Below are 144,179 nucleotides of genomic sequence, written 5' to 3'. Positions count from 1 at the left end.
TATCAGTGGCAATATTTCTATGGGAAATTGTGATTACCAGTCTCCATTTAGAGCACTAGTAACACATTTCTACCATGGCCGGCACATGGTAGGTACTCATTTGTATTTGCTGAGTGAATAAAGATATGGTTTGAGCATGGGGTGCCCCTTTGTATACAAGGGTAGGCTGAGCACCGAGGCTGCTGGAGTTTGTATGAGAAAAGGCACCTCTGTGGTTGGGTCACTGCTCGGTTGTCCCGCTCTAGCAAGTGAAGGTTAACTATAATAAGTGGGTTAGAAGTGGGAATATGAAACGTGGACAGCATCTTTCAACTCTGTGCTAGACACGGATGAAAGGCTGACAAATCACAACCTGTCTTTATTGTTAAACTTCTGAAGAATTATAGATGGAAAATATTGCAGTTTTCAGAGAAGAGGTAAATGCCTTATACAATTTTATTCAATTTAGTTACAATTAAGATGAGACTCAGCATTTCTAATTCTTAGCTCAATACCAGCTGTTTTGACCCAAAGTGAAAATGTGGACAACAAATATTTTTTCTAAATAATAATTTGTAAAAAGATAATTCAAACATTCTTTACTGAGCCACAAAGAAAGTCCTGGCATTGCTGAATATTTCTAAGATCAACTAGGAGTCAATATAGCAACTGCCTCTTAAAAACTTTTCTTCATAGAGTAGTAGGTACTTAAATTCTGCACATACTGACTTGAACAACACCTCTCCGAATGCTCAGGATGGCGTTTGTATGTGGCTGTGGCGCTGCAGCCTTCCCGGAGGGGCCACCTGTGCCATCCTCTGTACTGGTGAGAGGAAGCTGAACATATTCATTGTGCCTTTGTTGCTTCTGCTGAGACCACCCACCTGTATGTCTAGTTTGTCAAATGGGTGTGGGGTAGAGGGTAACTTTATGTGATAGAAAAGTATTTTCTTTTGTTGCCTCAGTGACATTCAGTGGCAGAAATAACCACTCAATATAGTTAGTGATTGTAAGATACTGTGTACAGTAAATCCTTTACTGGAAAAATAGCAAACTGTTTCAACCCGACTCCACAAAAGAAAGGGGTGAGTGGATTTGGAATTAATGGGGACTTACTACAGGTTAGGTCAAAAGACCTTTCGGTCCTGGGCTCACATTTACAAAGGGTCTGGAAATTTACGTTTTGACATTATCCTCAAATGTGGCTACACGTGGTCACAGGGCTACACTGTCAAGACTGAACATTTGAAATGTGCTGTTATTTTTGTAACCCTGTTGTGGCATTTATTCAACTTTTAATGTAATTGAGAACCTCAAAAAATGCAAGTGATCCAGCAATCTCACAACCACTGGAAGGCCTTGACAAGTTTCCCAAGTCTGACTCTTTCCACATCCATAACCTTCCATTTTTTGCTGGAGAAACAGAAGGAGCCAATGGCTCCCCCACCCCCAACCCCAACGTGGAGACTTATGAAATGGCAAAGCTAACTTGGGGAAAGTGCAGGGGCCTGACACCAGGTTTACTCACTCATTCACTCACTGAACAAGTGTTGATTGAGTGGTCCGGCCAACCTGAGAAGAAGTCCAGGCTCTGCCAGTCCCTGGGCATACTGTCCCTCTGAGCCTTGATTTCCCAATTTGTTAAGTGGAACCAACAATAGTGCTTGCCTCCAAGGATACTGTAGGGACCAAATGAGGCAATGCATTAAGGAGGCAGCACAGGCGAGATAAGAACTAGGGGCTCAGTAAAAGTTAGCTGCTATTATTAGTAGCGTTACTTTATCCTACAGCATGTGTTAGGGTTTTATGCCAGGAACTGGGATCAAAAGGTGGAAGAAACATATCCCTCTCTTCTAGAGGCTTGTGGGCTAGGGAGACAGGAAAGCATTGCCAATTCAGTGTTATAGGAACGATCCGTGGCATTTGTGCAAGGAGTGGGGCCACATAAAGAGGCAGTGTCCAGCTCTACCTTGGGTGTAGAGGGAGGTTCACAGATGTCAGGGAAAACCTAGGGTCTTGTCCCACCAGCTCCTAATTAGCTGGGAGACTTGAGGCATATCGTTTGGCCACTGAGTCTCAGTTACTCAGTCTTAAGAAAGAAGAGACAGACGAAAGCATCTCAAAGATTTGCTGGTTCCATAACCAGGTTGTGGAGCTGAAATGGGCTAAGGTGCTTTCCATGACATAAACCTAAAGTCTGACCTTGTTACTGATTCATTGTACCTTGAAAAAGTCCTACAATGCTTGACTTCATTTCCCCAAGGCCTGATAGTTAGCTAATTTCCAATTTTAATGCACTTTGAAAACAAAATGCCTTATGCCACATTTGGGTATATTTTTCTTGCAGGGTCCCCTATCCACCTGCTAGGTCTTGCTCAGTGATATTTTGGCTGTAGAGGAACTGGAGTGGGGCTTCCCACAGGGCTCTCATTAACCCCTGCAGTTTCTTCTACTAGAAACTTCTCAGCTAATTTTTATGGTCCTAAAAGTATTAAGGGAGCAGGCAAGATGATGACTTTTTTTTTTTTTCCTGAAGTATAGTCAGTTTATAACATTGTGTCAATTTCTGGTGTACAGCATAATGTTTCAGTCATATGTATACATACATATATTCCTTTTCATATTCTTTTTCATTATAGGTTACTGCAAGATATTGAATATAGTTCCTTGTGCTATATAGAAGAAACTTCTTGTTTATCTATTTTATATATAGTAGTTAGTATCTGCAAATCCAGAACTCCCAATTTATCCCTTCCCAACCCCCTTCCCCTGGGTAACCATAAGTTTGTTTTCTGTTTATGAGTCTGTTTCTGTTTTGTAAGTAAGTTCATTTGTCTTTTTTTCTCTTTAGATTCCACATATAAGTGATATCATATGATATTTTTCTTTCTCTTTCTGGCTTACTTCACTTAGTATGATGATCTCCAGGTCCATCCATGTTGCTGCAAATGGCATTAATTATTCTTTTTTTTTTTTTTTACAGCTAAGTAGTATTCCATTGTATAAATATACTACAACTTCTTTATCCAGTCATCTGTCGATGGACATTTAGGTTGTTTCCATGTCTTGGCTATTGTAAATAGTGCTGCTATGAACATTTGGGTGCATGTATCTTTTCGAATTAGAGTTCCCTCTGGATATATGCAGTGGAGTGGGATTGTTGGATCATATGGTAGGTCTATGTTTAGTCTTCTGAGGAATCTCCATACTGTTTTCCATAATGGTTGCCCAAACTACACTCCCACCAACAGTGTAGGAAGGTTCCCTTTTCTCCACACCCTCTCTAGTACTGATCGTTTGTGCTTTTGAATGATGGCCATACTGACTGGTGTGAGGTGATACCTCATAATAGTCTTGATTTGAATTTCTCTGATAATTAGTGTTACTGAACATTTTTTCATGTGCCTATTGGCCATTTGTATGTCTTCATTGGAGAATTGCTTATTTAGATCTTCTGCTCATTTTTGGGTTGGATTGGGTCGGGCTGGGATTGGGTTTGTTGTTTTTGTTGTTATTAAAGTTGTATGAGCTGTTTGTATATTCTGGAAATTAATCCCTTGTCAGTCACATCATTGACAAATGTTTGTTCTACCATTCTATAGGTTGTCTTTTTGTTTTGTTTATGGGTTCCTTTGCTGTGCAAAAGCTTATAAATTTAGTTAGGTCCTATTTATTTTTACTTTTATTTCTATTGCTTGGGTAGACTGCCCTAGAAGAACATTGCTAAGATTTATGTCAGAAAATGAAGATGATGAATTGAGTGTGTCTGTGTTTCTGTCATCCTGCAGAGCCAGGGAATGTCCCTGACTGGATGAATGTCCATTCCCTCAGCCATGAGCCAGGAAGTTTTGTTTTTAGCATGTTCCAGAAATCCCCTGGCAGATACTGAAGCAAAAATTTCAGTAAAACAGAGTTGTTAGTCTATTTTCCACGCCAAATGTCTTAAAACCCCCATGCCTGTTGTTTTATGTGTCCCTCTTGCTGTGCCTTCATCCAACCAGGAGTAGGTGGTTTACTCACGTGCACTTCTGGGACAGGAGAGGTGGGACACCAAGAATGCTGGGCTTTTCTGATGGGTTATGGGTCCGCTGAAAGATGGCAGGACCAAATATATATCAGGAATGGTTAGGTATTAGCTTTCCAAACTGAATGGAAAATACAAAATGTCCCTATAAAAGTTACATTGCTGTAAGGAGAAAAATTCCTTCTTCATAGCCTGATAAAACTTAATTCTAAAATAATGCATTGTAAACTGACTATAACTCAATAAAAAGAAATAAAATAATGCAGTATTAAAAACGTATACATCATCCTTAGAAAATAATCTGGAGGGCTATAACAAATCAAAGAGTGCAGGCAGTCCTGGTCTAGTGCCTGGAGAGCTGCACAGACACGACAGCACCTGCCCCTTCCCCGCCGGTTCCCCCAGGTGGGCTAGAACAGAGCTGTCGTAAGCAAATGTAGAGCCACATGCAGTGCAGGTTACTGGGAATGATGTGGAGAGCAGAGCCTCTCAGCGGCAGAGAGTTCTGGAAAATAGACCTTCTTGTCAATGCTCCTACTGTTCTTAGAATGTTATAATGATGATGTAATATATCTAATAATGATATGGAAATCTCATTTAAACATATGACATGTAGAATGTCCCTGAAGATAATATAATCTTTTATATTGTTGAAAGGACTTGCTTCCTTTTCAAAGCTCTCCACTCCTCCCCTCTTTCTTTCCCTTTTGTGTGTGTCCCTTTTCAGTTAGAGTTGAGAAAAGCCATGAAATATATATATATATTTTAAACATTGTAAGTGAATATTGAACTCTTCTATTCTGGCTTATTTCTACGGTGAAAGAAATGGACAGCTCCTGGAGCCATCCAATCATATACCCATTTTATGACTTAGTTTAAAAATGCAGTTGTTCAATGTAAAGGTCTAAGTTGTAAAGTAAATCTATCCTGAAATTTTCATTACATCTACATTACATAATCCAGAATTTTAAATAATCTATAAAGTTGACTATATCACTCATTAAGCATAAACAAGCCCTTTATAGTAGACACTCAATTTGAAGTTTTAGCATCTTGGTTTGTTAAAGATAGAAATAATGCTTAAGTTGAGCACAACTGCTATGTTGAATGTGTATTTTGCAGTACTTGACTTAAAAGTTCCAGCTAATACTGAGATATTTTGAGTAATTATACTTTATTTTGACTGTGCAGGATTTAACTGAATTGAGAAGAGGCTAAGTTAATTTGTTCCTTTTCAAATAGACTTTTAAATAAAGCTGCCTACGCTGACAAAACTTTAGTTTCCTGCTTTACTAATTGATTCTCTTTAAATCTGATTGTTCATTTGTTCACTCGTTGATTCATTTATTCGTGACTTGTGGAATTACCTTAAATCAAAACCAGAGCACAATATTTAGGTGAGTAAGAGGGATTTCTCCAAGAGCTGAATTCACAAGGTCTGGGTATTTATCCTTCTGGCTGTCCAGTCCCAACTAAGGATGGAACTTGAGAGTCCTTGGTGAGTATGTAGATTATACAGTCCTTAGACAGTCTTTTCTAAATATTATTAGTTGCAGCCAACCTGTACTAGGTGCTGGAGAAAAGACTGGCCTCTCTGATGAAGACTCTGAATGCAGAAGCTCTGTACTGCTGAGTGCAGGCAGGTCTTCAGACTTTGTCAACTAAGAGAACAGAGATGGCAGGTGAGGCCCAGTTCAGCAGCCTGAGGAGAGACGTAGCAGGCTGTAGACCGCAAACCTACAAGCAAGTGGGTCCCAGGGGTTTCTGCAGGCCCAGCCAGCAGTCCCTTAGTAAGCAGCCAGCATCTGTTCCAACCTTGAACAAACAGCCCATTGTGTCACGAGTTTCATACCACAACACAGTGATTTTCAAAACAAAAAATTTTTTTTTCATCAGGGAGTTGGCTTTCAAATGAAATTTGTATATAGAACTCTCGTGTATGAAATAGCAAAAAGCACTGCTGCTTTGTTGGAACAAGGCGGAGGGCCTGGTACAGAAGGGGTTTGGGACAGGAAATTTCTTGAAGCAGGTCTGCCGGTCACCCACCATAGTCAGGAAGCTTTAGCAGTGTTCTCATGGATTATTCCATTATCTGCTCACACACCAAATTAATTGCAAAATGTAGATTCAGGAAACTGAACAGCATGACCTATAATAATTTAATGATGATTGAATTTTGGAAACTAGCAAAAATGATGGTTTTATTTGTATGGTGGTTAGGGTAGTAGTTAATTGGCAACACAGTGAAGTCACATCAGATGTGACTTCAAATATATGTGCTCAGCCAAAAACCAAAAGCAAACAAACAAAAAAACTTGGTAGGAAATCCAACAAGAACCATGGAAAATTTGTATGAAGTAAACCATAAAACTTTTACTAAATGGCAGGAAAGGAAACCTAAATAAATCCTAATGGACTTTTCTTGAGAAATTTGTCAAGCTAATTCTGAAAGTCACCTGGAATAGAAAATGTACCAAGCATTCAGTGCACCCTATTGGATATTAAACGTACACTTAAGCTTTAGTAATTAAAACAATTCTTGGCTTAGTAATAGATCAGTGGCAGAGAATAGGGAGTTCTGAAGCTGACCCACGATAAATGGAGATTCATGTAGATTTTAGATGGAAGTTTAAATCACTGGAAGAAAAGGAATCTTCAATAACAGGCAGATTATTGACTTCCTGTTTGGAAACAATAAATAAAATTAGGGTTTTTTCCTCACACCAAAATATGCAGTTAAACGCCATATGGGCCATGGATTTAACTGGGAAAAAACAAAGCTATCAAAGAAGTAGAATAAAATACAGGAAACTGCAAAGAAAACAGATATTTGAAACTTACTGCTCACTCTTATTAGTACTCAGGGAAATGAAATTGTCCATTGGGTTTCCTAGAAAACCAATAATGTCCATTGGAAGTGAAGATTGGGGAAAATGAACACTTTCATTTATGATTGGGGAGGGTGTGAGTTACTATGGCCTTGGGGGAAAATTCATTTTGTTGAAGCTGTTATAATTTATAGAAGTTCCACTTGAAAATATTTGTCCCAAAGGAAGACTTGGGCATGTGCCCGAAGTTTTACATGGAAGCATGTTCACTGCTGCATTGCTTGTGATAGGGAAAAATTAGAAGCAATAGGGAAGTGGTTCTACAAGCTAGGATGCTACAGGCTCTGCAGCGGGTTTAACTCCACGGCAGTTAGCAGGAGTGACGTGGCTCTGGGTAAACTGCCAGGGAGCAACTTCCAAGATAGGCTGCTAAGTAAATGAAGCAGGCTGAAGAACAGTATGCCTGGCATGACACTATTTGTGTAAAAGATATCACCATATGATTACATACTTATGAATACATATAGGTTTTAAATATATTTTAAAAGGTCTGGAAAGGTACATACAAGATTGATTATATGTGGAGAGAGGACTAATACTGAGTCAGTGTGATGGGGCTGGTCGTCAAGGAGGGAGTTATGTTTTGGGTATTATTATCTATATTATCTGGCACAGTAAATAAAAGAATGTGCTTACTAGTTATATAATTAAACAATGTATTTTAAAAAACAAGGAAAAATACCAACTGAAGCTAATATAATTAGCACTTGATTAATTCAGGAAATTACAAGATTGAGAAATAAAACCAAATACAATTGAAAGGAGCAGTGTTAAAAGCTAGGTCATGACATAGGGTCCAGGGACTAACTGTGCCATGTGGAGGAAGACAGTGCTTTTGGATTGAGACCTAGATGCCTCACAGTCTTCCCATACTGTTGTCCTCAAGTGAGGAGATCTTGGCAGGGGTCTGAGAATAGACATCCTGGCCATTCGTCCTCAGTGCGGAGAGCTCCTGTCAGTTCTGGACTTCCTTTAATGACTCTGGGAAAGTGGCCTGCGAGGACTTTGGACATCGTCACTTCTCTACCTAGGCAGCAAATTCACAGAGTACCTGCATCCCGCAGGTAACCCAAGATAAATTATGTTATCCCATCTTTCTTTTCTATTCTCTTACCTGCATGGTGCATGTATGTTTCGAGAATAAGCAAATATTTAAGACATACTCCATGATGTACGCTTGCCTTATTTCAACTTCCTCATCCATTTGCAGGCTGCATGTTGCACAACTTCTGAGTACATAAACACACACTGAATGTGGTCTTCCCCCAAAGCCCCCACCCCATGTTGCACAAATTGGAGGCCCCTCTGTTCCTGGAGAGCGAAGTCTTAAACCACTACTCTGATTGCATTGATTATACATCCTAATACTACTTTGATTTTCCTTCTTTTTTTCCTGGCTCTCTTTTTACGAACACCTAATGGGGAAACTGTTTAGTCTTATTTTCTTCTGGGATTTTGGCACGCAGAATGCGGGAAGAGGGAGGCTGTAGACACAGAGCCTTCGGGGTGGTGCTTGGTGTCCTGGCAGTATAGAGTGGAGGAAGAGGACCATCTGGCCCTGGGGAGGTCATGGGCTTTGTTCAGACCTCAGCTCAGTTATTTGCTAACTGTGTGACCTTGGGTAAATTCTGTAACTTTCCTACATCTGCTTTTAGCCATCTGTGGCTCCCCATTAAAACCCCCAGATCATCCCCAGAGACACTCTGTTCCCTCGGTCCTCAAACTCTGGTCCTCTCTCTGTCACCAATTCTGGGACCACAGTCCTGTCAGAAAATGCTGTAACTGTGTCTGAGGCTAAATGTCCTGCGATGGGGTCAGAACCTGGGATGGAACCGGATCTCCTCACTTTTCATGAACACTTCTTGCTATAGAATGTAATACTCTATAAATTTGCCAGTTTCTTTTGCTTTCCACTACATTGCTTGCTCCTGGATGATGAAAACATGGATGTTTTGTTCTGTCTATAAGATGAAATGTAGATTTCCTTTGGGAAGATGCTAATTAAAGAATGATTCTTATTTATTAAAATTGAAAACCTTTTTAGTTAAAAAAAATGGTATAGATTGGTTTCCTAACCTAAATATTGTACAGTTTGTTGTTACTTGGTCATGGGTTCCATCCTTATCTCTGATTTTCCTATTGTCAGATGAATGCCTCACACTTTTAGGTAGGTAAAATTGTTACTTTTTAAAAAGGGCCTTGTCTTAGACTGCTCAGGGTGCTATAACAAAACACCACCGACTGGGTTGCTTATAACAATAAAACTTTATTTCTCACAGTTCTGGAGGTTGGGAAATCCAAGAGCAAGTGCCAGCATAATCGCCTTCTAGTGAGAGCCCTCTTCCTGGTTCACAGCCGTTGCCTTCTCACTGTGCCCTCATGTGGCACAGGGGACTAGGGGGCTCTCTGGAGCATCTTTTATAAGGCACTGATTCTGTTCACGAGGGCTCCACCCTCATGACTTAAATATGTCCTAAAGGCTCCATCTACTGCTACCATCCCCTTGGGCATTAGTATTTCAGCATATACATTTTGGGGGAACACAACATTCAGACAATAACAGAAATTAAATATTATTTTGAATGACTATAAAAATAATATATGTCAATGTAAGAAGATTAGAAATACAGAAAAATATAAGGAGGAAAATAAAAATTACCCACACCTGTCATTAAGAGATCACCACCATTCACATTTTGGTGATCATCTTTTTGTTTGCTCGTATGTAACATATGATAAATATATATAAGATAAATACATCTTTTTAAATTGGGAGTATAATGAGGTTATAGTTTTACAACTAGTTTTTCACAATATAGCATCAAAATTTCTTTTGTCACTAAATATTCTTTTATAGTATAATTCAGGCTTTCTCTTTTTAATTTTTGCCTCTTTTTATGTCTCCCATAGCTATATGGTAGATATATGCTATATCCACACCAAGACCATGAAGGCATTCTACTATGCCGTCTCCTAGATTAAGCTTTATTATTTAGCTTTATAATTTAATTTTTATATTTAGCTCTACAATCCATCTGAAGTTTATGTTTGTGTATGTAAGATAGGAGTCAATATTAATTTGTTTTTCCATATGGATTTCCAATTGACCATGTATCATTATTGAAAAGACCATCATTTCCCCCACTGCACTGGGGCACTTTTGTCATAAATCAAGTGACTGTTTCTAGACTCAATTATGCACTATTGGTCCCTCTATCCTTACACAAAATTCACTTTTTCTTGATAATTGATGCATTACAATAAGCTGCAATATTATTCTTCATGGAGACATGCTTTAAATGCATCTCACAAATTTTGATATGTTATATTTTTGCAATCATTCAGTTCAAAATATTTTCTAATTCCATTGTGATTTCTCCTTGGATCCACAATATTTTTAGAAGTGTTTTGTTTAAGTTCTAAACATTTGAGGATTTAAAAGTTTACCTTTTTGTGATTGATTTCTAAGTTAATTCTACAGTGATTAGAGAACATGGTGTGTATAATTTCAATCTTCTCAAAATTATTCTCATACGCTTATAGCCAGGCAAATGTAAATTTTAGTGAATGCTCCACAAGCACTTGAAAAGTATATGAATTCCGTAGTTGTTGTTGGCTGCACTGTTCTCTCTGTGTCACCAGATCATGTTTAATCATGTTGTTTTAGTTCTCTATATCCCTACTGTTTGTTTATTCTGTTAGCTCCTGAGAGAAGACTGCTAAAATCTTTCACCATAATTGTGAATTTGTCTGTTTCTCTTTAGTATTGCCAATTCTTACTTTACCTATTTTTGAGGTGTAAAATTTTAAATTATTATGTCTTTCTGGTGAATTAATCCTTTTATAATTATAAAATGATCCTCTTTATTGTTATTAATGCTTATTAATGTCTGTCTACTTTGTCTGATATGAGTGTAGTTACACCAATCTTGATTATTATCTTTGATTATTGTTATCTTTTTTAAAAAATTGTATTGAGTTAAAGTCAGTTTACAATGTTGTGTCAATTGCCGGTGTAGAGCACAATTTTTCAGTCATACATGAATATACATACATTCATTTTCACATTCTTTTTCACCATGAGCTACCACAAGATCTTGTATATATTTCCCTGTGCTATACAGTATAAACTTGTTTATCTATTCTATGTATATCTGTCAGTATCTACAAATTTTGAACTCCCGGTCTGTCCCTTTCCACCCTCCTCCCCCCTGATTATTATTATCTTTGATTATTGTTTATCTAGTATAGCCTTTTCCATTTTATTTCTTATAACTATCGTGTCCTTTTATTTAAGGTATATCTTTTATAAGCAGCATAAGGACTTAAAAAAACTGAGTCTAACCAACTCTGTCCTTTCTTTGGCATATTAGTTATTTTTAAAATAAATATTGATATACTTGGGCTATATCTACCATTTTACTATTTGTTTTCTATTTAACTCAGCTGTTTTAGATTCTTTCTCTCTCCTTTCTCACTCTCGTTGAGATTGATGGAGAAGTTATTATTCCAGCCCCCCTCTGCTGGCCAACTAGTTTGTTATGTATCTTCTATTACTCTGTTAGTGCTGATCCAAGCAATTACAATATGAATTCCTGACCTACTTGATTCGACTGTGAATTTTACTCTTACTATTCCTTGGCCATGCGAAGGCTCAGGAACACTTTAACTTTGTTTACCAACTTCTGTCTTGTGCTATTATTGTTATATAGTTTAATTCCATATATTTTCCAGTATTATATTTGCAAACTTTCAAACATGTAGAAGAATGGAAAGAATTTCACAGTGAACACATATACCTACCACCTAGATTCCATCATTGACATTTTACGATTCTTCTTTTATCATTATAAAATGTTTTTTTCTATTTTCAGTAATACTTTATGTCTTGAAATCTAAGCCTCAAGGTAATTGAATTTCTTATTCCTACCTATGGAGGAATACATTTAGCCCTGTTATTTTAGCATAGCTCTGTTGGCAGCTGTTGAATGAACCCTCTAGAGGTGTAGTTTTATCAGGAAGACAACAAAACAAATAATTCTCAGATGTAGAGTCAAAGCTTCTTGACCTCTTAGAGGGTGAATTTAGCAGATAGCAAAGTGGTGGCTACTAATGTAGGAATTTTGCAAAGGCTGATCTTGGAGGTGTCCTGATCATTAAAACCATATGGGGAGGATTTTGTGCAGTGATTTATTGGGATAACTAGATCAAAATTAACGGAAAGGAATGCTCCAAGAGGGGTAAGTATGTTGTTGGATGTAGTCCTGTCCTTGCTTGCTGATTTTCTTTGCTTAATTAATTAATTCAGGAACCGTCTGATTGACTAATTGTATATCCTTAATTTTATAGTTGGCATTGCTGATGAGATGATGTATGTTGAATTACTGTAAGCAAAAACTTGCTTTGCTTTTGATTCCAATTCATCCTAATGATACATGCTCATGTTTTACTGGGCTTGAGCTAAATCATTACATTAGTGGAACTGCCATCAGAGATTGCTATAAACATTTCCGTTACACTAATTGCCATGATTTAGTCCAATTCTATGAAAAAACTAAAGAGCAAAATGACCCTTTTACAGATACTTTTTTTCTTACAACACAAAAAATATACCCATAATTGCCTGATAGACACAGTTTTTAATCTACAAAAATAGAATTTTAAAATAAAACGATGGCAGTTATTTGACATGAAGGTGGCATATTCGGTTTTAAGAATGTTATCATTAATGTTCCTGCAGTCATGAATTGCAGTGTTGTTTGTTGTTCTTTGTCCTGTGTAACTACGTTGAGGGCTTAAATAAGATCTAAAGACCAAGACTGGTGTCAGGAAGTGCACATATGCTGCAGGAATTCTTCCCTAGATAGTTGGAACCTTGTTCCTGGACACACAGGAACCCATCAAAGAATATAAAAAATGTCACTTCCAATGCCTTTGGAAGCATCCCAGAAACTGGAAGAATATAAATCTTAGTTAATAATTTATTAAGCCTGGCAAGGTGAGCCGGGGTGTCGGGGACTGACTGAAATATTGAGAGATGTGTTGATCATAGTTAAGATTTTGTGACCATCAGAGATTATGTATAATTTGGATAAATGTGATTGGATGTGTGTATGTATAAATTGAGAAGGGAAAGAATACCCTTTTGTAATCTTCAGAAACCTCCTGATTGATTCTTTTCTCTCTCACTTTCCTTCCCCTCTTCCTTCCTTTCTTCCCTGAAGTTTTTTTTCCCATTCAGAGTCTCTGTTTTTCTCAAGTTGTTTTTTTTTTTTTTTTCTGTTTGTGTGTGTTTGTTTTCTTACCATTGTTATTTCATGTTTCCTCACATGTCTGATCTGGTCAGCTATCTGCTTATATTTAAGAACAGAGGGAAAAACTTATTGGAAGCTCTGACCAGTGGGATGGGCATGCCAACTGGGAACCGCCCTGAAGGGTAGGGGGTCCCAAACTTTCTCGTCCATGGTTCCCCTGGGGTCTCAGTCATTTATTCATGCTACTCCTGGGCCCAAAGAAGCACTTGATAGTTTTGCTTATTAGGTAGTTAAGTCCAAAGAACTTAATAGTAGTTTGCACTGGGAGTAATAGAAATTGCTGTTTCCCTTGAAAGTTCAAAATACCCCACAATTCTCTTATAAGTTCACTCTGGTGCCCCAGGGCACATTAGTGCACGGTTTGGGAAATGCAGCTGTAGTAGAATGACTTGGCTGAGCAGACTTGTCAATTAAGAATTTCCATGTCACATCATTTGGCTGGGCCTTTGTCTGAGCAGTGGAGGTCTAAGACCTTTATTCACTCTGTTGGTTTTATGCATTAATGTGGAAATCAACCAGAGATAGCCTCTCTAAAAGATTACCCAGTATGGAATTATTTACTCTACCTAAACTAGACCTTCTTTATTAGTACATGACAGTACCATACACATTTTGGGGGGTGCGGGGGTTGCGGGAGTTGGGGTAGAAGGCCACGGTACATAACCTTGTCATGGTACCTGCAGTGGCTCATTGGTCACCTTGTAGGAGTTCATTCTCTTTCCCTGGCAGCAACCTAAGCTGTCCCCATGGCCTGGATATGGTACAAAGGGTCTCATGGAAATTAGGTTCAGAGTCTCTGGCCGGAGTCTCAGCTTCCAGGGTTAGGAGACTGGAGGGATAGTGTGCACCCCTGCCCTGAGAATAGGTGTCATCACGCTGTGAAAGCTCTGGGATTTATACTGAGTGAGTCCTAATATGTCGGTCCTAGATATGATTGAAGCACACATGCCCGATGCTATTCCTGTAGTTCTGGTTATATAAGTTTAACGTATATGTAAATTATGCAAAACTAGCATGTTTTCAAAAGGTGTGGCACCTCCACTGGGCACAAGCGGTTCTTATGGACTGGCATGATAAAGTGCTGTGGCCAGAACTGGGCCTGAGAGTCATGGTTCCTACCCACAGGCACTGCATGGCCTGCCCTCATCAGAACTTCGTGTAGTCTGCCAGATTCCCAGAGAATTCTCCTCTGTCTCCTCCCAGGGAGTGTATACCTACCTGGCTGCCAGCAGTTTGGAAACTGAGTGAGGGAAGCAGGCTAAGTTCTCTGCATTCAGGGTGCTTTCATTCTCTGTCCTATTTGATACACTGTCCTCCACTGTGCCTGGGGGCTCCAAGTCTAGACACCTTTTATTTTACTCTCTTGAGAAATCAGCCCTCCAGGCATCTGCTGCAGCTGGGGTGGTGCGGGGGGCAGCTGTCCAGGGGCCTATAGAAAAGAGGGGACACCGGGATCTAACTGCTCCTCAAACAGCTTTTCACTAATGTGCCCCTTCACCCCACTTCCCAGGAGATCTGATGCCGTGGAGTTATGAGCTTTTTGAACATCTAGTGTGTGGAACCCTTGACTTTCATCACTGCTGACTTAGAATTCAGCTTTCCAGATCTGCTAAGTCAGATACCGCTTGTCCATCTGTTTTCCAGCTTCCCACATTTTGTTTTGGTTATCTCCCCTTTATTTTCCCTGTCCTTGTAGGTTTATCTGTTCATTTGCTTGTTTATTTATTTGTTTGCTTTAAGTCTCCTTGCTGTAGTTCTAGTGGGGTGTAGGGAGAGAGTTCAATTAGACACACGTGTGCCATCTATCACATTTCCAGCCATTCATTCATTCTTAAGTCTTCACATGCCAGGGCTTGACTGAGTGCTAGGATTTAAAAATGGGAAGACAAAGTCTTTGACACCAAGTAGTTCACAGTTTTATGGGAATGCAGAGGACCAACCAGGTTAATGAATATTTAAAATGATTCATCGGTGGATAAATGGATAAAGAAACTGTGATATGTATATGAATGTGATAAGAATAATATATATGTGGATATTATTCAGCCATGAAAAAGAATGTAATCTTGTCATTTGTGACAACACGGATGGGTTTTGAAGGCATTATGGTAAGTAAAATAAGTCAGAAAGAAAAGGACAAATACTGTATGATTTCTCCTATGTGGAGCCTAATACGTATATTACCAAGCTCATAGAATGGTGGTTGCCAGAGGTTGGGGTGAGGGGTGGGAGAAATGGGTGAACTGTCTTTGTGCTTTGTTTTTTTTTTCAGTTTAAGTAAAACAAATTAAAAGATGAAATGCGCACAGTGATACTAGCACATCAGAAGTCTGTGTCAGGTTCAGTGGCTGTGTCTCACTTACCAGGCAGACCCCTTCTTTGCTTATGCAAAATTATTTTCCAGGGACACTTTTGTTCTCCTTGCATTGTGGCTCTTCCAGCTTCTACCCTGGGCCAGGTCCCCAGCACTGCACGCCATCAGATGTCACTGTATTTGCCTGAACTCCCCAGCCCCCCAGCCCATATGTGAATCAGTGAGTGCACAGGTATATGGTGGAAGGAGCCCAGGATGCTGCCTGACTCACCCTTAATGAAACAGGCAACTTAGACCCACCCTATTATACAGATATTTGCATTTCAGGTTTGAGTTTCTATTGTAATGGCTTGCTGCCCTCCTTAGTAAAGGAATCAAAGAACACACGGGAGACTACTTTTTAAAGTAGAAGCCCTTGAAACCATGTCCCGATCCCATGGAGAATTTTCCATTAGTGCAACTCTTTCCCCTTTGCTTCCTTTCCCTTTCAGATTCTGGCACACCAGACCACAGAGGGCCAGTGTCAGGTTCAACTTCCTTGTTTTCTCTGCTTCAAGTCCAGCTCAGAGAAAAGGCTCTTGCATACTGAGTGCATATCCCATTTTCCCACTCAGAAGTTCTCTGGAAGCAGAGCCAAAACCCAGCAGCAGAAGGCAGTCGATTTATTCTAACATATGCTTCATGTAACTTGAGACGTTGAAAAACTCCAATAGTGGCACTGAGCTGAACACAGTCAGCAAATCCCATGGTCACCCAACATGTGTAATTTAGACGAGCGGATTAGTCAGCCTGGGACTAGGCACCTTCATGCGTGAATTCGGGGGTGGGTTGCCAAGATACCTTCAAGAATGTCCTATGTGCCTACTGAAGCAGGAATCCAAAATTAGAAAAATGCAAATGGCTGTGGTACGTGCATGCAGTGGAAGGATGGACCCGCGCCAATTCAGCTGGCTCCCCTCTAAAGCCCAAGGCTGTGGCTTCCATGAAGTAGGGAAGCTGTGGGACCGGGTAATGATCAGAAGAGGAAAAAAGGAATCCAGTTGTACAGAGCTACTGTAAGTCCTTCAGAAGCAGTTGGTGTACAGTCTAAGTGGATAATAAATTGTGAAGGGATGCATGTCATGGACAGGAACAATCCTGATATGACTTACGCTCTCTGAGTAGTCAAGAATCATTAGGCCTGCAGGTGTTTCATGGGCTTGAACCTGCTCGAAATGATACCGTTTTCATCGTTTCTCACTTTAACCCCCAAACTCATAGACCAGGGGCACCCTCCTGGAGCAGATATTCTCAGATTCCCAAGTGAATATAAAATTCTATTTCAGTGTACATACAGGCTAGAAAGGAGAGTTCCATGTGGGATTCTATCTGATTTTCTTAAATTCTTCTGCTAAAGCTTTTTAAGTGCATGCAGTAGAATCTGCTCTGCCCTAACTTCAGGGATAGACTGGCTGACTTCTTCCAAGGAATGTTTTGATTTCCTTTGAAGTTGTGGATTGGATAGATTTGATATAAAAAAAAATCATAGCAAGTTGGTGGTGTTTTCATTTTGGAGAATTCCATTTCACTGTTATGAGCCTTGAGTATCAGCAGGTGTTCCTGCACATTTTCTCTGTCCTTCATTCCACATCTGTGAACGGGGAATCTCTACATAGACCATGGTGTTGTGTGGATGAATTCCGCCCTTCTTCTGTGGAGGTGTTTCCTATGGAGGGCAGTGAACACCATCATTCAGGGCACTCTACAAAACAAGCCAGAGAAATGAAGGAGATAAAAGTGATTCATGTCAGAAATCTATCTTCAAAATACAATCTTTCAGGAAAGAGAATTGCCTGTTGCCAGACTCTGTTCTATAGGAGTACAGAATTTCAGCGTTATTCATCCTATATCCTGTGTAAAGGCCTTAAAAGGGAGAGTCCTTGATGATTCCTTTGCTTGAATTACTGCCTTAAAAATTGCGACTGAAATAAATATCGGCAAAGTCCTTGCAGGGATAAGTGACTAATCAATTACTTTATAAATCAAGGCCCACACGTGGAATTATTCATTCAGACAGCTTATTTACTGTAAGTTATTCACCTTTTTGTGCTGTTTCCATTTTGCTATGCAAGATTGTATTAAGACTGGCCATAATATAAGGTACCTATCCTTCCTTTGATGGAAATTATTGAGATTGATTCAACAAACAGCAGAATTCTACTACCATCAGATACGTACTGGACCTAGAGAATCAGAGGTTTGACAAGTCTTGGTCCCTGTCCACTAAGAGCTGACGGTTTGGAGGGAGACAGACATGTATGCAGATGATTTTATATCGTGTGGCAAATGCAGCTCTAGACGTCCAGGAGGGCCTGTGGGGCACTTCAGTGGCTAGCACTAGTCAGGCAAGGCTACTTGATGAACAGGACCCATGTGGTAAATATTTTTATATCTACATTTTGAGGGGAAAAGCTTTTTTAAATTACAAAAAAGTGCACACATGTGTAAAGCCAAAAGTGAAATGAGATGAGTCTTACAGGGCAAGTGGCTCTGGGACTCCTCTCAACCAGGGTGGGTGTGGAGGGGAGAGATCTGAATGTGTTTTATAGGCTGAGGGGGACAGCCAGTGAGAGAGCGAGAGAGAAGCAAAGATACCAGAGAGAAAATAAACAATGGGCCAAGACCTAGGAGAGCAGGGGACTGGGATTATGAGGACAAGTTATGGATTGGCCTTGAGCAGGTGTAGGATCAATTCTGCAGGATCAGTCCCTCTGAGATTGGCGGGAAGAGTGTCTGTGGCTGTCAGGGAGTTTGTGTGTGTGTGTGTGTGTGTGTGTGTGTGTGTCTGTGTGTCTGTGTGTCTGTGTGTCAGAGTATGTGCATGCATATGAGCACACAAAAGGTAGTCAATTAAAGTAGGTTACATCTGATTGTTATACTGTCTCTAATGGACTGAATGTTTGTGTCCCCTGCAAACTCATGTTGAAATCCTAACCCCATTGATGGTATTAGGAGATAGGGCCTTTGGGAGGTAATCAGGTCATGAGAGTAGAGCCCTCATGAATGGGATTGATGCCCTTACAGAAAGAGACAAAAGAGAGCTTTCTTCTCTCTCTCTGCTCCCCACCATGTGAGGATACAAGGAGAAGATGGGGATCTGCCAGCCAGGGAGTGGGTACTCACCAGACACCGGACCTGCTGGCATTTGATCTTGGACTTCCCAAGCCTCCCGAACTGTGAGAAATAAATGTTTGTGGTTTAAGCCACTCAGCCTAGAGTAATTTGTTATAGCAGCCCACTACCCAACATTCACTGAACAAATGCCTATCGAGTGCCTGTGATGTACCGAGCACTGTTCTTAGCACTGGGGATAAGCCACGAACAGATCAGCTGAAATCCCTGCCTTCTGAGGGCAGAGATGGGAGTGAGCTGTGTGGGAATGGGGGACCAGGTGATGGCTACAGCACATTCGCTGATGAGGTTGTGGCACTGACTGGACACGACTAAGCATCTTGTGACCGCTAACGTCTGCTAATTTGATGTAAGATTCGCTGTCCTGGCCATGACCTCTCATTCTAAGGACTGCCCCCCCCACCACCACCACCATGAGGATGGACCTAGAAGAATGCTTGTATTATGTTGACCTTGATCATTCCTCTAGCATGGTCGGTTCAGTGGAAATGGACACCTAGCCTGAGTTGAATCTCTCAGAGTTTTTTTTCCTGGGAATTTGGAATTGATCCTGAGAGAGCTACTCTGTTTCTGCAGCTGCTTTAATTAAAGATATGTAAATTCAGGAACTGTGAGTGTGACCACGCTTGGCTCTGTAGAGGAGTATCAAAAGGCAGTCTATGGAGAAAAAGAGAATCAATTATGACAAGAGTGCAGGGAGAGGCAGGGATGAAAGTACATTTAGCCTGAGAGAGAGAGAGAACACAAATGCATTTATTTACCCAACAATGATTTGAGTTCCTACTCTGTGTCTGGTACTGTTTAGATACTGGGGATACTATGCTATCAAAAAATCAATCTATCTCCCTAGAAGCTTCCATTCTAGAAGGAAGGTAGACATCAGCTCTGGACAGCATTCTGATCCCTGGTCCAGGTCTGTTACGGGGCCCCACTCCATTTTCTGCCCTGGGTTCCATCTCACTTGTTTCTCATGATAGACCCCTCTTCCCCTACGTTGTGCCCTAGCTCGTGTGGGTGGGTCTCTATTACTTGTGCCAGAAGAATCTTGATCAAATAGAAATTTGTCAGTTTTTAAAAATATTTTCACACATCTACAGCCTGAAATTGGAAAGATAATCTGTCCAGATGGTCACAAGATTGCAGCTCTGCTCTGCTTTATGTCAATAACTACCCTCTTGTGGATGATGATAAATCTGTTCAGCCAAAACTGGTGGTAACTTGTGGCAGTTCTGTAGCAAAGCAAGTTAATTATATTTGTTTTATTAGGTACCATGGATTGTGTGGATTGATTAACAATGTTTTGTGGAATGCCTAATTCCTCATATTGATTTTTAGTCTTAACTTTCTTTCAATTTATGTAGGAAATTTCTTTCCAACAGTACAAGGGGTATGATTTGTCATCCCCTCTCCCCACTGGATCTCTGGACTATATTTCAGGATAGATCTTTTTACTGGTATTTCAGAAACAAGCTAAGACAAAGGAAGGTAATTGTCAATCACGTTGTTTGTGCTTTAGTGGATCCAGTTCCTGTGTTTTCTAAAATCAAGACCAAGACTTAACGTTACCTAAGTCAGGGAGGTCTGTAAGGACTATTGCAACTAGATTTAGCTTGAAATATGTAATTAATACTTAAGCATGTGATGGAATCAGTTATTGTTTTCATCCATTTAATTATAAAAATGTATTTCATAAAATATAAAGTTTTTGCAACTTACTTCATGCACATCTTTTCAAAATCAGAAAAATTTAAACCAATTAACTAGCTGACAAGCCATTCTTGTCTCCAGCTTAAAAATTTTCAGAAAAACTATAGTGTTGAAAGTTACAGTGGGCATATTTATAACTGTTGATCTCTGAATTCCTGATATGTGGGAAGCATTAAACTTTCAGAGAACTTTCAAGCTCTTTTTTGGAGTGAGAATTGAATATAATTTTAGATTTTTTCTAATGGCCCATTAAGAGTGCATTTTTCCTTTTATCTATAATCAGCTGGTCAACCAGAGAGGACACTTATTCTTTTTAAAAACTTTGAGTCAGAAAGAATCATACATAATTCAGGAATATCTACAAATTTTATGAATCCGTTTTAGTAGTATTCATATCATTAACAAACTTCAAAGGCAGAAGAGATTCTTTACAAGTGGAATTTGGGGGTCAACAGTAAAGCTGGGCCTAAGAATTAGCTTTCTTATTTTATATCAGAGGTTTTATTCTAGCAGTGTTTATGTCTTCAACCTCAAGAAATGAAAGTGGAGTCCAGTCTAATTTTAAAAACTTTTTTGTTACAAGAACTTCACACATACATATACGGAGAATGGCTAGATAATGAGCCCTTACACATCTGTCACTTAACGGTGGTTCACATGCTGCCATGTTTGATTTACCGGCCTTCCTTCCTGCTGAAATAGTCTAGAGTAAATTCCAGACATTGTGACTTCACCCTCAAATACTTCGGTATGCATCTCTATGCAAATAAGACATTTTTAATACAGGCATTAGGCCTTTATGGCTTTCCAACAATAATTCCTTCATATCATTTAACAGCTTATCCATATTTAATTTTCCCCAATTGTCCTCTCAGTTTTTTCAGTTGTTTTGTTCACATAGGGATCCCAAAAGGCCCACGTGTTGTGTTTGGTTGCATGTCTTTTAGGTGTCTTTAAATAGAGAGCAACTTCCGCTCCCCCCCTTCCACCTCCTTGTTTTATTCATGCCATTGACTTAAAGAGCCTGATTGTCCTGTAAAACGGTACACATTCTGGGCTTGTCTGCTATCTTCCTCATTATGTCATTGGGTTTGTTCCTGTCTTTTGTTCTCTGTTAATTCTAAAAGCTTTACTATATTTGGGTGAAATACTTCAGGGTTTACTTCATCTTGCATCACTTCAGGAGAACAAATATCTGGGTATTTCAAGTTTAGTAATGCCAAGGTTGATAAATGGGTTAGCTGGTGACAGCCAGGCCCTTCCATTATAATGCTGTGGTTTTCCTCTTAGAATTAATCTGCCACAAATATTTAGTTCTTCATTGGTCCTTCACTCTTAGTATCCACTGATGTTTGTTGCCTGAACCAATTATTACATTAAAGGTTACCAAACGATGATTTTATAGTTCTGTCTTCCCTTTACTGTATATTAACTGGAATTTTTCTTAAAAAAAAAAAAAAGGTTTCCCTTATCAACTAGCTCTAATTGGTTACTCTGAAATATAGTTCATATAATTAACAGAATATAGTCTTATTAAGTTTTTCCTTTAGTTGTAATTTTCAGCGTAATAGTCCATTGTTTTTAAACACTGGCCATTGAATTAATAGTACCTGTGATATCATTAAGAGAATGGCAGAATACTCAATTTCTGTGCCGAATTTCTTGTATGTCAAGAATGGACTTTGCATGAAGCCTACATCTCTGTGTAATAATAGATGTGAGGGCCATTTGTAAGTTCCTGAATGTAGGTACCTAGAATGAACTACTTATTCTGAAAAGTTTTGAAGGTAAAATTCTGTTTTTTCACCCTTAAGCTCATAATTATTTGATTTTTTTTCCTCTTCACTTTTCAATCACAAAATTTAAAAAATCAGCATAAGTTGTTCACAGTGCACACAATACCTTTGTAGAAAGGAGGGAACAGAAGCTGAGGTGGAAAGGTGGGCACGCGGGAATGACGATTCTTAGAAACTCTTCTGGGCCCCAGATAGGCCACAGTTTAAAGAATGTTCTCTAAACAATGGGCCGGGAGCCACTCCACTATTTTAACCCTCCTCTTGTCATTTATAGAGCATCAAGAGTTTGCTTTTCCTCTTATAAATGCTCACTGTTTTTTACTACATAGGAGTGACAGTTTTTGTGATTCCAAGAATTGAGATTTCATGGGAAGTTTTCCTCTGGCAAAGGCTTTTTGGGTTCCAGAATGTTCTCCAAATCTGTCTCCATGCATTTTGTTGACAGTTGCCTCCTTAGCAGACAACAGGTGTTATCTTGCCTCTTATCAATTTTATTAAAGAGCTCTGCCAGTATCTTATCAGTAGAGTTGTAGCAAACATCAAATATATTCATTGCAAGGAGTACTATTTGCACTGGACATGACGGCTCCAATTATGGTGTGACCGGCTATCCCCTGTCCTCTGTATCATGTTCTAAGAAGCTTGGGGAAAAGCATGTTGTGGCCTCTTCCTGAGTGTAGGGATGTGAACAGGAAATCAGTCTCTTCCTTGGGAATTGTAAATAAGGTGCATGCATTCAGTCTGGAAAAGTATTTCTTTTGCCTGGGATCAGTCATGGCAGAAGCTGTGGTCTGTGGGATCAGGGCGTAATGCCAACAGGGAGGCAAAGGGTAGCTAGCCTTCTCTCTTTTTCACTTTTTGCAAACTTGATAGTCGTACTATACTCTTAGTGCTGGTATTCATTCTTAATTTTTTAAAGACAGAAAAGAAATATGGCTTGATGATCTTAGAGACTTTTAAGAGCACTTAAAGGTTGTAATCTTCATGGCAACATGGAGAAAAAAATATTTTATTGTATTAATGTAGTACACATCCTGGTGTAGCATGGCTCCCAGCTGGACCCTAAGCCACGTCCATGAATGGGAATCAGAAATGTTCAGCCATTCCTGCAGCTCCACCATCACCTCCTCTGGGCCCTCTGCCATTGCTGTGGTCCTCCAGAGGCAAAGGTCACATGGCACAGAGGTTACCGTCGGGGGCTCCGGAGTCGCAGGACCTGTGACTGAAATCTGACTTTGCCACTTAAGGACTGTGTGACCTTCTGCAGTTTACTTAACTTTTCTCTACAGATCAGAGTCTTCATCTCTATGGAAAAGATCACAACAGTTCTTACTTGTTGAGAGATTAAAATAAAACAATACAGAGCTTAGAACACAGCCCAATCCTTAGTACACACTAGAGTTGATACACATGGGGTTTGCTTGGGCTTAAATTCTGGCACTGGCACTTCCTGTCTGCGTGGCTTCAGAAAAGTTTTTAAATCTTTCTGTGTCTCAGTGTCCTCATCTGTTGAATGGAGATAATAGTAGTAACTATCTCAGGGTTGTACTGGTAGATTACCTGGTTAAACATGTTCAATACCTTCAGAAGAGTTCTGGCAATTTTTGGCACAGAAGAAATATTAGCTAAAGTGACCAGGATTTTTGTAGCAGTTGCTTGAAAATGTAGGGCTGGAGGGGAGAAGATTGGGAAGATGGCACACAGGCCAACTCAAGCCTGAATCTGAAGGAGGTGGATGCCACTGGCAGATGGCACAAGAGTAGTTTCCTTTTGGGGACCAAGTGACAAAGTATACACAGAGGGGAGGGGCAACCCTCCAGTCTTGCAGGAGGGAGGAGAGACATTAGTGCCTTGAAAACTGCAGAGAATGTGGTGCTGGTTTGGTGCCTAGGAACCTGCAGGGTGTTGCCGATGACAGTGGTGCTGCTGGGGGACAGTGGTGGCACCTGGCTAGAAGGGGCTCACTAGTGAGAGCAGAGCCCTGGCACTGAGAGGAACAGAGCAGAACAGGGCTCAGGAAATGGTGGCTACCACATGGTCACAGGGAGAACATGTTCCTGAGCCCTAAGGAGACACTGTCCAGAGACTTCTGGACTCTGAGGAAGGGGCCAGAGTGTGTGAAGCACAGGCAGCACTCCACGGTGGCATTGCATTGTGAGCCTCATTCTCTTACTCACTCACTCAACTCTTAGCAAGGCCTGGTCTGTGTTTGGGAGCCATCCAAGTGCTGTACAAACTCACAAGAGTAACTAGGGTGTTTTGGCTTAGTAGTTGGGGAGGAAGGCACATTGTAAGGAAATCTGATCGATTATTTACAAACTTCCAATCCAGAACCTCAGAGTTTGGTAATGGAAGCGATGTAACCACATGGGGTAGGCGGAGGAACCTCCAAGTGTCTAGCCATGGATCATGAAAGGTGCTCTGACACTCACTTAGCAAGTATCCACTGAGGGCCTGTTGTATGCTAGGCCCTGTTCTAGGAGTCAGCTGTGTACCAGACATAGTGCCTGCCTCTCAGGCCTTCACGTCTATGGGAACTGCAGATTAATAAACAATTGAAATACAGTGTGACATTCCTAGGTGATAAAATATGTTCAGCTTTAGTAGAAGCTGCTAAACATTTTTCCAAAGTAGTTGAACCAAGTTTACTCTGTGCACCAGCTGTGTCTGATTGCTCCACATCCTTGTCAACACTTGATATTTTCTGTCAATTTCATTTTTTTTGCCATTCTGGGGTGCATGTACTAGTATTGTACTAAGGTTTTAATTCACATTTCCTGAATGACTTAATGAAGCTGAACACATTTTCATATGCTTTTTGCACTTTAGATAGCCTTTCTCGTGTGTGATGTGCTTTTTCAAGTACAAAAACCCCAGAGTGTCTGCTTGTTCGTTCAGTCAGTGAGGTCAAGAAGCCGGGGTGGCTAGGGCAGAGGGAGGGAGGCAGGGAGCAGCAGGAGAGCAGGCCAGCCAGGAAACTGGCAGGAGCGCATGGTCTGCTGGGACTGTGTTTCATACTCCGAGGGGAGAGCTTGGGGCAGACAGTGGCGTGATCAGACTGCTGTTTTTCACACAATCCCTGTGCAAGGCAGATTAGTGGCCCCTGAAGATATCCACGATGTAGCCTGCAGAACCTATGAAGATGTTAGGTTACACGGCAAAGGGGAATGAAGGTTGCGGATGGGGTTAGGGTTGCTAATCAGGAGACCTTGAGGTGGGGAGACTATCCTGGATTATCGGAATGGGTCCAGTATAATCACAAGGGCCCTTTGAAGGAAAAGAAAGAGACAGGCAAGGGAGAACCAGAGGGGTGGGGGTGTGAGGCCTCAGCGCACTATTGCCGGATTTGAGATTAGAGGAAGGGGACCATGAGCCCAGAAATGCAGAGGTTGGGGATAAGGCTGGGGAGGGCTCTAGACACCAGGAAGGGCAATGAAATGTGCTCTTCCCTAGAGCCTCCAGAAGGACCACAGCCCTGCTGTCACCTTGATTTTAAATCTGTGACCATTTGGGGCATCCAAACTCCAGAACTGTAAGATAATAAATGTGTGTTGTTTTGAGCCTCTGACGGTGGCAGTTTGCTTCAGCAACAGTGGGGAATGAAAGCGATCATCATAGCCGCTGTGTGGCGCATGGACTCCAGGTGGTGGGCAAAGCAGGAAGACAGAAGTAGTGAAGGGCCGCTGTGATAATCCAGGCGAGCGGCAGCGTGGATCGGGTGAGAAAGAGGAGAAAGCTATACTTCCTAAGGCTGGAAATCAACAGAAAAAACCACAGACGAATGCTAACTTTTTTTCTTAAAGGCTTACCATGTGCCAGGCTGTATGCTAAGTCTTTATCTTTTTTTAAAAATTTAATCCTCACAGCAAAATGAGGTAGGTGTACTATTGTCTGTGTTTCATGCATGGCGATCAGAGGGGCTGTCCCCTGCTCAGAGTGTACACAGGGACAGCTAAGATTCAAACCCAGGCTCTGAGAGGCCAACTCTCGCTTTCCTTTTTGTTCTCCCCAAATACTTCACAAAATTATGTTTAAACGTTCACATTTAACTGGTCTCAGCTGGACCTCGGAGCATTCTTTGAGAGGGTAGACTGGAGGGAAAGCGAGAATTGCAAGGACTTCTCCTGGGCAGACGAACCTCAGGACGCAGGAATTAAGCCTGCGGGCCATGTCTCCCTTCCGAGAAGGGTCCTCCCTCCTCAGCTGTGCAAAGTCTGGGCTTGATTTAACTGAGAAGGCCTCAGGGCCCTCTGGCAGCTGTAAATAACTGATTAGAATACAGCAAAATCATTTCTGTACCTGAAGTTTGGGCAAAGAACTAACCCAGGGAGTGTTTTTCTGTCCAAGATGTTATAGAAGTACTCCAACTACCTGACTATAAGAGGATAAATGGCAAAGTAGTCTTCACCCGTCTCCTTTTCTGTGATGGTGTGAAAAGTGCTTAACTAGGGCTTATTCCTAGAGCCTGATTCTGCGGGCGCCTTTGGCGTCAGGGCAGCCCTTGGTTCATTCTGCCTCTTTCAATGGGACAGCAGGTCTCACAGATGTAGCTGGACAAAGATGCTGCTCAGCCCAGAGGAAGGTGGGTGTGTGGACAAGTCTGGCCTCTGAGGTAGGAGGTTGAGAGCACCTGCTGATTGTCACCTGCAGCTGGTCTGCAGGAGTTGCTTGGGAAGGTGCAGCTGGTTGGGGCTCTGTCCCAAGTTTCTGAGCCCACATGCCAGTGAGACCCATTGGCTCTCTGTGGAATTCCCTAGACTTCACCTGATTTTGTGATACACCAGACCTGTAGGCCAGGCCTGAGGCTGTTCAGCCCCTCACTTTTCTATTGTCATTTTTCACTGCTAGGTAGGTAACCACTGTCCTTCCAGAGTAAGAGCATTCTCAGCAGCTCCTTAGTTGTTTTTTGTTTCTAAAAATTTCTCTCAAATAGTCAAACTCCCAATGGTATTTCCAGGATGGAAGGTCACTACCCCTTTAGTGAACACTGAGTAGCCCTGGGTTATGCCCTTCATGGAATGTGTTTTATTTCATTCTCACAACAGTTCTGCATGGGTAGATATTATTGCTATTCCCAGTGGTGACTTTGGTAAGCGGAGAAGTTTTCGGGTCTTCTAAGTCACATCCCTGGTTTTATTATAGAAAAACCAAGGCTTTCTCCAGGGAAGTGGCACCATGTGACCATGGTGTCAACTTACACAGGAGAAATACATTCTCCCCTCTTGATTAAGGTGCACAGAAAGTTCGCTGTCCTAACTTCTTGCTGTAGGTGCCTTGAAGTAGAGAAGAGGGAAAAGTTAGAATGGGGTGGGAGGAGGAAGACGGTCTCCAAAGGAACCAGTGTCTCTAAGGAAAGGAATGCAGAAGCCTTCTGAGCTGTGAGTGGCAGGCATCCTTCGACCCATTAAGGGAGACTGGAGAGGATACCCAATGGTGAACACGTTGCCTGTACGTCTCATCTGCTCATTCACAAAATTAAGTAATTATATCCTGGGGGGAGAAAAAGCTGCAGCATCAAATATACAGTATGCATTTGATGTCACTACAGGTAGCAGATTGAGTTTAACAAGCCATATGGGTTGTAATTGTCTAAGTATGATTAATTCATAATGTTTGCTCATTTTATGCCTTATATTATGATTTGTTATTATTTCATTTAATTACAGTGCAAGTCCTTTTTCTAGGCATGATCAAGAACCCTTAGGGACTTCGATATCCCTCAAATAAGAACAAAAACATCTCAGTATTTCTGGACTTTATCTGGGACTTATTTCTATGGGTCCAAGTTCCACGAAAAGAGCAAAGTGAACTTGGAGCAGATGGTGCATCCGTCCTTGCAGAACCCCACTTGCAGCCTGAGGAAAACTTCATACTGAAGGTGGAAATAATGGCTTTATGCTCAGTTTGTTGTAAATTCTAAATGGGGTGATTGAAGGCTGTAATGCTCACTGTTGTTGGACGCCTCTGGGCTCCAACATCTGGTGAATGCCTTTACTAGCTGACAGCTGTTAGCCCTGGTATCACAGTGTCCTGCCCAGAGCTTTTGTTTTAAGTAGGCTGGGAATTATGCTTGAGGCGAGTATCATTAGTTCCTGTGTCAAGACATTAAAAAAAGGAGAGAACAACTTTATTTTCAGGGGTAACTTCACCGTGGCCCATCTAGTGAAAACGGAGACTTTTGCATATTGTTATGGAAATGCTGCAGCCTTTTATGCTCAAAACCTAAGATTTTTATTACATTTTTAGCGCAAGAGTTTAAATTAATATTCTAGACCCTGTTCAGCCTCTGTCAGAGACAAATCCAAATTGCTCACAAGCACAAGATAGATTTAGGAAAATTAGCTTATGTCCTGAGGTCAGGTTGAGGCTGAATCAGTGAAACACACAACAAAAAAGGAGACAGTTTGTGTTCTGGAGATAACAGATTGACGGAGTAACATTGAAAAGTATAGTGCTTTGAATTGGAATAAGCAGTTTGTCTATGATTTTAAAGAATGGAATTTAAGAAATAATAATAATTTAGGCAAGGTGTTTGGAATAAATATTTCCATCACTAAGAGTATGCTAAGGTACTTTAAGTTTAGGTTTTCTGTGACTAATATCCTTTAAATAAGAGTATAAAAGAAAATTATCACTTGAGGTTTTAAAATTTTTTTAAATAATATTCTTTCTCCTATCATTTTTTTCAATAATTAAAAAGTCATTTAAATTGCCTTTACCCAGATTTATTCTCTTCCACACGTTAAAAGCACTGTTACTCTATTTAAAGACAATGGAATTTGGGCTTTTTTTTTTTTTTTTTTTTTGGTAGAAGCAAAAAATATTTTGATGGGAATCAGAGAGAGACAGAGACAGAGAGATTGAGAGAGAGGCAGGCATGGGTCTGTTGGCTGTGGATCTGCCATGTCCAGAACCAGGGTGGTTGGCAGAGTTATGGTCTGAAAAGATTCAGCCTACAACTATGTACTTTCTATGTGAAAATACAAGTGAGAAATTTTGAGTCGAGGAAAAGGAGATGATAATGTCTCCTCTGGGAATTTTTCAGAGAGAGAGAAGGCTTACTTATAGAGGCAACAAGTAGAACCTCCTAGAAGAGTAGAGGTAGAGACAATTCTAGTGTCTGAAAATGCTTCCCCTACGCTGACTCAAAAGACAAAACACTCACTCCTCTGATCTTCAGTGTCCCTGCCACGTCTGCTACCAGAAGCTGTGTAGCTTTATGTCTTCCCACTCTGTGAAAATGCCAGACCTTATCAGCAAGGTAGATTTCCTCCAGATGGCGCTAGGCCCCGGATAGATGATGAAATTGAGAAAGAAGGTGGTGATGGTGACGTTGAGGATGATGGTGATGTTGTTGAGGAGAAGAGCAAACCTTAACTGAAATAGTCACAGAACGATTTTGTAAAGAGCCTAGTGTTTTAAATGCCCTTTTAAGATAAGTTTTGATACACAGTTTAGAAACTCCACCAGTAAAATTGATAGTTCATATCAGCCACCTCCAGAAAGCAACTTTGATAGTGTCCAGGGTTGATACATGAGTGAATGATGGGTTGTATGAGCGTGTTAAAAATCAGAATCAAAGAAAAATGAAAGATTAAACTCACTGAGGATGTAAGAGCAACTGGCACTTGCTAGCATCTTGAGTGCCTCATTTCACTTAATCCTTATAAGAACTCAGTGAGGGATGTGCTATTGTTATTCCTGTTTTACAGATGCAGAAACTGAGGTTGGGAAAAATTAAAGAACCTGCCCAAGGTCACACCCCTATTAAGTGGTGGGCCCAGAATTTAAATCTCGTCTTTTAACTCCAAAGTCTTAACCACTATCAACAGAGTTACTGATTTTCAGAAAAAGAAAATTACTAAGGAAGTCATTGCTCTCTTGTCTCTTGATCACTCAGGTCATCACTAAGATCTCCCCTCCCCTTCCCTACCCCAGACCACCTTTGTTTATCCCACAGCCAGATCAGAACATGTAACTGTATTTGAAATCACAGCATGTTGCTTAGCTGTGAATACGACACTGTAAAGTCATGACTTGATATCATGATATCATGATCTTTCAGGGAGATAATGATGGATGTAGAATGAATCATAAGGGCTGCATGACAGAGAATAAAGAATGCTACCTGGAAATCAGGGCAGGAATTCTGCCACTAACCGGCAGCGTGACCCCAGCAAATCATATAACTTCTCTAGGACTCATTTTCCTCAACAGTAACACGACAACATTAGAGTAATTATGTCCAAAGTCTCTTCAAGTTATAACATATGAGGAAATGGGTCTTATTACTTTCATGCCATTGTTCTTATTAATGTGCAAACACATTTCATTCTGAGACCTAGTCTAACAAGTATAATTTGATATAGCTGGAAAACAGTCAGAGGCAAATGGCTTTACCTGTTAAGTTTTCCTTTTCCATTGACGGTCTAGGATTTGCCACTTGGAGAAGGGATGAGGATGCTTGGAAGTTTGCCAGTTCTCCTGAAAAAGGGTTGCACTGTGGTTATGCCAAGAGCTCTGTATGTTGATCTGGACCCAATACTGTGTCTCGTGTTACTGTCTGCTCCTGCCAACTGCTGCTTTCTGCTCCAGCTGTTTGGAATCCAGACCTGGCACTGTGTGGTATGCCTTGGCATGCCGTGTGTGTGTGTGTGTGTGTGTGTGTGTGTGTGTGTCCCCGCTCAAGCGCAAGTGCGTGTGTGTCTGTAGACTCAGTGCGACATGATGAAAAGGAGTAAAGACAGCAGTCTTATGTGGACCTTTCTCTTCTTTACCTGCTCACTGTCAAGTCAGATTCTAAATTTGCTTCTCCCCGTGTGACCCAGACCTGTCTTAGTCCCTTCTCAACACCTTTGACTATATCTAGTCCCCAAATTCACCAGTGGCACCAAAGAGTATGTACGCTGTTGGGTGGTCTCACCAGGCTGTTGGCCCAGCATATGTAATAGTATAAATTTCTGTATATCCATAGATGGCATCTCCCACCTTCTGCTCTTTTTTATTTTGTCTCCTGGGTGAGCCACAAGGATTGAGGCATCGATGGTTTTACCAGTATGCCTGGCTCCGTCTCAGATTGGGCAGCATCTGAGCGTTTCCATGGGGGGGTGCTTCTGTGTACTTGGGCAGAGCCCAGAAACAAGGCCAGCTGGGAAGGTGTATGGAAAAGCTGCTTGTAGATTAGTGATCGAAGTCACTCAAAGAGCAGCCCAAGTCTTGCTGCTGCAGGCTAATTAGCAACATGGAACGTGGCCCTTTGGCCCATGGCTTTTCAGATAGCAATTAAAGCAGGGACAGCCTCGGGTGGTCAGGAGGAAAATGGTAATAATATGACCTGTAAAATTGTGAGGTAGGCTAGGATTTTGTCCTATTTTTTATCATTTTCTATTTGTTTCCTTTATTTTTTTGTACAACTCTGTATCTTGGAAGTATTTCATAAACTCTCATATATTCTAGTTACTTTGATGGTTTAAATAAAGTTATAATAGCTGTTCATTCTTTTAATAACTGTGCCCAGGTGGCTGCTGGGAACACGGTGAGAAGAAAGAAAGACCCAGCGTATGCCCTCATAGAACTCACATTTTAATAGGAACGACTCTAAGTGGCCACGGTGAGGTGAGTTCAGCTCTCTGGCAGGGGTTACCAGGAAGTAAACAGGAGAACACAGTGGGATCCATGAGCAAGCTCTTCACCTGGTTCTGCTGGTCACTCAGCCACGCGCCAGGGATCAGGGGTCTACATGACGTGCAGGCGGTGAGGGGCTGCTCCCAGACACCTCACAGTCTGGCTGCGTAGACCAGGTTCACACAGAAGAAGCAGAACTCCCAAGGGCCAAACTGGGAAGTGCCAATTCTCCGCTGCATTTCGGAGAGGTAGTATTTGGGGTGTCAATAGTAGTCAGCTTGAAATAACCAGGATTTGTTCTACTCATTTGATTCTAAATTATAAAATGGAACCTGTGGGGCTATGTGATTAGTTAAGACTTGTATCATTTTATAACTTAACATTTTTATGGGTGTGCACCTTCTCTTAACTAACTGTTAAGTTCATGGAGGGCGGAAATCATGGATTTTACTGCTTTGTGATCCCTATAATCTCCAGTGCATTGCTGTCTACAGAGTAGCTACTCACTAAATATTTGTGAAATAAGTACAGGACATCATAATTTCTTATTGTCTGACAGTAATTCTAGAGCATGAGAAAGATGAGAGGCTGCAATTACCCAGAGAGTTGGAAGTTCTGGATTCATCACTTGCTCTTCTGGTGACTGTTTTTTCTACGAATGTACCATCTATTATTCATGACCTTCCTTCACCCCGTTTGGAATGGGGATGTGTGAGTGAGACTCCTTCTGCTCATAACATTTTCAGCAGCAGGGCAATCTCTTAAGCCTTTGAGGGGATGGAGAATGACAGCAGACAGATGGGCCCATTGACAAGTGTGTCCCCTTGTGGTACTCCTGTCACAACTGAATTATTCTGTCATTTGTGCTGTCACCAAATCAGGCTGATCCAAGAAGTGGAAAGAAGAGCATTTCCAGTGACTCTTAATCACAGAGGGAAATGGCTCCATGACGTGTGTGTTTTCTGTGAAAGGGACTGGCTTTATTATTTTCTAAGAGTGGAGAGAGGGGGCATGGTGTATCAGCATATGAAGAAGTAACATGCTTGTGATTGTGATGGTGACAATATTTTGAATTACCTCCTGAGTTTGGCTTCATTTTGTTTACCTGGTATCTATCTCTTGCATCTGCCCACCTAAATTTAAGGAGCCCAATTTGGGGGCTCAGGAGTGGTCCTGGATCATAGGCCACTCCGGATAACCATGCTGTCTTCACGTTACATACACTTTCCCCCACCTGTACTGAGGAACTTCACCTGCCAACCTCCAGTTAACTCTAGAGTTGGGCAGTACCCTGCCCATGACCAGACTGTGTCTGCCCCACATTGCTGGGTCATTCTTCGCAGCCACTGGGGCTCCAGGACAGTCATGAGCCAAGAATCCTCTTGGAGGGAGGACCTCTCATGGTTGTATTTCTGTCATCAGACTTGCCCATTATGTAAGTCTCAGACACTTGACTGGAAAATTGTCTGTTGCGATTCCAATCTCAGAGAGTGTGATAGCCTTGGGAAATGAGGGATGGAATGCATTAGGGCAGCTTTTAAGTCAGTCCCAGAAAAAAGTCATTTACTGAATATATTTAGAATCACATTTTATTTTATTTTTAAACCGGGGAAGTGCAATTATTTTCTCATTGCTCATTACGCTTCACATTTTGCTGAAGTTTTTCCAAATCATCCCAATAATTTCATTACTCATTTTCAATACATAGACTTCCTGGGAGTTGTCAAGGTGATGTTTCCAGTGCACAAAGGCTTTTTTGTTAATTAAGTCAACAAATATGTGTTAAGTACCTACTTTGCTCCAAGAGTCTGGAGATGAAGAAGGCCTATAATTTTTACTTCTGGGAATTCAACTATCATGCTAAGAGAACAGTAAAAAGCTGTTCACCTGCTAAGGAGTGATTTGTTGTCCAGAGCATTGCAGCATCTGCTTTATGTTGCTGAGTAAGTGAGATGTGAGTGTGTGTGTGTCCAGGAGCATCTAAACATTCCATTTTAGGGTTCAGTTTATCCACACTTTGAATTTGATATATAATTATGAATAAACTAGAGACATGAAAACAAAGCTACTCACACCTCACACGGTCCTTTTGGCTTTGGGACATTCTTTTTAATGGCAGCAGTGAATTTACTATTTGTCTTCATTCTTGTAGTCAGGTACTAGATACTAAAGCCATTTTTATGCTTGTTTCAATGACAACTGAGACTGAAAATGAGCAACCTTATGGACCTACTACTTTCTGAGTGCTTGAAAAATGGCATTTTCTTTTTATTTCTGGAAGCATTCAGATCTACACAGGAATAAGGAGAAGCATTAGGTGAAGTCTAGGTAGCCACCACCAGCCTCAAGAACTGCCACCGTAAGGCTCATGTTTCACCTATAATCCTCCCTCCCCCTTTGCCCTGGATGACTTTGAGGCAAATCTCACGTGTATTAATTTCATCTCCAGATCTTTGGGGACTCTCAGTGTTTGTTTTTATGCTGTAGAATGTCATCAGACAGGGCACATGCCCTCTTGTCACATCCCTGCCATTCACATTGCCTTTTATCAGACTGTCCTCATTGTCATTACCTGCCTGCCCCGGAAAGCATTTGGGTTTGCAAACTCTAAATTACCTGTTTTCTTACCTGTTCCCCTCAGTCAGTTTTGTTATTACTTTCTCAACATATTATTTGTGCTGTTGCCTATAAATATTTAAGTCATGATAGTAAATTGCATAATTCAATGTTAGCTTAATTTTTATCTGAGAGGTTTAAAATTTATTTCTGGGATATGCTTGCCTTGGACTGGCTAACTGGGTTTGAACACACTGGCTCATTTTGCATTCTCCTGACAGCTTGATGAAAATGGTTTTCAAGATCTGCCTCAAAATTAACAATAATGTCCCATCCACAAGTCACCTACTTAGACTGTGCATCCATATACCTGAGTTTTAAAGGCAAGTAAACCACAGAGTTTGTAATAATTTGAAGCAGATGCCTCAATCTAAAATGCCACTGCAGATACTGCTGCTGCTGCTGTTGTTGCTGTTACTAAACTTCATGACAGTCAAGCCTTATGTCATCCAGAATGAAGTCCTTTAAGGTAAATAGCCTTTCCCAGCACTTGGAAAGCACAGGCCCTGCAAGTTCTCGGCGAGCTACCTTCCTTAGAGAGGGAGAGCAAGGAAATACCCACGGAAAGTATACTGGAGAAATGACTCAGGCATGGTTTGCATGAGGATATAATTGAATAAGAAGATAACTTAATTACAAGTAGAATATATATGTATATAAATGTGGATAATGTGCATCTATTATACTTAAAACTATGTAAAATGCTTGTTATGTAATTATAATGTATATACTTACAATATATTGTATATATTGTATATGCTGTATACACATACTACATTTACACAGAGAATCATGTTTTTATAGCTATTCCACTGTCCAGTCACAGAGATTTTGTCATGTCGGTAAAAAATTTAGAACCTATAAAAGAATTATTTTTAAATAGTGAAATGTTTCAGTGCTTTGTGAGTACTGGTGCACATTTTAGAAACTCCACTAGCATGGGTAATATTTCTAGTTAGCCCCTCTGAGAAAGCAACTTTGATTGTGTCCAGAGTTGATATCTATATGAATAATGGGTCTAGTATTGTGAGTGTGATAAAAACCAGAATTAGAGAAGAGTACATATTGTAGTCCTAAGGTAAGTAAGAGTGACTGGCCGGTGGAAGTCTTTTTTCTTTGTCTCTGTTCCCTCCCTCATTCCTGCCTCCCTTCTCCCACCTCCTCACCCCCAATTATCAACTCATTTTGAAACTAGGCAGTACCAGGGTACTTAAAGAATTCTGTACACTCCCACTTCAGCAGCGGGGGACTGCGTGGGATCACAGCACGACCAGTTCCTTGGGCACCTCACACAGTCCAAGAGGGACCCTGGGGCCCTGAGCCAGCAGACAGGAGGGCGCTTCCTGGTCCAGTCTCCCCTGGCTGGCTTCCTTTTCCAGGCACAGTAGACTCTGCTACCTGCCTGAATCAAAATCCTGTCTGCAGGATGCTTGCCTGTGCATGTGGGCATAAGGATGAGTATATTTATTTTACTTTAGATTTCTTTTTAAAGCGTATGCACATTCCATTGCTCTGTACCACTGCTTTGGAGTGTGTGTGAGAGTATGCATTAAAGACAAGTGCCTAATTATTTCTAATAAAAAATGAAAACAAGACCCCAAACCTTCTTGTGCCTAATTTAACCATTAATGTGCCTGAGGCTTGCTTACATTTGTATGCAAATAAAATACCAAGCCTGCCTTGGTGTTTCTCACCTGGTGTGCTTGCTTGATTTCAGAGGTATAGCAATAGGTCAGCTGCCTTCCTGACCTCGGCCTGGCTCCTCAGTATTTTATTTCTTGTACTTTAAAATGTATTTTTGGTAGTAGATTTTTATCTCAGAGTCTAAATCCAAGATGCATCCAATCAAAGGGTATTTTTATAAAATGTCACCCATTTTAAAGATGATGACATCGCAATACCTAAGACTGAGTCCATATTCTGTGTTGTGTCTGCTGACATGTGAGCTGCTATGCTTCTGCAGACTGGCAGGTGAAGTCAGGGGTCCAAGCCACAACATGCAGATATGTGTCAGGAACATCTTGGCTGTTCCACTGCTCTTGATGCGCTGCTTACATTTTTACGTTCTGATGGGAAACAGCTATTCTACAGCACTGTGCAAGTACACACTACATAACCCATTCCTTAATCTATGTAGTAAAAACTACCTCTTGGGTTTGAGTTGAGTCTTTCTGATTATGCTGTTTCAGATGTAAGCTCTTTAAAATTTGGAAATATTTTGACTTTGGAAATCTTCTTGATTCAGAATTGGTCAGATTCTGGATATGTCTGGGAAATGGTCTGCTACTTTTAAGTTAGAAAGTTTGAAGCAATGTAACAAGGGTCTTAGACAGGGCACATCTATATCTTAGGTCTAAAATAAATGAAATTGGGACCTTAAGAAGGCAGTTAATCAGCTAAAAATTGGGCCCCTAATGTCAAAGAAATGGAATAATCTGCAAGTTTGTTTTCCAAATAAGGACAATTAGATTTTATGAATATCTTGCTCATGGATTAACTATAATGTATTTGCTTTCAACAGACATTCATATAGCATCTTTCTTCCAAAGACTTTGAGTACTGGGTTGAGAACTTTAAATGAACACAACTGAAGTCACACAATTGGAAAAAGAGAGATAAGAGATGATCACCAGTGGACAGGGAGAGTGGTGGGGAGAATTCTAGCGAAATCAGGCCCAGAGGGAAAAAATGCTGGAAACGAAGCAAAGCTGCTATAGAGTGTCCTGGGACTGGAGGAACTTCTCCATGGGCCTTTTCTCTATGGGTGAAACTCTTTCAGCCCCCTTCTCTCTTCTTTCCTCTGTAGCATTTTATTGAGGATCGGTAAGAGGAGAGTTCTTGAGTCTGTAAGTGAAAAATTACTAACTTGTAGATGCTCCAGCCTGTTACAGCAGAGGTTCTCAACCCTGACAGACCTCGTGCTCCCCATCCAAAACATTTTGTTAACATTCTTCAGTGCCCAGTTATGACATTCATAGATAATATAATCTTCACTTTAAAATACAGTATTCTTTATTTAAATATGTAAATGCTTGTGAGTCACTGCAAGAATCCAGCCATCGCCCCCAGGCCTGCAGCAGCTATAAAAGCAGGTGGACACAGGAGTCCTGTGTCGAGTCTCAAATACCTAGAGCAGCATTACAGTCATGAACTGACATTCTGAAACAGTGACAACTCTTGGTAAATTCTCCAACAAAGCTAAGAATAATCTTTCCGCAATCAGCTGGAAAATTCGGAGCCTAATGACATCTAGCAAAATGCAAAAGAATCTTCTGGGTTATATGTAAAGGGGAAGAAGTTTCTGGGCTCAGAAATAAGATAATATTCATGTATGTGATGTGCATTATAGGGGGGGGGTCATTTGGAAACCATGAAGGATGCGGATGGAGGATGACTTTTTGTTGTTTGGGCATGCCTGTGCATTGCAGGACACCCAGCCTCCTTGGCCCTGCCCACTAAATGTATGTACCCACCTCGTATCAAAAGCATGCCCACAAGTTTCCAAAACATCCCCCATGAGGCAGTTCTAGACCCCTTGCGAACGCTTGCACCGGATCTTCTTATATGCTTGGTGAAGATCTGGGAGGTGGTGAGCTGGGAGGATGCTGCAGAAAACAGAACAAGAAGGACATGGAAACCACTTATGAGGCTACTGCTTGCCATGAGGATCAGTGGCCCAGAAGCTGTCACAGTGATGGGGTTGATACAGTCCAGTGTGGGTACCCTGCCAGAGAGGTTGCCTGCTCTGTCACCATCCATCACTCTCATGTGTCCTTATTTGCACCCTACAGGGAACCCTTGCTCGTTCTCTACTTGCTTTCTTTCAGAGTCAGCCAGTTGTGATTACTGGTTATATTGGGGCAGGGCTCATCCAGTGCCTCCTCTTGAAGTTTTCAGCAGGAGGATTACTTGCAAGAGTAGTGTGGCACCAGGGGATGCTCACTGTAAACTCCTTTTAAGACTGGCTTTCTGTTCTCAGATTAACATAAATGGAGAGCATCAAATCTTTCTCTTTAAAAGCATGTTAATTTCCCAGCTAAAGCATCCGTTTGCCTCACTTCCTACCCACAGAGCAGGTGAAAGATTTTCCACAACTTTTCATGGCTACTGGTACAGAGCATTCTAACGTCAAGTGTGTCGTCTTCCTCCCTTGACAAGATTTCTCTGTGCCCTGGCTCATTATGTGAAACTCAAAACAGTTTTGGGGGGTTTTTTTGGTTTTTGTTTTCCCCAGAGTCAAGCCAGTCAGGAAGCTGAAAATAAGCCACAGAGAGCAAGGTTAGTGAGTTTTGTTTGAATCTGTGCCTTTTCTTCCTTCCTCCCTTTCCTGTGACTGACAGTCAGGGCCGAGTCTCTGCCTGTTCCTGGTCAGCAACCATTAGCTTTGCAGTGACCTCTGCAAGGCTGCAAGACATGAAAACGGCCAGTGTAATTAGTATTAGCTGAGTGGTCACAGAAGACAAGCGTTACTTCTGCAAAGCAGGAGTCTGAGTCTACTGATGTGGCCAAGGCTGGCTTTCCTATAGTGGATCCCCGTTGCTAAACACTGGAAGTGGCTGACTTTCCTGCTCGGCTCTGGACTTTCTCTAGGTTGTGTTTCCCCAGCAGAGTCAAGGTCAAAAATCACCAAACCCACACCTTTCCCCGCTTACGACCAGTTTCTCATACTCCTAAGCAAGATAATAAATCTTCCCATGTTTAAACATTATTCTTTAAAAGAAATCTTGCCCTGCTATCACAAGAAGTATTTTGACTCCTTCAGATGGCCCTTCTTAAGGAAATGCAGTGACTGGGCATTTTTACTCAAAGACTGGATTGCATGAGCCTAGCTGGAGAGAAGAGTTTTTGTTTGTTGGTTATAAGGATGTTGCAGAACAATTAGAGCTTTCTGGTTGACCCTTTAATTTTCTGGACTCTTATCTTTCCCTCAGTACAAGGGTATAAATATATACGTGTCATTTCTTTGTTCCTGTAAAAATGGAAGTGAATGAAGGGTCTAATATATTTATTTCTTGTTCTCTTCCCTCAATGATCTTTTTTTTCCTACCTTCCTATAATTTGAACTGATAAGCTAGGTATAGGGCTCTGCAAAACAGCAAATGGGTATAGATTATTCTTCTAAAAAAACATACTGTCAAACCTACCATCTCTGGGCACCATGTGTGAAAACCTGGGCTCCTTTGGATAGCCCTCCAGGCAGACATGAAACTTTTCTCTATCCTATGTGTATGATGCCTCACTGGGAACATTTATTTATTTTATTTTTAAATTGCATCTTTAGCTCATAATTTTACTAATTAGATAATTAGCCATCCTTTTACTTTGAGTACTTTTGATTACAGTCCCCAGATCCTTCCAGAAGAGCTTTACTTAGCCTCTTTTCGTCTTGAAAGTCCACTTAGCCACCATCAAGTATGTTGCTTGGAAATCTATAGTATGTGCCGTAAAGAAAGAGAGAACAAACAGTTTTTGATGATTCTTTTGCTGGCTTCTTATTGCTGTTGGTCGGATTTTCACCATCACAACAGGAAATCAGGGCAGAAAAAGAAGAATGAGACATTGTATTAACATCAGATATTTTATTTAAAATGCCTAAAGGTTCAGACATTTTATTCTTTAAATATTGATCCCTAAGCCTTCATAACAGTGGCAATAAGAAAGAATATTGAGTAGAAATGGTGCTAACAGCAGACAAGTTATCTTAGGCCCGAGAGCTTTGACTTTCCTGAGCAACTACATTAAAGTAGCGTTCCCGTTATCTGTTGCTGGGTAATAAATGACCCCGGAATTTAGTGCTGTAACACAGCCACTTTATCCTGTTCATCACTTTTTAGATCCAAAATTTCTGAGGGGCTCATCTGGGCAGTCCCCTCCTGGGGTCTCTCATTCAGTTGCAGCGAGATGTCGTGTGGAGGCACAGTCATCCAAAGGCACAACCAGGAAGGACATCCGGGGAGGCCACTCTTGGGGCGGCAGCTCATGCTGGCTGTTGGCTGGAAGCTCAGCCAGGCTGTGGACCAGAGTGATTGTCTGTGGATTCTCTACATGCTGTGGGCTTGTCACAGCATGACAGCTGGATTCCAAGAGGGAGCATCTGGAGAGGGAGCGTCCAGAGAGAGAGTGTTCAAGAGGCCGAGGCAGAAGCCCAAGTCTTCAGGGGACCTGGCGGAGTCATCAGCATCGTCTCCCCCACATTCTCTTGGTTACAGGCAAATCATCACGACCAGCGCATGTTCAAGGGAAGGGGAGTCAGATCCCACCTCTAGATGACAGGGGTACCGGAGAATTTAAGGCTGTCTTTAAGCTACTATAGATGGTGTTGGAAATAAGATTAAGATATGAATAATCCCTACTATTTCGTGTTTAATGTCTTACTCAATTTAATTATGCTTTGAAGCATCAGCTTAGGAAAATGAAATGATTTTATGAGTTTCTTTTTTAAGTGTGTAAATAAATACTGGACAATGAATGCTAAATTCTTTTTAATACTTTTAGTCACAAACTGATGATCTGCTGGCTGAACTTGCCTCAGGATGTTTTGTTTGACTTTCAGTGTTTTCAAAAAGATGAGCCAACATTTAAAAATAGGATTTCATATAAAACTCCACATTTTCAGCTTTTCTTGGAAAATGGAAAATTTGGGTCATAAAGGCCCTAAATTCCACTTGGCAGTGCTTGATCAGAGTTGATTAGCAGCTGTCTCCTTAGAAGGCATCAATCCTGTCAGTGTCTAGAGTTAAATGTCATTTTTCTATGTGCTGGCATGGGTTTTTTTTTTTCTTTTGGTAGAGCAATATATATCTATACTCGATCTTTACTGAAAGTGAGAAAACAAAAGAAAGACAAAGAGGTCTGTATATTTCCAGAAATGATAGAATGCATTTGTGTGTGGCGGGGGTTGGGGCGGGTAGGTAGAAGAGTATTGTTACATGTCCAAGTTCCCAACACCCCTGTCCACTTCGCATGTAGAGGTTACCTGCATGACCTGTGTAGATAGTTGAGTTGCATCTCCTGCTTTAGTGACCAGAAGATAAGCTTGCTCTTAAGTGTTTAGCAAGAGGCTCCTCAGAGTTTAGTGGGGACCCAGGACACACAGTTATGAGAGCAAAACTTTAAAACACTGGAACTCTAATTTTCACTCTGGCAGTTGTGGGATTATGGAATGAGACAGAGCATATCTGTGGCAGATTAAATACAGCTGCAAATTCTTTGTCATTTTGCCCAAGGAGAGGTGGATTCTGTTTCTCCATCCCCTTAAATCTCTTCTGGGCCTGTGACTACTTTAATCAACAGGGTATGTCAGATGACTGACAACTTCTGTTTATTCCTCTTGAAACCCAGCCTCCATGCTATGAGGAGCCCAAGCAGACATGTGGGAGGCCCACCTGGAGGAGAGCTGTGGCCCCAGCTGCTATCCAGCACCAAATGGCCATGCATGTGAAGGAGCCATCTTGAAAATGGACCCTCCATTCCCATTCAAGACTCCCCAGCTGACAGCATGTGGAGCAAAGGTAAGCCATCCCTGCTGAGCCCTACCCAGATTGCAAAAGTGTGAGCAAATAAGTGATTGCAGTTGTTTTAAACACTGAGTTTTGGAGGGGCTTGTTACACAGCCATAGACAGTATAGTGTCTGTGAGAGCCTAGTGTTGGGGCTCCCAGAATCCATGTGCTCTTCCTGTGGTAAGGTTACTTTAATTTCCTTGGGGGAACCAAGCCTGTTCCTGCTCTCAGTACATATGCTTTGAATGGAGTCGACTCCATCCCTGGCTGCAGGGATGAGCTTATGATGCAGCCTGACCAAATCAAAGGAACTGAGCACTGAGATGGTTTCTGGAACCAGATGTGTGACCCAGTCAGAGCCAATGAGATACAATAAGACTTTTTCTGGTACTGGTGAGAGACCTTTTTCTTTTCAACTGGAAGAAGAATCAAGAAGATATGAGCCTGGAACTGCTAGGGTCCACCTGGGAGAGGCTGAAAATGAAGCCAGCATCACAGAAGGCTGGGCTGAAAGATGGAGAAGATGGCACTGTTTGAATATTGGCACAAGCCATGCTGAGGCCATCACTTCTCTGGGACTCATCAGCTACATAGACCTATAAAATTGGGTTTATTTACTTTGCTTGAGCCTGTTTGAATTGGATTTTCTGTCATTTGTGGCAGAAGGAGCTCTCTGACACAGAGGGTCTGAATTTGGATCCTGGCTTTGATACCTTTTTCTTACCGTCTTCTTTTTTATTTTGACATAATTTCAAACCTACAGAAAAGTTACAGGAATAATATAAAGAATTCTCATTTATTTTTGACCCAGATTTCCCAAATGCTTATAGTTTTACCACATTTGAACTTTCCTTCCCTCCCTCGTTATCTACACACAAACACACACACACACGCTCCTTTACTCCTACACACTTTAGTGTGTTTCCTAAAAACAAGGACATTCTCTTACCTAACCTCTTTGTAATTATCAAAGTCAGGAAATTAATATTGTTATAATGCTATTATCTCATCTGTTAAATGTGTAGATTATGCCATTTGTCCCAGCGTCCTTTCGAGCAAAAGAAAATTTTGGCCCACGCGTTGTATTCATTGTCATGTCTCTTTAGTCTTTTTAAATCCAAAACTGTTCCTCTGTCTTTCATGACATTGATATTTTTGAGGAGTACAGACAGTTTATTTTATAAACTATGCCTCAGTTTGGGTTTGTCTGACGTTTCCTCATGATTCAATTCAGGTTATGAATTTTGGGCAGGAATATAAAGGAAATGGTGCTGTGTTCTTTTCAGTGAATTACATAAGGAGCCACGTGATGTCCGTTTGTCCCGTTACTGCTGATACTAATTTTGAGCATTTGTTAGGATGCTAGCTGCTAGGATTTCTCTACTGCAAATGTAATATTTTTCTCTTTGTAATTAGTATTATGGTAGTATGCTTTGAGACTGTCTAAACACCCTGATACTCGTCAAACTTTCACCCATGAGTTTTAGCATCTGTTTATGATTTTTACCTAAAATAATCATTACTTTGGTAGTTGCCAAATGGTGACATTTCTGTCGTTCCCTGTATACTTGGCTTTCTAATATAATATAATATAATATAATATAATATAATATAATATAATATAATATAATATAATATATATCATAATATATATTAAAGCGCTTTCCCCTATATTCACCTGTTCATCCATCCGTCTCTCTCTTCTCTTTTTCTCTAATTTGTATGGATTCACAGATCCCAGTTTTATTCAGTAGGTTATAATCCTTTGCTATCATTTATTTTGATGCCCAGTTGTCCCAAGTTTTGTCAGTGGGGGCCCCTCCAAGTTGAATCCTGTGTCTGACCCCCCTTTAAAGGGAAGAAGTGAAAGCATTGGCTTTGTGGCCAGACTGCTGAGGTACAAATCCTAACTCCATAACTTAACCTTAAAACCTTGGGTGAGTTGCTTTCCCTTTATCTACCTCAGCTTTCTCATACGGAAAATGGACATAATAATAGTGCCACTTCATAGGATTATCGTGAGGATTAAATGAAAAAATAGAATTAGAACAGTTCTTTACACACATTAAATGCTCAATATCTTAATTGTATTATCTTTTGGATTCTCTGGCTTTTCATTGGAAAATGGTGAGTTGAAAAAAGTTTTCTTAACAAAGTTGTTCAGAGGATTACGTTGGGTAATGACAGTAAAGTATATGAGAGCTACTCTCAAAATGTTAACTACCTTGCCTTTCCCCTCTGCAAAGAGGAGTAAGTGAAACATTCTGTTAGAGATGAGCGTGTTTTGGTGCTGTTTCATTGTTGGGGTCCTCATTTTATTCCCAGTCACAGCTCCCCAAAGTGAAGGTGGAGACAAAACTTCCTTAAATCATCATTCTGTACGTAGGCACAGGGCTCTTGCTTTTTTATGGGTTAAGATTGGATCGCCTCGGTCCAGGTGGGAGGGGCTGGCAGTGGAAAACCTAGTGACTTAGAAAAAGCGTTCTTCCTCCTGTCCTCTCTCCCTCCTCCCCTTTTGCCTCCCCCCTCTCCTTTTCTCCCTAATTCTGCCTTATTGGAGCCTCCTTCTGCTGTCGCATTAATAGTAATTCTAGTCTGCTTTTTACTATTCTACAGTGGTTTTGACCAGTATGAACCTATATCTCTCTTAATTTCAACCTTGTAAACCAAAATTTATGAACAGAGAGCTCAGTCTGAGTTGTACATAAAACACTAGGCAAAGAGCACAAGTCTCGCTGCCCCCTGGCTAGTCTATTGAAGGGTGATTTAACTCCCCCACCACTTCCTCTCTCGCCCTATCCAACACATTTTGCACCCTTCTGCCAGGCAAGTCTTCCCTGGCCACAGCCCCATGTATGTATTTCCTAAACTCAGAAGCCCTTAGGGAGTCTCTTTACCCAGTATATTAAGTACAGATTCTGAAGCCCAATATACAGTGCCCAACCTGCAGTGTAACAAGGAACACTTATTAAGCACTTACTGTTGTTTAGTGCTTAAATGCATTATGTAATAGGGTCATAACAAGATTCCTGGGAGGTTGGAGGTTACTATTACCGACTCTGCTTCTACCTGCTTATGCTGGCTAGAAGGTGGAGCCCAGAACTGACCTCAGACAGTCTAACTCCAGTGGCTTAACGATCACACCAGTGTGCTTGCAGCCTAAGGGTCTTGCGCTTACGTGACATACTGCAGTCTGAACCACCTCAGCGTGTACTCGTTTATACCAGATCAACTGACCTGAATGTCCTTTGACCTTCTCTGTCCATCACTACCTTCTGTCCAGCTATACACATCAAAATCCTTCAGTTCCTTTGAGGTCCTCTTCAGAAGCCTTTCCAAGCATACACACACGCACATGTGCACACACACACATACAGCTCTTTGCTCGCCTTCCTCAAACAATGTGTCCATGCTATCCCTGCTTTGGATTTTAATTGGTTTTTGACTCTTTTATCTCCTCACAAGAGAACCAAGTTGGGGCCAAAGATGAGTCTGGTGCAGAGCTCAGGCTCACCTCTGCTCCCTTCATTTCTGTAAGTAGGTAGGGCTTTCCCCTGAGGAATCAGGGATCTTTTTTGTCCGCCTGGGCAGACATGAAGCCCCCTCCCTCAGGTGGGAGTGAGGCTAACAGGTGAGTTTGGTGGTGACTACTCCCACATCGGGGGAAAAGAGAGGCAGTCAGATGAGGACCTGCCGAATCCACCACGGCCCTCCTTGCAGATGCATAACCGCTCTCCTCTCCTTCCCTGTGGTCTCAGGGAGCGGGGAGGTGTCCCTCCCCCGGCCACAGCTGAGGCCTCTGTTCGGAGGGACTCCACCACGCCTCTTTATCCTGTTCACCATGTTTTCAAATTCTCTCTTCTCTAATAATTCTGTTCCTTTCACCTTTAATTGTTGGCTTCTCCCGACTTAATGATCTCTTTGTCTCCGTGCTCTCATCTAGTTCCCATTTCCTCTCTGCCCCTTTCCCAGACAGTATTTCTGAAAGAGTAATCAGCACTGTCTCCACTTCCTCACCTGCCATCTGCTCCTCAGCCCTCTGAAACCCAGGTTCCACACCATCGTGGACTCCACTGGAGCCATGCCACCAAATGCAGGCTTTAATGGCCATTTGATCTTTCTGAGGCCTCATGCATTTCTTCCCCTAGGAGTGTCAGTTACCTCGTTGGCTTGGTGACAACATTCCCTTATGACTCTCTTCCAACCTCTGACACTTTGAGTCTCCTTAGTGTATTTGTTTGCTTGTTCTTTCAGTTTTGAGATGCAGTTTCTTAGTTCTGTTGTGGGTCCTTTTCCTCATCGTTCTACTTGTAGCCAAGTTCAGCCACCACTGGTGACCCCGTATCTATCTCTAGCCCAGAATTCTCTCCTGAAGCCCAGCTCCCTACAGATGTCCTACCACTGGTGAATCAGGTGCTGTCAAGGTCTTGATAAAGTAGCAGACCCTGCTCTGCACCAAAATAAACATCCTAAAAGAAGAGGGCAAAACAGCAATACATCCTCACTCCAGTCCTGTAAGAAAAGTTTGCGTAAAGCATAAATCATCACACTTTAGCTATTTGTAGAGAGAATGTACTTGGGGTTTTTTATTTACAAAATCAACTGAACTGAGTATTTTTATATATTTCACCTGCATCAAATTAAAATATGTGCTATTGTGTGTATGTGTATGTGATTCAGCATCACTAAAGAGTGTTTATCAAAATCTAAAGCCTACTGAATGCATGCTTTTGATGAATGTTTTTGCCAATTGGACCATATGTGAATTCAGCCAATGAGAATTCAGCAATATCCTGATTTTTAAAAGTTGATTATATCTCTCTGAACTTTGAAGTAAACTGTAGTGGTGATTCATATGGCTTTTTGGAAGCAACATAAAGCTGTTGTAGAAGTAGATTTCTAATAGGTAGTGATTAATAATAAAATAGCTTTGCACCATTATAAAAAAAAGTCTAGGCAGTAGAGAACTTGACAGGAACAAAAAATTGGAACTAGGTTTGGCAAAAAGACAAAAGTGAATAGCTTCAGAAATATAAAACTTTCTTCACTGATGGCTTTGCCTGAGCCTCACTAGGTTTAGCTCTGCCACAGTGTAGAGGCATTGCAAATTTAACATGTCTCAATCCAAGTTAATGAGTTCCCCGTCTCACCATCTGTACCTCCCTCTGCACTAGTGGATGCTCAAACTGTCCAACCAGTCACCCGGGCAAGAAATGTTGGATTCATTCCAGAGAATAAAGAACTAACATTTCAGTCTGCCACATGGAGCCCTTTGCTTTTTGGTCCTTCTCCATGCTTCCAGCTTCCCTAGTGTACCTGTATTAGTGAGGAATGCTTTCAGCTGCAAGTAACAGCAAACAAATTAAGGTTTGTTTTTCTAACATAGTAAAACATTTGGAGTTCAGTGGCTCCCAGCATAAGTTAAATAATTCAGCTATTCCAGGGGCAGAGTCCTATCCTGGGTCCTCCCCAAAGCAGAGCCTGAGACAAAGGCTGGCAGGCAGGTGGTCTGTTTGGGAAAAAGTCCTAGGGAGCAAGAGTGAGGAATGAGAGAGAGTAAAAGAGAGAAGGAGAGAAACCCTTCAAACCCAAACAAATATATTATTGAGTTAGTCATCTCTACAGGTGATTGGTGCTTGATTTTGCAAGATCTTTTGAGTAGTGTACAAAATCTGCCTTAAGAGTTGTTTGTCCAAGAGACAAAAGGGAAAAGCACTTATCTATCAGCTCCTGCCCCAATTGATTTAGATTACTTAGGGGGTGTTAACTTACCCGCTGCCCTGAGTTACAGTGTTTGAGTATCATGTGGGCTCCCACAGGCATTCCATGTCACAGCAAAAGAGAAGTCCTGAGGCAGGAAGTGAGAGAGAGGTGGTGCATGCTTGAGACTGATGTTGTCATTTTGAACTGGTTTGAATCACTTAAACACGGTACTTCATTTGCTCTTTCCCATGGTATGCATATGAAGTCATCTCAGAATTAACGCACCAGTACCACTGACAACAATTCATTCTACTAAAGATGTGTAGCCAGATACTGGGTTTACCTGGTTTTTTTCTATGTAGTCATGTTATCCTATTTATTTACAGTTAAAATGATTTGTTTCTCTTTGTAATCAAGAGAAAACATGGGTGAAATTGACTGCATTGCTGAAAAGGAAAAATTGCCTGACAGAAAATGCAATAACCAAAGTCACAAGACAAAAGAAAAGCCGGCAGAAAATATTTTTAAACAAATGTTGGCTATATTTTATTGAAAAGTAAGGATAATTCGGATAATAGAATCAAGAGCTCAAAGCGTAGAGTTAAGAGCTATAGTAAATTTTACACAAGCAGTAGCATTGAACCCTGATCAAGGGACTGACAAAATGTGACCAGTTGGATTTCAGAATTTCTTTGGAGCAATGACTCCCTTGTGCCTCCGTTTTCTTTCTTTTTGAACAAAAGTGTTTATAGGAGTTATATATCTGTCCTACTATTGTATGTTAGGTGTGTAAGAGGTAAATAACTTTATCTGAAGTTCACGGGTTCTAAGATGAGATGCTGTATGTGATGAACTTCATCCAAAGAACTTCCTCTCTTTGGCCATGTGCTTTCATTTCTCTTGGGTACAAATCTAGGAGTGGAATGACTGCCTTATATAGTAGGTGTATGTTTAACTTTAGAAGAATCTTAACTTCTTAAGAAACTGTTTTCCATGGGATTTGCTTTAGATGATGACCTCAATATTAGGCACAGGCTTGATCTGGATCTCAGGTCTGAGCCCAATATTGTCATGGGATAAGACTTTGAGGGTCTTGGAGAAGGAGAGAGTACATTTTGCATGTGTGAAAAATGTGAATTATTGGACCAGAGATTGGACTATCGCCGATCATATTTTCCAAAAAATGGCTTCAACAATACTTCCCGTTCCACATGCTCTACCAGAATTTGCTACTCCTCATCAAGAGGTGGAGTCTATTTTCCCATTTTTGAACCTGAGTGTACCTTTGGGACTGCTTTAGTTACTAGGGTTTGGTGGAAGTGACGATACGATTTCCAAGCCATAAAAGTTTATGCAGATTCTGCCTGGCTCTCTCTCAAGACACTTGCCTTTTGAACCCAGTCACTTGGTAGGATGCTCAGGTCACTTTTAATGGTTCAGATGGAGAGGAACAAAAGCCTCCAGTGCTCAGCTGAGACTGAGCTCCCAGTTGACAGTCAGTGCCAGCTTGTCACCATGTGAGTGAACCATCTTGGGACCTGATCCTTCAGCCAATTGAGTTCTCACAGCTGGTGCCACATGGAGCAGAGATGAGTCTTCCACATGAAGCCCTGTGCAATTTGTTAATCCTTGAGCAAGTGAAATCATTTTATTTAGCTTTACTTTTGACATTGTTTTTCAAAATTTAATTTTTTTCATTCAGGCAGAGTTGATGTATAATAAACTATACATATTTAAAGTGTCCAATTTGACAAGTTTTGACATGTGTATACCTGTAAAGCCCTCACTACAATAAAGATAATGAACATATCTATTACTCCTGTAAGTTTTTTGGTGCTCCTTCATAATCTCTCCCTCTGCTCTCCTCTCCCAACCATCAACCACTGATCTGCTTCCCGTCACTATAGGCTAGTTTGTGTTTTCTGAAATTTTACACATGGACTCATATAGTATGTATTTTTTGTCTGGCTTAATTCACTTGGCATTATTATTTTGAAATGAATTCATGTTATTGGGTGTATAGTAGTTCATTCCTTTTTATTTTTATTGCTTGAGTAGTAATCTGTTGAATGGTTATACCACAATTTGTTTATCCATTCACTTGTGGTTGGACATTTCCATTGTTTCCAGTTTTTGCTGACAAAAAATAGTCTCACTATGAATATTCATAGTTCTTTGTATGGCTATATGGTTTCATTTCTCTTGAGTAAATATGTAGGAATAGGATGGCTGGATCACTGGATCACATGGTACTGTATATTTAATACTTTAAGGAGCTGCCAACTGCTTTCTACTGCGTTTCAAAGTGACTACACCATTTTACATTCCCAGTAGCAGTGTGTGGGAATTCTAATTGCTCCAATGCCTTATCAACACTTAGTATAGTCAGTTTTAAAATTTTAGACATTTCAATACTTATGTAGTCTAATCCACTAAGTTTTGGAGTGATTTGTTATGCAGCAATAAATAACTGGCATGGAATGAAAAAATAACTCCCCCAAACTGAATACAAACAAAAACAATTTTTAAGTGCATTTAAAGCTGTATTTGTTCAGGCTGTTTCATAGTTAGCAGCATCAAAATACATAATTGAGGGAGGGAGGGTAACAGCTCAGTGGTAGAGTACATGCTTAATACACACAAGGCCCCCAGTTCAATCCCTAGTACCTTGGTTAAAAAAATAAATAAGTAAGTAAAAAATAATAAGTAAATTTTAAAAATACATAATTGAAGAAAGCTCTGTGCCCCAAATTCAAATACTGTAGTACGCCATTAAATCAGTGTTTACAGTCAGAATTTTATCCTTAATCAGCATTGAGTCATTGAAGGCTTTGAGGTATAACAAGATGTTAGAATGATGGCACCAGTTAACCTACCTAAACATCATAGACAACAAAAGAGGCAGCCTGGAGTATATAATATATATTTCATTGGGTTTTGATTCCCTTCTCTCAGTCTGCCCTCCATCTCCTACAAATGATATTCCCCACCGGGTGTTTTTGAGCGTCCCCCAGGGGTGTCTTTACAAGTGCTCTGAAGCTAGTCTGGGCAGGGCCTCCCTTCACTGGGTGTCTCTAGGCAATGAGTGTCCACCCCAATGGGAGCACCAGGTAACTATAGAATAGCAAAGGTGCTTGGTGTTCAGGTGGCAAGACAGGAAGGAGACCTCTCTTGTGTTTGCTCAGGAGGGATCCCCAAGCAGAGTTGCTTGTGCCACATGTGCTTACATATATTTTCCTGTAGAAGTTCTTTGTAAACATCTCATGCTTCCTTCTGCCTTGTGCCCTATTAGGACCCAACAATGAGTCAAATGTGGGGCTAGAGTAGGAGACAAATCCAACTAGCAGATGTAGAGCTGTGTTCATTTTCACATCCCCTCCCTGTTTATCACTGAGTCAAGCTCAGTGGGTTGGATCCTCCCCTAAGAGTTAGTGGATGGAGGAACCCCTAACTTAGGGAGCCCACCAAAGTGTGGGTCCTTGCTGCTGGCTGTGAAAGAATTCACAAAGCAGAGGCAGAGGGACGAAGTGAACAGCCACTTTATTGCTCAGAAGGGGAAATGGAAGGAAAGTGCTCAGGCAGGGATAAGGGAAGAAAAAGCACTCCAGCAAGGAAAAGGCACTTGGGCGGGGAGCCTTCAGCCAACACGGCCAGTAGAGACAGCTCTGGTCCGGGTCGAGCCATGTGCACTTTTATGGGAGGCTTCTGCCATCATGCCCTCCTTCCGGGTGTGATGGAGCCAATCAGTCCTTGTACGAGCTTTTCAGTCCTTGTATGGGCTTTTCCAGTTGTTGTCATGGTAATCATCAGCTGTCATGGCGCTGGTGGGTGTGTCATTTAGCATGCTAATACATTACAATGAGCATATAATGAGGCTCAAGGTCCACTGGAAGTCAAATCCTCCACCATCTTTGAGTTCTTAGTTTCTAACCAGTTTTTATTTCTTCTCTGCAGCTGCCTCTTGAGACTTAGATAAGAGTCATTGGTTTCTATTTTGAGGGAGGAGCAGGGTTATGATTCTGGGGGCAACAGCCTTGATAACAAAAAGGAAAGTTGCTTTTAACCAGAATGGTTGCAATCTGGTGGATCCAGCATCACCCCCATAAAAACATCTCCGAAGATTCTGTTCAGCCATGAAAGTTTTAAAGGGAAATGGGGGAGTAATCTCAGTTAATCATTGAGATAGGTGGTCAGAGTCATCGTCATCCCGCAGTGCCTGCAGGCTTGTCCTAATCAAGTGCTTGAGCCTGCTCTTCTCTGACTCAGGGAGGCCTGGGAGACTTCAGCTTTTCTATAAACAGGGGGGTGGGGGAGGGGGGTTCACAGGGTCCTGCTCCCTTCCCTAAGGATGAAGTGTTATCCAGGATACTCCCCTCCTTGCTTCTTAGGCAAAGAAATTTCAGGCAGGCCTGCCCCAGCTATTTGTCAGATACGCCTGGACATGTTTGACTCGGCATGTTCTTAAGCCACAGATTGAGATGAGATAATCCCCACCCCCAAATGGTGGTAAATCAGAATGATTCTCCTGCACCCCACTGTACTCTCTGTTCAGTGTTCTTGTTTTATGATAGATTATAAAATTGCTATTTAGTTTAATTTTCTTGTTTTCTCAGAGTAGATCACCCCCACGCAACCTCTCCAAAGAATTCTTTTCTCTCATGGTTTTTATTTTCCTTATTTTCTCTTCATTTGGGTGGCTTTCTTAGCCTTTCTTCATTTCAGCACGAGGCAATAAGTATGTGAAAATTCTGAGACACTAAGTAAACACTCAGATTTCATGTGGATGAATTAAAATCATGGCTTCTGCATGTGTTTTGTGATGTGCTCTCTTAATTCCAGTGCTTAAATGGAAAATGTAAACATCTTGTTCAAAAACTTTTCAGCTGGTTATCTTTAGTCCTTCATGATTAAAACTGTAAGCTCAACACGCTTTCTCAAGTGCCCTTGGAAAGAGAACTACTCTATTATGTCCCTCTCACCGTGCCCCCCCTCCCCAACCCTCGACACATTAGGCAAACAAAAGCCTGAAAGGATAGGGTTCGCACCGAATTTCAGGAGGCTGTGATTACGTCTCTGAAATTTAAAAAAGAATCCCACATTTGACAGAAATTGTTAAGAGTCTACAATTAACAAATAGATCTGGCATTAGTGCTTTTCTAATCAAAATCTATTGTTCTGCCGATGCTCACGGCTGTTGTGTTAACTGACAGTGGCTGCCCTTCCAGGAAGCCTGGAGAGAGAGTGGTGCATGGAAGAGCTGAGTGTGCTTTCATGCTCACGTCCCAGGCTGTCAGATCCCTCCGGCACAGCACAGTTCCTCTCCTGCCCTCTTGGATGACGGTACCAATTTGTCCCTCATGTGGAGCAGTGACCCTTTCTTTCCTGAAGTCTTCAAAGGCAAGAAAAAAAAATTATTAAGTTCTCACTGAACTAGAAAAACAAAACAAAACAAAAGTCCGCTCTGCTGGAGCTGGAAGCCCTTTGCTGGTGGAGCTCAGAGCAGAGGTAGCATGGTTTACCACTTGCAGTCCAATCCGCAGAAATCATGGCAGACAATAGGAATACCCTGGACGTCTTCAGCAACTTAGACAATCTGATAATATAATTTGTTTAATGAAATAGTGACTTCAGGTGTTCTTTGATGCAAGCGTGGCAATGACAAAGTTTATGAGCAGAGAGACCCTTCATAACCAGTAATCTACCTGATTTTTTAAAAAGCGTTGATTCACATACAGTAACTGCTGCAAATGAAAAACAGCGGGAAAGAAATCCTCAGATTTTTTTTTTAAATATAATTTGAAAGAAAAACCTAGGTTATCTGAACACTAATTTTCATGTTCTGGGATGTTTTGCAAGTCTGTAAGATGTCCCTGAGGTTTGTTTAGCCGATTCTGTTCAGGACTTGATGCTAAAGGACAGTTACCAGTTCCACAGAGCGGCCCTGGACACCGTCCGGCTCCTCCTTGCCGCACTGAGTCCACGGCAGAGCTCAGAGCTCTTCAGGCTCCCCGTCAGGTGCCCGTTAGCTCTCCCTACAGTAGGCAGTCTGCTACTTAGTGAGCTCGAAGGCTTAACTTTTTGGGGCAAGGGCTGCTCCTCATTATGGTTGAAATCCCCTGGAGAATACAGGTTTGTTTAAGTTGGTGGGAAAAATGCAAATTCAAAGGCATGCATTGCTTTTATTTTTCTGGGGCAGCTTGGCAAGGGAATATATCACAGTCAAGAAAAAAAATTTTATTTTCAAAATATTAATCCTAAAACATGGTTCTGTCTGTCAGACCTCCACTTGCCCATGTGGCAGTCATGTCAGGGTTCCTCCCCTTCCCTCGAGGATGAGTTTCCTACATAGTACCTTACATAAGCAGATGGTCCTTGGCTGCTTCCTTCTTTTCTTGGTCGCCACCCAAGACTGTGTCAGTTCTTGCCAGTTGCCTCTGGATCAGCCTTGTTAATGCCCCCTTCACACCAGGGGGCTTTCTAGGCCCCTCCAGGGACCCTCCCTCTGGCACACAGGAAGTCAACCACTGCTCCCATGGTGCCCAGTGCAGCTCCCCCAGGTCCATCTGCCTAGCCACACCACCCCACCATTTCTGCTCTCCTTCTCCCACACCCTGACCCCCTCGAGGTGGGCGACTCTGGGTCTCACCACCGCTAAGGGCTCCACTTTGGAATGGGACTCGGGTCCTGCCTGCTCTAGGTCCTTCTCTGAACTGTTGTGGTTTCTGTTCTTCTGCGCTTTCCATGAGGCTCAGCCTAGAGAAGGGTGTGCCAAAGGGAGTGGCCAGACCTCACTCTCCCAGGGGTGTTTGTGTCCAGGAGTGCACAGGGCCTTGTTCTACATTGTCACACATTCATCAGGTCCAGGGTCGCCTCAGCAGCTCGGCTGTTTGCAGTGAAAGCCAAGGCTTTTGAAACTCAGCGGCCCTTTTTCTCCCTGCCCGCCCAGTCTCCAAGGCAGTGAATGCTCCAGACTGAGTAAAGGAAAGACCAGGGTACAAGAGGGGGTTAATATCTCAAGGTATCCTGCCTCTAAAGGATATGGTATCTGTTGTTCCTGTCATTATATCAGAGTCCCTTCCCTGGGAATTTGGAATTGGGGTTATGAAATTAGCCTCTCTTGGGGCTGGCCTTTAGAATGGAAGAAATATCAAAATTTCTGAAAGAGACAACTCACAAACCTTATAAGTATACATTTTTGAAAGGAAAACAAATCATCTAGCAACCTTATTTTCATTTTCTGAAGTGTGGCATGGCATATTCCCCCACGTGGATGAATGGCAGATAAAGTTGGCAGAAGATGGCTGGGCATGCCACCGCAGGACCTGATTGCACCCTGCTTCCTGGCCCCAGGCCTAAGTACAGCTGCATTCCAGTTCCCCTAACTTCACTGAAGAGAAGGAGAGGGAAAAGAAGTTCACCTACCTTTTTTTTCCTCTACTTTCTGTATGTATAGCTCTAAATAATGTTATTCACTATTTGCCATCAAAGGTCCCAATTAAATCAGTGATCAACTCTGTCTTAGAAAGAGACAGAAAGACTTCCTTGAAGAGGTGATATATGCAATGGATCTTGAAGAATGAATAACAGTTCACCAGGCAGACATGAGAAGGAAGGTCATAACAGGACAGAAAAGCAGATCTGCCCCTAATGTTTGCCACACGGCCCAGAACATGAGTGCAGAAAGAGGCCCAAATGCCATGTATTTGAATATTTAAAAGTTATAAACCAAGATAGTAAACCGTTAAAAAAAAAATCTACTCCACTACCGTGACAAATTTACTCTGACAATGACCTGGAAGACCAAATTCAGATTTTGGATCCTACAACTCTTAGGAGTACCATGCTGGAATATAATGACATAGAGTGAGCTGGCCCCTGGCCCCTAGTGCTCCTTCCTGGGAGCACTTTTCCTTCTTTCCCCACCATCCAGCTCTATCTTGTATCACAAAGGCCCCATGTGCCACATGTGGACACTTTGGTTTAACCCAGCCCCTCTGCAAGCAGCTGCTTCATGGGCATCCTCGGGCCTAGGAGTGGTCAGGCTGGTGGTATGTGCTGCCCTCTGGAGGATGCACGTGGGAAGAGGCCCACGCAGACCCCAGAAGCAGGCTTGGGTCCTTTGGACAGGCTACTCTGGTCACCAGGAGTGAGGTCTAGAAGGGGAAGTGTGGCCTCGGGGCAGCATGTGAGCTGGGTTCCACAAACTGTCTACCTGGTGAAGAAGGATGGCCAGAGGAGGGTCAGAGCAGGAGCCCCCTAAAGCACTGGTACCTGGGCAGGAGGCCCTCTTTTGCATGGCCAAAGGACAATTTTACCCCCCAAAATCTTGTACAATGATTGAAGTTGTGAAAGAACATGGTGGACATGAGACATATTAAGAAATTCAATGTGTCCCAAACATGGATTATTTCCAGTAAGGGCAGGAGATAAAAGTAGGGCAAGATTGTAAAGGGCTTGGTGAGTGGCGTGGACTTAGGTGGACAAAGGACATTTTTAAGCGTGAGAATTTTATTCATTATTTCTTAGAAGGAAAAGACTGGAGACAAACGGAATCAAGACAGAGGAAGAACTTGAGGATTATTGGAATTTTTGCAAATAAGAGAAGGATTGAATGCCTTAACTGAGGGATAGGTGGAAAAGAGTAGACTTAAGGAACATTTCTGAAGTAGAATTGACCAGATTTTGTGAGCGAGTCTAAGATAACTTTGGGATTTCCATCTTGGAAGGCCATGGGGACCACAGTGCATTGCCCACGGGAAGGAGCTGAGGACAAGGTGCAGGCTGCAAAGTGAAATGTTGGATGTGCTGAGTTTGAGGCTCTATGATCGTAACGCTGGTTTTCACGTGATTGTCAATGACAATAGACATTACCACCATATAGCTTTCAAATCTGTATCCTTAGTGTAAATCCAAGAATTTTGGAGAATTTCTTATAAGAGAAGTTTGTCTTTTCAGTGCCTGCATTTTGTAGGTGCTTGGTTGCTCACAGGAAGATTTATGACAATCTATTTCTTATTTTGAGGTCTGCTTCTGTTATTCATATAGTAAACCCAGGCACTCTTCCATTGGAAAATATAGCTCATGTAGTGGATAAGAATTATAACTATTTTTTTTGAGCAGCAGTGGGGAACTTGGTGTGGTAGCATGTCCTTTGCAGAGACCTTTATAGGTAAATGGCTCTCCTTTCACATCTATTTAGTGTTTGCCCAATATTTTGATATTTTGGGAGAGGCTGCAGGTGCTTGATGCTTATTGGCTCGTTGGATTTCCCAACAAAGAGTGCATTTTTCAGAAAATAAATCCTAGATGACTGAAAATTTCATTCAGTGTATTTACCTGTAAAACCAGAGCGTGGGCTATAACTGGATTTCCAAGAATTTAAGGGTCGGAATTTCAGAATTTAACAAGCCATTGTAAATTGACCATTTAGAAGTGGACATGCTATATATTCTAGCTAGTGCTCTGAATTGTTTTTTTCAAAGGGCTCCTTTCCCCAGATAACATTTTCTTGTTCTCTTTCTTACCTTTTTGCTTGTAGCAAGAAGATGGCATGTTGTTATTTTTCAAGTTGCCGGGATTAATGCTCATTTTCTGGTTAATTAAAATCTTTTAAATACAAACAGTCTAAGTTCAGAGCATTGTTGTACTCATTACCATTTCTGCAGTATCTTTGCAGCTCAGCTATTATGCAAGGCTGCAGCAATTTCAATACAGCCCTTTTATTGTTTGTCTTTATTGAAGACTTTGTGCTCATTACTGGATTGTCTCCTGACAGCCCAGAATACTCCCCCAGACTCTCCTCCCGCACTGTATGAAAACTGTTTTGCATTTGCAAGTGTCTGGGTCTTCCAGGATCAGGTAAGTGACTGCATTCAAAGAGAATGTAAAAATTTAGGGGTTCAGTCTCCTAACAGAAAACTCTCTCCACTCAGTCTTCAAATCTCCCCCAGATGTCATTTTTTGGTATCAAAAGCCTTATAGGGATATAATTTCGGGGTTAAAAAAAGGGAGTAAAATAAATTATACTCAACCTGCATCAACGGTACTTTTGTATTCATCTTAAAAACACAACACACGAGTTTGAGATATTTATCACTTACTTTTGAAGGTGTTCCCCTAGCGGGTGTGCCTGTTCCATTAGACAATGAGGGCAGCTTTCGTTCTGCAAACACTCATTGTTTGCTGATGGGAGTTCCACTTCCTCTCATCCCTGTCCATTTTCTGCTGGACAGAGCACCTCTCCATCATGTGGAATAGGCGGTTGCTCTCTCTCGGGGCATTTTTGCTGGCCTGTTCAGTGTGGGTGGGAGGGTTCATTTTGACATGCTTGCCAGCCCACTCCAACTTTGGTGACTCGCAGAAGCAGCTTAAACTAGACAGAAAAAACATTTCATGCTCAAATGATTCTTAGCAAGAGGCTACATCTACTTTTGAAGAAGAATGAATTTAGAGTATCTCTATGGGTTTTCTAATAGCAGATAGCTTGACATATACACACAAAAGAACTCTGTGGTAGAGCTGAAGAGAGGCAGGCCACCTGCTCTTGAATTTGGATTCCAGCTACTCCATGGCAGAGGAGGTGCTCCTACACAGACACTTTCTGAGTCTGATTGCATTTGAACCTGAAGGCCCTGCACCTCTACGCATGCTAGTATGCTGCTGGTCGGGGCTTACTGGGGGCCGTGGTGACTCCTGGGGTCCCCTCTCTGGCTCTCTTTCAAACCAAAGCTCTGACTCCCTGGAGTGTTTTAGATGTGGCCCGACTTGAAGGCAGGAGGGTGGTCACGTTGCTAAGGGAGAATCAGTGGCTGCTTGGCCCTTATTTTGGCCATTTCTAAACTCTTCATTTCTTTTCATTCGCACACTCTACATCACACTCATCCCCAGGCTGCCCCTGCTTTAGCTTCTGCTCCATCTCACTGCCCAAAACAGTGAATATATTAAAAAAAAAAAAAAATCCAGCAAAACTAATGTCTTTTTTTTTTTTTTTTTGTCTCTCTTTTTTTGTCTTGAGGGGTAGTATCTCTGATACCCTTTTCACACCTGTCCTGCCGGCTTAGATCTCTCTTCACTGAGAGTTTCCCTTGAAATGCTACAGATTCATTTAATGACTCAACAAACATTTGTTTACACCTCTTGTGTGCCAGACATTGAGCTGGGCCCCGGCCCTGCAGCAGTGAGTAAACGGACGTAGTCGCTGCCTTCACCGAGGCCGCAGTTCAGAGTTCAAGTGTCAACACAAGAGCACCATGTGGCTTTGCAATGCCAGGGTAAGGGGTGGTGTGTCCCCAGGCAAACCTAGGACAGAAGGCCCTTCCTTCCCCACTGCTACCTCCATGTAAGTGGTGGGTGCTGGTGGGACAGCAAGGACAGAAAGGATTCCTTGGGTGGTGCCTATTTCTCTGGGCTGGCAAAAAAAATTGTTAGAGCCCCTGGTCACACAATTGTCTGAGAAGCTGCTGACCCTGTACCACTCATTTAAATTCATGCTCAACTTGGAGTCGCCAATACTTCAGATGTCTCCTAGAGAACATGTAGAAATAAGTGCTCTCTGGAAGCCCTGCGACAGTCCTCATCAAAGGCTGGTTCCCTCCGTCTAAGGGTGAGTTTTATGAGAAAGAGTATAGCGCGTAACTAACCACATTTTATTCTTTGACATTCCAATTACATTAGCCAAGGCAGGCATTAGAGATCAATTGATGGGCCAGCCCAGTGATGTGAGGGCTGAGAGGGGTGGGGTCACCGAGGAGATGGCCCTGGGTGTCCATGGGGCGGTGGTGGGCGCCTCTGAACACATGCTTTCTCCCTGTGAACCTCGGCCCGTCTCTTCTAAAGTGCTGTCCCTTCATTACCTTCCTGCTGTTCTTTTCTGGCAATCTGAGCCTGTCAATCTCCACCATTGCCTGGGTTGGAAACCCAGTTAACTAGGATTCATCTTGTCAATTCAAAAGGCAGTTTCTGTTTGTGAGCAAAATAAATGAGTGAGCTCCCAACTACTGGGCATTTTCATTGAAGCCCCGTGAGCCCCCAACTTAGGTTTAATCAATCTGTTTCTAACTCAACCAGCCCAGGATCCAATGGATTTTACCTTATCTAGAGCAAACTAGCTGTGCTCTCCTTCTTTATTTTGCAGCTGATTGACTATGGCATGGAGTCTAGTAGATTGTGGATCAAATAAATGAGAACCATAAAATTTCCTCCCCAGGGACTAGGTTTTGATTATTTCATTGACCCTAGAGCAAGAAATGTGCCCTCTGGACCAAAAAAAAAAAAAAAAAACCTCCACATGGCAGCCCAGGGCCAGATGCTCCTGCCCAGGACTGATTGAATTACATTTATTGAAAGTAAAAAGGTAGGGGGAGCACATTTTTAGAGAATTATCACATGCCTTGATGGGAGAGGAACTGAGAGTAATATTCAATGCCTAAAAATCTGATGATTCCTGGAAAGCGAGTGTCAATTTGGTGCTCTGTCTGGGGTTCAGAAACAATTCCAGGAATTATGATAGGATAGTTATGGTAACGTTATAGTGATGGTGAAGATATGCTTTTATTTGGGATTCAATTACTACCAAAATTTAGTCTTTTTTAAAAAATGGATGAATATCCTATCAGAGAATGTAGAAGCTAGCAGCCTATCCATAAATATTTTATCATTTTTTTCTGTTCTGGAAATTTCTGTGTCCTGAGTGCCTATTATGTGTCAAACTGTGGAACAGGGAATATGGTAAAATTAAAAGAATTTATTTGGGGTAGAGCAGATCTAGGTCAAAGTCTACCTGCTACCCGCATAGCCCTGGGCAAGTCACCTGGTCACAAGAAATCTATAAAAAGGGTAAAATAACCACACTTGCTTATGATAGAGACCTTTGGGAATGCTTGCCTACCTATGTCCTCCCTTCTCAAAGGTCCACCTTCCACGCGGAGCTGGCTTCATGGATGTGCAGTCTCTTCAGTCCCATGGGTACCTAGGCTTAGAAGAGCCCTACTCTTGAACAGTTCTACTGTCAGCATCTTGAATTCTTAATAATTGTTGACCAAGGGCCCCTGCATTTTCATTTAGCAGTGGGCCCCACACGTTATGTGACTACACTGGGGGTGCCCCCACTATGGGTGAGTCACTCAGAACAAATCTGGAATGGAGCTACCCTTCCTTTCCTTGAGCCAAGAGATACCCATACCTCTCCCCTGCGATTTCCCCTTTGTACTCAAGGTTGTCTGGATGGTTTCTGTAACTCACAGTCACATGCCACCTGCCCTTGGTTCATGTAGCTGGAATGTCAGAGAATAAAATGAGGTGAGTAGTGTTTTCTTCCTATCTCATGTTGGACTGAGATGGACATCTGACCCAAGATGGACCAATCAGAATGTCTCTCACGGGTATTGGGACTGAGAGACTCTGGTTAATCTTTGTAACTGTCTGAAGAAGGAGGGTGAGGAAACTCGGAAGCTGGAGGGCAGCTGTCTTCTACATACATACGGAAAACAAAGAAAGCGTGCTGCAGGTAGAAACGAAGTGGGAGAACAGGTGCACAGAGAGAAGCTGGGCCTCACAGAGAGGCCATGGAGCAGATTTCTTGGTTCCCAATGATTTTGTGGGTTCCTCCAGTTCCTGTTGGAATGGAGCCACATTTCCTCTCCTCGGGTTGTGAGATGCCTGTCTCTCCCCAACAACTGCTCTTGTTAGGTTAAGATGGTTTGGTGGTTTGTAACTCAATCAAACTGTTTCCAGCATTCTGACCTACTCCTTCATGGGTTGCAGAGAAGAGCAAATGACCCAGAGTGATATGGGACCAGCTCTGTGCAAACTTTAAAGCTCCTTCATCTATGGCATACTATTTGTTATCTAATAGAACAAGCTGGAAAAGAAGTGTGGACTGGTAAAGTCTTCGGTGTTTATTTCAAAATTGCATCAGGTGACATTCTTCATCTTCTAAATTTTCTAAGATGGAACTTGTGTCACATAGCAAATGTCACAAAGTCTTGTGTTTAAAAGTCATTTGAATGTTCCCAGGGAAGATGCCGCATTAATCATATAATTTGGACTAATGTGAATATTTTTATAGGGTTATTAACATTTCAAAGATGTTAGGGCTGTTTTGGAATTTAAAATTAGATTTATGGCTTTGGGGAACACTAAAAAAAATTAATCTGATTTCTTCTGATTTGAAACCATGAGGTTGAAACAATTGAAAGCCACAGAAAGAATCTGCAGTCAGAACAGAAAAGATAATTCAAAAAATAAGGAATAGTAGGTAAATATTAAAGAACTTGGGGAAATGTTTATGTAACTGACAAAATGGAAAAGCTTAGATTGGGCAAGTAAATGGAAAACAATGGAAGACGAATGAAAGAAGGAAAGCATTAAGAAACAGGTATGCAGTTGAGGTATGTAGATCCTAGGACAGTTTATTTCTTGGTGCTTCCTTTCTTTCTTTCATTTATCTGTTCACTTGCTCACTTATTTTGTATGCCCTGTGCCCTTCAAGGTGCTGGGGTCATGGTGGTAAACAAAATGAAGTCTGTGTCTTCATGGAGTTTACTTTCTTATGAGATTAGAGAGAGGTTAAAGAACCAGGATTTATAGAAGCAAGGGAGAGAAAGGAGAATGGAAGGGAATGGTCCTTTAACAAGCATCTCATTCCCCTGAGAGGTCTCTGCCACTCACAGGGAGCCAGGTGCTTTACCGTCACTATCTCATTTAATCCCCACCACACTCTCAGGTAGACAGGATTTCAAATGCGCACAGGGACCAGACAGGCCATGCAAAAGTGCATGGTGGATACGACAAACTGGAGAGCACGCAAGTCTTCCAAAGGGCTGTCTGCTGCTCAGCTCTAGCTGCCTGTTGCCATGTGGCGGTGGGAGTTCCTTTCTGCCAGATCTTTCATTTTTCAAGAGAAGCTTCAAATCCACTTTTCACATGAAATTGGGATTTTTTAAAAAATATTGGATCAGTTTTTTAAAACTGCTATGCAGTGTTTGTGAGAAGACATGTGTAATTTTTTACTGTAGTGTTGATTGCAATAGCAAGAGATTAGAAACAACCTAAATGTTCCTCAACAGTAGACCAATTTAGTAAATGATGGTCCACCTTACATCACTAGTCTGCAGCCTTAAAGAGCAGCAAGGACACTCTTTATGTGCTTCATGACATATCATTAAATGAAAAAAGTTAGATGTACTGCGCTGTATATGGTATGCTACCATTGGTGAAAAGGAGTGGGGGAGAATATATATGTATACATGCATATGTGTTCATTTGCTTGTGCATGAATAGAATATTTCTGAAAGCATCCACATACATACTTACACATGCATACGTGTATCTACATCTAGATAGATAGATAAACAGACAGATAAACAGTTAAACTAGCAGCCTGGAGATAAACTGGTTGCCTCTGGGAAGGAACCTGGATGGCTGAAAGATGGGGTAGGAGGGAAACCTTTTACCTTACCCTTTTTGGTATATTTTGAATTTTGAGCCATGTGAATATGTTATTATTTTCCCAACAGACATTTTGTGAAGGACTTGGGAAGTTTGTGAGTTTGCCACCCCTTCTAGAGTCTTTGTTATTTCCTCTGAGTATCCGGAATCACCCTTGGTTTCACAGTGGGTTCCAGGTGATTATTGTGATAGACTGAATGCAGTGCAATCACTTTGGAGCATGAATCTTCATGACCAGAACTCATGTAACAGATGGTGCAGGTGTAGATCTCTGCCCTTCCACCTCCCGTTGACTTTCAGTTGCATGGAGGATGATCCCAGCAGACTTGTTCAGCCTGGTCCTGCCTGGACTCCACTGGAGTGGGTTGGACCCCCAGTTGGTCCCAGAATGGGACAGCCTTAGACTGAGAAAGACACTTGCTCCCTTTATCTCAGGAGACTTGTTTGGTTGGAGAAATTAGCATATTCAATTCCAGGAGGCTTTGGTCAGTTACGGAGGGAGGCGTGTTTGTTGGGTCGTGGGACAGTGGTTACTGAAGTACTTTTGAATTACTGCTATTCTTAGTTGTCTCACCCTTCCAGAGGGAAGCAGCTGGGTCTGAGATCTGCGTGTACTTTGAAGGACATAGGAAATTCATGCATCTTGGGAAGTAGATAAGGCTAGGAGCCACTGGGCTTCCTTAGATTACAACTCACACACCATAGGGTTATTCGGGATCCTGGGAGAACAGGCTGGTGGCTTGCTTACACCTGCTGAGTTCCAGCCAGCCCTGAACATCACAGTGGGCCCTGGATTGCTTCTGTCTGTGTTAGCATACCGTGTGCATGAAGGCTAGCCCCTATTTCCCCCTATAGCCTAACTGTTGCTCAGCAACCTCCCCCTTATTCTCTGTGGCAAGCTCTCGGCTTGCCTGGTGGCTTATGAAAAAAGCCTCTTGTCATGACCCCATTTGTCTCACTTCGGGGTGCAATGCCTGTCCTTCATAATAGCCAAGGTCCGCAATCTGCCAAAGCTAATTGGCATTTCTTGATCTGTATGTGTTCTAGGTTTACTTGGGATTTTCACCATTTTGAAGGCATGATATCTCTGGCTTTTACTACAAGGCTGGGCTACTATCAGCCATTTTCTAGAGCTTTTAAGATCTTCCCTGTGCCATGCTCGTGTCAGTTAAGGTTCCAGCAGGAAGCAGAATCCCATTCAGACGTTCAACTCAAGAGCCTTTAATGAAGGGCCTATTTACAGAGCTGGGCAGGGTTAAGGGCACTGTTAAGGGATGCTGAGGCACCTGGAGAGAAACCACTGGAAGAGTCTTTATTAACCCCAGGCCTGAAGGGGCAAAGGGAGGAAAGAGTGTTAATGGGGCTCTGTGAAGACTTGCACCAACGAGGGGCCCAGCCCCCCAACACACACGCACACAGAGGAGCTGTAGTCAGAGAGGGGTCCTGCCCCTGCCAAATTCTGGCATCAAAGCCGGAAGGGAGTGGGGAACTCATACTCCACCCTCTCTCTCACTCTGCCCTTTGCTATTCTCTGGTCCTTCCCCTGGACTGAACCCAACAGGAAGCCAGACAGCAAGGCGGCCTTGTAAGGCTGCCTGCAGGGGCAGCATCCTGAAGCACAGGTAGGGCCAGCAGGGCAGCAAACGCATCAGGAGTCAGAATGGCAATTGGAGACAAGCACGCCTGTCTAGGAGCTGTCAGTGCCTCCCGTGGGATCACCCCTTTAGCCAGAGGAGTCCTGAGTGGGGCACGTGGGTTCATTTGGGCCTGTCCCATGAGATGGGGCCGGGGAGCTGGGGAGGGAACGCTAGCATCGACCTGCCTGTCAGAATATCTCGTATTGGCAGCCATTCCCATTGAGGAACCTCTCTGTGATCTGTTCTTGTGAACACTCTCTCTACCTTCTACTTTTTAAATTTTTTTTCCCACATTTTAAAATTTGAATTCATAATAATAATAAAAAAAAAAAGAAGCCCTCAAGGTTGACAAGGACTAGGATTGACAGTACTACGGCTTTTACAAATCCCTGTTGTCCATTTAAATTTTAATGTTTCTATCATTTGTTCCTCAGTGTAAATTAACAGCCATGGCAGTGTGTTGGGTTTCTTTTCTGGAGTCGGGACTTTAAATTTAATTCAATAGCTGAGATTTACGGCACTTCTATATTTCACACGGCAGAATCAATAATGTGACTGAAGTGAAGAAGATAAAAATTTATGGTATCTTGCAATTTAATGGTTGAAAAGATGCAATTGGAGAGATCATAAATTGTGAAGGAGTTTATGCTTCATTGCTCCTGATTCAGTGCTTGCTGTTAGAACTTGATTTGTGGCTATTCACAAGGTGTGATTAATGATGTGATCGATGCTTGCTTCAGCGCAGTAAAGCAGTTGTAATGCTCTTCATTAGAATAAATAAAATAAATTGACTGAAGCTTTATAAAAACTGTGTAACATTTAAAATCTAAAATGTCAATTTTTTTTTCTGTTACAATTTAGGTTTCTTCAGGCAGTTTCCACCTACATCACATCACTCATTGTCATTCTTTTTGGATATTATAGAAATCCATGTGGGTTTGGGTAAGCTTTATGCAAAGCTCACTGAAGAGGAAAAAAAAAAGAGTTGAATAGGCCCGACAGAGCCAGGATATTGTGGTGGCTGTGCTTTTCCATCCTCCTAATGTGCTTTTTATCCTTCTTAAACACATGAAGTTTAAGGGAATCAAGGCAGAAAATGACCCTTCTATTTGCAGATTTGCTAAAAAACAATACAAGTAGATCGTGTTTTAAGTGCGGTTGGCATGCATGCATCTCCTTAGAGAGAGTGTGAGTAGGCACAGGCCCCAGCTTTGTTTTGATGCTGGGATTTTGTTTGACATGATTCTACTGTCAGTTCTTGCTATGATTCAAAAAAGTGAGCAAACACAGAGGGGAACAGCAGCCTCACTGTGTTGGAAAGAATGAAGTAAGTCTAGGTAATGCCTCCTGGGCCTTGGTGAGTCACTTGGGCTGGGAAAAGTTGCCTTGGAACACGCATGGAAATTCTTGCCAATTTGGGAACTTAGTCATCACAATTGTAATGCCTTTGTTTCAGTATCATTCCCTGAACTTTATTACTGTCAGTTAAAGAAAACTTTTGGCCTGTCTTGGAGAGTGGTATGTGTCTCCAGAAGATACCCATGCTTGGTTCATTTCATGTGTTCATCTCATCTTTTTTTTAATGCCCAAAGTCACAAGCAAGTGACATGTTCATCTTATGGACTTAGATGGTTGTAATTGACTTATGGGTTCTCTGGTCCCAATAGTATTTGCGATTGTGGATTTACACCAGGCCCTGGGGCTGGCAGGCCTTTATAATGTATTGCCAAGACTCTAGCTGATTCCACTGGGATGAATCTGGAAGGTGGTGGTTCTGTTTTCTCTCCATGTCAAAGCCTTAAAAGGGAAAAGAAGACGTGAGTAGGTCTCTTCTTCTTCTTCTTCTTCTTCTTCTCCTTCTCCTTCTCCTTCCCCTTCCCCTTCCCCTTCCCCTTCTCCTTCTCTTTCTTTCTTTCTTTCTTTGCCTTTGCACACAGTGAAGTGTCTTCCTGTCAACCTGGGGTTCTGCAAAAGTATTGGGGGGGGGGGTCCATGCATGGTAGTTCTCAGCTTCAAGGTATCAATTCAACTGGCTTCTCATATTTTCCTCAATTTCCTTAACAGATCCTTACCTCACCCTGTATTTTCAAAATGATGAAGCATCTTGGTGTAGTAGAGACCCAACCTCCAAAAGTACTTCCAAGTTATCTGCACTTGGCTTTCCTCAGTTGAGAGAACTTCCTTTTGAGTTGGCAACAGGATGCTAAACGGGAAAGAAAGCTATACTTAAATTTCTCAAAAGTTTACAATATTGTGTGTATTTAAGGTACTTCCTGAATTACTTGGGGGGTGTAGGAGCTGGAGGATGAGGCAAAGAGTGTTCTGATTGAAAAGGACAAAATAAAAGAAAGTACAAAGAATCAACAGAACTTGAATGAAATAGAATTGTTTACTTCTGTTCGTGGCTACTAGATTCCTGGAGGCTAACATGCATTACGAGTTTAGTAGAAAATAAAGGCTGGGCTAGTCCATTGAGGACCGTTCCCGAAGTTGGGAGATGTAGCACACCTCTTGTGTGCACCCCAGGAGGGTCGGGTCTTCCCTGACGAGTCCATCAGCACATAGCCAGTGTCGGGAACAATGCCTGGCACACAGAGCATGCCCTCAACAAGTGTTTGCCAAGTGGAGTGAGGCAATAACTACATCCTTCTAAAGACTGTAGGCAGAATAAGCAACTAAGAAAATGTCAAGGGCCATCATCGAAAGCTATAAAAATAAAAGTGCCTGTTAGGATAGAGAAAATCTAAGGAAAAAAGGAGGGAAAAAAAAAAAAACCAGCACAATCTTAAATGAGTCTGCCCAGTCTCAAAGAGCCATTGTACTTGTTTGGATGCTTGTAGTTCTGACCTGGCTTCCTGTCAATACGTAACAGTTTCGGGGGAGAGAAACAGAATGAGAAATCCTAACCTTTTTTGGAGGATGGAGCAGTAGGGTTTGGCAGGGAGATCCCAGCCCAAATACATGAACAGCAGATGGGAACTTTTTGTCAAACTTTGGGAAGTAAGAGAAGCTATCTGGCCAGCTTGCTTATCTGTAGCGTGCGGTCGGGGGAGGGGTTATCCATTCCCTAGGGTCTCCTTCATCTCTGCATCCTTAGCTCCCTGCGTCTTGCATTTCCTACCCGTTGTCTGGATCCTCAGCCCCAGTCTGCCACACAAAGATACGTGGTTATCTTCTGTGGAGGTTTTTTCCCCTGACCTCCCAGTGCACTGCTGACACTTGATCATTCTCTCACCTGCTCTGACACCTGATACGTAATAAAATTGCCTGGAGTTTACAGATGGAATTTACCGTGAGAAGAGACAAACTTAAAACCCAGTACTTGCTGGAACTCCTTCCCAGTGTGCCCCAGCCATGACCCCTCCAGGAGTGGCCCTGCGGTCATTCTTGTTCCTCAACATCTGTCTGTCCTTCCTCCTTGGCACCCTGGCTTACCACCTTTGTGAGGGCCTTTGTCCTTGTCCTCCCCACCCAGGACCTGTCCCCTGCTTTTCACTCAGGACCCAGCCAAGGGGAGGGCAAAGGGCCAAAAGCAAACCAGCCTTGCTACAACTCAACCAGAGTCAAAACCAAACCTTCAACACAGGGCCCCAAATATCTCCATTTCAGAATAGGATTTTGGCCAGATACCTGCCTCGTCCACTGAGACATTTCTTTTTGTTTGTGTTTCACTCCCTGAAAGTAAGTGCACCCTGGCTCTCAGTTTAAGCTTCCATCTCCAGCAACAGAAGGAACTGTCGAAGCTTTGTTTGTTTTTAAGATACCAGCAATGGCAGGAGGAAGTCATTTTAAAGGATCAAGGATGACAGAATCAGTATTTGACCTGCATCCCTTCACCAGCCGGCCCCAAGCACGTAGCTCTGAGTAGGGCACCGGGTGGGGCTTCCAGAAGGCCTATCAGGGCAAAGCCCAAGAATCTGGCTTTTTCTGTGCTGTTTAGGAAAATCTAGACTTTGGCAGGTGGTTTCATAAGTCTTGAGGATTAAGTTCCTAGCCTGGTTTTGTGACAAAGAAAAGAAAAACATGTGTAGTTTGTAGCTAAAATTTGGTCTTGGGCTCTATATTTTATGTTGCCCCTGGTTTAGATATGTTGAGGGGTGGATGGGGGAAGGGGGAGGAGGGAGCAATTTCTCGACGGCTGACGACATCCACGTGTATCCAGAAGGTAGCTAGCCACACTACTGCTTTTCTGAACTTTTACCCTTTCTGCCATATTTTGACACTGGTCATTATCCCCAGGGTCATTAAATGAGATATTAACCCATCAAAGTAACTCAGGGGAAAAGATTATTATGCTCTCTGAAAATGTAAAGTGCTATATAAATGCTTAACAATAAAAACACCTTGGTACCGGATCATCTCCATTTTATTTCTCCCTCCCAATTGAATTTTGCTTACAGTTGTACAGAATATCACAAAAGTAATAACTTAGCAGAGCGTTTCAGGTTTTCCCATATTTGATCTTATTTGGACCTGACTCATGACAGCTGAATGAGCTACATTAGTTTACTAGACCCATTTTGCAGACAAGAAGACTGAGGGTGGTCCGTGGTTCGCCCCTGGTCACCTGGCTGGGTCCACGCAGGGTTCTGTGAACCAGCTGTTGCTGCTCACCCCTAGCACAAATGCAGCCTTCTGCATTGGAAAGTACCATCTGATTCTGTGGGAAGCCTTTCTGTGGTATTTCAGAACAGAAATTCACTCTGCTACCTTTCATAAATCAAAGTGACTCTTTTCAACACAGTTTTCCCGGGAGAGTTGAGCTAGATCTCACACAAACAGCTGTTTTATCAAGTGCTTTCTGAGAGGATATGGCAGTTCCTCTGAGGCCTGAGGTGACAGTGCACTGCAGTTGCTGCCCTGCTTCCCTATAAAATTGTCACGATCTGGGGGAGGAGGAAAGGGTCCTCTCCCTTCAAAGATTCCCAAACCAGCCTTACTTTGGTTGTTCGAGCTTGCCAAACTTCCAACTCACTGTGATGCCCAACAGCCCGTCAGGTCAGTGCGAGAGGCATTTGTCTGTCCTCTCCGGGTGACAGACCTTCCCTCCAAACAAGCTGTGCCCATGATTACCATGGTTTTCCGGACTGGATGAAATAAAAGATTTCTTCGTAATTCCGTTCTCACTTTCCGCTTATCTTAGAAGCAAAATCGCAAGTTCATTTTCTTAGCACCTTTTACTACGTGCATTTCAGTGACCCCATTATAAAACAGTATGTATGTATGATTTTCCTCTAAGGCATTTTTATTTTATATGTTTGCATTATATTATAATAGACTATAATAACAGCTGGGTCAGGGCTGAGAACAGTCACTGAGAATTCCCGGCGTCCTGCTTTTTCAGAGCGGCCGGCTGATGTCGCTCGGGCAGAAGCCCACGAGAAACCGGCGGCGGGCGCTGTGTACAGGTCATGCGTGTGGGGCTGTCCTCATTAAGCCTGCCCGGGCTCTGCTGAATAGCCGGAGGCCTTCTCAGGAAGCTGCTTAGAAGATTGCTGGAGGGACTCCTGCTGTTACACTTAGTTGAGTTTCTCTCCTTTTTCTCCAAGTCATCCCCTTATTAGAGAATCCTGTAAAACCAGGAGGAAGGAGAGGCGAATTTTCTGGTTAGCTTATAGTCCTTCTGTCTCTCATTAAGGCCTCTTTCTTGGCGTATTCTGTGATGTGAACTTGTGAACTCAGTACCGCTTACTTCGCCATCATTGCAAAATCAGCACTTAAAGATATCAAGGACCCAACAGCAACTCAGCTCTCAGGAGGCAGAACAAAAGCACAGGCCCATTGTACTCTCCTGCCTACTTGTCACTTTCTGCTGCTCGCAGTTGTTGGCATTTCAAGGAATAGGAATTGGACTATGGGATGCATTCTTACCCATCCTTGAGTTCTATGTATCATGGGTGAAGAACACCGTTTTTGGTTTCTGAAATGAATTCCGAGCACTTAGTAACGGGGAGCTGGGTTTTACAAATCAGTTATGCTTTCAGCCAGTGGGAAAACCCTCAGGATTACAGTGTTAAACACAGTCAATATGGGGCAATTAAGAACAAAGTAAAATAGGAGGAAGGAGGAGGAAGGACTCCAGCTTAGGATAGTTCTGGGTGGTGGAAGTGGTTAGGCTTGTTCAGTGGGTGGGGGTAGAGGGTGGGAAACCCCAGACCCTTTGTTCACTCAGGCTCACATGACATGCTCTTGGACGTGGCCCCATGTCGCATCCCCGTACTCCTGGTACAGCCTGCAGGATTGACCCAAACTACCATGATCATGAAACCTAGTGCTGATGACGCCTAAGTGTAAGATGAGGGTCAGCAAACTAGACCCCCAGGTCAAATTCAGCAGCTGCCTGTTTCTGTATATAAAATTTTTTGGAATACAGCCATCATTCATTTAGGTACTGCCTATGGCTGCTTTTATACAAGAACAACAGAATAGATGCAAAACCTAAAATATTTACTCCTGGTCCTTTATAGAAAACATCTGACCACTGGAGAAGGGGCTATGGAGAGACAAGATATGCTTAGCGGATTTATAATCAAGAGATGGGATGTGACAGACACTTTGGCTTCAGAACAAGTTACCCCAAAATGTAGTGAGTGGCATAAAATGACCATTTCTTGGGCTCCTGGATCCTATAGTTCAGAATAAGGTGCAGAGGGGATGTTTGTCTCCGCTTCATGATGTGTAAGGTCCCAGCTGGAAGAGTCAAAGGCTACATAACAGGCTTGGAAGCCTGGGGCTCCTCAGGCATCTCTCTCTGTGCTCTCTCCATGCAGTTTCTCCAGCATTTGTACCTGTTGGCTCAGGGATCCCAGGGGTATGTGTGTGTGTGAGAGAGAGAGACAGAGACAGAGAGAGGGAGGCGGAGAGAGAGGCATGAAGGCTTTTGTGACCTGGCATCAGCTGCATAAGTCAGGCTGCATCACCTCCACTGTATCCTGTTGTTGAAGCAGTTAACATTCTGCGCAGGAGACAACATAGACCCCACTTCTCAGTGCGGGAGTATCCATGTCTCATTTTAAGAAAAGCATACAGGAGTTACACGTATCTCCATCTTTGTAATAGCTGCCACATGGGGTAGACCCCTCACCCAGAGCACCCCTGTCGACTTATCCTCACTACTGTCTTTCCTTTGTTACCCACACATGCCTGCCGTACTCAGGACAACCTCCCCCCAGATGGCCTGCTTGCCAGCACTCTCCCCTTCCAACCTGACCTACACACAGGCCAGATCCATCTGTCTCTGCAGGAGTCACTGCCTTCCTCTGAAGCCTTTGATCTTTCCCATTCTTAGACAGTTTCATGGTCCCCAGCCTCTCCTGCAGTCATGTTCCCCTCCATAAACTGTCCCTGCAGCCTTAACTGGGCTCCTTCATAGCCCCTAGACACACAGTCCTTTCCTAGTTGGGCCCTCCTGCCTGAGTATCCTCTGTCCTAAATGGATTTATCTTTGTCCAGTCACATCCTTTAAGGCTAATCTCAAGTGTCACGTCTTCTTTGAGCCCTTCCCCCACCACCCTGTCTCTGATGAACTCTCCTTTCTCACGTGTGTTGCCCATAGCACACACATGGCACTCGGCAAGTGCCACCCTGCTCACAACGAGGAACCCCAGGTTATACTTGTTTGTATTCCTCTTGTGCTTCAACACCAAGTAAACATTTGTTGACGCTGATCTGCGGAGTTCTTAAATTTCTTGTGGGTGAGCATGCTACCAAGTAAATACAGCAGCTTTTCAGGCTCACATTTAAATTCCCCTGTGTGTATCTGCTATGAATAAGAAAGGAAGCAGAGAAACACACTGGCTCGTTCTTCTGAAGATGTTTAGATTCCCATCAGAAGTAAATGTAAGAGATTTCACAAATAAGATACTAAACTTCTAGTTTTAAACTGTGTGAACAGACCAGTGCTGTTGCTTATCCTAACTCTATACAATATATGGTTAGCAAGTAAAAAGCCAAAGGAAAAAAGAGAAATGGGAATAGAGAGGGGTGGGACAGAATTTACCTTAAATGACTACGGAAATCTTACCCTAAATCAGCTGTGTCTTACCTTGAAGAAAATAGTAAGGAAACTGGTTCAAGTGAGTGGTTCACACCCCTCTGAATTTCCTATTTAGCTCTACTAGGTCAGCCACACTGAACATGTGCCAAAAGATGGTGTTTGTTTCTGTTTGATTCCTAAATGAATTAATTTCTCTGGTTGCCTTGAATTCTCTTAGTTATTTTTCCAACAAAGTTAGCAATCAGTGTATCACAGATGTTGGAGAAAGATCATCTTCTCACGCACATACACACACACAAAATCTATTTTTGTCTAGTTTGCCATTTCTGTGACTGGTATGTAATAGTTCCTCTCTAGATGGCTCACAGTTCATTAAGGGGTTGTTCAATTTGTTAGGAACCAATCATGCATTTATACATTCTTTTATGTGAAGTGCACTTTTAAATGTTAGACCATACACTAATCAAGTTGAAAATGATAATGAGAGCACGTTCACATTGTTAAGGGAAATGACCCAATGCACTTAGAGTGAAGACATATTTGAACTACAATTTACACTTTTCATCACAATGTTGAAGAATCCCAGCAAGGGTCAGGATGCTGTTGGCAACTGCCTTGGGAGGATTCGATTAGCATCACGTGTAGAGCCAGACCTTCCTCACTTCACTGTCACTTTGTTTTCCATTATCTGTGAAAATACAGCAGGAAGTGGGGAGGCAGAATTTGGAACAAACAAAAGAGAATTTTGTAGAATGACCAAGAGTCAAGTTTGGATCATTTGTAAGTAGTGGAGAGAGGAGTAGATGTGTGGATGACCTCAAACTGTTGAGTCTGAAAATAATGTGTATTGATGTTTGGAACACATTTTGGCGCATGGTTTTAAGTTGAATGGAATTTGCTTTAAAAACAGTGATGAAGCAACACTGTAGAGGCATCAACTCAAGAGCAACTGGAAGTGTCCGCTTCTGCCATTTTGGCCCCATTGCTCCCTGTCTTCCACTGTGCTTTGGCACTGAGTCTGCTGAAGCTCAGATCCCAGGGGAAGAGGAATTTGAACCACACTTCCGTGGAAGAGGGGAGGGGTAGATTTCTTGATTTCTCTTCTGTCTTATAAACAATGCACTAAGCAAATATCTTAGAATAGGTAGAGACAATCAGTAAATCTGAAATAATATAACCTTACATAAAGTTTATTTTAAGGTTAAATTATACTTCTGGACATTCTAGTATGAGAATGAGTTGGCTTTGCTGTATAAATGCTTCCTGAGGCAGGCAAGGAAGACAGAGAGGAATAGACACTGTGTGTGTAGGTGGGGGCTGAGGGGCGCGCCAAGCAGGGGAGAACAGGAGTCCTTTTCCCTCTAGGGAACTTCTGGAACCAGGCTCTTGCCTTGTCTCTCTCTACATTGTCATGTAATTGCCATCACCTGGCAAGCTCAGCTCTGCTGACCATTTTGTACTTACTTAAAACATCCTAAACATCATTCAGTAGAAGCTTATGAGCTGCTGAATAACTGGCAGTGAATCCAGATGAGCAGTGTCAAGCAAGTGTGGTGTGTAATGGGACATACCTCAGACAGGGAGCGCTATCAGGATCTGCCTCAGCTTAGGGAACTGGACCAACCTGGGGTCTCTAAGGCTCCTTCAACTCTAACATTCTGTTAGTCTAATGTATTATTTTAGTTTTCATTTAGGAATAAGCCAAGAAACACGAAAATGGATCAAGGACATTATTGTAACTCTGACATTTTAAACAACAGTGTTCTTCATGTTTTATCTCATGTCATCTGCATAATGTCCCCCAGCTAACTGTTGGAATTCTTATTGGGCTGATGAGAAAAATAAAATGCCCACAGCCCCAGAGAAGGTGATGGAGTTTGGGGTCTCAGTTTGCAATGTCTGAGTCCCAAGACTGTGGACATGGCCACTGAGCTGTACTGCCCCAACCAGTCAGCAGTGTCATCTATTGTGTATTTAACAAAACAACGGACAGTTGGCGTAACCTGCCTTGGAGTGCTTCTCTGTCTTAGGGCTTTGGGACTTAGTAAAACAGTTGATGTTCTAGTACCTCCTTGTCATAGTTTTATAGCCATTTAGCTCCAACACAAAAATGTCATTTGCACAACCTTTAGATTCCAGAAAATTATCTAGGTCACTAAGTATGTCAGCTGTCATAATGCAGCAGCTAATTCTTCCAAAAACAGATATCTGTTTTTCAGACTTGCTGTTGGCAATAAACCTGAGCTAGACCACCCATCTTCTCTTAGCTGGACATTCATCACTACATGGAAAATAATTTTGTTCTTTCAAAATCTTCAGACACCAGTGGGCTCGTTTTCTCCTTCTGCACATTGTGTTGAAGTTGCTGCTTGGAAAATAACCAGCCATAATTATTTATTTATGTACACATTTCTGAAACATGTTATAATCTGGTCAGACTGCCTTGGAAAGTTCTGATAAGTTGGTTTGCCTGAAAGTCCATCAGGTTGCTCCTTAAATGTTTTGTTCCTGATGAATATTTCTAAAAATTTTTGTACTAAAGAGATCTTCTTTATAATTCCTCCAAATGGTGTCTCCTGTGCCTTTTTTTCTGATTTTGTTAACAAAATTGCTAGCTTTCGTTTATCTCTCTAGTTTCTTTGCTCCACATTGTTCTCCTTTTTTTTTTCTTGGTTATGCACATAATGCATGTCATTATTGGAAAATCAGAAATCATAAATAAGGAAAAGAAGAAGAGGGAGATGAGGGAAAAGAAAGGAAAAAAGTAGGTGAAAGAAAGGAAAAAAGGAGAGAAAAAATCTGTGTTTCTATCTTTCAGTGTATATACCCCTCTCCCAACCATATAAATATGCATAGATTTTTTTTTACCAAAATAAGGCAGTACTACTTTAACAGCTTTTTTGGTGAATAATTGACATATCATAAATTGCACATTTAAAAAATGTACAATTTAATGTGTTGACGTGTATACATCCATGAAACCATCACCACAATTAAGAGTGAATCACCCCCTAAGTTTTCTATGCTCAATTGTCGTCGTCCCCCCCCCCCCCAGTTCCATTTTCAGGAAACAATAGATCTGCTTTCTGTCACTTTGGATTAGTTTAAATTTTCTAGAATTCTGTATAAATAGTATGATACATTATGCACTCTGATTTCTTTTCTGGCTTCCACTCTTTTCTTCCACTCAGAGTAATTATCTTGAGATTCTTCCATGTGGGAGCACGATCAGTAGTTTATTCCTTTTCATTGCTGAGTAGAATCCTATTGTATGACTATACTACAGTTTATATTTTTACTTCTTAAGGACATTTGGTTCGTTTCCTCTGTAATTTATTATAAATAAAGTTTCCATGAACATTTGTGTACAAGTCTTTTTATGGACATACATTTTATTTCTCTGGGGTAAATGCCTAGGAATGGAACGACTACATCATATGGCAGTTGTATGTATAACTTTCTAAGAAACTGTCAAATTGTTTCCAAGTACTTACACCACTTTTCATCCTCACCAGCAGTGTAGGAGAGTTCCAGTCTCTCCGTATCTTTGCCAACACTTGGTACAGTCAGTTTAAAATTTTTTAGCTATTCTAATAGATGTACAATGGTGTCTCATTCTAATTTTAATTTGTATTTCCTAACGACTAATGTTGTTAAGCATCTTTTTGTGTGCTTATTTGCCATCATATACCTTCTTCACTCATTTTCTTATTGTTGAGTTTTGGTAGTTCTTATATTCTGGGATACAAGTCCTGTATCAGGTACATGACTTGCAAATATTTTCTCCGAGTCTGTGGTGTGTCTTTGCATTCCCTAGTGTCTTTTAGAGAGCAGAAAATTTTCATTTTGATGTAGTCAGTTTATTAACTTTTAATTCTTATTTCATTTATTTATTTTTTGGTGAGGAGGGGAGGCAATTAGTTTTATTTATTTATTTATTTATTTATTTGTTTGTTTGTTTGTTTGTTTGTTTATAGTGGAGGCACTGGGGATTGAACCCAGGACCTTGTTTATGTTAAGCACACACTCTACTGCTGAGCTATATACCTTCTCCCCTTATTAATTTTTTAAATTCTTTGGTGTCATGTATAAGAAATCTTTGTCTAACCTAAAGTCGTAAAGGTTTTCTCCTATATTTTTTTCTAGAAATCTAACAGTTTAAAATTTTACCTTTAGTTCTATCATCTAGTTTAATTTTTACATGGTTTGAGGTATGTATCAAAGATCTTCTCCTCACTCTCCTCCTTTTCTCCCCCCTCTTCCTCCCCCTTTTCCCCCTCCCCTCCTCTCTCCCCTTCCTCCACCCACTCTTCCTCCTCCTTCTCCTCCTCCTCCTCTCTCTCTCTCTCTCTCTCTCTCTCTCTCTCTCTCTCTCTCTCTCGCTTATGGTATTCAATTGTTCAGCATCATTTGTTGAAAATACTATCCTTTCTCTACATCTCTGCAAAAATTCTTGTCCATAGATACATGGGTATATTATTGGAATCTCTATTCTGTTACATTTGTCTAACTTTACACCAGTACCACACTGTCTTTATTACTGGATCTTTATAATAAATTTTGAAATCAGGCAATGTTAGTTCTCCAACTTTTTTCTTCTTCTTCAAAGTTGTTTTGACTATTCTAGGTCCTTTCCATTTCATTCCATATGAACTTTATAAACAGATTGTCAAATAATATTAAAAAGCCTGCTGGGATTTTGACTGGGATTACTTGGAATCTTTAGATAAATTTGAGGAGAATTAACTTCTTAATGATAATGAGTCTTCTGACCCATGAACATGGGGTTCAACTCAATTTATTTAGGTCTTTTAAAACCTCTCTTAATGTTTTTGCAGTTTTTAATGCACAGAACTTTCATATTTTTGTCAGATTAACTTAGGCTATTATTAATGATTTTTTAAAGTCTCAGTTTCTAATTGCTCTTTGCTAATATGTAGTATATAGTAAATTTTTGTATATATTGAGCTTGCATCCTGCAACCTTGCTAAACTCACATGTTAGCCCCAGTAGCCTTTCTTATAGATTTAATTATATTCTATGTAGGTGATCATGTTGTCTGCAAAGACATCTTTATTTGTATCTTCCTAATCTGGATGCCTTTTGTTTCTTTTTCTTGCCATACTGCACTGGCTAGATACCTTTGTCTTGTTCCTGATCTTAGGAGGAAAGCTTTCAGTCTTTTACCATTAAATGTGATGTTCTTTGTAGGTTCTTTGTAGATACCCTTTATTAGGTTGAGGAAGTTAACTTTTATTGCTTGTTTTATGAGAGTTCTTCTCAGAAATGGATGTTGGATTTTGTCAAATGCTTATCTATGTTATTGAGATGATCATAGGGCCTTTTCTTTTAATGTGTGTTTATATTGTGAATTACATCGATTGAATTTCATGGCAGTGTCATGATATATTATAATGTCATATAATGTCATTATATATTAAAACATATTGTCAAATTTGACTTGCTAAATTTTTGTTTCAAATTTTTGTATCTGTGTTAATGAGGGCTATTTGCCTGTAGTTTTCTTGTAGTGTTTTTGATAAATTTTGGTATCAGGGTAATCTTGATCTCATAGGACGTGTTTGGAAATTTTATCTTCTTTTCAGTTTCTGGAAGTTTGTGTGGAATTAGTATTATTTCTTCTTTAATTATTTGGTAGAATTCACTGGTAAAGCAATTTGGGCCTAGAGTTTTCTGTGTTGGAAGATTTTAAACTCCAGATTCAATGTCTTTAATAGGTATAGGGCTATTCAGGTTGTGTATTTCTTCTTGAGTAAACTTTGGTTTTTTGTGTCTTCCAAGGAATTTATCCATCTCTTCTGGATGGTTGAACTTACTGGCATAAAGTTATTCACAATATTCCCTCTATTATCCTTTTAATGAGATCTGTAGGGAAGTCATGACTCTCATTTCTGAGTTTGGTAATTTGGTCTTTACTTTTTTTTCTCCCTGTCAAGGTCATAAACTAAGATGGTAGTAGGGTTCACCTTGTTTATTTTCCACTTCTGGAAAATCACTAGTCTTGGTTGACTAACGTTCAGTATCTCAAAAATTGTTCATATATTTTGTTCATTTTTTGGTTGTTTCTAGTAGGAGGGTAAATCTAGTTCCTGTTACTTCTTGGACAGAAGCAGAATTTCCTACACACTGTTTTTGAAATCTAACTTTTTTCACTCTAAAATATTTAAATAATTTATTTTGACATCAGTAAATAACTTCCACAGCAGTATTTTAAATGGCTATGTAATATTCCACCATTTGGACAGACCAGAACTTTCTAAACCAATCTTATGTTATTGAATGTTTATATTGTCTCCAATTTTTCTGTCATTACAAACAATGTTAGGATAAATGTTTTGAAGCTAAAGATTTATAAACTTCTCTAATTACCTCTGTAAGAGAAATTCCTAGAAGTATATTCTTGATCAAAGTTATGCACATCTCTGATGAATTTTATATATTTTGTAAAACTTCCCTCCAGAAAATTTGTGCATGTTTGTTGGTTTTACTTGTTTACTTGCTCAGTTGTTACTGTATCTCATTTTTCCCCCTCTTTTCTTTGGTTCTGTCTTATCCTTGATTTTTTTTGCCCGCAGCATTTTCTTATAAAATCATACAGTTTACATTTTCTCAGAAAAGGAAGGGAAAAGCCATGTGGATTGAAAATACAACTTTATTCAGCTTGCTTTCATGACCTCCAGAACTGTAGAAAACCTGATCCAAGATCCTGCCGTCCCAGCTGGTGTTTCCTCACTGGTGGCTACTCTCCCACAGTTCTCCTTTCCAAGTCCAAGCTTTATGGCTCAGCTAAAGAAAAATGTCACCACCATGGGAAAACAGCAGGGTGACAGATACTGCTAGAGTGAGCAAGACATTGGGGCATAACAGAGACTATCTGGTGCATCAGAAGCAGGCTGGCTTTGAGAGATTTTTTTTTTCTATGACTCTTTCCTATCTCCAAAATGTGCTGTGACTCAACTTCATATTGTAGCTCTCTGAGGGACACAGAGAAACCTACAAGAGGCCCATGCCTCCCTCCCAGCTGGGGGAAGGGCTGAATTCTTGGCAGGTGTTATAAAAAGAGGAGATCAAGAATCACCAAGGGAAGAAACATGGCCCAGGAATGAAAGATTAATGATGGTGCCTCACTCACAGGCAATTCCAGTTGAAACTGAATTTTGAAGTCTGCAAGCAAACAACAATGTAGCAACACAAGGCTAATAGCTACTTTCTTTTTAAAAATTCCAAAAAGATTCAGTACTTACGGGAGATTCTTTGTAATATTTTGAATTACTTTAGTGATTATAATTAAAAGAAGGTGGGTCCTTGTTTTATTTACTTCTAAAACAATTAATGGAAAAGCATCCGATGTAATTTCCTTATTCTTAATTACACCTTTGTACACCTTTTGGGGGTGTGAGGTTCTGGAGCAGTTGATACAGTGTGGCTATAGCATGGAGTGGGTTGGGAGATGAGGAGGGCAGGTAAGAGCTGCCTTTGGAGTCAGACAGACGTGGTTCTGAATCCCAGCTCTGCTCTTAGAGCTATGTAACCTGGTACAAATCGCTTAACTTGTTAAACCTCAGTTTCCTTATCTGTAACACACAGATAATATTCCCATTAGAGGTTGTTGTAAAAGTAAAAGAGTTAATGCAGCATGTCTATAAAGGCCAGAAACATAGACGGTATTATTTTTTGCAGATTGAAGATGCTGTTGACGACATCATTTGCCCAGGATTAGGGTCACCCTGTATATGTGAGCCCTTATCACTGGGCACAGGGTGAGCCCTTGATAAAAATGCTGCCTATTCTAAGTTAGGTGGTAACGTGGGGGCACTGGTATCAGGCTTCTTTTTTAGCAATGGAAATACAATTGACTTTGGGGGGGCCTCCAACAGCATTATTGGTCATTTGTGTAATAATATAAGAGAGGGGAGAGTGTGAAGTAAACCTCACTGTGCTCTTGGAAGGTGAACGATCATCAGGGCCTTTGCTATGGACAAGGAGTAAGGCCCTTTTGTTTAATTGAGCCTTGTGATGGTTATAGAGTTGAGTTTGAAGGTAGGACTTGGAGGGAGCTGAAATCTTCTGGATGCTGAAGGAAGAAGAGTGCTTGTGGGCGCTGGAAGGTGGTGAGAAGAGGTGGGAGGAGAGAGGGGAAAGAGGAGTTGGCCCAAGGCGCTGGGCTCTGCCTTCTGTGGAGTTGGGCAGCCTCTGGTAAACCCACTGAGGGAGTGGCCACAAGGTCCCTCAAGAACAGAGGTACCTGACATTCCGCGTCAAGTTGTCGAATGGCTCCTCCATTGCCCACCACCTTTCAGGAGATTGTGTTCCTCATGCTAGTCCATGACACTGCCCTGCTCGAACCTCTCCACGGACTCCCATCTGAGCCCATCTCCTCCACTCTCTCCCTCCCCCTCAAATCCAGCCTCACTGCCTCCTGTCTCTTCCTGGGACACATCAAGCAAGCTCCCTGATGGTAGGCCTTTGCAGATGCTGTTCCACTTGCCAAGTTCACCCTTCACCTGATTCAGGTCGAAGTCCCAAAGTCACTTTCTAACACCTTCTTGGACCACAGTGTATAGAACAGTGTCTACTTCCCCACTATACCCTCTCCCAGTGATACCTTGGAGCTGGCTCATGTGGGTGTGTAAGAACTGATTGTTAAATTTGCAGGAATTTCACAAGATGACAATTAAATATAACATTATTAAGCATCGAATTATATAATTAATTAAGTAGATTATACTAAATTATATTAGCAAATAAATTATGCTAAAAGCAAAGGTAGTAAATACTGTTAATGACACAGTTTAAACTTAAAAGTGTGCCATGTCTGGAGCTATTACATGGTGAGAAGCACAAAAAAGTTGGAAAAATATCCTTCTGTGAGTCAAAACCTATTTTCCAAGTCAGCAAATAAGTAATTCACAGCATTGAAGAATGAGTAGATTTTTTACATACATCTTTATTATTTCACTTTTGCTTTTCTATTAATGTACACAGAATTATCATTCAGCATTCATGCTGGAACTACCCTCATGTATCCACTGTAATGAGAAGGTAGCTATGAGTGTAAGAGTTTGGCAAAAATCAGAGAATCAGTAAGTTATATGGAATTTATAATGTAGAGCATTATGTATTTTATTATTATTTGTAAATTGAGTGCTACAAATCCTTTATGTAGTAAAACTTATAACAAATATTAAATATTTTATATTATCATATAATACATATTTAAATAAAATGTAAAATTTATTATGTATACTTATATATGCATATCCTTTTTCCCAGAGAGCCAGTTGTCGAACATTTACCTGTACACCACTGTCTTATTCCTTTTAGCCTTTCATTCATCCAAAAAACATTGACTCAACACCACATGGTCCTATTCTCAGTACTGGAGATAGATCGGTGTGCCAAACAACAAAGGAAACAAAATCCCCTGCCCTTCTGGAGCTGGCATTTTCAGGCAATGCTCTCAGTCTCTGGAGCACTAACCACTCTCTGACAGACCATGGCCCTACCTGTTTGTTGTGTTGTTGCACATCTTCCTTCACTTCAATGCAAGCTCCATGAGGACATGCACACTTCATGGATAAGTGGATCAGTGAATGAACATTTGTGTGTGTGAGTGTGTGTCAAGGAAAGGAGCTGAATTTCATACTTGGGAGGGACAGTACCTATGAGGTGACAAAGCAAGCCATAAATTGAATGAATTTAGTGGTAGCTTGAGCTCACAGACAGACCTGAGTATAAGAATTTAAGGATTTTCAGAAATTTCAAAAAGTCATATTTTCCACATGGGGTTTGCACTAAGCTTTGTATTCTGAGGGACAGGGTGACTTCAGCTGACACTGAAATTATGGCTGATGTCCATCCAAGAGAGTCTAGCCGTGGGGAAGTATACAGGTGCACCTCAGTGTAAATCAGTTACTTAGAACAGATCCAGAAGGTACATCCTCCTAATAGGTGCCAATTTGTAGATGCATGATACAAGGGGACCACAAACAGACCCCGCTCAGGCTGGGACAGGCCTTGCAACACCACCTAAAGTGAGAAGGCAGTTGTGGAAACCTCTTTGAAATCAGCTGCACTATGATTCAGGGCATCATGGTGTTTGAGACTGAAGATTCCAGATAGAAATTCAGACAGAAAATGAAGCAAAACATTGGTGGGAGAGCTGGCATCCATCGACAGACAATTTATTTAAATATTGAGATTTTTCGTAGAAGGGCAACAGAAGATGTTAGCAGATATGCTTGGTCTAATCTCTGTTCCATCTGCCCAGACAGAATGTCCTAGAGGCTAAGCTTGTTCTGGGCACCAACTCGTTCTGGGGTCTTGGTGGAGGCCAAAAGCTCCCAGAAACTGGTATTGCTTCAAGAAATGGTGGCCAGGGCCAGCAGAATGTTGCGGGAGAAGCCACCCAAGGAGGAAGAGTGAAGTGTGGTAGAGCCAGTGCGTCCTCGTGTGAGAGGCTGCACATGGTCCCAGGCACCGCAGGGTCATTGGACAACTGCTTAACTGGACTTAGACAAGGTTCTCAGTAAGGAGTCCAACTTTGACCATGCCCCATCAGAAAGGAGGAAATAACATTGTACATGTGGTAAGATTAGAAAGATTTTGCAGAGAGACGCATCAGAAAATTGGCATTAAAATGGGGGGAAAAGCTCATTTGGAGTAAGGTATTCCTGGGTTTAACCGGAGAGATTATGCTCATGAGACCTGGCCTATGTGGGGGATGTGGCAGACCACTACATCCCTACTGTGGCAGTGATGGTCACTAAGGAGAGGGCGGAGGAGAAGATGAGGGAGAAGGAAGCAAGACTTACTCACAGAATAGCCCAGAATGGACGTGGGATGACAGGGTTGGTGTGGGTCTGCCTTAGTGCTGGGATTTGTGGTCAAGCAGGTCCTGCCTCCCACCTTCACCTGCATAGGCACTTGAGCAGTGGCCATGCCCACCCATTTACTACCAGTGTGGGGTGGCCAGCCAGACATCCCCCATCACCAAATTATGCCTGGTGGGAGAGGATGCTCCTGAGAGGGCCAGGCAAGCCTCCAGCTCCAGACAGGGTCCTGCCCGGCTCCCAGCTCTGGAAGGGACATCTCATGGGGAATGTTCACAGGGGATGCATGGAGATGCCTTTGGATTCAGTGACACAGGAACTCACTCTTTTGTTTTTTGCGTGTGGAAAAGAGGGTTGTTTTTTTTTTCTTTTTTACAAACTGCATCCATGCCGAGAAGCTAACTTGGTTCGTAAATAAGCAGAGATTTCCCTGAAAGGATGAAGAAATGAGAACAGTGACAGAGGAGAGCCATCCTGACTCTCTGGGAAAACAAGACCGGTTAGGAACCTTTCTCTCTTTGCTGTAAGCAGCGCTACTCTGAGGGAAGGTTGCACAAGGCGTGGCATCTCTTTTCTCCTCACTGTCCCCCAACCACGATGGAGTTGGAGACAGAGGATAGTCTGGAACTGGAAGAAGAGAAGGTATCAGATGCTCTAATAGCAGTGTTCATTCCTTTGTCTGGGTTTTGCCATGGCTGCACAGTCTCAAGGTAACATGGGTGGTTTAGGAAGAACAGCTTTGGATGGCTTTTTATGAGCAACCTTAACTCTATTATAAAAAGAGAAACTTGACCATGCCTGAAATGTCTCCATTCTGCCTTCCCAATGCACAGCTTTGTGGAGATGGAATTCCATCCCAAGCCCAGAAGCTGGCAGAACACTCTGCTGGGTGCCTCAGCACCCCACTCCTCAGCCTCAAAGCCTCTGGTGTTTGGGGTTCTGTTCCGTCCCCTTACATTCCAGTTCTCCTTTCTCCAAAACCAGTAGAAGATACTCTCATTCGTTGGGAGAGTGTGAGTCCATCTAAATAAAAGCCAGAACTTTGATTCATCTAAATCAGTGGTGTTCTGGAAATTCATGGAGCCAAATGAATTGTCAAAATGACGGCAGGGGTGGAGGGGGAGCTACTGATACTTAACAGGAGTGGGGACAGCATGTTTAGCACTATATGGTGAAACATTGCCACACTTCCTGCTTGACTCTCAAATATTCCCCACTGGACATTCACACCAGTGAAAATCACATTCATGGTTACCTGAGACTAGAACTTACGCTCTTTTATTTTTTTAAACTCTTTTACAGATAAACATTAAGTCCGTTCCATAGTTTTAGTAATGCTCAATTTCTCTGGAATCGTATGTAAATCAAGGGAAGACTATACTTTGTTTCACTTGAAACTTGACCAAAAGTTGCTCCCAATTTTGGAAAATCTTGCCACCAGTTGCAAAACACAGCTCATGGCACTGAACGTGCCAGTGCAGCAACTCACCGCGCTACGTCCTTCGGCGTCTGCAGCGTTCACACTCACGGTGATGCCGCGTTTAGTTGATAGCAGTATTTGGACCTGAGCATCTGTATATTGAAATACATCTCATGTTCTCATATACTACTTGCCTTTTATTATACTTTTATATTATACTTGGGTCATTTCATGGTCTTTTAAAAAACTTTGTGTCTAGGTAGGTTGCATTTCCTTTCAAGATAATAAAGGGGGAAAATTATACGAGATTCATCATAAGCAGGGGCATTGGCACTGATACAATGAGTTGAGATGAACTGGTCTGGAAGTTCTAGAAGTCCCATCAGGGTTCTTTATGGCTATAAATGATTTGCTTTATCAGCAAGAACAAGAGGGTTACTAACTGCTTTGAGCCTTTTTCTTGGTTTTTCTGTCTCTTCTCTCCCCACCCCACCCCCATTCTGAATTTTGATCGCTGCCCACTGTTGGGTACAGCTTTGGCGACTCTGTAAGTGGTCTTGCTGGAATCAATGGACAGGCCCTGCTGGTTTCCTACATTGGACAAGAAGCAGTTTTCACGCCTTCCTAGTCTGTATTTCACCCCCTTGTGCTGTGTTGCCTGTGTGAGGTCCGACAGCTGGAGTGCAGCTGAGGGTACAGAGTTCACTCATTTTGAAAAATATAGAAAATCTATATGTTTGACACGTGAGCTGCCAGTGCCCCCTGCTCTCCTGTGGGCTGATACGGATAGTGGTACATTACGGGACCCCTATGTATCGCCTCGTATTTGGAGCCTTTCAAACAAAACTGTTGCTTCTTTTTAGCTTTAACTACCTCACCAGATTTAAATTTTATGTCCTATTTAAGCTAGCATCCTACCTCATTTCTGCCTGTGATATGACTGTTTTGTGCATTGCAAAAGAAGTGCCTGGTGAGATAAATAGGAATGTATATCTGTAATTTCAGTTTCAAAGAAATTGGTGCTTTCCTCGGGTTAAAACTACTGCTACAGTATTTACTCAGTTTTCCAATTATAATTCTGATCTTCATGGTAGAATTTTAAATCATGTAGCTGGAAAGGCAGTTCAACATCATTTATGTTTATAGTATGCCATTTATATCTGAAAATGTGCATATAGATATTGCAATAATTCTAATAACTGCATTTTACTCTATTTTCAGTGGCAGGAAAATGTAATATTCCACCACATTGAGTTACAAAAGCTACATAGTATAATCTTACTGGGACATTTATTCAGTGCGTAAACTGTGCACTGTCAAAAATTTTTCATTGTTATTGGGAAATAAAGACTATAACAAACCTCACATGCATATATACATAACAGTTTTACATTTCCAGTGGTTAAAGCTAACATAATAAATAATTCCTTTTTTTCTATCTTTGTTAGAGGAATGATTAAAAACAAATGTAGATGATTTACATTAGTATTTGTGTCCTGCTAATTGCATAGACCTGTATCTTTCCATGGAGGTGTAACCTACATTTTTATATCTCTTTTCAGAGGCAGACTGCCACAGTAGAGGCAGCTCAGACTGTCTATGTATTATTCTAAACATTTGTTCTTTGGAGCAGACAAAGTCAGTTATGCTGAGGGAAGATCCATTTACAAATTAGCAATATAGATCTGGGTCTGAGATTTTCTAGGATAACAGAAGACCCTGGAATAGCTAAAAAAAACCCTTCCAATAACTGCATAACTGTTCTGGTTATTATTGCTGAGCAACAAATTACCCCGTGGTTTCTATGAGTCAGGAATTCAGGAGGGGTTTGATCGGGCAGTTCTCTCCTGCAGTTGCAGTCAGACAGTAGCTGGAGTCACCCACTTCCAGTGGGGTGTCTGGAATAGCCAGGAGCTGGCCAGGCATTTTTCTTTCTGCTTTCATGGTCTTAGGCGTCCTTATGCGTTCTCTCCCTGTGGACTATGTGGGCTTCCTCACAGCATGGTGGCCTGGGGGCAGCTGGATTGCTTCCATGGCAGCTCAGAGTTCTAGTGCCAGTATTCAAGGAATGAGACAGAAGCTGCCTGCTTCCTACAACCTAGCCTCAGAAATCATGCAGAGTCACGTTCACTTCATACTGTTGGTTATGACCAAATTAAAGCCTGCCCAAGTTCATGGAGAGGGGACATAACCCATCCTTCTGGAAAGAGTGTCAAGGAGGCACTGTAGGAGAGGATGTGGTATGTGTGCTTGTCGGGTGTGATAACAACCCCACTCAGCCTGTGACGCCTTCATGGAGCTGCATCCTTCTTGCTTCTGCTGGGAGAGCCCAACCTAAGTTTTGAACACAGCCAGAAATGAAAACAAACTTCTGAAGATGAGGTCATCAGGCAGTTTACTATCTTTGGCAAAAGACGAGAACACTGTGCTAATGTAAGTGCTCACACAGTATGTGAGGCAGCGCCATCTTTTAAAGGGGCTGAAATATAGTTTCAGTTATTTTTCTAGGACTGTGAGTGAGGAAAAGTTGTGGTTTTGCCACAGACATTGCACATACCCCCTCATCCTCTTCCTCCCTGCTTTCCTTCACTGTTAGAAGTTTCTTTCTCCTCTATTGATGCCAATTTCATAGCGGTGGGTAGATATAATTGTATGATATGGGTTAGACAGAATTTACTCATAGAAATATGTTTTTTGTTATTCATATGACAAGTATCGTATGATATCACTTATGTGTGGAATCTTAAAAAAATGATAAAATTCTATTTACAACCCCCAAACAGACTCATGGACGTAGAAAACAAGCTATCATTACCAAAGGGAAAAGGGTGGGGAGGGGTAAATTACAGGTTGGGGATTTCCAGACACACACTACTATATATAAAATAGGTAAACCACAAGGACCTACTGTCTAGCACAGGGAACTATATTCAATTTCTTGTAATAACATATAATGGAAAGAATCTTGGGCTGTTTTGAAATTATTATTTTGTTTAAACATTTTTAATGTATTTTTTAAAATGAAGCGTTCTGCACTTGAAAACAGTATCAGTACTCTGAGACGTTCCCTTTGTCCTGCTTCATTCGTTCATTCTTTCACTCATCAAGGCTGTAAGTACATTTGCGTGCTAGCCACTATGCTCAATACACCTGGCAAGATAAAAATGTAGGCATTGTTGACTCCTGAACTTCTCCATACTCTAAAAATCCTATTAAGACTTAAAATATATATATAGCTATATTAATTTGGACTCTTTTAAGTGCACGTGTCAGAATCTATTGCTTTGCATAGCTTGGAAAACTGGAATGGCACACCTGGATCCAGGAACCCAAACAAGGTTGTTAGGTTGTCAGTTCTCTCCTCACTCCTTCCTCTCTTGACTCTGCTCTGCCTGTGGGTTGGCCTCATCCCCACCTGCCACAGTTAGAGTTCCCAGGTGCTAAAGATGGCGGCCGACACCTTCCAGCTCTGTGGCCTCCATCCCTCCCACTCCAAACTGAAACTTTGATTGGCTCTGTTTGTGTCCTATGCCTATCCCTGGAGCCAATCCCTGTGGCCGTTGGAATGAGGTTGGAATAATCTATAAAGTGAGGGAGTGTGGGTCCTGCATGGAGAACTGTAATATGCCCCCAGTGAGGCTCAGGCCACTTCTTTCTTTCTGTTCCAGTTACTATGGCCTTGATGCCTGGCTAGCCTTCCAGCCTCTGGTCCTCTTAACTCCAGCATCCCGTACTCCATTGGCAGATTCATCTCCTTAGAACTTCTCTTTTTCATGCCACTCCTCTTGTCAAAAAGTTTCCAAGAATCCTCATTCTCCAGGATACATCCCACCTACCTTGTGTGGCATTCTGGGACCTCAACACACTGCCCAGATCTGTTCACCTGCCCAATCTCCTCTGTCTCACTTCTTCCTTCACAGAATCTCTACTCCAGTGCCATGGGTCTACTCCCTCCACACAGATAACAACATTCTACCCCCATGCACTTGCTCCCCCATTTCCCTTACATAGAAGGCCCAGTTTGCCTCCATTCCTGATCCCCACTCATCATTTGGAGACCCTCCAAAGTCCTGCGTCTCCAGGAAGCCTCACTGACCATCTCATGCCAACATGGCCATTCAGATTTTTACCCTTTCTTCAGGATAAATCCTATAATTCCATAGACACTTTCTCATAGGACCCATTTCTGCCTCTCATCATCCTGTTTGCTTTGCTCTAATTTGTATCAATTTTATTACTTCTATATATTAAAAGTCTAATGGAGGATCCACGAAGTGGCAGGAAAGGTATACAGTTATCAACCCCTGAGGGTTGTATGGACTCTGAGCAGAGCAAGCTCACACCAGAGTCCATCATGGGTTCAGTAAAAATATGAATAGATTCACAGGGGCTTTAAATTCACCTGCTGCCTCCAGACAAGCGCTGGCACCCTCCTTGTGGAAAGAGGATCTGAGTTGTATCTACAGCTCCAACCCAGGGCAAGCCCAAGATAGAGAACTAAACAGATTTTGGATCCAGAGGAGGTAGCTCAGACGGTTTTACCATAATTTCCTTTCAAAATGTGAAACAATAAAAGGCCAGGAAGGACATTTAACAAATGAAAGAGAAGACGGTGTTAACAATTCTTCATTTAAGTAGCAAACTTGGCAAACGGATGCTTTGATGGACTTAAGTGCTCCTTCAGAACATTTTCTTCTGCTATAATAATCCATTCCATTGTGTTATAATGTAATTATAATCACCACTCAGTGTCTGAAGTCAGAGCAGAAGAAAAGAAGTACTAAGAGAAAGAAGTATCTGGAAATATCTCACTTGCTGGCTTTCTGCTTTTTCAGAACTAAAAAGCAGCATCTCTTTATTCTTTGATCACTGGGGCATAGATTTACAATGCTTGTAATATGATTGTACTAGAAATGTGTACCACAGAGATGGTGCAAGTGATGTCAAACTGAGGGCTCAGCGGAGGACCCATTTGGAGAAGGGAAGTATCTCTCTGTTCAAGAGACAATTAGCAATGAGTAGAACAGATAAACCAGCCTGGGACCTCCATCGAAAGTTCAAGTTATCCTCTCTTGGGCAACACGGGGAGACCTGGAACTCTCACTCTTACCATGTTTCTGCTTTTGGGGGAGAGTAGGTGAAACGGCAGAAGCTATGGCTGCCAGGTCAGCGGCTTTCATAGACCTAGAGGGATGAGGGACCTAACGAGAGAGCAAATTCCTGACCAGCTCCACATTCTAGTGTATGCATGAAGTTCCAGGAAGAAGTTCCAGAAGAAACACAGAAGCACGTGCACTCCAAGGTTCCAGATCCATTTAGGAAGACAGGAAACGTATCTGTGGATGAGGAAGAACTGAATGTGCTTTGCAGGCTAAAATTGCCCAGAATTTGCCTGATCCTCTATTACAGTTTTCATAGGGAGTGTTTAGTCTGAGTGTTTTCTCTTGCGTAAACTTCTTGCATATATTTTCTGCAAGAATATTTGTCCCGCTTTATGGTGTTTGATAGAATTAATAATTGGGAGAATGCATGGAAGATGGCATGGAGAATGGGGCACAGCAGCAATCCATTGTAAAACAGAGTTGTTACTCTCAGGATCTAACCCAGGCAGTCCAGAAGACTTGAGTAAATTACACTCCAAGGTGACCCAGATTCCCATATCACTTACCTTGTTGGACCAAAGCATCATCCTCAACTCACATCCCTGTGCTCTTGGGAACCCTTATAGCCAAATGAAGGAAGAGGAAAGCCCTCAGGCCAGATTCCTGACGAGTTGACATTGTATGTTTGTGCCGCTCAGAGCCAACTTCCGACTTCCACTGCATCCCAGCCTCCCTCAGAGGCAGCTCTGAAGGACAGTGGTGAGCTTCCTAAGCTTCAAGCAGTATGCTTGGCTGTTCACTTCCTCGAGAGGTTATAAAGGGACTCCTGACCAGCGGCAAATGACTGGGCTGGGTGGCCAGGGGCCTGCAGTGAATAAGACTGCAATATCAGAGACAGGGAATACTGGGGAAGGAGTGGGTGGCTGTATCTACGGGCTCTTTGTGTGCACCGGAAAGCACCCCTCACAGAGGAGGGGCTTAACAACCAGGTGGACAGTAAGCTTCCTCCCATGAACATCGGCCAGTTCTGCTCTCAGCCGCTCTGGTGCCAGGGAGAGCAGTAAGGCTTCCAGGAACCTTGGAGTTGTGACTGCCACCAGCTTACTTTGGGCTTCTCAGGACAGCCTGGCAGCTGGCGAAGAAAAGAGCTACTATGTCCGAGGGGGCGTTCAGCCCTGACCAGCACATCAGCCTCATCCTCGTACCTGCACGGCCCTCAGCCACTGGCCAGATCGGACCTGAGAGGAGAGAGACATTCTAAACCAGATTTGATTGGAGTGTACAAGTAGGTCTAGACTAAGTTATCCTGGAAAATTATGATGTCTAAATTATAATTAAAAACTAGGGGCTATGCCTGAGATGATATTAAGCTTGGGAAAGAGTGAAAGCTGCAATTGGAGAAAAATAAAGCCATTTTCTGCTTGTACGTCATCTAGTTGAACCTTTTTAATAAACTAGTTATAAGCATATTGCTCAGAAACATGAAGGAAAACCCCAGAAGAATCAGCTAAAAGACAGGTTGCCCCTGGGAAGCATGATTTGGGGTTGGAGAAGAATATCTTTTCATTAGGAGTTTTGCTCATATGGTTTTTTAAACTGTGTGCATCTGAGACTTTGATAAACATAACATTTTATTTAAATAAAGCAAATATTCTTATGTGGAAAGGAATAGTGGGGAGAAAGATTGACTTAGAAACCCAGAATGGACCTGTTCTTAAAAGTACAGGGCATAATTTTGAGTTAAAAGCCCTTGGAATCTTCTAGTCCAGGTTTCTTAATCTGGAATGTGTGGTTAGGGAATCCGTGGATGAGGGTCCAGGGATCTGTGAATATCCTTGAAGATTTTCTATTCAAAATGTGTATGTGTACATTTTAGGGGAGTGGAGGGGATACTTAACTTTCGCTGGATTCTTAAAATCCCCCCCACCAAATAAATAAGAACTACAAAAGAACCTAAACATTTGCAAAGGAGCGTGCATGTTTGGTAATAGTGAGTGAATCTACGCTGCACCATATTGTTTATAGTAACTCCACTCAAGGGGTCGGCGGGATTGGGTGTGAGTCAACGAGGGCTTTTATTTTATCCATATTGTTTGGATTTTTTAGATAATAGGAATATATTAGGCATTTTTTTTATGTGTAAGAACTTTTGAACTATTGATTTAATTGGTTCTTCTCATATTACAGTTGAGAAAATGAATTCCAGAGATGTGGCCTGATTGTCCAAGTCACACACATGTGCAGAGGCGAGACAGAAAGCAAGTCTGCTCCATCCCACCCTCCCGTTCATTACAGTGCCCTGGTGGCATTCAGAACTGGTTTCAAGAGATCTCTACTACCTTCTGGGTTAATCCCTTTGCCAAACAAACTGTAAACTGTTAAGTCATATTGTATTTGCACATACACATACAGTTATACAAACCAAACAGTTTTACAAATGTTACAACAATACCACCACCGTTCCTTACATATGGTTAGAAGGAGGTAGTAAGAAAAATTGATTTACACAAGATTTCTGTGTCAGAGTCAGATTCCAGAGGTTTTGGTTTTTGAAGTCTTGCTTTTCTGCTAGATCTCACTGCCTGATCAGTATGAGCAGCAGGTCTAAGATGTACCCGGTGAGGATCACAAAATACTAGGGGGCTGCGCTCCCTGAGTAATAAAGCGTAGGGACTTGAGTCACACTGCCAGGTTTGAATCTTTTTTTTTACACTTACCTGCTGTGTGACTTGTGCCAAGTTGCTCAACCTGCCCGAGTCTCCATTTTCTCTTCTGTAAAATGGGAATAATAACAATACCAGCTTCTAGGATTGTTGTAATAATATGTGTAAAAGCACTTAGCACTGCATCTGGTGTAAGTCAGTGTTAGCTGTTATTCTTACCAGATGATTCTCAAAGGGGGGTCTCCTTTTCAGGTGCAGAGCAGCTTAGACAAAAGCAGGATGTCCGGAAACACCTACTCAGACAAGGTGTCAGGCTGTGTGTCCCCAGCTGAAGGCAAGACGTCCAAGAGGGACGTTTCAGGGAGAAGTCCCTCACTGCTCGCCCTTTCCCATTGTGCCAGTTCCCCTTGTGGGCAGATTTCTTATCCCCCACACTCACTTTATTATTTCACAGGTTGGGAGCAGGTAAAACATATGCTGAGCCCCTGAAGAGTAGGTATGTGGAAGAGGAAAACCTTAAGTCTCTTCCAATCACCACCAACAATTCTACACTTATTAGAGGGCACATTCCAAAAACTTCCAACACTGTCAGCCTCTCCATGGTGATGACATGGCGCAGGGGTGCTTCCTAGCACAGGGACAGCTTCTACTTCCAGGGGCCTGAGGATGAGCAGGTGTGCCTGTAAAACTGGAAATTCCTGGGCTACGTCCCTTGAAACTTTGATTTGGTAATCCAGCATGGCTTTTGCTAGCTGAGTTTCCCAGTGTGCCCCTGACCACCTGCTTCAGAACCAGCTGTGAGTTTGTTGAAAAGCGTAGCTTCCTGGATGATTCTGACAAACATTAAAGTACGGAAACCACCTGAAAGGACTTTTGGAAACTTGGCCTCTTCTGCGGCAAATCAAGTAGGCAGTAAGGTTATGAGGGATTCGTGGTGTTGTAGCAACCTAGGTGCAGAGCGACCATGGTGATTGATCCACGCCCTTAACCAGTAGGGATCTACCCTCAGAAAATTACCCACCTGTCTGTTTTTCTCTGTTGGATCCTAACTTAGCAACTCAGAGTTGGAATCTTCCTTCTCTTCTTGAACAATCAGGTGGCTGCCAAGAGTTTTTTATGGTGTTGATTTATCAAATGTCACATCAGTCTAGGATGAGCCCAGTCAAGAATCCTTGGTATCTATTGATAACTGTAGTTAAGAAGAGCTCATGAAAATTTCAATGCTTGCCTAATGCAAGTGGAGGGTAACACTTTTATGATGCAATAAACTCTCATTCCCCAGCAAGGCAGGTCAGGTTGTGTGAGTGCTAGCGGATCCCCGCAGTGATCAAATGTGTACTGTTTAACATTTTGAATAAAATTACCATAGTGGAAACCTTTTTGCAGAGACTAATGAGACTTTAAGTGAGATCAACCAGGAGGCAGATCCAATTGCTCACATAAAAGCTCTCTGGTTGAAAAACAGACTGCTCAGTGAGACAAAGACCAACAACCCAACAGAAGAATGGGCAAAGTCCCTGAAAAATGCTCACCGTCACTCATAATGAAAGAAATGCAAACTCCAGCAGACCACTTTTCACCCCTTGGATCGGTAATGATCGAGAAGTGTAACAGGCAAGAGGCCTAGACGTTGCTGCTGAGAATGTAAGTTAAAAGAAAATTTTTGAAGGGAACCCTGAAACAAAATAGATTCAGTGATTATACTTTTAGGAATTATTTTTCCTCTTAGAATTTATGTACAGTGATAATTGTTGTAGCATTGTTTATAATAGCAAATGATTAGAAACAATCTAAATGACCATCAATAGGTAAATATTATTAAAATATTAAATTTGAATAAAAGTTAAGTAAATTTAAATAAATATTAAATAAAAGTTAATTAAAAATATTTTAAAATACTAGTTAAATACATTTTTGTATTTCCATGCAATAGAACACTATTTACGCCACTAGAAACAAAGAGCCACATCTAAACAAATTAATACAGAAGAAATTCCAAGATCTGTGGTTAAGTGGTAAACCAACCAGTTACCATTTATGTTGCAGGCACTGTTCTAAATCCTCCACATCAATTAATTAATTTAATCATTAAATCATAAGACGTAGGCACTGTTAATATCACAGTTCCAGTGATGAGGTAACTAAGACCTAGAGAGATTAAGTAACTTGCCCAAAGTCACACAGCTATCATATAACAGAGTCAGGATTCAAACCCCAACTCTAGAGTCTAGAGCCTGTTCTCTTCATCATTATGCTGGAGTGTGTAGAGTGCACTTCCATCAGTGTAAAAAAACCGTTTGCCTCTATGCATGCACACACATCATACACACATATGCAGAGACTCTCTCCCAAAGGACTAATGTGAGCACAATAATTGGGGTTGCCTTTGCCGTGATGAATGAGTGCCTGAGGGTCACTGGGAGGGAGACATCTGAATTGTGTTTTGCTCTTCAGATTTTTTATTTGGGCATATATGATCTTCCTCTACCCACCAGCCCTTCACTGAGAAACAGACAAATGATCAGATAGCAACAGTAAAAACAGACCACAGCCTGTGCTACATAGGTCATGGAAATCGTGGAAATCTAAGGCGAGCTGGAGTGAACAAGGGACTCTCTTCAGGGACTGAAGAACTGAATCTCCACACACTTTCTCCACACACTTGAAATCCTGCTTTTTTAAAATAAGGAATTTGACAGAAAGAGATCAAATTGTGTTTGCCACAGACTGTGGACAGTTGGAGGACCCTGATTTTATCTGCTTGGTTTTTCCCCAGTGAGAGAGTAAATCTTCCTTGAGACTGTTATTTCCAAGCATAGAACATTTTCCTGATAGTGTTCGTCAGGTGGAGCCCGGATTCAGTATGGAAATCCCAGAGAGTGATCTAATGCAGGTCCAAGGACATATATGGGGAGTGTAAGAGGCCAATGTAGGGTGGTTTTGAAAGCTCTGAATCTGTCCAGTGTCTGTTTCACCCATTTGAAACTTAGTTACTTGCACAAACAGAAATGCTATATGGCCAAGATGTAGGATGAAATAAGCCATTTCCCTAAGTAAATGCAACCTAGGATGGAGTTTGCACGACTATTCAAAGGAAATTGTAGGATAAACTAGATGACAATTCAGTAGTCATTGGGAAGGAAGAGCTGCTTATTTCAAACCCACTGAGGAGTGAGGAGTGAAAGCTCTCTTTGGCCTCAGACACCAACACTGAGGCTGTCAGCTTCCTCCCAGGTGTACATGCAGCTCTCTTGTGTGTTTTCATGTGAACTGCAAGAAAAGGAATCACCTTGGGTGCCCTCCCCCAACCCCATCAGCAGGTGTGACCCCTGCCCTCCCCCTGAAATTCTAGGCTATATCTGAAGCCTCTGGGTCCCTAAGGAGAAGAAAATTCGGAAAACCCAAAGGAGGCCTGGACTGGTTTGTTTGATTCCAACAAAGGAGTGAAACATTCTGGAAACTTCACTTATCTACAGGATGATCTGGAAGACCTTTTCAGAGCAAACTCTCAAAGATAAGTAGAAACTTCTTGGTGACCCATGGAGTCCCCTAAAGGCACAAGTCCACTGGATTTGCCCTGTTGGAATCCACTCAAGGGAACATGGACTATAAATACCCAAGAGATTGGCCTTGCCCGTTGGCACCTGCCCACCACCTGCCCACCTGTGAGCGAATCTCTGTGCATTTGCATGGACAGCCTGCTAACTGTTGCTCTAGATCTCCCATCAGCCAGTTGCTCACCTAACCTATTCCAATTTCTACCTCTCATCTCTGGCCTAGGTTCCATTTCTCTGAAGCTGCCATAGTGCATTCTTAGTAACTCCATTTGCAACTGACCATATCTAAAATTGACAGGTAGCATCTTGTGGTGGTGAAGTGAACATAGACTCTGGAGTCATATGCTTGGATTTAAATCTTGGGTCTACCACGCTAGATGACCTAGGGCCAGTTTCTTCACATTTCTTCACTGCCTCAGTTTCTTTATCTGTAAAATGGAGATACCTATCACAGGATTGATTTAAGAATGTATATAAGATAATCTGTGTACCTGACAGCACCTTTTCATTTTGGGTTTACATGAAGAGGAAGTAAAGCATAAGTAAAATGTTTCAAGCAGGAGGAAGACATTCTTGGTCCAAAGATTTAACACTGGCTTCGATTACTAAGAGAAGTCATGGAATTTAACTGAAAATAGAATTCTTGTCTTGAGATAGTTCATGTGTTCTTACTTGGTGGAAGTCAATGGAGTGAATGACCTCTCACCATTCCTTCTAGATTCTCTTCTGACTCTTGATGCAGAGGCTGCACTGTGGGGTTAGAGGAAACCTGAAGTCCTGCTATGTAAGCAGTGGGAAGCCAGAAGTTCTAAGAGTTAATCTCCCAAATGTGCCATTTAACTGTCGGCTAAAGGGTAGGTACAAGACAGCTTGAGAGCCACATCCCTCTTCTGCTCCGTCCTTATGTTTCTGTTGCACAAATGCAGCAAAATGAGTAGCAATATTTTCATTGAAAATATGCCTCATGCAAATCAGTTTGGTAAATATGGAATTTAGCCTTTATAAAAGAGCACCTGTTCCCCCTCCCATCCCTCCATTTAATGTTTGCATTCAGATGTGCTCTGCTCTGGTGTGAGCCTAGTTCCAGATACTATTACAAGAACAGACTTGCTGGTTTTGAATCCAGCCAAACACACACCCCTCTTTTCCAAGAAAAAAAATTTTAAAAATTAGAGGCACCCGCATGTTGGTTTTCGAGGGGGCCCTGAGGAATATTCCCATAGCGGTGAAGTATATTGACATTTTGAAAACAAGAGAACCATTCCAAGTTGATCTGGACTCCCGAGGCTGAGGAGAGGCCGGGGGGCAGACATGAGGGTCGGTCCTGGTCTGCCTGAGGACCAGAACAGGCAGCACCTCCAGTCCCCCTCCGGGGTGTGGTGACGCTTGGGTTAACGGCTCTCCTCTACTGAGGAGCTGGGATTTTTAACTCAGTTGTGGTTTGGTCTGGGTGGTTTCCTTTTTCCCTCACCATCAGAGAGATTTTTTAAAATCACAAACAGAACCTGGGGAGAGGAGGCCCAATTTGACACCTTTGAACCTCGATGGGGCCACTTTATAGACTCAGATTTAGAGGGATTGTTGGGTGGGGATTTGCGGCACAGGAGAGCCTTTCAGTGCCTTTCAGAGAGGGACACAGAATCAGAGTTTCCTGAAATGGTGTTTTTTGTGTGAGACCTGTCAATAGAAATATCAAACTGTGAATATACAATTGAACTTTATTATCCCTTTTGATTTTGTAACTACATAGGTATGACAGACAGAGGCCGATTTGAAAAGAAACTCACAATTGCCAGCGTGTCCCTTGTATGAATCCCACGGCTGGAAGTTTTTCTGTAAATCGGCGTCTTCAGGTAGGGGCTGTGGAGGTGCCTCCCACTGGCTCTTGAGGTATGTTTTAATTAAGGAACATGAAATCCCTTCCCTTTCCGTTACAGAGTGGAAGTGCCCTTGCGTTCTGAAATGCGGCTCCAGAGAGGCATTATGGGGCTTCATATTCTCTCTGCACAACTTTCATTTCAAACATTCTTACTTTGTGAGCCAAAGGGCTTTTTTTTTTTCTTCTTTTCTTTTTTTTTCTTTCTGCTTATCCCTGAAATGGACTCAACCTGGAATTCAAGAGTCCAGCTGTGCTCTTTCTGCCTCTGACATCGTTAGAAAACCAGAAGGTGGGAGCTGGTCTTCAAACAGTTGTCCTCAAAATGAAAATCTTGCCCCACTGAGGGATTCAGAGAGTTGGGGCCACGGCCTCCCCTCACCTGCAGTATCAAGAGTCAGACCAACAGACCGTACTCTTCCTGGTGCTGTCAGCTGCTTAAAGTCATGGGCAGTACAGCTCCTGACACAGCTCAGGCTTGACGTTAGGTGTCTCAGTCTTTCCTTCCCGGAGCCTACCTCTTGGTCAAAGAGAGGATTTCACAGACTCTTTCTGAATGAAGTTGCTACTCAGGATGCTTTCATTTTAATCCATATGTGCAAAAATTGCTAGAAGTTACATGGATTGGTAAAGTGAGGAGCACCCTGGCTGAGGATCACAAAAACCAAGGCCAAGGTAATTAGTGAGACCTGAAACCAGGCATTTGATCTATTTCTGTACATACTATGGAAGGCTGGACCAGATAACCTGTGAAATGTCCTTTAGGTTCCAAGACTCTACAACTGCAGCGACTTCAGTTAGATGTTGAGGAATTGGGGAGATACAGAGAAGGCAGCAAATATAACCACTGTCAAGGATGCCCTCCAAAATGGCTACAGATCTGCCTCTAGAAGGGAGGAGAGGGGAGCAGGATTGAGGAGACGGACAAAGAAAAATGTAGCTTTATCTTCAATTTCTTTCTTTCTAAAAATTTGTTATTTTAAATTTGTAAATTTAAACAATTTAAAAATTGTTTAAAATCTCATATTAACTGTGCAATTAAAAATTAATTTGAAATCCAGAAAAAGGCTAAACAAAGTTAGAATTACTTTTTATTAAATTTATTGATAAAATTAAGGCCAAAATGCTGCCATCGCCCCTCCCTCCAGCAAGCTGCAAAGCAATGTGCCCACAGTTACAACTATTCTGTATATTTTATACAAGCATATGTATGGATGTAAGTGTGCAGAAAAAGTTATGCAAGTGCACATACCTAGATGGTCGCAGTGGTTACCTCGGAGGGCGGGAGGTGTGGGTTGGATAATGAAGGCTAAAGATAATTTTAGACTTATCTGCAATGCTTTAAGGTTTTATAGGGCAGCTGTATTCTTGTATTTCTTATCTAATGAAATCATACTACATATGAGGTTTTATGGCAAAACGTATGTATATATGTGTACATATATAGGGATAAGCACACACATTTCACACCCAGCCTTTGCCCAAAATAAGAACCTGCAGTATAATTGGAGCCATTTCAAACATGTAAACACTCAACCACTGGAGAATAATCCTTAAGCAAGCTATCAGCCAGCTCAGCTCACCTCCTCCAGGAAGCCTTCCCTCACATTGACCTTGCCCTTCTTGCATGCCTACCTTCCACATCACCTCGTTCCTCACCACACCTCTTCTCTCTCCCAGCCTCTCTTTAGGTCCAGCCTGAAACAGACACTGTCCCAACATTTTGTTCACAGTGTCTACCTCAGAGTTACAATCCTGAGTGCCTTACACCACTTGCTTTTCCTCTCACTACTCCGCTCACTCCAGCTCTCCGGGAGTGCCTCCCCCACTTCCCTACCCTAAGCATGCCCCGAAGAGCCTGCTAACGTGCTAAGTCTGAGTCGGCCTCCTAAGTGAGGACACCAAACACCCCTACTGGTAACCAGCACCGTGGAGGATGCTTAACACTGCGTACGGTTGGCAAATACTACTCTGAGATCTGATATGGCCCTCATATCACATTGAAAAGAGAAAGAAAACACATTTCTCTCCCATGTGGGATGTACTAAAAATGGCTCAGACTCTCCTACACTCATAGATCCAGAAAGGAAACAGCTTGGCATGATGCATCAAAAACCTTTAAAATGCTCATAGCCTTTCACCCAGCAGTGCCACTTCTAGGCATCCTGATGAAAAGAATCAGAAACGAAGACAAAGATTTGTGAATAGATAGTCATCACGCAGTTGTTCATGGTTAAGTATGAAAATAGTTAAATGGAGTGTGGTTCTTCCACACAGTGGTACTGCGTAGCCATCCAAAAAAAGGAAGGGGGATTGTTAAGTGCGTGGTTGTGCCTCGAGCTACTTATTAAGGAAGTAATCAGAAATCAAAACTGATCATAATCTTTCTATAACCAAAAAAAAAAAAAAAAAAAAAAGGCAGAGAAAAAAGGCTGAAAGTATATAAGGGAAGGGAAAGATGATCAAAAAGAGAGGTCCTAAAGTGAGGTGCATGAGAAACACAGAGTTAATGGACAGAAATCAGCCTTCAGCCCTTGGCATTGTAGCCCATCAGTACCAGTAATAAAAAAAAAAAATCTGAGCAGATAATTTGGCTGACGATGTGGGAGGCAGAACATCACACAGCTGTTTTACCCACAGCTGTATGGCTTCACAGTGTTGACAGTTTGAAAAAAGAGAAAGATAAATAGGAAATAAAACTTTGTCTTGGGCTGAAAAATGAGCAAATGAACGTGACCCTCATAGGGAGCCTTGGTTTGATTAGTAGAAGCTACTGATTTAACTTGGATTTCAGACCTCTAATTTCTATCTTTTAATGAAGTTTCCATTATTTGCAGTTTTTCTCCCCGCTCCCCAGGGATTATTTTTTTAAATCAATATTTATTTCTGTATGTTTTGTTTCTTGCTTTTAAAAATCCCCATAAACAAAATCACTCTAATATATTTCCCTTTCAAGATTCCATACCCCCTACCCAAACTATCGTCTTCTCATACCACGTGGTAAATGTAAATGGTAAGTAAATTCTTTGTATTGTTGGAAATCTAAGCCGATGTACACAGGAAAAGTGGAGTGGTGCGTGATGTAATTATTGAATGAACTTCAGCTGGGTAGACAGTCTGTCTCACTGATACCACAAGATGTTTTTTCCTCAATAGCTGTCCTTCTTTTGTGTGTGTCGCCAAAAATATGTGAATGACAGTCTCAACGGTCCCTTTCGCTTTGGCTGAAATCATCTTATTACTGCTACTTAGGTCAGATGTCAAGTAATTAAGAGAATGATATTAACACATCAATTCTGAGAAGTCTCTGTTTTATAAAAGCATCTATTTTAGAACTCTTGCAGGTGGCTACAGCTCACAAAACCTGTCAGATGTACTGGATGCAAAAAGGTTCAAGGGCTTTGCTTGTGTTTTTCAAATGTTATCTAAGGAATCTTTTCACAAATCCCTGCTATTGTTCGACATAATTTTTGTGGCTCTTGGGGACTTAAATGCAACTGAACAATTTTAAAGAAACCAAAATATGACAAAGGAAATAATAGCCCCCTATTATAAAGCATTCTCTTCTTTTTCTTTCCTTCCCTCCTCCACCTTTCAGCCACTGCCCTGGGCTGGCTGATGCAACTTATGTCTGAGAATGCTTGAAATTTTAGGGTTTTGACTGCACTTGTTTGATAGAATATCTGAAGCACCATGCACATATTAGGTTACCAAAAATTAGGGGGCTTTTCTTTAAGAACATGAAGATACTGAAAAGCAATGTCTGGCTACTGGGTCAGGCTCATTTGATTGGTTTAATACCAACTTAATAGTAATTATAATCTTCATAGAGTGGGATGCCCAGTGAACCTGACAGCACTCTATGCTCGGCCAGGGAAAACTACTTTAAATAATTTCGACCCTTGAAATTACTTGTGAATTTCAAAAAGGCAGACAGAAATACATCTGTTTCTCAATTTTACTTTGTTATTTTCCTCTTCTTCATCTCCCAAAGCCTTCCCATTACTTAAAAAAAAAAAAAAAAAAAAAACTTCCTGTGTTCCTCTATTTTCTCATCCTGTATGTGATAATAATGATGGTGACAGTTGATATTTATTAAGTAATTACTATATGCGGGGCATGGAACTAAGCACTTTACACATATTAATTCATTTAAAACTCACAACAGCCCTCTGAGGTCAGTACTGCTGTTATTTCCATTTTCCAGATGAGGACATTTGCCCAAGGTCCACAACTAATAAGTGGCAGAGCCAGGTTCAGGACCCAAGGTTTCGACTCCTGACATTGTGCTCTTAAGTGCTATGATGAATCATAAATACACCTTTTCCACCCTGGGAGATAGTGATCTGTTTTCATGCTTACACAAACCGTAATTCGTTTGCATAAAAAATAAAGGAGAATTTCCTGCCATACCTATTAAATTCAGCTGTTCTTGATTTGTAGGATTTGACACAATAGACACACAATACCAGCTGTATATCTCACTTAACTGTAGCTTTAATAGCATAACATTTCTGTAGTTAGCCTGAAGTGTTTTTTCATTGGTTTATTCATTTATTTCTTTAGAATTCCTTGACTTGACTTGCCTCTAACCTTCATTCATTTCACAGTAGAGCCAGTGAACTCTCATTTTTAAATGAAACCAAAGAAAAGCAGCCTTATGAGATCTTCATAGGGTAAAAAAAGACATTTCTCCCAGCAACTAAAGCTCATCTAAGAAGTGTGTTCCAGGGAGAATGAGTTGAGGAAAACAGTGTTTTCCTCCAATATCCCCTAGTACCACCACAACCAGCATCCAAGATTTGAGAAGGAAAGGCTATCAATAGAGAGACAAATGGGGACTCTCTCCAGTTCTAGCAACTGGAATATCACAAGACAGGCAAGAAGTGAGTGAAACCCAAACTAGCAATAGTCCAGTCTTGGAGGCTGGTGGAGATTAAGGCCTGATGCTAAAACAGTATCCAAAGTGAAAAATGGAATTTGGAGCAGTCAGGGCAAAACCCCAAGTCAGCTTAGCAGCAGGACAAGGAGTCAATACTGAGCAGGTGTTGATACAAAAAAGAGAGTTTGTGGACAAATCTGGGAACAAAGGCTGCAGGGAGTTGACAGTGAGTCTAGGTCATGACATGAAGGTGAGGAAGCCACGATTCTCCATCACCTCTCAAAGACCACAATGCCTGAAGCAGCACCTCTTCTGAGGTCCCACGGTCTTTCTCTCTATGTTGTCTCCTTCGAGTCACGAAGCTCAATCTGCTGACTCTAGTGGATGGTCCAGATCTTATTTTTTTTAAAAAAGAAAAGAAAGAAAGAAATGTTTGTGAATGTAAAAAACAATTATCAAATGGGGATAATTTCTTCAATGAGTACTGGTTTTAATCTGTACAACATCCAAGACCACTTTGGAAAACTAACTCATATGTGTTATAAACAATTGTGTGCCAAATCATTGCATACTTTAAGTAAATCTTAATTTTACTTTTTAAAGAAAGAACTTATATTGAAAAATTGAGCTTTTGCCAATTTGTTTTTCCCATGAGAATAGCCATTAGAGAAGGATGGTAAAAGTGGAGAGCTTCACATTTATAAATTTCTATGTCTAGGGTTTGCAAGGACTCTGAGGATGGTCATTCTGTCGGCTCTGGGTGACACTGGTTCATCCTCGATAGAAACCACAGCTGGGTAAAGCTGTGGTCGTGCATACACAGAAAGAGGCAGAGCCATGGCTTCCAAATAAATTAGGAGCCTTCCAGTTCAGAAAGTCATGACCTCAGGACAAAACCAAATTCAAAACTGAGACAAATGGCCAGGGCTCAGGAGTAGGCTTTGGTGGCAGGCTTGAAGAGTTACTTGTCATCCCAGAACAAAGATGGGTGCCTTAGAAATACCAATTCAACCTCTGGCAAAGCTCCTTCACACCTCCGGCCCATTTGCTTCTTGTTTTGACCATAAAAGTGATAGTTATTAACTGGCCAATTACGCAAATTAGCCTTCATTCCAGACCTATTCCTTCACCCTCAACACAGCACATCAGATGAATAGTCTATGAAGTTCGTTATTTGGTTTCCCACAGAGACCAACAGAATCCCTAATTCTGCTGATATTTGACCAAAATTACCACAACTACCTCACTTCTTGCGGAAATTAGAGTTAATGGTTTCCCGTTCTCTTGAGAAGGAAGCATTGTAATAACTATAAATATTATCTTCATAAAATATGACTTATAAGGTGAAGTTTGCAGGGAAGGCTCACAGTTTCTTATTATTTGGTGCTATAGAACTGCACAAGTTATAGACAAAATGCCACCAACTGAACTGGGGTTGTAGCTGGACTTCCTGTGAAATAGAGCACAAAGTTTCAGAACTGTAGCACACACTCCTATCAAGTATGCCTTTTATCTTAAAGAAGACTTTATTAAAGAAGCAGCATAGATGTTCATGTCTAATTTCAATGGTGGAATATGCCATGTAGCATGAGACTTAAATGAATCTAGATACCTGGGGTCAGTGTGACACATTTAAATATTAGCCTTTTATGTACTGGAAATTAACACAACATTGTAAAATCGACTGTACTTCAATTGAAAAGAGAAAAAAAGTCACACAATAAAATATTTTAAAATTGAAAACAGACAAATACATACAAACATATTAGGCTCTTAGATTTAGACCAATCTCCTTCAAGGACTTATAATGTAACCTCCTCAATTTAAAGTTAAGAAAATAGAGACTTGGGCATGGTAGGTGGCTTGCCCAAGGTTGCACATCTACTTAGAAAGAAAACTAGGCAGAGCTCAGGTTTTCTCCACATTAAACTCAGAGTCTTGGTTTCCTCATGTTTAAGATAGAAAGCTGAGGTAGGTAATCCCCAGGGAGATCCCTCCCAGCTCTCAGATGCTCTGATTTTCCCAGACCTGAGCAAGCCTTCACACCAGCATCAGATGCCATCGAGGCTCCCCAACAGCTCTGACTTGGGGAGACACAGCAGCTTCAGCCTCAAAACCTTTACCTCATAGCCTAGGCCGGTCCTTTACAACTCTTCAAGAGTACAAATCCCTCACCACAGTCATTTCAACATTGAGTAAAGATCTTTGTCTCCATCCCATTTACTCAGTCAAGTTCCCCTTCTTGTTCAAATCCTTTCTCTTGGTAAGGAAAGCTTGCCCTTTGGCTGCAAATCTGCATCTAATCCCTCGGACCCCAGCTCAGAGTGCCCTGGCATCCCAGCCTGTCCCCCAAATACCAGTACTCATGTTCCTCCCAACCCAGTTGAGTGCCTTGGAGGGACCCTAGGGTCAGAGATGGCTACAAAATTTGCAGGTCCAAGTGCAACTTAAAACCCAGGGTTCCTTGTCCAAAATTTTTACAGTCCAGTTCAAAATAAAAATGATGTTAAAGATGCTAAAATAGAAAGCTTTTTCCATTTCTTCTACAGCCTCTTTCTCTCGATTTGTTATGGTGTTTTGTCACTCTAAGGAAAGAAAAATTAAAATTTCAAATTATTGACGTGAACTTTACTGTTCATCTTATATTGTGCGTTTCCACTTTTAAATGCAAATAAGAACATTTAACTTGTATGTGAAATCATTGAAATGACACAATTTGTATTTCCTAGCTCATACATGCATATGTATTTCATTCTTATCAGAGTGGTGGAAATGCTGCAAGAAACTACCTCAACGCTTTTTATTTTGCTTCTTGCTTGATACGATCACATTCTACCAGTGCTTTCCATCTTCAGCTTACAAAATGGGTAAGGGAAAACTGAAAGGAAAAAGAGTTATATGTTCCCCTGTCTTTCTCTTTCCTTCGCTGTCATCATGTTTAGCCCAAGTGGTTGTCTAATACAGGGAAGTAACATGGGTAAGATAGAATACCACAGTGTTCCTTGGTGTTTCTAGGACATCATTTCCTTCTTTCTCTGTTGGCAGCAAGTTCCTTTTTTTTTTTTAATTAAAGTTTAGTTGATTTTACAATGTTGTGTTAATTTCTGGTGTACAGCATATTGATTCAGTTACACACACACACACATATATATATACATACACACACACATATATATATTCCTTTTCATATTCTTTTTCATTATAGGCCATTACAAGTATTGAATATAGTTCCCCATGCTATATAGTAGGACCTTGTTGTTTATCTATTTTATATATAGTAGTTAGTATCTGGAAATCTGGAAGTCCCAATTATCCCTCCCCACCCCCTTTCCCCTTTAGTAACCATAAGTTTGTTTCCTATGTCTGTGTCTGCCTCTGTTTTGTAAATAAGTTCATTTGTATCCTTTTTTCCCATGATTCCACATATGAGTGATATCATGTGGTATTTTTCTTTCTTTCTGGCTTACTTCACCTAATACGACAATTTCCAGGTCCATACATGTTGCTTTTGGAAGCAGATTCTGATTCAAATAGGAAGTGTAGTGTCTTAGGGATGTCAGCACCGCCATTTACTCAGCCATGGATGTCACTCTCTTCCTTTGTAGTCTTTTGAGTCTCATGGAACTCCTCTGTCCCATGGGTCACAGGAATGCTCTGTGTGAATAGGGCATCAGTGAACAGTGGACATGTATATTGCAGCATCTTCTCTGCTCACGCACATGCTCCACTGTCCCACTGAACTTCACTTACAGAACACAAGCCCAATGATAGAACTATTAAGAATTTGAAGATGGCAACAGCAGAGCATTACACCAAGCGTGGGACCCTTCTGAGTTGGGGGTCCTGTACAGACGGTGCATTCATGAAGCTGGCCCACCCTGGGGTACTTGCTCTTGTGCAAGTAGGAAATCATCTAGTGGCCTCTTGAAATGTAGGGACCTACACCATTGTGACTAGAAGTGTAGTAGACAAAGACCCTTCAGTACAGGGACAACAGGAACCCTGCACATACAAGGGGACAGAGCTCCAGGTGAGTGCTCCTGGGCTTCAGTGGGTGTGGGTCCACGTGTCTGACCAATGCTGCAGGACACTTGCCCAATGCCCCCTCAGAAATCCTTTCCTGGTCCACGAGCCCTAGCACATCCTGGACCATCCTAGACCTGGGTTAACAACTCTAGTAATGATTCCCATATGACTTAGCCCACAGACCCAGAGCCTGCTCTGTTTTCCTTCCTCCTCCTCCTTTCCCCTCTTCTTATTTTCTGAACTAAACCCATTTTGCTGTCCCTTTCTACAATAATAGAAGAGAGCTCAGTGGCTTACAGGAAGGGCTTCAACCTTAGAAACAAAAAGTCCTGTTTATCCTCCTGAGTTGAGAGGTGAGAAGAAGATAGTGGGAAATACCTTCCATTCTTCCCTGGGAGTTTGTAGTCCAGAGGCTGAGCAGGAGGCACTTTCCTGTATCTTCTTACAAAATGGCAAATAGTAAGTCACAAGTTATGTGTTCAGCAGGTGACCCCACCCATTAAGTGTTTGCTGGATCAGAATTAAGGAAGGGGTGTCTCATCAGAAGGAAGAGGGACACCAAAAAAGAGGGCACTGAGACAGAGCTGAATATGACAGAGAGCCCTTACTTCTGGGTCACTTTCTCAACCACCTTATCCTCATTTAGCAGACAGAAGATTTGAAGCAGAGGAATTGTGACTTACCCAGGTTGTTAAAATTACACTGGTTCTCTGGAACAATCTTCATGATTATATACCCATTTTTGTATTAAACCAAAGCACAATCAGTGATCTGAGGCACTTGGGCAACTTTTGGCCAATGCCTTTTCCAGGTCATTATCTAAAGAATTCCCCCAATATTCTCAATACTAAGTCCCAGAATTTACATATAAAATGGTTCATTATGTACATAGCTATATATTGATTATATAATATTATCTATATGAAAAATGGCCTTATAGATATTATACATCGGTCTATCTATCTATATAGCTTTATGAGAAAATGGCCTTATAGTTTTACGAATGCTTTTGGTAGCTCAAAGATCTTTGGCTAAAAAAACTCACGTAACCTGATTTAAGTTGCCAATTTCAATCAGACTTCCTCTGTAAGAGAAGCAGCCATGAACATTGATCTAGTTTGGCTGTTAGTAACAATTTCAGAAATCCAGCACAGAAAATGTTTCCTAATAAAAATGTATACAGGATTGGAATGTTGATAAGACATTTTGCAAATGTATATAGAAATATGATAATTTATACTATTTTATGATAAGACTCCTGGTTGGCATTAGTGATGTGTCATATGATTGCATTAATTGCAAAGGAGAAACTCAAAATGGCATAATTGTGCCTGATATTCAAGTAATAGAAATGGAATTTAAAGTGTTGTTAGAAAATGGAAAATGTTACTGAGGGGAGAAGGCTTGAAAAACATGAGGGCAGAAGCGAACCATTAGCATGTATAACCCTTTCGAGGTAATACAAAGTGTAACACAGAGCTCCCGCGAACACCCATTGACCCAGACAAGGATAAAAGACAAGCAGGAGGTGGGCACTAGCCTCCGGTGGATCAACCTCTGAAGACGCTGAGAGGATGGTCACACGTTGTAATAGCCTCACATCGCTGGATCATAAGTAAACCTGTTGGCATCTTTGGTCTGAGACGCAGCCTTGCAGAGCATTTACTGGCTGTCTTAGTGGGAGCCGCAGCCTCATACTATGGTCTGAAGTGTGGACTCTGCACACCAAACTGCCTGAGTTCACATCCTGGCTTTGCTGCCGACTAGCTCTGTGTCCTTGGGCAAATCACTCCACCGCTCTGTGCCTTTAATGAAATTTGTGAAATTTGGAGTCATTCAGCCAGGTGGAGGATTAAATGAGTTAATATTTGTAGAACTCTTGAGATAGTCCCTGGCATGTAGTAAATGATGTGTTTTTTTAAGTAAAAATTTTTAATTGATTGTAAAATATATCCCTCATGGTTTTTCATAGTCAGTACAAGCTCTGGAGACTCATCCTGACTCGTCTCCTTAGTTAAAGAATGAAGAACAAATCCCATTCAATCACAGTGACTGTCGGGGAGATGAGAGTTCTTTCCTGGCTGACCACACCCTTCATTAAGGCTGTTTTCTTTCTCCCCCAGCCATGCTGTCGATGTAGGTTTAGGTGGCGGGTTTACAGCTTTGACCAAATCCTGACTAAATCTGAGCAAGAAGATCTCCCTCCAAGAAATTTGAAATGAGAGAACTGAAACATTGACTGGACTAACTTTTGGGACCTGATGTGCAGAGTCGTGTAGAATCAGAGCCGGAGTGGCATCATCACAAGACCAAGTCACGTATCCCAGCATCTGTTACTGGCGGTGCAAAGTGGGGGTGAGGGACGGGGGTGTTTGCAAGCCAAGAGTCACACACAGGAAACCAGTCTGTGAGATTCTCCTGGACTCTTAAAATAAACCCCCTTTCCTCTCAAGCTAGTTGGAATGGATTATTGTGCCTAACAACCCTGAGACAGGGCTAGAACTCATGCTGGAAAGTAATTCTTGATCACCTTCTGTGGCGCCCACCAGATGCTGAGCATGTGGAGGGTCTGGAAAGAACTTAACGTTTATCGAGGTGCTCAAGGAGGCAGGCAGTGCTGGGCACTTAGATATAGCATCTCACTGAAACGTCATTGTAATTCCATTACCTCAGTCTCGTTAGATGAAAGAAATTAACTGCGTTTTCTGAAGAAAGCAGAGTTAGAATTTTATTTCCAATTTGTCCAACTGTAAGTCCAAGCTGCTCCCCCCAAAAACTGAAGTATATTCAAGGCTATGCATGTAAAAACATGCACCCTGTAGCTCTAATTCTTTATATTATCCCAAATGCATTCAGTGAGCAGCATTGTAGCAACAGAACCAAAGAGAGACAGCCCTGCCCTCTTCCATTCTAACCAGAAAACTAAGGCCAATAAATGTCAGTTGTTAGCCTTCAATGCAGAAGTGCATTTTAGGGGTAGGGGAAAGGATAAGCACAGAACTGGGTTGAACTTAAGGAAGGAAGTTGAAGAATTGCCTTTCTATGCTGGTCAGAGTGAGTGGAAGCTGGCAGTTCATCAGGGCTCAATCTGGCAACTTACCCAGTGCTGGGAGAGCCCACAGGGGTCTCCATGTGGAAGTCATCTCTTTCTCTTCTCCATTCCCATCGCACTTGGTTACTAACAGGTTTCTTGCATCTACTAGCAGATATCTGTATTAGATGCATTCTTGAAACCCATTCACAAGCCAAAGCAGCATTCTGAAATAACACTTCTAACAGATGTCCATGTGAACAGTTTACTGAGAAATCTCAATTCTGGCTTATGAACATTAAAGAATTTTATTTTCTAAGAACTGACACCAACTGTATTATGTTCTCCATGGCCCCCTCCTTTTTACTGTTGGGTAATGTTTCCCCCAATGACTACTGGGTTAGAGTGCATGTAGTTTTAGCCATTTTTGGTTATTAAAATAAAAACCGTCTTCTTCCTGTCCTGTTCTTATGAAACTTCAACTCCAAATTTGATTCAAAATTGCCTTCTCTTTCCTAAACACAGGGTAAAACTATATGGGGTAGTGGGAGCACCTGACTCTCAGCCCGTCTTCCTCTTTCTTTTAGATGCTCATTCCTCAGGTGTGTTTATGGCGGAGGGGAGCTAAGAGAGGTGTGAAAAGCGCAAATATCTCCTTTAACTGGCTGGCTTCCATCCCCTACTTGGTTAGCTCCAGCTGCTGTTCCAGCCCATTGTCTTGGGTGTAGAGTGAACAAGTGCTAGCTTGCATGTGGCCCCTGGCAAGGGCTCGTGCAGCTAATTAGCCTGAGGAGTTCCTTGCCATACTTAGCCACATTTACCAGTGGACTCTGAGCTAGGGGTCTCAAGCTGCATTCCCCTGATGTGTGCACCTCCTTGCCCTCCATGAAGCAGTGATCTTAACAACCTGTAGCTCCCAGGATCATCTACAATTTGTGGCAAACTCTCAGGCCCCCAGGCAACTGAGGGACTCATCTTTTATACTCATCCAGGATCATAGCCAACATTCACAAATTCTTTTTCCCTCTGCCACAGTATGTTAGGGGCAGATCAGCAAATCTGCTAAGTAGCCATTCAATCAAGGAATGAAATGCCAGTCTCATTCTCTTGTAGATACCCCTGATTTTTATGAGATTTTAGTGAGGCCCCTTTTCTTTTGGCTTTGGGTAAGGAAGGAAGTGGCCCTTCTTCTCCCATTGCTATACAGACTGAAATCCCCAAACATCTTTTTCTCCAGATGGTGTGACTCATTCTCTGCAAGCCTTGCTGGGAGGTGGCAAGCCCCACACAGGAGCAGTCCCTAGCCTTAGGATGGATAAAAGAAAACTGGACATCTGTTAAAATGAATCAGTCACTAACATACCCACTCATGTTGATGTCAAACAATAATGTTTATTTGCACAATTTTAACCTCTTTATGAACTTTTCCTAAGTTTTGTTTTCATCAGATGATATTTTTTGCTCAGAGGCAATTATCTATGATTTCTCCTGAATAAAACCATCCCATTGAAGATATACTGGTATGGGGAAGGAACGAGGAAGTGGTGGATTAAGTATCTATTACTTAATGGTGGTAGGTAGATACACAGTTGTTCTGCCGTGTTGTCCCTTGATTAGCCCTAGCATGCACACATGCAGGCACACACGTGCACACACACACATCTTCTAACTCAAGGGTGAGGGGAGCTGTTTCTCCTGCAACACTCCCTTTCATCACTTCTTTTATATTAAACACACAAGACATGGGTCCTGATACCAATCATTAGGGGAGAACAGGGAAACAAATCAGGATGAGAAAGAAGAAAAGTGTGAATTTCCTGTACTTTTCTTTTTAGGAGAAAAACAGAGATGTTATTTTAAGATATTATATACGTGATTTGCTTTGAGTCTGAATTCTAAAATATTATATAATACTTACTATTAAAATAGTATAATAATTCATTGGTTTTTAAAATATTAAACATCAAATGTCCAAACAATTAAATCTAATCATTGAGTCTTGATAAAAGAGGAATTGGCGAAGTGCAGAATAAAGCTTGGATAATTATTTTTTCTATTAAGACCATTGTCTTAGTCCATTCAGGCAGCTATAACTAAAAACTATAGACTCTTTGGCTTATCAACAACAAACACTGATTTTCCACAGTTCTGGAGGCTTAAAGTCCAAGATCATGGTCCTGGCAGGTTTGATGCCTTGCAAAGAAGGCCCATTTCCTGGTTCACAGAGAGTACCTCTCGCTGTGTCCTCACATGATGAAAGGGGGAAGCAGGCCCGGGGGTCTTTTTGTAAGAACACTAATCCCATTCATGAGGCTCCTCTCATGACCTAATCACCTCCCAAAGGCCCCACCTCCTAACACCACATTGGACATGAGAGTTTCAGCATAAATTTGGGGGGACATAAACACTCAGACCAGAGCAACTGTGATTCCTCTTTCTCTTCTCAGCTTCTTTTTTCCTTTTCCTTAAAAAATATTTATTAGTTCCCTTCCCTTAACTTGCAGTGGCAGGACCGCTGGGGCTGGAGCCCAGGATGCAGTCAAGGAGCCTGGTGAGGTTCGTAGGGTTTGCATGACCAAAGCAGGGGCGATGGGTCAAGAGATTGCTGTCATAATGGAAGCAGGCTTTTTCACAGGTGAGGGAGGAGTTATAAATAAGGAAGAATAAATATCAAAATGGGTTGTAGTGTTGGATTAGAATAGAAATTATTGAGGAGGGTGTAGGTCAGTGGTAGACTGCGTGCCTAACATGCACAAGGTCCTGGGTTCAATCCCCAGTGCCTCCATGAAATAAACAAATAAATAAACCTAATTACCTCCCCTTCAAAAAACTTTTTTTAAAAAAAGGATAGAAATTATTGGTGTGAATTCCTGGCTTTTACTATATTTACACAGATACAGACATGTGTATATATGTGCATAAACTTACGTGCATCTCTTACATCTGTCCACTCACAGGGCTTAGGTGCAATGAGCATACCCAGTGCCCAGATCTTGGTTTCTAAATACCATTCTCCACTCAGAGCAATCAGAGCACTTTGGAGAAATGACTGAGGCAGGCAAAGTACAAGGTGAGCCTGGAACATTTTTTTATTCCAGAAAGTCAGGGAGTCTCAAAAAGGTAAGGGGACCTGTCAGAAACCACACAGGAAGCAGCTTGAAGGTGCTCCCACTAGCCACAAGTGAGACAGTTTGAGCAGCAAAATAAATAATGATGTAATGGATTATGACCCGTTGAATGAAATGTAAATCCATGGATCTTACTGATAGGAATAAACAAATGAATAAATTATAAATGAGGGAAAAGGGAAAGCATTTCTTTTCAGTAGAAAGCCAAATAATGAGTGTAGAAGTAATGATAAAATTAGAAAAATCATAATTTGGTGGCCATTGGGTAATATTTTATCTAGACAAGAATCATCCAAGGATGATAAAATAAGCTGAGAGTTTGTGGAGGAATAGGATATTAACATGATTTCAGGGTAGCACCCCACAAGATACTTATTAATTACAAGGAGAAGATAATAACTTTACAGTGGAGAAACCTGGCAAACAGCACCTTAATCAGATGATTGGAATTCACATGACCAGTGATAGGATGTACTGATTTCGTATCTTTCCTACCATGATATAATGAGAAGGGCACGCATCACTTTGGTGATATTCCTGCCCAAAATGTGTACCCTGAATCTGATCGTGAAGAAGCAACAAACTCAAATTGAGGGACGTGCTACAAAATTACTGTCCAGTACACTTCAAAACATCAAGGTCACAAAAGACAAGAAAAGAGTGAGGAAGTGTTCCAGAATTAGGAGACTGAACAAGATATATAAAAAGCATGACAACCAAATGCAACATGCCATTGGATAATGGACCAGAAAGGGAATTTTTCCTTTTTATAAAGACCATTATTGGGACAACTGGTGAAATTTAAATGAGGATTAGATAGTAATATTACATCAATATTTTGTTATTAAAGTATAGTTGATTTACAATGTTGTGTTAATTTCTGGTTGGCAGTATAGTGTTTCAGTTATACATATATATATATTCCTTTTCATATTCCTTTTCATTATAGGTTATTACAAGATACTGAATATAGTTCCCTGTACTATACAGTAGAAACTTGTTGTTTATCTATTTTATGTGTAGTAGTTAGTATCTGTAAATCCCGAACTCCCAATTTATCCCTCCAACCCTCCTTTTCCCCCTGGTAACCATAGGTTTGTTTTCTATGTCTATGAGTCTATTTCTGTTTTGTAAATAAGTTCATTTATCTCATTTGTTAAAATTCCACATATAAGTGATACCATATTGTGTTTTTCTTTCTCTTTCTGACTTACTTCACTTAGTATGACAATCTCCAGGTCCATCTATGTTGCTGCAAATGGCATTATTTTATTCTCTTTTATGGCTGAGTAGTATTCCATTTTGTGTGTGTGTGTGTGTGTGTGTGTGTGTGTGTGTGTGTGTGTGTATCTCAAATCTTCTTTATCCAGTTATCTGTCAGTTACATCAACATTAATTTTCTGATTTTGATGGTTGTTCTGTGTTTAGGTACGAGAGTGGCCTTGTCTTTTAGGAAATACATAGTGAAATATTTACATTTTCAACTTATCCTCAATTGATTTATATGAGAAAGAAGAAAAAATATATAAGTTTTGTATATATATACATAAAACATATGTGAGTACAAAACAAATTATGTATATATATAAACATTAAAATAAAAATTTCTACATATGTACATATATCTAAATAACAGGACAAGAATGATAAAGCAACTGTGGTAATAATCTTAACAATTGGAAATCTGGGTAAAGGGCACACAGGCTGTACTCTTCTTCCATCTTTTCTCTGTGTTCAAAATTATTTCAAAATCAAGAGTTTAAAATGATGAAAGCATTCCCTATGACTCATATCTTTCTTTCATTTGTAGAGGACAGAAACTTGATGTATCTGCTTTTCCTAGTCTGGCCCCCTTCCAGGCACATAAGACAAAACCAATGACTGTCTATTTGAATAACTGGTGATCATACATGTCTTGGGTTCCGTACTAAATCGTAAGCTACTAGAGGGCTCGAGCCACGTCTTGTTTCTCTGAACTCCCTCCAGACGCAGCTTTGTGTCCTGTGCATAATTGACACTATTGGTTATTTGCAGGACTGAATGGAATTACATGGCCACTCAAAGGTTAGGATAACGATTAGGCTCTGAAAGATCCCCTCTATGGGCCTGTGAAAACAACCATGGCACTTGAAACTCAAACGCCCCTCCTGGGCCCGTGAAAGCTGGGGTCCAGGTTAAGCAGCCCTTTGTGAGGCCACATCCTCTTGGAGCAGCATCTCACTCTCCGCTGAGTCACCTTTGGCAGGCAGCCTTCCTCTTGGGCTGCAGCCATTACCCTAATGAAGTGCAGCTGGGGTTTCGAACAATGAACTTGCACTCAAGTGGCAGCCACCCTTAAAAGAACAGTACCCTCACGCACTGGAACAGCCCTCCCAAGCCAGAAATTGGCCTGTGGTTTTATGTCTGGATGAGATGTGGACCCACAGGGAGCCAGAAAATGGCAGCTGCAAGGCACGCTATTGATAGAGAAAATTTCAGTTTAAAGTGAAGTGGAAACCCTGCCTAGAGCGAGAAGCAAGACTTGCGTGTATTTCAAAAACTACTGCTGTATCTTTTTGGAAAAACTAGATCTGCAAAAGAATCTGACACAGATTTCACCCCTGGACAGCTGTCCTGTTCATTCTACCCTGATCAGGTGCAAGGTGAGCTGGAAATCGGTCTTCAGGGCTGTGAATATTGAGCAGCGCCCAGCAAGCAACAGGATCTCCACAAGGAAACCTCCCGGTGATGCGCATTTCCCATGTCTCTTTCCCTGATGAAAAAAATTTTTCTTCTATGTAAGCCTTTGTAGGTCACTCATCTGACACAGAAGTCAACATTTCCTAAGAAGACAGAAGAATCGTAGCTGGTGATAACCCACATCACCGAGTGCTTCCTCCCTGACAGACACTACTCCCAGAGCTTGATATGATTCTCTCATATAATCCTCCCCGCTACCCGTGGGGTAGGGGTCATCCACCCAACTCCCAGAGAAGGTACCTGAGCAACTTGACCAAGGCCACAGAGCTAGTAAGCGGGGGAGCTGCCATTCAAATCCAGATACTGCAAAGTCAACCAGTTAAGTCAGATCTTTCAAAGTTGGGTGTTTTTCCAAGGAAACCTTGAATTGGCACTTGAATACAGAGGTGATACTAGGTTATGTGTATTGAAACTTACTTTAGTCACATACACACACTTTTGAACATTGAGCATAACCAGGCGAGATTAATGATTATACATAGCAGGAGGAGAGCAATACAGGAACATCAGAAATGCTTATTTGGGTTGTTAGGGACACTGGCAGGAAGCTGGAACTGGTGTTGAAAGTGCAGAATGTAATGAAGCTGAAGTTATGCTAGTCTGAGGGGTTAAGAATTTCCCTAGGTAGCTCAGCTAGAACATGTCCTCTGTCTGGAGCACTCGTCTCATGTGCTGCCTCACTGCACGGGGGGAGTAAAGGCAAGTGGCTGTTCAGTGGCTGTGAATGCACCGCACAGAGGCCATCAGTGTAGGTGTAGATGGTTGACTGGCCTCACAGCACTTAGAAATGCAGGCTGGACGCTGGCAAAATTGCGGCTCGTGGAACCCAGGCACATGGCTCCAATCGCAGGCACAGGGAGGAGGAGTAGGATGGCCAATGTCCAGCTGGAGAGAATGGGCATGCGTATTAGAGACAAGAAGCAGGAAATGACATTTCCAACCAGTGTGAAAGAGTTACACAAAGAGTCAGAGAGCAAGGTGATCTGTGTTTCCCAGGCAATAACACTGCCTCATTATGTAAAGTTCTTTGCTCTGTCAGTCATTAAATATGCAAGCGAAGATGGCAAAACATCCACGTTTTTTATGAATCAGGCAATCATTAGCTTTTATGAAGCACTAGGCTACGGGAGTAAGCTGTTCAGAAAAGGCCAATTATGCAAATAGAAGTGACAATGGGAGCGCAGAGAGCATGTGGGGCAGGGTTCTGGGCTGCCTTGCCCAACACTGCCCTGCTAACTTGGTTTACCTAGGCTCCAGGAACCATCCCGCAACTACTGAGACCACCTTACAGGTGAGAGCCATGGGATCATTTTGATGGAGCACCTTGATTCTTCACAGAAGTGTTTTGCAGACTCACTGGTCCCCCATTAAAAGGACAGGCAGTAAAGAACATTTTAAGACTGCACATGGGTTGCATCACAATCACCTGGACCATTGTCGGCTCAGGTCAGACTTTTTTCTAATTTAGTGTTCTTCAGTTTGGAAGGTGAGAAGTGCAAGTAGGGAGAGAGTTTCAGTGAAACAGGAAGAGATTTTTTTTTTTTTAATAAAAAGAATGGAACCCTAAATAAGATTATGAGATATGATATATATTACCTGGCAAACCTAATTATTATCTTAGAATCCATGAATAGTTTACTAACTGGAGGGTGAAAACTATACTTATTCAAAGGAATGACATTGCAGTATGAGAATTTCAAAAGCCCACTTCAGACTGCAGGAATACTTTCATTTCAGAATGGGCAACCTAGATGTTCTTGTGATGCTTCCCGGGGGGGGAAGTAGGGACAATGATAGGAATCGGTCTATCCACCTGGTATAGTTTAAGTCAGTCTTTGTCGAGCTGAAGTCTGCAGGATCTAGAAATTCTGAAAGAACTTTTAAATGTTAAGTTTTCATTTTGATGATCATCTAAAAATTACTTTGTACCAGTCTGAACATGATTCAAGTTTGGGAAACAATGGCTGGAGTTCCTCAGTTCTTCTCTTTTGCCCTGCTTCTATTTTATATTGTTCTAGTATAAACTTCTCCTAGAATAGCCAACCGCCACATGACAGTAGTACAGTAGAGCACAAATTCAGCGCTACCTTTTGCTAAAGATGTAATCAAATGTTAAAACTGCAGAAAAGAAAGGAAACGTGTTTACTTCTTATGAATAGAGCCAGATGGTACTGTGGCATTTGTCGCTGAAAATGTTAGGGCACAGGCTCCATTAAAAAAAACCATGATTCTTCAGAGAGACTACTGTAGCCCCTCAGATATGTTATTTTTTTTTTAAGATAGAAATTTATATCTGTATTTATTTTGAGATTTTTATGTATTTTTTCTTCATATATAGGAGAAAAAAGAATGGTTCAAAAGAAAATGGCTATACATGCAAAATCTTAAATAAAGGGTTAAATAGTTTGATTTACTGCTTATTTACCTCATATATTATTACTTTCAGGAACTGATGGGCATGTATATATTATACCAATTTGCCACCGCTTTGCCCATGATGCCTCATTACTTTTCAGTACCTGATTAGGAGAGGCTGGCCCGAATTCTAAGGGCGGCATTGGAGCAGTGCAGTGAGTTTGATGCTGTGGGAACCTTAGTCTCTCTAAGAATACTACGCACGTGTCAGCGTCTCAGTCAGCAAGTGTGTTGTGGACCCCAACAAAGATCATCATTCACGTACAAATTCATTTGAAAGCAACTGACAAAAATAAGCTTTTAAAAATCCTTGTCACTTTAGATATATAAGTGCCAAGGATACAGAGTCTAATTTAAATAGCAAATGAGCATATTTTTCCATTGTTTTTGGCTCTCATTAACCTACATATCTGAGTCCTGCCTCCTCCCAAATATAATGACAATTTACTAATTTAGAGAGTAGAGGTTTTAAAATTTTTCTATTTCATTTTCCTTATAAATGAGGGAAGAATGGGTGCAAAATATGTTTCTGAGGTCTGGGATTATTTTAAATGATGTAGGCATTACTGAGTCCCAAAAGGCAAGTTCTGAGAGCAGGGAGAAGCACCAGAGAAGGGATACATCATCTCTTTTTTACAAAGATTCTAGAGAAATGTCTAGAATTTTGTGCAGATTTGAGAACTAAGAGAAATCTACATTCTCCAGTATCAAACCAAGTAGTCCCAGTGTGAATTTCTAAAGCTGTGTCCCTTTGATTTGATAGATGATGATGGTGATAGACAGATTTGATAGGTTGATAGACATCATTGTTTTGTTCCAAATCATAATTTAAATGCTTTGTGATTTTAGAAATAATAGAGCCACATTTTCACCATTAAGGTGAGAGATTGTTCAGATACATTTGGCACTGTCTATAGGTTTATGGCTTCCAACTTGTTTAAGACCATTCCCCGAGTGAGGGCTGATTTGCCACGGTTATGAAGCTTTCAGGATATAAACTATAAGAATGATAAACTACAGCAGTTGAAAATGTGCCTTCAGATACTCACTTGCAACTCCCATTTATGTCTCTAGGAATAGGGAAATGAGAAACTAGGGACCAGATCTGGCCCAGTCAGTAACAGTGTGGGTACCACATAAATATTAATGTTCATTGCAGTTAGTGTGGTGTGCAGAAATATCAGAGAATAATTGTTAATTGCCAATACGTTTCATTCATGTTACAGAGGAATAAGTGAGAACCATTTTACTGTAATTTTTAAATGATTCCATCATAATAATTATTAAATGTTCATTTTCTTCCTTAGATTGTTAAAACTGAATTTTCTGAAAATTAATCATCTATACTTCACGTTTATTGCCATTTGCTTTCTATATATATATGTCTATGTACCTGTTATTCAGTTTAGTCAGTGAAATAGTCTCTGGTTGTTTCAGTTTACTGTACAATGCCTCTGTACTTAGCATCCTTTATACAAAATACGATGCTCAAATAATTAAAGGCATTCATTACAGATTTCATGGTATTTTAAGGGTGGTCATGGTATCAAGGGGAGAAGGAGGTCCCTGCCAAGCCACTTGTTGAATCCTTTTTTCCTCTGATTTATTTTTCTCTTTGGATTATTCATATTCCTTCTCAACTCACTTCTGTTCCATTCTAACAACAATATTCATCAAGAACCTACTGTGTCAGACATCGTGTTAAGCATTTTAAGTTTATTGTATCTTTTCATCCTAAAAAAAAAAACCCATGAAGTACTATTTATTATCCCTGTAGTAAATGTTTGTTTTTGCCTTCTCCTTTTTTCAAAACAGCACTACAATTATTCTTTGAGGAACTTCCCCTGCCCCATTCCATATGATCCTGGAGGAACTTTCAATAAAGGTCCCCCCCTCCTTCTTGTCCAGTGTGACCCCATGACTCAAGCTTGCCCTGACTGACACCAGGATGGAAAATGTTTAAGGTGGAATCATTCTGATATCAGAGAGCTGACAAGAACGTCTGTTTCTTCTGCCATTTAGATCTTTGGAGTTTCCATTCTTTTCAAGGCCTGATCCCTCAACTTTCCCTTTGATTCTGCAAGAGAACTAAGATCATTAAGTAATTTCCCTTTTGGCATAAGGGAGCATGTTTCTGTTGCTTGCAGCCAAAGAGCCCAACTGACATGTTCCCATTTTGCAGATGAGGAAAAGGAAACTAAAGCTTAGAGAGGTAAATGACTTGCTCAAAGTCGATGGCAGATCTGGGACACACACACACACCAGCCAGACTCCAACACATAGAATCTTAACCACGTGCTTTGCTGACCATTCCGGCAAGATGAGCCAGGGAAGAAGTTCCTGGACCAAGAAAGGAAGCACACACTTCCTTTTTCCCCTTGCAGCTTTCTGAAACCCTTTGTGCTTCTCTTGGGTCAGGTGCTACATACTCCAGATTTACTCACTCTTAAGCAACAGGTCAAAACTGAGACACAGCAGAACAAAATGATATATTTACTTAATTACTCTTACGAACATAACTTTATTGTTGGTAAGTAAGCTCATTGCATGACTCATTAAGCCAATGATTTTATACGTTTTCTTTAGGTACTGTGATCCTTTTAGATTTTCAAGTCCCAGAACTCCGATGTGCAGTGTCTGGACAGGTCTGGGCAGTTATCTTGCAAGCATGATTATGTTGGAAAGCAAATAAGATTTGGAACCAGAAGACAGACTTTTGGTTACAGCTCTGCCATCTCCTAGATATGTGACATTGGGGAAATTGGCCTCTGTGGGTCTCAGCTTCCTCATCTGTAGAATGGGAATAGCGATGATTCTTCCTGTATAGGCTTATTGTGAAGATGTAGTAAGATCATGCAACTCTTGAATGAACTCACCAGTGAACTCACCATAAAGCCAAGAGTATGTAGCACCTGACCCAAGAGAAGCACAAAGGGTTTCAGAAAGCTGCAAGGGGAAAAAGTCAAAAACATTAGTTTTTGACTCTCAGGATCGAAAGAACTGCAGCATTCAATGGCAGTTTCAAAAGCACGTTCTTTGTTGTATAGTCTCTTTCACTGATGCTCAAGCCATAGTCTTCTTTCTCTTTCTCCATTTTTTTATAGGATGAATGGCAGAGGGTTTTTTTTTTAATAATAAAATATGTGTTTCATGTTTCCAATCAGTAGGTATAAGGGTTTTTGTGATTCTGCCCCGAATTTGTACTCCTTGTGACAACTCTGATTTCACTGAAGGAAATTTGATCTGAAGGGTTACAAATGGGACGGAGAGGACAAATCCCACGGGTCACAGGTGTAGTTCTGGTTCTCACTAGAAATGGTCATAAATTGTTACCATTCACCCGGAGGTCAGCAGCCTCTCTGAAAAGAATTAGTGCCGCACACTCATTCCCCAGGGAACAGAGGCAGCACAGGGCCCACATGCACCCCAGCCCAGCGTTCACCTGCTCACCAGGGTCAGGATGAGCTCGGGAGGGACTCTCTGTACCCCGTGTTGATCTCCTCCAGTGGTGACTGAAGCCTGTTAATACCCCATCATGGAAACCTAGTGCTTCTGTTCCTTCACTCTGCTTTTTCTGAAGTTACATAGACGATGTCAGCGTTTGTTCATTTAGTCAGCCACTCCCTAACTCCCACACTCATCCATTCAACACTGAGGGTCTACTCTACGCAAAGCATTGGAGTTACACTCTGAGAAATTTTTTAAAATATGGATCAGAAATAAACACTGCCATGAAGGAGCATATAACCTGGTAGGGTCAGGAAGATATCATTATAAATAGTCCGAGTCAGTGTAACAGGGAGAAAAAAATCTTTTAAAAGGTGGCAAATGTATTTAAAGAGAAAAAAAAATCTGATCTGCTATTCCAGGGGTGGAGGTGAAGCCCTAAAACTAAAGTTTAGAAAGAGACAAAGTATCAGCTAAAGGAATTCAGGGGTGGGAAAAGGAGAATCAAGAGGGGAGAGAGTGGTGGGGGAGAGTATAGCTCAGTGGTAGAGCATCTGCTTAATATGCATGAGGTCCTGGGTTCAATCCCCAGTACTTCCACTTAAAAAAAGTTAAGTAAAATAAATGGACAAAATGCCTTATCTAGAAGTTAAGATACTCCAAGTGAACTACGAAGATAAAACTAAAAGAAATTTTTTAAAAAGGAGAGAGGGAATGGGGAAGAAAGAGGGAGAGAGGGGGCAGGCCAAATGGCAGAGGTTTTGCCCATGGAGGAAAGTAGCCAAGGAGATATTCTTACAGCAGAGTGATCAAAGAACTGTTCAGAGTAAGGCTATGTAAAACCAGAAATAGACTCACAGACACAGAAAACAAACTTACGGTTTCCGAAGGGAAAAGGATCCAGGTGTGGGGCATAAATTAGGAGTTTGGGATTAACAGATACACATTACTATATATAAAATAGATGAACAGCAAGGACCTACTCTATAGCACAGGGAACTATTTTCAATAGCTTGTAATAACTTATAATGGAAAAGAGTCTGACAAAGAATATATATATGTTTAATTGAATTGCTTTGCTGTGTACTGGAAACTAACACAACATTGTAAATCAACTGTACTTCAATTTTAAAAATTTTCGGATGAATAAAACTAGTAAACAATAAAAAAGGCAAAAAGAGTAAGGCTGTATAAGATTTACTATGATGGCGTATAGGTTGCGGGAACATAAACCTCCTCCCTTTGCCTCAACTCTCTAGTAAACTTGACACCAAATGCCTCCTCCTGTGATTGTTTTGTATGTTGGAAATTATAAAAAGAGAGGGTGAGGTGAGTCCCACATCTTCTGAGAGGAGAAAGAGCCACAGAAAGTGAGGCACAGAGAATTTAAAAATTTATGGAAAGAGGGATCTTGGAGCCAGGAATGCCCGAGTTTGTAATTCCCCCAGGAATTTGTAGATGAAGGGAGGACGTTGCACTTCCCGAGAGATTGGCTTGAGTCAGTATCACTAACATCTCCTGCCGTAATCTGGGGCACGCCAGCAGACTAGGAGGGGGTCATAAGGAGAGACTCTGTGAAGGAGTTAGTGTGAGTGGCAGACCTCAGGAAGGGTTTCAAGGGACCAGGACGGGAAAGAGGACAGTCAAGAGGCAGAGCCTGGCTGTGGGCAAGTGTAGGACCCGTGCCAACCACAGCCGGAGTAGCGGGACATAGGAAACCTCGAGAAATGAGCTGAGAACTTCGTTGGTCATTTGGTTGGAAATGGAGAGCATACTTTTTTCAACGTATTTTAGCATTTCTGATCTCTTTTGATTTTTACAGTCTACTTATTTTCAAGGGAAATTAAACAGATATTATTATTCCCATTTTACAGATAAGGAAACCAAGAAATAGATGATTAAAGTTGTTCACAATCAGCAGAGTAACTGGAAAAAAACACACCCACATTTCCTAAATTCTAATTCAGCAGCCTTCTTGTGCCTCTAGTGCCCATAAATATCCTCTTTGAATAAACATGTCTGGGAGTTCCATGAGATTCCCTGGGGGATGGGGGAGGGCAGGGAGACTCACCGGGCATGCTCTGACTGATTTTCTTGGGAGCAATTCTGGAGGAGAATTTCTGATGAATAAAATTCTCCACCTCATTACCCAAGTAACTAATCTAATCAACCAGTCCAGCAAGTGGGCTAATTTCTGGTGTGTAAGCTTCTGCCTCAGCCCACCCACTCTCCCCGATGCCCTTTCCTTCTTCCCAGGTAGTATGTGATCGCTAGCAGTTCACTCATTCAACTGATGCTCCAGGCCAGGCACTCAGATTATCAGGGAAACGGCCTTTGGGGGACAGTGATCCATCTTGTCCGAAACCAAAACCATATCTTCCCCAAAATAAGAATGAGTGTATCATTCTGCCAGTCAGAATGCCTGGACCCTATGGATGCCCTGGAGGGTAAATGCTTGATAAATAGTCCTTAAAACTTTTGTTTCCGCTGTCCACCCCTACCCATTCATTTTCTTAAAGTTTGGTTCTGGTGGGATCATGTTCTTGCTCTAAAAAAATCATTAACTCCCTAATCAACAATCTCACTCCTAGGTATTTACCCTTGCCACCAAAAAATAAAAGCATATATCCCCCCAAAGAGAAACATTTTTTTTCTTTTTTTTTTTTTTGGAACAACAATTTGTTCACAATTGTTCATCAACTGGAAACAACTCAAATGTCTATCAGTAGAACCTGGATAAACAAAATGTGGTACATTCGTCGTTTTTAGCAATAAAAAAGCATGAAATACACACAAAGAGCAAGAATGAATTTCAAAATATTATTGTGAGAGAAAGAAGCCAGACACAAGAGTCCATACTGTATGGTTCCATGTACATGAAGTTTAAGAAAAAACAAAATTAATTTATGATGATAAAAGTTGCTTATGGAGTAGGGATTAGCTAGAGGGGCCACAGAGAACTTCCTAAGGTGATGAAAATGTCTGTATTTGGAAGAATTAGTAAGATAAGTGTATACACTTGTCAGAACTCATTGAATTGTACACTCAAGATCCGTGCATTTCACTATATGCAAATTTTACCTCAAGTAAAATAATTAGTGGCTCCCTACTCCCTTTTTAATTATGTACAAATTCATCTGCCCAATCCATACAGACAGAAAGTAGATTAGTGGTTGCCAGGGGCTGGAGGAGGGGAGGGTGGGGAGTGGCTGCTAATAGGTGTGAGGTCTCTTTTTGGGGTGATAAAAATGTTCTGAAATTAGATAAGATTACTGGTTGTACAACTCTATGAATATACTAAAACCACTGAATTACACACTTTAAAAGGATGAACTTTATAATGTGAATTATCTCAATTAAAAAAAAAATTCATCTACCTGGTATTCCAGACAGTCATGAAATGGTTCTAAACTAGCTTTCTAGGTCAAAGCCACTCACCGGTGGTCTGTAAACATCCTGCCTCTACCTGTTTCCTCACATTGTTCCTTCTTCCCAGAATCCCAACACACCTAACATCTCCACTTGTGAAATTCTACCCGTTACTCAAGGCCCATCACAAAAAAAAACATGGCATTCTTAGTTCTCCCCACAGAACATGGCCACTCTCTCCTCTGAACTTCTGGTTCTTGGTAGAGCTCTCTCATGGGAAGATCTCACCATTTTCTGCCTTGCATTATATTTATTTGTGCATTTATCTGATCCTTCTGACTCCACTATAAGATTAGTGAGGACAAGAGCTGGATCCTGCTCATGCTTGTATCCCTGACAGCACATTGATGTTGCTCAATATATGTTTGATGAACTGAATTAACTAAGATGAGTGACTCTAACGTTATCAGTTTCAAGCCAGGAAGAAAATGATATCAACCCAGTGGCAGGTTTGTGAGGCTGTAAGGTGATTACCTGCTCCAGGTAGTTTCAGACTTTGAGATGTCCCAGGATCACCTGAGGAAGCTGCTACCCACTGTTTTCCAGACTCACCCCCAAGGTCCTGATTTCCAACTGGAGTGGGGCCCAGAAGAACCCTGGGTGATTCTGCTGCCAGTGACCCACAGACCACATTTTGGGAAACCTTGACTTTTTTTTAATTAATTTTTTATTGAAATATAGTTGATTTACAATGTTTTGTTAGTTTCAGGTGTACACCGTAGTGATTCAGATATATATATATATCTCCATTATAGCTTACTACAAGCTATTGAATATAGTTCCCTGTGCTATACAGTAGGTCCTTGTTGTTCATCTATTTTATGTACAGTAGAGTGTATATGTTAATCTTAATTTCTCCATCCCCCCCAACCCCTTTCCCCTTTGGTAACCATAGTTTGTTTTCTATGTCTGTGAGTCTATTTCTGGTTTGCAGATAAGTTTATTTGTATCATTTTTTTCACATTCCACATATAAGTGATATATGACATCTGTCTTTCTCTGACTTACTTCACTTAATATGATGATCTTTAGGTCCATCCTGGTTGCTGCAAATGGTATTATTTCATTCTTTTTATGGCTTAGTATTCGTGTGTGTGTGTGTGTGTGTGTGTGTGTGTGTACACCATAGCTTTTTTATCCAGTCATCTGTCGATAGGTTTCCTCCATGTCTTGGCTATTGTAAATAGTGCTGCTATTAACATTGGAGTGCATGTGTCCTTTCAAATTAGATCTTCCTCTGGATATATGCCCAGGAGTGGGATTGCTGGATCATTTGATAAGTCTATTTTTAGTTTTTTGAGGAATCTCCATACTGTTTTCCATATTGGTGACACCAATTTACATTCCCATCCACAGTGTAAGAGGGTTCCTTTATCTCCACACCTTCTCCAGCATTTATTTGTAGATTTTTTAATGATGGCCATTCTGACTGGTGTGAGGTGATACCTCATTGTAGTTTTGATCTGCATTTCTCTAATAATTAGCGATATTGAATATCTTTTCATGTGCCTGTTGGCCATCTGTATGTCTTCTTTGGAGAAATGTCTATTTAGATCTTCTGCCCATTTTTTGATTGGGTTGTTTGTTTATATATATATATATATATTAAGCTGTATGAGCTGTTTCTATATTTTGGAAATTAATCTCTTGTTAGTCTCATTGTTTGCAAATATTTTCTCCCATTCCATAAGTTGTCTTTTTGTTTTGTTTATGGTCTCCTTTGCTGTGCAAAAGCTTTTAAGTTTAACTAGGTCCCATTTGCTTGTATTTCCATTACTCTAGGAGACAAATCAAGAAAAAATATTGCTGCGATTTATGTCAAAGAGTGTTTTATGTTTTCCTCTAGGAGTTTTAGATTATTGGGTCTTACATTTAGGTCTTCAATCCATTTTGAGTTTATTTTTGTAAATGGTGTTAGAGAATGTTCTGAGTTCATTCTTTTACACATGTAGCTGTCCAGTTTTCTCAGCACCACTTATTGAAGAAACTGTCTTTTCTCCCTTGTATGTTCTTACTTCCTTTGTTGTAGATTAATTGACCAAAAGTGTGTGTGTTTATTGCTGGGCTTTCTGTCTTGTTCCGTTGATCTATGTGTCTGTTTTTGTGCCAGTACCATACTGTTTTGATTCCTGTAGATTTGTAGTCATCTGAAGTCAGGGATTGTGATTCCTCCAGCTCTGTTCTTCTTTCTCAAGATTGTTTTGGCTGTAAGGGGTCTTTTGTGGGGAAGCCCTGACTTTGAATTGAATGTTGGCAAATGAATTAAAAAATGATTGTACTGAAATTTATTTTCTCTAGCTGTTTTATCTGCTGAATTCTTAAGCTTCTTGTGGGAACATCCTCCTACTGGGAATAGAAGGGGGCGACATTTTTTGGAAGTCTTCCAAATAGCCCCCCAAAAGGTAGTATTGTTCATGACTCATGGGTAAGAATGCTGTGGGGACTTCGAGACCATGCTGGTGCCACCTGTAACCAAATCACACTGGTACCTCAAACTTTGGGTCCAGTGGTGACTTCTGATGTCCCTGGTTTCACAGCCCCACAGCACCTCCAGCTTGGCTTTGGGCAATTTGTTATTCCATAGGAAAACTCCCTAGGTGTGTGTGTTGGGGTGGGGGGGAGTGTTGGCTGGTTCTTCACATTGAACTCTGAACTTAGGCTCTGAAATTTCATAGCACTTAGGCAAAAAGATAATTCTACAGAAACCACTTAAAATATCCATCTTGAAATAGAAAATGGTCTTTCCCAAAGCCAGTACAATCTAAACATGTAATAAGTATTATGAATTCACTTGGATTTTAAACCTATCAACTAGACACAAAGATCCCCTCTCGCAGTAGTCCTGTCTGCAAGACAAGATGAAATTGTTGTGTGCTCAACAACCCTGCGACCTAGATGGGGGCGTCTAGCACACCTCCTGCCGGAGTAGAGAGCTCTGAAAGATGCGGACGCTCCATCTGAAGTACAAAGGGCTGAAAGAGCAGAGAGCCGTGTTCTGTCCTGTGCGCGTCTTCCTTTCATTGTGTCCGTCTCTTGATCCACACACTGAGAAGCTCCTTTAGCGCCTACCGGACTCAGGAGCAGAGCAAAAGGGTGATGTTCCAGCGATGAATCACGTGGTTCCTGAGCAAGCCTCTGGTTTTTCTTGGATTCTCAGACCATTCTGTCCCTTTTTACCAGTACCTCCAGGCAGCATTTCGCATATAAAGCCCCAGCAAGGGAGCTCTTTGAATTGAATGCCTGGCGGGGAGTGAGCCAGGTTCAGGGCCCAGTACCATTTGCTTTTGTTCTGAGATTAGATTTGCATCTCCTGCCTCCACTACCACCACCAAGTGTCACTGCAACAGTGGCACCAAGGGCATGGGAGCAGACCTCCCCTAATGGTGCATCTTCTCACCTCTTGTCACAGGCTGCATTGATAAGTGCCTAAGGCGGGCACCCTCGCGGGCCGTGCATTGATGCGTGGGCAGCGTTTCTGTGACCTGCGATCTGGAATGGCTCCGTGCCGGCCACTCATAGCACACCAGTCTCCCTGAGAGGTCTGGGGTGGGGGATCTCTGACACTTTGTTACACCAGAGTTAAGGGCAATAGGAGGTCAACAGAAAAGAAGGAAAAGCGATTAAGAAGCGATTCCTTACCTGGCCTGGCTGTTTCTCCCCCCACCCCTCCCACCTCTCACCCCTAATCAGCTCTAGATTTGCCTTGCCAGGGTGAAGAGGATGGGGGATTGCTGCGCTGTGTCTGAGAGCACTGCTGAAGCAAACATGGGAGAGCATTGCAGCCAGACTTTCAGAGACGTTCTGTGCCTGGGAAGCCCCCAGGCCAGGACAGGGACACCTCAGGGCTCAGGGAGTCGGGCCACTCTGGAGTGGCCTTAGACCTGCTGAGTGCTTGAACCCTTGACCTAGGGCCATCACTGCCCTAGAAGAGACCTCACTAGAACCGTCCACAGGCACAATGGCTTCATCTTCTGGGTTCAGCTGGTGACGTTCATCTTTAGCAGCTGCAGCTCCTGCTGGAGGCCAGGGGCCTGTAAGTAGGCTGAGAACCGTCTCCAGCCACAAGCCAGCTGTGGGTCTTTGGGCAGTTACTGAAACTTTCTAGGCTTCATCTGGAAAATGGAGTAATATCTCCCTGATGAAATAATGCATGTCAAAGTTTCAGTCCTGTGCGTAGTTCTAAGCAAGCATGCCATTAGTGGTTACTAGTTCTCTTGTGGTTGTTATTCCTATTGTGCAATATTAATATTGTTAGAACTGTCTGACAGTGATTTTAGAGCCACCTTCACTTGTCCCCATGTCTCTCTGGCTCTTATGCTGGGGGTGAATGGAGAAACCTTGGCAAAGGAGCCAGAAACTTAGGGACTTGTGGCCCCTCTAGTGGTGTGACGTCAGAATCTTCAGCCATGGAAGAAAAGTTTTCCTCTCCAGGCTAACTCTGAGTGTAAAAGAAGCGAGAGATGAAGATCGAAATTGTCTTTTTCTTTGCTGTGGAGAAAATGAACTTTATGAGCCAGGACAGGTGGCTTTCAGAATTTTGGTAGGTTTTCCAAGAATGGGGGCTTGTGAATAAAGGCAGTAATACAGGTCGTTGGAGCTCTCTCTTCCTATATGCAGCCCTAGGGTTTGTGAGGACAAGCTTTTCTGAGCCGCCTGGACCAGCACCAGGGAAGCACTGCGCCCGTGCACACCCCCACCCCCACGGCCTCGCTCAGCCCCTGCTGGCAGGCAGAGGACAGTCACAGGACTCAGCTCCAGGAAATCAGGAAATAACTCAAACCAGTCTCTGACCCAGATTTGGCAATTCCAAGTTAAATTCCCAAAACATCTGTAAAGACGTAAAGAAGGAAAGCAGCTAACCACCTTAATGCTTCCTGAAATATGGGAATGAAAATTCAAGGACTGTATAAACAAAGAACAGACCTTGCTCTGGGATCACAGTAGTCATAAGTCAGAGGAGACTGATGCAAACTCGCAGTGAAACCCATTCCCCTCACAAGACAGAGCAGGACAGCGCGCCTTAGCCTGTGGCCTGCCAAGCACCGCCTCCCTCCTCTCCAGCCTTGAAGGGAGACTGGATAGTGAGACCTGACAGTAGTCAGCAGACTCAAGTTTTCAAGCAAAACTCAGGCCTGGAGAGGTGTTAGCCCCGGAAGGGCTGAGCCCAGTAGAAGATGAAGCAAGAGCCTTTAGGCTGATCCACAAAGAGGCGCGCGGAAGCTTGGGAATGACTAAATTAAACCACTAAATCTTACTGCAGAAGAGCCAGAGCCTGAGTTTCCTTCTTAACTCTGCCGCTGATTATCAACGTGAACCTGAGTGAGTCACTTACGATGCCCAAACCCTGTTTTCCTCACCTGTAGTAGTAATGCCTACCTTGTCTGCTTCCTGTTTTTGTGAAATTGAATGCATTTTGTAAATGTAAAGGACTACACACATACAAGTGACTGCTATGGTTATCTCCGTAATTCCGGGTGCTTGGAAGAAACAATGACAAAGGGATTGATTGTTTTCAAGATCCTTAGAAAAAGGAGGAAAACTCTAAAATAGCTTTTAAAAATAGGTGAACCTGATTCTATAAAAGAAAAAAATTAGCATAATCAGGAAAGGTTCATTGAAGTGGGAGTTTCAGAGACCGTGTGTGTTAATCAGGGTTCTCCAGGGAAACAAAATAGAATGTGTGTGTGTGTATATATGTCTCCTAGCTTAAGAGAGAGAGAGATTTTAAGGCATGGGTTCATGTGATTATGGGGGCTGGCAAGTCTGAAATCTTCAGGGCAGACTGGAGACCAGGAAGAGTTGATGTTGCAGCTCAAGTTCAAAGGCAATCCGGAAGCAGAATTCTCTCCTCCTGGGAGACCTCAGGCTTTTCCTTCAAGGCCTTCAACTGATTGGATGAGACCCACCCACATTATGGAGGATAATCTGCTTTATTCAAAGTCTACTGATTTAAATGTTAATCACATTTTTAAAATATCTTCACAGCAACATCTAGAATGGCATTTGACCAAATATCTGGGCATCATGGCCTAGCCAAGTTGACACATAGAATTAACAATCACACCAAGTAAGCCAGCCAGCACTGCCATTCAAAAGAGTAGTTATACAGGGTCTAAAAACCCACAGCAGTGTAGAGACCAGACAAATAACCAGGAAATACATTGAGTAACCTCAGGACTTCACTGGGAGCTGAAAGGAAAGTCGAAAAGCATTGCAAAATGGAAGTTAGGCCAGATCACTCGAGATGTTTCTGAAGAAACAGCACACATGTGTAGGAATGGAAGTGAGGACTACGACAGCAAAAGGAGGGTGAAACCAGCAAGGAATGAAGAAGGTGCCCAAACAGAGAGAAACACCTATCAAACTTGGGCCAGAAACTTCTGAGCCCAAACCCTTCACCCAGCTCCCTGGGCCTCTTGCTTCTGGAGGTCCAAGTATTACAGAAGCCACTTCTGCAGCAGCAGAGCCAGGCCGGGACCAAGCACCAGTGGAGGGGAGGCCCGAGCTGGTCTCCACTAAGGGAAGGAATGCTGGAGAGGACTGTAAAAGGCAGAGGTGGCCACTGGTCTCATGGGTCTAACTTTTTAAAAGATCAGATGTGAACTCTAAACCAATCAAGACTCAACCATATTAGAAAAATTGAACCCAGACAGGACCAGGGGCCAAAAAAGTTTCCTGAGACTCTCTGAAGACTGGATGGATGCAACTCAGCTGGCTCTAATGACAAGTAGATAGTCTTTGAGCTCCTAGATTTTTTTTTTTTTAAGACTATGGAGGACAGAGTCCCTTTCGAGTGGAAATGTGAGCAAATGTTGTAATTCATCTTTAAAAAGATGAGGATTGGAAGGCGGAGATGAATTAATGTAGTCATTATAGACCAGATAGCACTTATAAGCAGGGAAATTTGATTGAATCATTCATTAATCTCTACATCAAAGGGCATAAAACACTAGGAAGCAACCAATAGGGCTTTTTGTTTGTTGTTCAGTAGGGCTTTTTGAAATGCCTAGGGAAAAGTGCCACTTTCTTTTCAAATTTGGGCACACCCACCCACTTCAGTCACACCACCCCTCATCCCAGAACCCCTGGATTTATGTCATACTCCAGCCTGATCTTCCGGGGGGCTGGGACCACAGAATATAAGAATGCATGGTTTCTGCCTGCCAAGAGCACAGAGTTGGAGAGTCTAATGTACATATTAATAAAAGAAAAAGTTGACTGTAGTTAAAACACAAGGCAGAATTCAGACTTAAGCAATAACTCTTACCCATCAGGATGATAAATTTGGAATTTCCTTTGAGGGAGAACTGAGGAGTTTTCTGCCTTTAGATGTAAAGATGAGACAAAATACCTAGCCGTCTTGGGTGGTTACACCTTCATCTGCCCCAGAACAGAGTCTGGGGCAGGTAGTACAGTGAGGTCCCTTCCACTGTATAATTCTAAGACACCCTCATTTCAGAGTTGCTAAAAATAGAAGCATGGCATCTGGTATGTAACAATATACAATATTGCAGCTGTGTCTTTATAATGAATAATAATACTTTGGAGTTATATGATGAGGCAATCACTTTGCAAGCGCAATCTCATTAACCCTCACAATATTCTGATTAGGTAGGCAGGTGGCAAGTGATGGGAACTCAGTTTGCAATTGAAGGAACTGAGTTGCAGAGAAGCTCAGAAACTTCCCAGGAACACATGGTTTTCAGGTCAGAGTTGGGAATGTCAGCCCAATCTGTCTTCCCTAAGTCCGGGGCTCCAAGCCGTGGTCCACAGAACAAACAGAAAACTGGCGCTGTCCTGGGTGTCCCCTCTTGGAAAACACTGCAGATCTCTCTTAAATGAATGCCAGTACCACCCCCAAGATTCAAAGTTTAGTGTTTCATTGTCTATCCTATCTCTCTGGCAATTAACCTCTTCCTCCCTTCAAAATCCAACCCATCGTGAAAGGAACCAAAGGCACTTTAAAACCATGCCAAAACCTCTATGTGACTTCCTTCCTGGTGCTGTTACTGTCTCCTGAGCTCTTGTTTTCATTCACAGGTCCACTTCAATCGAAAGTCGATTGTTTAAAAAAAAAGTCACTGTTTCAAAGTCTTTAAACACTCAGACAGGCACCCCTTCTCAACAACTTGATCCTCCCAGTCTGGTTTTTATTCGTTTCTTTGTTAATAGAAAAAAAAAAAATTTCCTTTGCCTTTCTAAACATGCTGAGTACTTTCCCTCACACTAGAGGAACAGGTTTGGTGGTGCTGATAGAAAATCACAGGAAAATGACACCATTAGCCAGGAAACATTTGCCAGCCAAGAGTAAAGGAGACTTCCCAGCCTCTGGGGAAGCACTGACGTCCGTTTATATGGGAATCGTGAGATTAATATGGGAACGTGGGTTTTGTGCTTTTGGGATAGGCTTCTCTGGCTCCCTTTGAGACATGACACACAGCCACATCTTCAAATTGTTAATTATGTACTGCCCCCTAGGGACTTTTGTTTTGCTGGTGGCAACCTGCTTCAAATCCTGCAGGAAATATTTATCTGCCGGCTTCAGCCAGTATTTGTCTCATAGAAAGCTGTACCTTTTTGTGACCTTGTTGTACTGAGTCCACCCCTTTCCCTGGCAAATTGCATTCATGCACTTTACGTTTTGGATTGTTGATATTCCCCCTCCCTCTTTTGTCTTTATTTTATTTCCCCGGGATGGCTCCATTTGCATAATCTGGGGTAGAAAGATCCTCCCTCTCTTTCAGAGCTGTGCTTTTCCCACCTCCACCACATTTCCCCTGTGGTTTTGTAAACAACTCTGAATTTGGGTAAAAGAGGAAGTGCAAACTGTGAATTAGAGACACTTACGCACGTGCACTTACATATTTATCTATACTTACGGAGGGAGAAGTTCTCTACACTCTGAAATGTTCTCTATGAAATCCCATTTAAATCAAAAACTTATCAGAAAAATGAAATTGCTTTATGATTGAATAGCACTTTGCTTCTAAGTACCAGCCATCGAGGTTGATGAAATGACCAAGATGGCATTCTTCCCCAGAAAGACATCCTCGCCCTTTCTTTTAAAGTTGGAGTAAAAATTGCAGCGCCGTATTCCTTCACAGAGGTTCTCTCAGCCAGGGGGACGGTCTTTAGCTGTAATTAATGACATTTTGGTATCTGCTAAGAGTGTTGCAGGTATGCATGTTTTTAGTGTTTGTGTAGTTTTGTTTTGTTTTGTTTTGTTTTTAATAATGCATGAGACAGCCCTGGCAGGAATCTTACTTCATGCATTATATATTTTTTAAAACACACACACACAAATCCGGAACACAACAACTTTAGCAAATCTATGCATGATCAAAACAGTTCAGAAATATAAGATCTGAAAATGAGAAAGGGCAGCAGGTTTTTGAATAGGCTTCATCAGCAGAGGGGAGAGGTCAGCTGTGGAGATTAGTTATAGGAGCTATTAAGTCTCCTCTGACACCCACAGTACAAGCTGCTTAACATAATCAGCCGCAATCAGCAAAACTGCTGTTTATTACAAAACGTTTTTCCCTTTTAATATTTCATATTGTTATGTAAAACGGTGCGGTGTAGGGACACACACATTTCACCAGGGACAAATTGTACAAATTGTCAGCAATAATAATTTGTGGCTCTTCTCGTGACATCCTTTGAAGTTAAAAACCGTTGAGCGATACCTCTCCAGAGCTATTTTCTCTAATGTGGTTAATGGTTTGCACTGGAGTTGACCAGCCACTCTCTGAACGGTGTTGTCACCATTTATCGGTGTGAGAAAATGTTTGTGTGGCTGTACGTCAATCAGACAAGTCTGTAATTTGGTGAAGCTTGGTTCTGCTCGCCCTTCCCCAACTGGGCAGAGTCCTCCATTGTAGGTGTGTCTCGTATGGATTTCCTGGTCTGTCTTAATCACCAAAGTAATTCCTTTTTGTAAAACATTTTAACTTAAATAGAACTGATTATGAGGTGCACAGTGGGCATCCACATAGAATTCCTTCAAAATTCACACACTGGGTGTTGGGATAAAAGAAATGTCCTACCTGTCCAGTAAGACAGATCACAGTGGCCTAGGTTAGAGGACACTTGGATGTGATCCCCGCACTCCTCTCAGGAGAATGAGGAGTTACCAAGACAGCCATTAGGATCTCATACAAGATGCTCCCAGTCCCCGGAAGCTCGGTCTCCTAAATCTCAACCCTGGCCATGCCTCCCACCCACCAGGAACTAGCCTAGCTATTCACGGAAATGCTGGACCGAGAGGAAGCACTGGGAGCCAGGCATAATACAGGACTTTATTTTTACTAGCGTGTTAATACAAAAGTTATAAAATAAACATTATTCCTTTCAACGTGGTCACATAAGCAGGCTAAATGATGACACTAATCCAAATGAGCAATGATGCTGTTTCTCCTGTTTTTGGTCCATCTTGTCTGTAAGCCACACAAAGTAATGTTTCTCTACTTTGTACTCATGTCTTCTTTTGAAACCCAGCTTAATCGTCTATTTTCTTCATCATGGCTCCAAATGAATATACATTCCTCACACTTTGTCCACCTTTCTATTAAAATCATTCTTTTGGATGTTTATTTATGGATCCGTTTCTCCAATGTAATGAACTTCTTAAGGTCAGAAATTTTCATTTTCACATCTACATGTATCATGTCTAGCTGTGGCAGGCACTTAGCAAGCACTCAGTGAAAGCTTTCTAGAAATTAAATTCATTCTTAGAAGACAAAGATGTGCCTCCATGCGGGCTCTGGACTCTGAAAACTATTTTAATACAGTTAATTCCTTGAACTTTTCTTGAACAATGGACACTTCTCAGGAATTAGTCTTCATGGGGACAGGATGTCATTAAAATGTAAAAACTCGGTTGGATTCTCAAAACCCCAGCCACCAGTGGATTTTCTAGACCACTACCGTCCAATGGAAATATAATGAAAACCACTTATGAAATGTAAATTTTCTAGCAGCCAGATTTTAAAAAGATGAAACAGCTGAAATTAATTTTGCTTGAGTAGTAATAATACATTTTATTTAACCCAATATATCTAAAATTTTTATTTAAACATATAATCAACTTAAAAATTATTAATGAGGTATTTCACATTCTTTCTTTTCTTGTTGTCCTGAGTCTTTAAAACGTGGTTGTACTTTACGCTTGCGGCACATCTCCATTGGCACCAGCCACATTTCACGTGCTCAGTCCCTGCAGGTGCTGGTAGGTGGTCCTAGACCTGCCTCGTAGTCCTTTGACCTGTGCCTTCTTGCAACTGAAGAGGGCAGCAACAGGCAACGACTGGATGTACCCTGAGTGGTCACTTCAGTCCTGCCCTTTTTTCCCCCAATCGAAACAAAGGCTAGCAATGGGATTTTGTTCAAGTTAGAAGCTCAGACGCTTGTGAGACACACCAGCTTTCATGTTATCCATGCTGACCACATTTTTATTCGTTGGGCTAGTTATTCCCTTGTTGTCTTTCCTTATTTTCACCTTAATCCAGCTCATGGAGACAAACATGGTTTTGACGAGAATAGTAGCAGTAGAGTTGATGGGAGTTAGTGACACCAGACATGAGGAAAAGAGAGGGGCCAAGGATGAGTCCTGGCTGTTTTCCTTGCTCAGCCATTTTAGACGGTGGGATAGGCACAGGCACCCAGGAGAGTGTGGACAGAGAAGCGGGTATGGCTCATTTCAGAGCCTTGGGCTGCTCTAGCATTACAGGCTGGAGGAATCGGGGAGCCAACAGCAGGGTCTGAGAGGAAGGAGCTGACTGAGAGTCAGAGACCAAACAAGGGAGGGGAGGGGTGTCAGAAGCCTAGAGAGGACAGGAGTGGCCAGCTCCTAGAGGTCAAGTAAGGCTTGTGGATCCACAAATGTGAAACACACAAAACGGCTTGAGAAGACAGGCTTGGACAGTGAGCAGAGCAGAATCAGAAGTCTGAGGACAGGGTGGCAGGTCACACTGAACCAGCAGGCCTGGACTAGTGCCAAGCACTGGGTCAGAAGAGAAATGGCATTAAAACCGAATTAAGCCAGCACCGGCACATAGACAAAACAAGGCTACATATATGGAGTGCCTCTATGTCCCTCATTAGCCCGGAAAAAGCTACCCCTCCACCATATTTTCCTTCTGCACAGAGAAGGGTCAGTGACACTGCCCCCACCCAACTCCCCCCACCGCCAAGGGTCTTGCAGAGTTGAAGCATGTGGAGGATTGAGCCAATTGAAATTTAGCATAATCTAGGGTCTTGATTTCTCAGCATCAGTCTTGCCTAGGAAATTTGATGATAGAAATTCTTGTGAATATAATTGACCTAAATGTTCTTCCATACAGAATTGGTCAAATAAAGTATGAAACATTCACAGAATGTAATAGGAAGCACCTGTTAAAAAGAATGAGAGGTGTACATGTTGACATCGAAATACACGCAAGATTCATTTTTACGCAGAGAAAGCAAAGTTCGTAACAGTATACAAAGTATGCTCACTTTTGTGAGAGGAAGGGAGGTTTTTCACATATATATATTATGTACCCACATAAATGCACCCTGTATATGCACAGAAAATTTCTGGAAGGGTTAAAAAAGAAGCTGTTAATAGTAGTTGCCTCCTGAGGAAGAGCTTTAAAAAGGAGTTTAGGATGAGATAGGCATTTGCCTTTTGCATATAATGCTTAGTATTGCTCAATTTCTTTTGAACAGGTGCAGGAATTATTATTTTTTAATTAAAATAATAGCTTAAAGTATTTTTGCCAATATTTTATTTATACTATCATATCTGTGAAGAAGGGACTACACACCTTTGTGACCATTGTAATGTGTTCATTCATTCAATCATTCTTCCAAATTTCAAATCTGGGGACGTCGGAAGCCTGCATTGATTAGGGGTCCACTTTTCTCAATATTAAATCTTTTTCTTTTAGTAATTCTACAGTGTCCAGAAATCAAGTTTGTAGGCTGGCTGACAGTGAGGCATCGCTGTGGCTCCAAACTTTAAAACATCTAAAACTCCAAAGAGCAGGGCAAGTGTAAAAGGCAAGACTTGGATTAGTCACAGACCCACCTCAAGGCTTTCCGGGTGACTTTATCAGAATCACCTGCAGATTATCCTTACCACCTGGTGACACACGGGATTCCCCCTGGGGAGCTGCAAGGAAGGAGACAATGCTTACTGCCCTGTAGCTCCTAATTAAACTGATGTGAAGAAGTGTTGCATCGGGCAGGATGAAGGATAATAGGATTTCTATCTTCTTTAGAGATAAAGAGAGAAATGGCTACAGACAAGGCTCTCCAGGCTCTGTATGAGGGCTACATACTATAGGAACTAGAGGTGAGAGAAATCACTTTTAATCTGTGTAATTAGTGCAAATAGAATTTGAAACGGGCCTTAATGCATATGAAGTAAAATATTAAAGTGTAACCCCAGCTAATCTTTATTCCACCCCCAATGCTTGTGGCTTGGCAATCCTCCCTCTATTGGAGCTGAAGTTATCTTTCTTTTAGAGGAGGGCAGAACCCTGCTTTGTAGGAAAGACAATCTTTCTTCCTTCCTGTTTCAGACACAAAAGTTGTGAGAGCCCAGGCTTTCATTTGTGAGAGTCAACCTTTGTTGAAGGAAGAAAGCACTGGTGGATTTCAAGGACCCAAAGTTGGAGGATCAGAGTTTTTATAATAACCCGCAGGGGGAGAGGGGATCATGCCTAAAAGCCTGGAAGGAGAAAAGTCCTTTCAAAAAGGACGGGGCTGGGAGGGCTGTGAAGGGGAGAGAGACATTTGGAGGAGACGGGCCTAGGGTTAAAGCACTAATTAGACCCATGAGAAGGGACCCAGTCTCTTAGCCTTGGCCCTTGGCTTGAGAGAGTGCAAATGATAGGACCCAAGTGTACCCTACAGGGGACACGGGGCTTGCTTTCTGTTGAAATTCAGGCAAGAGACCATCTCGCAGGTCCCTAAGCCAACAAGCGTCGCTGCAGGAGAACATGGCAGCACCACGTGCTCAGGCAGAGAGGGCCTGAGATGGAGCCCCCACATCCTTGCGGGCTGCATGTTCAGGTGCGGAAGTCCCCTCGTGATCCCACGAGGGCCCCAGGAGGCCTGAGGAACGGGATGGACCACAGAAGCCCTGGAGTTAGAGTGAAAAGCTGGCAGATCTTGTCAGCAAAGGCCTCAGCAGCAACTTCAAATGTCAGCTGTGGGCGCCACTGAAAATTTCCAAACATAGAGTAAGGTGAATGGGGTACTTTAGAGTATCGGTCTTGTAGTTGGGTTGACTCCTCGTACACGCTTATGAGGCAGGGACTCAGAAAGATCAGCCCTTACACGAAGTGACAGCAGCCACAACTGGGAAGCTGTCTCACAGCATTACAAGGTTGGGCTGCTCCAAAGGAAGTCAGAGATTTTCTTGTAGGGTGTTGTATTTTAGGTGGTTTTTTTTTGGTTTGTTTGTTTTTAACCTAGAACTGAGAAAAGAGAAGAGGGATTGCTTTCCCCGCTCCAGCAGCTGTTCTGTGACCCCTGCAGGTCTTGGTCCTGCCCGCTTGGGGGCCGTCACCTCTGGTGATGTTTTCCCAGCTCCATAAAGTTGATCAGAACCTAGAGTTACCCATTACTAACGAGCATGTGTATCTTCATCTTCACTTATGTGTAACATTTCTCATCCCCAAATGCGTGCCTTTATGATGCAGTACTGTCCAATGTGGCCAGAGGCAAAACAAGAGATAGAAACACATGTAATAAGCTCGGGGGGAAATAGTTGCCCTTTGTTCTTAAATTCATGGACCTGGAAATGCAGTGTAAAGTGAGTTCTTCAAGTAAGTGATGAACCCAGTTCACTGCTGATGGGGGAAATTCTTTCAGGTAGACTCTGCTGTTGAACTTCTTTTAACTCATCCCGAGTATCTTTTTTTTTTTTTTTTTCTTTTTTTTTGTCCCATATTTCTAAGCTCTAGCCAAAAATCCCTCCTAGTGGAGGGTCTAATGTGCCCATCCCCACCATTTTTTATGATATGATGATGTTTATATGGTGGCTTTGACTAGCCCCACTAATGAGATAGAACTGTTTCCTTCCTGCCTCCCCCAGCATTATGATGGCATTATTCTCCATCTAGAAAGATCATCCAACCATTAAAGATGCAGGTGGAAAACAGAGCATATGCCTATCCAGATGCTTTTGCAACTCTATATTATGTAAAGTGTTCCACCAATACACCTGCATCCCATGTTTCTTTAAAATTTTATTTATAGAGAAAAAGACTCACCCCGTTATCCATTATGCATTGTATCTCTGATGGACATTAAAGTAGATTTACTGCCCTTGGTGGATTGTTTTTTTCCCCCTCATTTGCCAGGAGCTAAGCTGGCCATACAGGGCCAGCAAGAGCCAGACACATCAGCTCATATAGTTTTAAAAGCATATTTGTCTGAATAGTAAGTCAAAATCCCCTCCTAATGAATTTCTAGCCTGAAAATTATCTTCCACATCAGGAAAGAGACCACAAGGAACAAACATCTTCTTTCTCTGATTTGCATTGCGGAAAGAAAAGGAAAATAGCACAGATGCATTCGGTATTGTACAAAGAGCATATATGGGCCTTTCAATCCCTAATATCGCACTAGTTTCTGATGCTAATGTAAAATATGTTCCTTTTGCATCTATAATCATGATGAGCAGATGGCAAAGACGGTTTAAAGTAGTACTGTATGTCTATTAAAATAATGTATGCTGTGAGTGAGTCTTCCCTAAAACTGGAGTTTAATTGCTTATAAACACATACATTAGAAAGAATCATGATTTGAAGGGCCATTTGCTTTGCCAGGACAATAGTCAGAGTTCCCTCTAACGCGCTTTGGCTGCGAGACTCCTCATGGCAGCAGATGCTTCACTACGTCCTCTCTCTCTCTTCAAGAGGCTTAATTGACAAAAATGTTGGAATGGGCACAAAAGAACCCTGGTTTCTTAAGACAAAAGGATCCTTGTTAAAAATTAAACTAAAATAGAGAAATTAAGGGAAATATGGACTAGGGGGAGAACCAAAAAGTGTAAAAATTCAGTATATAAGCTGCTCCATTTATTCCCCCTTTTTTCTTCTTTTACTACCCTGTCTCAAGCAAACCATCAAAAAGGCATTTTGTAATTTTGGGGGGTTAATATTGATTGTACGGTCGCTGTGCTTTCTCAAAGCCAGCCCTGCCAGAGAGGAGAGCTTCCCATGCTCCATTCCAAGGGACTTTGTGGCTCAGGCACGGGGCAGAGGGAGATGAAGTCTTCTGCACCATCCGCATGGCCCCTTGGGAAGGAAGGATGCTTGATCACCGAGGCAGGCGACAAAGTTGGGAGGATCAGAATCCACTGGGAACACCACACAAGGAAGCGGATACTGTTTGCAAACAGGAGGAGGAGAAAGGGTGGAGGCGACAGAAGAGAAAGGCGGGCTGAGAGCCAAGGGCCCTAAAAAGGCAGCAAGTTTTAGAAAACATTCATTTGACTAATTTGCCTAATATAATAAAGAAAGGATGGTTTTATTTTCCAATGCAGAAGTGGTGATTGATTAGGTGGGCATTCTATTTGCAGCATGTGGAATGAATAATGGTTGTGAATGGATATGGAAAATATCTCACCAAGAAGGGAAAAAAATCCATAAGTCATACGAGGCAGAGCACAAAAAATACCAACATACCAACATTCAGAGAGAGTTTAAATAACAACAGACTGGATCTTGGAAGCGCTCCAAAGAAACAGGGAACAGAAAGATCTACACGCAGCACAATGGCTTCTAGACAATAGGCAATGAGAGAGGGTCTGCACAGCTTGTGAATGTGGTATTAGCTCTTTAATTATTATAATTACCTAAGTTTAGGGTCAAATCACCTATGTATTGCTGATAAAATGAATGATTTCTTTTAAAATAGTAGAAGCAGTGCTTAAATTACCTATGATGTTACAGGAACAGATACGCCATGTGATATTACAGAATTACCCCATCTTGTAGAGCTACAACCCTGATAAAGAATGGCCTGGAATCCTACCACATCTGCCGTATTCCAACACAGAACCCTGGGAATACATTCCAGTTCCCAAAGAGGGAACTCTGGCTGGAGGCAGCCTTTCCCACTACTGAAGACATACACTCTTCTGGCAATTTAAAGAAGTTGCCTTGTAACAGGGTCTACCCCAGGTAAGATGCAGTCCGATTTAGAAACTTGAACTCAAGTTTTTCAAGCTTTGATCAGTCATCAATTCGCAGCCTGAAGCTAAAAAACAAAAAGACTAGATGTAGAGGATTTGCAAAATACCAAACACTTCTGAATAATGAAATTCCATAAAGTGTAAAATGATGAGATGAAAGATTTTACTCTTTGTCTTGTCGAAAATGTCTCAAAATTTTCATGATTTAATTTTTCATCAGCGTGAATTCCAAACAGCTGAGAACAAATACTTGCAGTGTCTGAGAAACTCCAGATAAAAGCTATCGTGTTGTCCTTCAGGTAGGACCTAGCTAGATCTCACACTAGATGGGGGAGCAGCCCAGACATCTGCATCTGCAGTTTTCAAATGCTTTGCAGGTGATCATGATGTCCATCAGGCTTGAGAGTCACTGCTGGATGCAGGGGGCAGTCTTTAAGTGGTTTTAAGACTCGGTTGGTGTGTATTTTTTTCATTAGATCACTGGTTAAAACTTAGTGGATCAATTTGAGATGGGGCATGACTGGTATTAGTTTAGGGTGGACCACAGGGATGCTGCCATGATGGTCCATGTGAGTGCTGATGAGGATCTTAACTGGGGAAGTGGAAGCCGGTGGGGGAGACGGAGGCTCAGGATTAGGGAGGCAGAGTCAATCAATGCATATTCAGTGATTGAATGTGCAGTGTGGACTTAAAAACAAGTCTCAAAAATAACTATCAGATTTCTACCTTGGGCAACTGGTTGGATGCTAAAGCCTGTGACTAAGCAGGTTCCAACACCAGTTCTCTGACACCACCTGAGTGTTCTGCAATTCGATTCAATTCAGACCCCAGCTATCCAGAATTAGAGCAGGCCCCATAAGCTAAAGGCTCAGGCCCACAAGACGGCTTCACTCAGACACCAGCCACAAGTGGAGTCCCCAGGAGACCCGCACTTCTGTCTAACTTGGCTACAAATTCCCACAATCCCCCAGTCATGTTCAAGAATCTGTTGAAATGACTCACAGAACTCACTGAAAGCATTATACTTAACAATGAGCTTTTAAAGGGTGAAGTGGTACACAGGGTCTATCTGGAAGTGTCCTGAGTGTAGGAACCCCTGCCGCCATGGATTGGGGGTGCCCCACCCTCCTGGTACATCAATATGTTCATCCACCAGGAAGCTCCCCCCAGCCTCCTCATTTCAGAGTTTTTCTAGGTTTCTGGGGTTTCCTGACTGGTTAAATGATTTGCCACTCAATCTCCAGTGCCCCTTCTTCCCCTGGAGGTGGGGAAGGAGCAGGAGCTGAAAGTTCCAGCCCTCTAATCACGTGCTTAGCCTTTCTGGTGTGGCCAGGCCTCCTTTTGAACTATAGTCAGTTTACAATGTTGTGTTAATTTCTGGTGTACAGTATAGTGATTCAGTTATACACATATATATGTGTGTGTGTGTGTGTGTGTGTGTGTGTGTGTGTGTATATATATATATATATATATATATATTCCTTTTCATATTCTTTTTCTTATAGGCTATTACAGGATATTGAATATAGTGCCCTGTGCTATACAGTAGGACCTTGTTATTTATCTCAGCCTCTCTTTTGAAATCAGCTGTGGGCCCGCCATGACTCACCTTGTTAGTGTAAACTCAGGTGTGGTTGAAAGGGGCTCATTATGAATAGCAGAAGATGCTCTTATCATTCAGGAAACTCCATGGGTTTTTGAAG

The 144,179-nt window shown here is 41.8% G+C and overlaps 1 long non-coding RNA gene and 1 other non-coding gene across 2 annotated transcripts; both read left to right on the top strand.

Moving 5' to 3' along the window:
- The first annotated feature begins 41,780 nt into the window (after window positions 1–41,780).
- Window positions 41,781–105,553, top strand: LOC141577715 (uncharacterized). The gene is made up of 3 exons (XR_012507040.1): window positions 41,781–41,944; window positions 97,031–97,166; window positions 98,063–105,553. It is a non-coding gene; the product is annotated as an uncharacterized LOC141577715 (long non-coding RNA).
- Window positions 105,554–122,383: 16,830 nt separating this feature from the next.
- On the top strand, window positions 122,384–122,456 carry TRNAI-AAU (transfer RNA isoleucine (anticodon AAU)). Its single transcript has one exon. It is a non-coding gene; the product is annotated as a tRNA-Ile (tRNA).
- Window positions 122,457–144,179: the final 21,723 nt, after the last annotated feature.

The sequence above is a fragment of the Camelus bactrianus genome, chromosome 5 (assembly GCF_048773025.1).
Source record: "Camelus bactrianus isolate YW-2024 breed Bactrian camel chromosome 5, ASM4877302v1, whole genome shotgun sequence".
NCBI classification, from domain to species: Eukaryota; Metazoa; Chordata; class Mammalia; order Artiodactyla; family Camelidae; genus Camelus; species Camelus bactrianus.
This window is presented reverse-complemented; position numbering and strand designations above follow the sequence as displayed.